A 121,896-nucleotide genomic window follows, 5' to 3' on the forward strand; every position below is an offset into this window, starting at 1 on the left:
AAAGATGTGGCGCACAATGTCAAATTGAGCTCCAAGGTTGCTGTTTTCTCTCGTTACATGTGGTAGCGGAATACCCTAGTGTCCAAAGCCCGTGGAGATTGCAATGGAAGCACTTACACGTCTTGTCGGTTCAAGCAACAGTGTTGAAAACTCAGTCATTGACCGAAACGAGAAATAAAATGACCTTTCTAACTGTGTAGTACCGCATTTTTTTTTCATGGTGAAAAGAGCATTTTCTTTGCCCAATTCCCTTTTTCTTTGCATTCTGAGCACTATAGCGTGCAGTAAGAGCAAGTATTAAACATCCTTCAAAGCTTTATCAAGAATGCCACAGGATCCTTGCTACGACTTACTGTCCTGAAGAAGGCAGTTGCTACTCACGTGTGCACCAAATTTTTCTCACTCAAGGCAGCACCTTTCTGCGTTGAACCCTATTGTCCTCAGTCAAGAGCTTCCACTGCATGTACGTACATTTTTTTATATGGTAGCACAGAACCTCCAGGTTTATGGAGCAAAGTAAGCAAATTAACTATTATGGTAATGTCTATGGCCGGTGACATTTCGGTTTCAACCATAGGGCAGGATACAGCCAAGAAAACGCTTCGAATTCATTTTGAATACGCTTTGTAAACAACTTCGTGTGCTTGTTTTACTCACTTAAATTCTTCAACCAGCTTGGTATCTGCTGCATACTTATATTGCATTTATAACACGCGATATGTCTGTTAACTCCCGCCCTTTGAGCAATGTGGACCTAATTTCTCTGAACGAGGTTTTCTTACTTGTAACTATTTGCGAAAGAATGGGTTGTGGGTGAAATGTTTTGAGCGTACGTACGCCATTATACGCAAGGACCAACACACTGACCTAAGGTGTTCTGGTGTCGAGGGGAGTTCATGAGGACTGTAGGTGAGGTAAGCTATTTTTAAGTATTGGGTACTTTTAGACTGGTCTCAGGCCCTTCCATGGAAGCTTTATGAAAAGTATGTAGGTCATGGCTTTGCACTCAACCGGCCTGTTCTCATCAGACCTGCCTTGTTATATTGACTATTGCCTTGCCAAGTCGCGAGATAGACTTCCACATTCACGTCAAGAGACTCGTATCCCAAAAGATTTATTCTTTGTCAAGCACCCGAGCAGTGGCAGTTCGCCGTGTGCCCCCGCACATGATCTGAGTTCACCCACCGGACGGCCATTGTATCGTTCCGCTCCGCAAGCACATTTGGTCCCGAGGTAAGTCTCCGAAGTAGGGTGCCGGTGTTGGTGGTAAGCTCCAAGGTCGGAGGAGGACCGCTACTCACAATTGTTGGCAGAAGCTTCTCGTTTGCCTACAGCAGCGGTATCTGAATACGCCGGCCGGCTGGGTCCCCCTTCCTCACAAGCAACGATCACTTACAACGCCCCTCATGGTATTTCCCTACCCGAACCTCACACACGTAAGTACAGTATATATAGAAAGCTGGACGTGCACTGCGTGGTACGCGCAAAGCTAAAGACCGCGAATTGCACGGCCGTCATTTCGGTGGCTCAATCTGTTGCCCCTTTCGGGGTTCCTTCCCATGCTGTGACGAGAATCATCAGCTGAACGCACAAGCCCATAAACAGCTCTACTACTAAAAGATATCGAATAATGACACACCATAGCATTGTTTAAAGCATTGAAAGGCAAAAAAACAGCTCTACACGAGATTTTCGGTGGCATATTTAAGAGATCCTTTGGGCGGATACTCTTTCCCAAGATACCAGAAAGAGGCTACGGCAGGAAAACACGATCACGCCCAAAGTGTTCACAGCGTGTCTGTAATGAATATGCTGGCTAATGAACTACGAATATCAAGGGCTATAGATAAATGCAAAATGCTTGCAGGTTTGGAAGCGCCCTTTTCTTCGTCATTGAGTCACCACAGCACCTTATGAAATGCCGGAGAAATAATACTAAGAAAGGTTAGCACTGCACGTGCAAATACGAATGAATTGGGGATCATGGTGCCAAATAAGCACGTCTAATACATGCTTTTTGTTTGAGGTAACTTACCCTATAAACCTTACAGGAGAATTCCGACTGCTTTATGTGTGATTGCTTATTGTAGCGCCTATATTGTCATTGGTTATTTATACCACGAGCACGAAATCCCGCAGAAAATAGGCATTCACTGCACCGTCATTGGATAGCGCCACCAAATAAGGAAACTTAGCTAAATCTGTGATAAAAAAGAATTACATAAAATTATGCGTGCTGCAGGTAACTACATATGGAGTAGATACTTTCCGTATCTTGGAACAAGTACAGTTGAAACATATTTCGTCCCAAAAGGCCATTTAATATAGAATGATACCTGTAAGGCACAGAGACAGGAAACAATATTGTGCATGGGGAAAGAACACCAGTAGGAGATATAATGGCCGACATAAAATAGGACTTTTGCTGGCCTTCTATTTAGCCAAATGAGAACCTGTGGACAATCAGTGTTACAGAGTGACTACCGAGAGACTAAGTTAAAACAAGTGTACGGCATCCAGCTCGACTGAGGGACGCAACAATACAATTCATAGGCAAACAAATGACTCCCGCAGCGCAGGATAAGAAATATTCTATAGGATATAGGAAAGGGCATCTTTATGCGCTGGATTTAGACTAATGAATTATAATAATGATGAATGAGAGCCTATTCTTCGCCGCATACGCGGCTGTTTTTATTCCTGTAACAGGACAGTGTAAAAACCCCAAGTGTTACATTTCGAAGGAGAAGTTAAAGCTATAGAAATTGTTTTTCCCACTTGATACTCTCATAGGCCCTTAAAGAAGTGGTTGACTTTGTCTTTGACCGTAGTTCCAACGTTGTGTCCTAAGGTATCTTTGTATTTTGTACTTGTTGGCGCTCTTTTTAGTCACGGAATTATTGTTGTATATTTGACTTGTGCGCGCTCTCTTATTACGTTGAAATCTCCCACGAAACAAATACAAATGAGGGCAGAAGAATGTGACTACCCTATAGCAGCTACTTTAAAAGAACACACATATATACAGCCTTTTGGCACGGCTATGTCCCCTTCTACACACCACCAAGGTAGTCGCCAAGAGTACAGTGACGCACAAAAGTTAAGTTTATTTGTATGTTGAGCAGTGCAAACTCTGGTCACCTTCACTTTCAATCGCGCGCACAGCTGTCGTGACTGGTGTTACCAAATTCACATATTGATAATTATACATTAGGAAACAATGTTAGGACAATTTATGGTACCAAATTCGCATTAGGATCATTTCTGTATCCGCTTTTTTTTGAGAGACAGAGCTAGTTGCGTCTTGGCTTGACGCAACATCGCTGTTTCTTCTACCTCACACAAAAGTGACATGTAAGGCTGCACTGGGGGGCTGTACCAGGGCTACGTACAAGATATAACTCTGGTTTTGAGATATATTTCAGGCGTGCATACATGCCCGTGCATACGTGTACCGCGTTTTCTGCGGTTAGAGCTTGAAATGTCTACACAGTACTCCTGCCAGCCTGACCTTCATTGTGGTAACTGCAAATACAGATGTTTTTGGTCGAGATATACCGTAAGGTTCAATCACTTACGAGCAACTTTTGCTAAGACGAAGCTAACAAAGTCGGTCGCAATTGTTTCTTGCGTTCCTATCCAAAGTTTCGTTATCTATGCTGCATTAAGCAGTAGATTCGACAAATGTAGGCAAACCTTTCGGGATATAATGAACAGGCAGCGTTGGATTGTCATTATAACTTTCATGAAGAACCTAATTATCCTCATAATATTTATTTCTCTGTATTAGTCAACCCTCTTTACTAAGTGATTGTCCACAGATCAAGATAGCTAGAGAATCATTATTTCTGCAACAACGTCGAGTTTTTCCGAAATATTTGGGTATTATTTGTGCCAGGAATGGTTATTTATTTTTTTATTCAATATCCAGAAGCGTTGTGGGTTTCAAAGCAGAAATGTGCATGCCATGGTGTAGACTCATGTTGAAAACTACAAGCACACAGCAGGAACAAGAGATTAGCAAGACACATTACGTAGGTTTATCAATGTGACGGGACGAGAAAAAGAAGCAACCCATTGAGAATTTCTTCATTTGTGAGTGACCAGTTCAGAGCAAAATGACTGCGCATGTAAACAGGCTATGTACTCACTCAGAAAAGTACCGCATTTTTTTCCGATAATTTTAACTAACAAACAATTAAAGAGACAGCAAAATTACGAACGAGCCATCATAATTCTTGCTGTGGCTACAGCAGACAAAATGCATTGAAACTTGATATATGCCAGCAAGGAAACACAGCAAATGTCACAGCGAACCCATTTATGTTTACATAGGCCAAAGGTTCAAACATACTCAGATGTACATACCCAGAGCGCGGAAGTTGTCCCGGTTCGGATAAATAAGTATTGAGTTCAAAGTTTAGACCCAAGCGCGGAAAAAATCCACGATTCATATAATGACCATCTCATAACCAGCTAAATTTCAAAGCCCGGTGCTTCTTGGAAAGAAATTGAAAGGTTGTTCATTTGTTTTACTTCAGAGAACCAGGAATACAATATCATGCTTCTTTCGCGTTTCACGCTCTGTGTTACGTTTTACTTAGTCAAGATGGTTGAGTCTAGTGTGACATTGACAACGTCAAACCGAATTTCAGGCGCTGAACTTTGCGGCGTGATTCATACGTAAGGAGCTCGGATCTTGCTCCGTAATTCAGTTTAGGAAGAATTCCGCCCGTTTGCGTGATATAAAAACCTTAGAAATGTTGTTTTCATCACTATCAATACACACGCCGTCTTTTTTGCGAGCGGACCTCAGATGATGTCAGCATATTCAAACAATAAACGTAGCCAGTGTGGATAGGCAGCGTTTTTTTTCTTGCAAGTGCGTTGTTTTAGCTGCTGTTTTACGAACTGTAAGCACTCGGATACCATCGGGAATATGTTGGTATTGTGAACACTCGCATTCCATTTCATTTTAATTCATTTATTTGCACCTTAAATGCCCGAACGCATTACAAAAGTGTGTGAGGGGGGGCTACATTAACCTGTAGAATACAGCACAAAGTGAACATAAATAATACTAAGGAGAGCAAAAATGACAAAGTAAATCAAAGCAAAGAAAAAAATCATAAAATGGCGTACAAGCTACACAGGACCAAGCTGAAAACAAAGCAAGCATAGCCAAAGGCGAGCATGCAAAATATAAGAGTGGTCATCGCAGAAGGGCATACAGTAATTTGCCCCGTAGGCTGAGCTACAGAATGATGGGTTAAGGTGTACAAAATTTTGGAGGACCGAGTGTTAAAGTGGTTGGTGACAGACAAAACAAGCGTGTGTTTCCTATATGTAAAGATCAAGCTTTTCACGAAATCAAGCTTTTCACGAAAGAAACCGCGGAGGGTTCTTGTTATTCGCCGCGCTTTTGTGTCCAACCGACGAGCGCGCTCGGAGGCGGCGCATACAAACGCGTCGTTCACTCTATGATAGCTTAAAGCGATGTAACCTTCGGGAGGATTTTCTTGAGTTGGTTTGAGAAGCCGGCGGGGGGGAACGTTGTGAATTTAACGACCACGGTTACCGCCAAGAAAATCCCCCAAGTGGACGGGCGCTGAAGATCGGTCAAGGGGTCAACCCTCAGGTCAAACATAGGAAGAGGTCACCAGGCGTTTCCTCTGTCACAGTTGCACTGCTCAATATCACAGTTCGAAGTTTTAGTTCGTCACGCATCTGAACCTGGTGACCCGAGTGAACAAGGAGTCGTCGGCAAGGCGACAAGGAGGACTGCCTGCGAGCGCATCCTTCAACGGAGCGACCGCTTGGTGCGAGGCTCCTGGAGCATGGCTCCAAACCAAGCGTCGAGAGCGGCGCAGCGACGTCACCCCAAACAGCGTGCGGACAGCGGCGGCAAAGTGAGTCCCCTTTGCCCTTCTGCTTGGAGCGACCACTGCTGTCCGAGATGTTACATGTGTGTCGCGGTGCGCTAATTTGGGGTAGTTTTGGCTGCGTTGTGTCGAGCTAGGGTTAGGGTGAGACCTTCGCAATGACGCGGGTCCTGTCGCCTGAGGAGACAGAGTGCCGAATGGCTGCAACTGTCGCGGTGATCGAGGAGCTTGAGAGGAAGATTGAGCAGTTGACACGGGAACTTGATCGGTGGCTGGCAAGGGAGAAGGAGTAGGCCAATCATGCAACAATTCCTTCAGTAGCGGCTTGGGAGCCAAGATCGTGTCCCGTTGATGTTGCCGCCTATGTAGAAACGCCTTCCCCAAATGAATGTGTATCGCTGGCAGGCTGCAAACCCTACTAAGAGCATGCGATCACAAGCCGGATTTTACAGAGGCAAGGGTATAGGGTGAGTCCGAAGCGCATGTTATAGAGCCCGAACAAGAGATAGGCGTGCCGGGGGTGGTATTGTGATTCCTGTCGTCGAGCGTACCTCTTAACCACGCGGCCCGGGTTGCGAGTGTACGGGATCGGTCGGCGGTGCAGTGGCCCAGAACACGATCAAGTTGTTGACGGGGCATAAGAGCTCAAGGATCAAGAAAGCGGCAGCGCTGTGCGGCATGCGGGTCAAGATTATGTACATGTGTGTGTATCAAGGGAGCCGCTGGCACAATTGGCGGTGTGGGAAGGTGCTTGAGTTCCCTTTGCTGATCCGCCGAGTGCCAAAGGGCCGGAGTTGAGAGTGAGTCAAAGGGGTGCACCTAGTTGGGTTCAAAGCGCAGCCCCACGGCGTGCAGACGCGCTTAGGAAAGCCTGCTATAAGTTCGGTGATGGCAAAGGGAAGTTTCCCTTCCGGCGTAGAGCCCCTAGAGTAGCTCCCATCCACTGTGCACAGGCCCACCGACGAGTTCCATTGAGGACGTCATACTGGGCGGTCCGGGTTCTGCTGAGATGTTAGTTTGGGCTTTTCCGCACGCAGTGTGCTGTAGCATTCAAATGCCTATCTCTCCCTTGTCACTCACCCGGCTTAAACCACCACCGTTGGGATGGACACCCCATTTGGTTTCCGTGGCAGTCATTCGGACAGCGGTGCTCGCGTCAAGGTGTAGTATAGAGGGGCCGTGTGCGTTGTTGGTGTGTGAGGCAGTGAATGCCTGGTTCGGGAAACGAAGTGGACTTTGAGTAAGCAGCAAGCACACCGCAAGGGAACCGAAGCAGGTATGAACAATCTTTGCTGCGCATTCTGAAAGAAGATTCATCCGAGAGTGCAAGAAGAGGCGATGTGAACTTACTTCAGTGTTTTGTTATTGCTGTTAAAGTAGCCGCATTTCTTATCTCTGGGTGTGCTTGTGTATCGTTTTCTCTGGTTAGAACAAAATAATGATCTAGCATGCATTTGTAGCTGAATTGTAGTTTTCATTACTACTTCAGTGGTATTTTCCAGTGTGTACACTCTTCGGGGGGTTAGTTGCCTCTAAGTGTCGATAGGGAAGTGTTCTCACGTGTGTTTGGTATAACGCGAGATCGCTTTAGTGTGTCCAGGTGTTGAAAGCTTTCGCCTTTGTGGAGGCTAGATGAGAGATTGTTGATGTTTTCTTTCTTAATAATACGTGTCCTTCAGGACAGTTTGAAGTTTATATTCTGTGTGGTTCAGTTTTCGTCTAGTGTTTCAGTTTGCGGAAGGTGCACCGCCTTTCGTGAGGATGATTAAGGGTGTTGCTGTATTTGTTTTTATTTGTTACAAGTGTCTTTCGGAACTTTTAAGCAGTCTCATTTTGTTCCTGCGTACCGTGCAAGCTACAGTATGTCTGGGAGTGTTAGCCCTGTAAAGTATGTAGCGATTGCTGTGAGTGATTTTCTTTGCTGTTTCGTGTACTAGGGTTTTATAACCCACAGTCAGAGTTTATGTTGTATGTACAGGTAGTGTACAAACAACATTCTTGGTTAGGAGGTGTTAAGTTCCGGCCCCTCACTTAATAATTAAAACCACCCGGCAATTACATATCTTTTGCTGGGGTAGCTTGTTTACCTGTATGGTGTTCGTTTTCACGCCGGACAAGCCAACAGAACTGACTTGAGTGTGAGGGGCGTAAGGAGAAACCCCGTACGCTTACTTGTTATTTGCTGCGCTTTTGCGTCAAACCTACGACCGACCCCGGAGGGGACGCATACAAACGCGTCGGACACTCCATAATAGCTGAAAGCGATGTAGCTGCTGAGCACAAGGTCGCGGGTTCGATTCCCGGCCGCGGCGGCCGCTTTTCTGATGGAGGCGAAAAGCAAAAACGCCCGTGTGTGCGAGATTTCGGCGCACGTTAAAGATCCCCTGGTGGTCAAAATTAATCCGGAGCCCTCCACTACGGCGCGCCTCATCGCCTGCGTTGCGTCGGCGTGTTAAACCCTACAATCAATCAATCAATCAATCAATGAAAGCGATGTACGCTTTAGGAGGATTTCCTTGCGTTCGTTTAAGAAGCCGGCGAAGGGGGGACTGTTGACATTTAAGGACCGCGATTACCGCCACTAGAATCCCCCGAAGCGGAAGGTAACTGAAGGTCGGTTAAGGGGTGACACCTCGGGTGAAACATAGGAAGAGGTTACCAGGAGTTCTGTCCGTGACTGTAGCACTGCTTAATGTAACTGGGCGAAGTGTCAGTTCATCACGCGTCGGAACCTGGTGACCCGAGTGAAGGGGAGTCGTCGGAGGGACAAAAACGATGACCGCCTGAGAGCGTATCCTCGAACGGGGCGGCAGCTTGGTGAGAGGCTCCGGAAGCACGGTTCCAAACCAAGAGTCGAGAGCGGTGCAGCAACGTCACCCAGAACAGCGCGCGGAGAGCGTCTGCAAAGTGAGTCCCTTTTGCCCTTCTGCTTGGTGCGACCACTGCTATCCGAAATGTTACATGGGTGTCATGGTATGGTATTTCAGGGTAGTTTTTGCTGCGTTGTGTCGCAGCAAAACCTCCGCAATGGCGCGGGTCCCGTCGCCTGAGGAGACAGAGAGGCGAATGGCTGCGACTGTCATGGTAATCGAGGAGCTTGAGAGGAAGATTTAACAGGAGAGACGGGATCTAGATAGGTGGCTGGCGAGAGAGAAGGAGCAGGCCAATCATGCGACAAATCCTCCGGTAGCGGCCTTCGAGCCGAGGTCGTGTCCCATTGACGTTCCCCCAGCAGTACCTCATTCTTGGACAGCCTGGATGACAGTTGTTGCAGTCTTGTGGTGACAACCTGCTTGTTGTATGAGAGCTCGCAGCTGTCCTTCAAGGGTACAGCAACCTTGTAGAGCCCATCTAGGAAACGAAGTGTCTTTTCGAAGCGCTAAATGATTGTGTTTTGCTGGGAAGATTCCTCAATCGAGTCCGATATACCCATGTTCTCAAGCTCCCAAAATTAGCGGAGGATTTGTCTGACTTGACTGCATGTGTCCTTAGCACGCGAACTATCATGCGCGAGGTTTTGCTCGTTGGTGTCAAAGCGGTTGTGGTACCCTGGAAGGTCCATCCGAACTTGGAATTCATCCGATGAGGCTTTCATTTTCTTGACATCTCAAGAAGTTTTCTGTTAGCCCTGTCCACATCTGGTCTGAATCTATTAGCACGCTTATGCAACCTGTAGTTACGATGGTCGGCTGCATCAGTTCATCGGCAATGTTTTTCCCAGACTTTTAAAGGTGGCGAAGAAATGTGATTTCATGCAGGTCACTTCAATGTCATGGCATGTGTGGGATATCACAATTGTCCGCAACACAACTTCACTGTCCGTGAACTGGCTACGTAGCCGAATATCTACGACGCGGGGTTTTGTAGGTGGTTGAGTCCTCAGGTTGGCGAGCCTATCTAGCGCAATCGTGGTGAAACCAATGCGCCACGGTCGAAGATGCGCACATAGTTCCTCCGTCACAAAGGTGCGCTAGCTGCCGCCATCGAAAACTCCTCTGTTATATTCAGTCATCGTCACTCACTGCTCAGGCTCTATGGGTTTGAAGAAGAACAGAGCTCCGCTGCTCATCGACCACTCGTTTGCCACCTTGAAAGGATGCGTACAACGTCGTAGTTACGTCTGGTCCCCCGTTATCCCGTCGCGCTTGTGACCAGCTTCTGTCGGGATCACACATACTCCAAGCATGACGACCGGCGCACTTGCCACAAGACACTTTCCGACGACAATCTCGGGCTCTGTGCCCGTTCCATGTGCAGCGCAAACTTCTCATGCCCTTGGCCAGATGTTGTTTCTTTTGCTGCAAAGAGGTATCTGTCCTGCAGATTTTCTTCAGGTGTTGCTTTGACTTACAGAAGGCGCAGCTCTCGGCAGTCTTGTTGGAGTTGTGCAATACGGACGATGTCGCTTTGTGGTCACAGAAATCGAAGCCCGTGTTTTCGATATGACCTGGTATATGCTCCTAGCCCTCGGTGGTCTTAAAATTGCTCTTCTCGATGGTTTCCAGCTCCATGCCAAGAAACGTCAACAGGCGCTCGAGGTCAGTCCCTTCTTCAGAGGTGTCTGTATGTTGAGCAGATACTTGAGCGGCACACGTGCTGAGGTACTGGACGACAATGTCATGGGGTAGAGCCCGCAAAAGAATGTCGCAGAGCATTGGTGAGAACGATGACTTCTTTAGACCCAGAGTCTCGATGTCTCGTACATTGACGAGCACATAGAGCTTGCGAAGCCACACTGTGTCGCTGGATGTCTTGACGGTGTTCAGCATGCGCAGTCTGGCGAAGTACTGTTGCTCAAGGCACGTCTTCTCACCAAATCATTTTTTTAGTATTCCGATAGCATTCTTTTAGCAAGCTTCCGTCGTTGGTAAACCGCTGACAGCTGAGGCAGCCTCTCCCTTCAAAAAAATAGAAGATAATTGAATTTCTCGGAGACAGTGAGACCGACGTTTTGGTGGATCATCTGATTAAAGTGCTCCCAGAATTCGTTCCAGTTGCACAAATCCCTGTAGAATGGAGCGATTGTCACTTTCGGAAGGCTTGTTTCGTTCCTCTGTGGAGCGATGACTTGAAGATTCGGGTTCTCTACGGTCGCTGAAATGACCATCGCAGATTGTGGAAAACAACAGCTCCTGCTTTTCAGCTAGGTAAGTATGCGTTTTGCGTGGTCTTCAAACTCACCACGCTGTTAAACTCAGCCTGAAACGCTTCGTCCTCGATATACATTTTGAGCTCATTGTTGATCTTGTTAAGTTCATTGTTGTTCATTTTAAGCCTTTCGTATAACGACGTCAGTTGGTCTACCGAAGCGCAACTGTCCATCAGAATGGAAATTTCCTTGTTGGTGAGCTTTATATTCTGCGCGCACCTCGACTTGAGTTTCTGAATAATGCTCGGTCTCCTCGAAGCCCTCAGCAGGTCCCGGCCATAATCCCGGAACGTCGGCACCAAATACTGTTGAGCCAGAAGTGCCGAAAAGCAAAACTCAAGGCGTAAGAAAACTCTTTATTGGCGATGTGGCCAGCTTCCGAACCGTTTCCTGCCAGATTCGGTGCACGAGCTCACGTTTCTTTCACTACTGCCTAGTCATGTTTGTGGTCGGAGAAAGCGGCGGGTCGAGAGATATAACAGGAATGTTTGTTTTCGGGTTTTGCATTTAACACGAAATTTTTTATTCTCGTATACCCCAATTTTTCACTCACGTCATATTCGTCGCCGAAATGACGCCAATATAACTTTGCCGAAGCGACGCGCAGGCCGTATTTCGCTCGCCACGCACACCCACAAGACAGCCGCCGACCCGCAAATCCTGCTCAGCTGCAAATTTCACTGCACGTTTCACTTTCGTATTTTACTGATTTCAAGGATAGAGGAATCAACCACAGTTTTTTGTTTGAAGAATTGCAAGGCTCTAGCTACACTTAAAGAGTCCAAAGATTACGGGGTGTTGGACTGTGGTTACTCTAAGCACACTTAGTCTGCAAAGAATATGAAAAGTTTTGGTTTTATAATGTGGTATACAGCAATTAAAACTTCATACGCTTCCGTTGTGAATATACTACTCTTTATGGTAAATAACGTCGTGCTGGAAAAATGGGGCCCATACAAACACATGACACAGCACAAGAAGACTTAGGTGCATCATCAGTGTAAAATGCAGTGTACGATTATTTGTCTTTACGTTGAAAACAATTTGCATTATTATCTCTACGGGTGTGTTTTCCTTGTCACTGTACTCACAGACCTCACAAAAGGTCGATGACCTGTCTCAAGGCGGGACGAAGTAAAAAATGGATGATTCCACACTCACCTCAAATGAAATCCTTCTTCCTCCCCATGAGCTCTCACTGTCAAGGTGAATAGCGCTTGACGATGGGCGGCCTGCATACAATTCAGCGGATGAAATTTCGTTAAGGATAAAATACAAGGGTTATTTTTATGGAGGTCACCTAAATGGCATAAAGCAGTGATATTAAAGCGTACTATGTTCGAGGCTGCACTTGTCGCACTCTGCGTATAGACTTTCTATTATGCTCGTCCGGAAAGCTCCGTATGCAAGACGTAGCCCTAAGTGCAGAACTGGGTCGAAAATTTCAATGTGGCTTTACAGGTGAACGCATAGACAGCACTCTTGTTGTCCAACTGCCAGCCAACAAGACTGGTAGAAACACGGGGAGTATTTGTTCGTCTGCTCCGTACGAGCAATGCAAGAGAACCATAAGGATAGTCAGCGTTTTTTCGCATTTATGTTGCTGATGCTTTATTTGTAGAGAATGTCAGCTTTTCAAGTACCAGTCTTAAAAAATTGTGCTCCTTCTTGAGAGAAATTGAAACACTTTTAAGCTTATACCAGGTCCAGAATGGATCCCACGCCTCCTCGAAATACAATGCAAGTAAACTTTCCTGTATTAAGATTAAAACCATTCTTTCAGGCCCAGTCAGCAAGATTGTTAACACCAAGATTATTAACACCAAATGCAAGATTGTTAACACAAAATGCCATTTGAACATCGTCTACATACATAGAGTAAGAGACTGTTGGCGGTAGTGCCTTCCCAAGTGAGTTCATTTTTACTATAAACAGTGTGCAACTTAGAAGTACCCCTTGAGGCACCCCGTTTTCCTGGACATAAACCTGCGAAAGTGCAGAGCCCACTCTCACACGGAAGGTTCTTTCTGACATGTAGCTTGCAAGTGTATTCAACATGTTGCCTGACAAACCAAAGACTTAAGGGAACTAATAATACCGTAGCGCCAATATGGTAATACTTCTCTATGTCAAAAATACCGCTAATACACCTCTGATGTAATATTCTAACGCAACGAGGTGATTGTTTGTAGATCCGCCTGCCCTGAAGCGTGCCTGGCAACTCTGGAGAAGATCGGTATACTCTAAAAAGTACACGACTTTCATACTAATAATGTTCTAGTGGAGCGTGCACAGGCAGCTTCTCAGGGTGATTAAGCGATAACTTGTTGGGATGACCGGTTCTTCTCCTCTTTGCGAAAAGCCACTGCAGCGGCCTCCGTCCAAGACTTTGGTATGTGCTCCGAAAGCAGTATTTTATTTTATAGGCATAAGAGTGTCTCCATGGTGTCGGTGCGTAGGTACCATAATAGTGTATGTGACTGCTCCCGCAGCTGAAGACTTACACGTCCTCATAGTAGCCCTCACCTCATAAAGCGGTAACCTGTTTTTACGCAGGGTCTTCGTTTCGTATATGTATGTATATATATAATATATATATATATATATATATATTGCATGAAAGATATCGTGTAATGTGCACAGCTACATATGTGTGCGAAGTGTTGTGCACGTGTATTTAACCTGCTCTTCAAGTGTCTGCCCTGTTGTGCAAACCCGGGTACGTTGTGTGTCTGTTGTGCGTTGAGTTGTCGTATTCAAGCCGAGCGTGTATCTTTGTATGAAATGATTGATTGATGTTAGAACAGCGCGCTAACTATCTCTCTTTTCATCACGGTGCACGCGTTGGCCTAGTGCTTTTGAACGTTTGAGATATGAGGTACTATGAAGTGGGATACCGACGGTAAATACTCCACGCAGTGGTCTGGGCCTCTCTAGCGCAGCTGAATTCCTCGTTCCACCAGTGCCTCCGTGGGGTGCATGGAACACCTGAGGCCTGTGGAATGGACTTTCGGCGGCTTCGAGGTGGCGCGCCGTAAGGAGTTGGGTGGCCTCTTCAGCGTGTAGGTTAATAGAGTTGTGGTGAAGCTTAGATGTCTGTGTAAATGTCTTTCCGTTTTATCTTTCCGTATTAAACCTTTTATGGGAAGGCAAACGGCATTTGCCATTGAGTACGTATGTTAATGTACTAGGAAAGTGGTCACTAAAAAATTACACCATCTTCCCGAGAGCAACACTGAGGTGATGCGAAGCATCGCGGAGTTCCCTTTATTTTCACTTGCATGGGTAACCCACATCGCGTGAACGGTATTGTAAACTCCGCGATGTTTCGCATCACCTCAGGGCTCCCTCTGACAAACGGCTCTGTTAACGGGTTGGCTGATGCTGGCTGAAATTGTGTGAGCACATCTGCTTGCAGGACTGTCGGTACTCATCAGACGCCGGAGCGACACTCATCCGACGAAGCAACTGAGGCAGCGGCACGTTCACGCGGTTATATATAGCGCGGGCGTGGAGAGGAAGACGGAGGGAGAGGCACGCATGCCCACGCTATCGCGCAGGTGGCGTGGAGAGGACGACGAAGGGTACAGCGTGCTATCGCACAGCTGGCGTGGAGAGGAGGACGGAGTGAGAAGCGCGTTTTCGCACAGCGGGCGTGGAGAGGGGGATGGCGACGAGGGGTGCGGGCGCCAACGGACAACGTAGAATGAACAACGGACAATGGACATACCCCCGAGCAAAAGATGCTTTGCATCTAATATATGGATTGTGCCCACTTCCTCCTTAAGAAATGGATAACAAATTCGTGGGTTCGGATCCCACCCGGCGGGCATTTTTTCACCACTTTCTTTTCGAGTCAAAAAAGTCTTCATCTCTTTCTATGACCCACCACAACATGCCCTTTGCTTTCCGAGGTTTTCTTGACTGCAAGCCCTTGTTTTCTATATATATATATATATATATATATATATATATATATATATATATATATATATATATATTGCATGAAAGGTATCGTGTTATCGTGTAATGTGCAAAGCAACGTACGTGTTCGAAGTGTCGCGCCAGTGTATTAACCTGCTCTTCAAATGTCTCCCCTGTTCTGCAAATTAGGGTAGGTTCTGTGTTTCTTGTGCTTAGAGTTTTCGTATTCAAGCCCATACCGAGCGTGTGTATTTGTGTGAAATGATTGATTGTTGTTAGAACAGAGCGCCAACTACCTCGCTTTTCCTCACCGTGCACGCGCTTGCCTAGTGCTTTTGAACGTTTGAAAGATATGAGGTACTGTGACGTGGGATACCGGCGGAGGATACCCCACGCAATGGTCTGGGCCTCTCTCACGCACCTAAATTTATCGTTCCACCAGTGCCTCCGCGGGGTGTACGGAACAGCGGAGGCATGTGGAATGAACTGTTGGCGGAGTCGAGGTTGTGCGCCGTAATTTGCTGGGTGGCCTCTTCAGCGTGTAGGTGTTTAAAGGAGCCATGAAGAGAAAACACAAGTTTGGTTCATTCGAAAGATTGCCTCGTTAGAACCATACTGACACCACTTTTAGCACAAACTTCGCTCAAATAAGCTACATAATTAGGAAAAAAGTGAATGACCATGCGACCCACCAGCTCATTTCCCGCAACAGAACCTATGGTGTCACACGAGAATGCTCTGCGATTGGCGGAGGCCGGCAAAAGCAAACACAAGTTAAAAAGGGCTTACCAGTTTTCATAGTGAGCTATATGCCCGTTAAACATACTGCACATTCCTTTTATGACACTAAGAACGGTGGAGTAAACGGTTGAAGTTCCGAATAAACACGCAAGCGTGTACGCCAATGCGTACGAAACTACCTCCAGCCGAACTCGAAATCTCGCCGTCGCCACCGTCGCGCACAAGAATTTTCGGGTTCGAGGCTCTTCGGGGCCAACGAACCGTCGCAGCACGCACAGCCGCGACCTTCCTTGGTATCGTAATCCCTTCACAGGAGGTTGGCCGTCATATCGCCAACCAGCAAAGGTAAAAATAGAAACGAGGGTAGTAAGGAACAGCAAGCAGCGACGAGATAGTGACAGTCGTCGCAGTTTCGGAATGGTGTTGGCTTTCTGCTATTGTTAGGAGCTCGCTTCCAGTTTACAACCACTGAAAACTTCAGTTTGTTCGAGTACTTTACAATGAAATTTCGTTGCTACGTTTTGTAATGCCCATGTAGTACGGGCAAATCGTCGAGGGAGTGCGACATCCCCGCCGGTGAGGAGATCTCCTTTTATGTTCTGCCCAACGACGAACCTCGGCGAAACAAGTGGCTACGTTTTGTGAACTTTGCAAACGGAGGAGAAAGAGAGCTAAAGGAAGTAGGAGTGGGTTCGCTTCATTTCCGAGGAAGTGATTACGGCAGGGATCCTTACGTTAGCTCACTCCTGGGACTTGCTGGCCCTCGTCGCCGACTTCGTCAAATCGCCGTCAAAGCGCTCTGTCCTTGGGTTGGGGGGAAAAATGCCGTACACACCGCGCATTGACGCTCGTATCTTTCTGGTCGAAGCAGAGAGCTCGCGCGAACGGCTTTCCATACACGACACCGGCCAACTGGCATAAGTGATACTGCTACTGAAATTGAACTATTATTAAACGTCATAAAAATACGGCACATACGTACCAGTCAGTATTCGTCCGTCGCGACGGGGCTGACGAGGCAGCGGTGCCGACGGCTGGGCGCTCGTCTGTTGTGGCTATCGCGGAATGGTCGCTTTCCCGTCCACCGCGTATCCCACAACTCTTGCCGCACGTGCACTTAGAAGCATTGAGCGTTCAAGTGGTGTGAGGTGGTTAAATGCAAGCCCGAGCTTCTCGGCGAGAGTTTTGTTCTCCGGATCAGGCGATTCCATGACTAGGGCTGCGGGTGCACTAGGTATTACTAGTATTGTTAAAATGGCCACCATCTCGGTTTCGGCACGAGTTCCGGTTCCTGTTTGATTCCCGCGTGTGGGTGCTATATGGAGTCGACATACTAAGCATCTGTTTCATGGACCGGCTCGTATGACGCCATTCTTCGCGTCACGAAATGTGCAATTTAGCGGGAGATTTAAAATTTTGGCTTAAATGCCTTATTTTCCAGCGAATAAAGCATAATTTGCTTCCGGGAAAGCGCTTAGGGTACTATGAAACACCTAATCTTTCGAATAAAACAAACTCTTGTTTTCTCTTCATGGCTCCTTTAATAAACGTGTGGTGGAGTTGAGATGTCGGTATAAATGTATTCCCGTTTCATCTTTCATTAAGCCTTTTATGGGAAGGTAAACGGCATTTGCCATTGAGTAGGTATGTTAATGTACTAGGAAAGTGGTCACTAATATATGGATTGTGCCCACTTCCTCCTCAAGACATGGATAACGAATTGCAGACCTTATAGCCAAGCCAAGATGTGAATAAAATTTGTGTCCTATGTTATGGAATGTAGGCTGTTTTTTAAAAGCGATTCTCCCGTGGATGCTACAAACTTTGCAGTAACTATCTCGGGCATTCATGCGGAAGAGGCCCAAAATGAATTGTGCGCAATAAAGTCGTTTATAAGAATAAAGGTTTGAAGTAGCTATCTACGAAGCAGACTTTGCAGTAATGAAGTTACAGTAATTGAATTACAGTAATTAAATTACTTTTTGCTGTATTGAGTAATGTAATGAATTACTTTTGAGTCTTGTTTATTTAGTCATGTAATTAATTAATTCAGGCCAGTAATTCCATAGAAGTTACTCATTACTTTCCCAATTACTTTTGACTCTGATATAGCCTGGCCGCTTCTCTATGGCAAAAAAAGTTGACCAAGTACAGTTCTAATGCCCAGATAGTCTCTCGGCATTGGATGAAAAAGTTTTTCATTATGTTCAACACAACTCTGCCCTCATCCACGCCATCGGAGGGAACTCATGTCCCGTTTATTTACAGCGCTATGCATTCGTCTGTTAGATATCTATATTGCATCTGAGAAGGAGCTGCGATTCAAAGTGGGCATTGGAAAGGTGTCCCCGTTTGTACGACAGAGTGTCTTTTGCCACGCTCAAAGACACTCGCCATACAAACGGGGACACCTTGCCGACGCCCACTTTGAATCAATATAGATATCAATACAGATATAGATACAATATAGATATCTAACATACCAATGTATAGCACTGTAAATAAACTGTACATAAGTTGGTGTATAAACAAATATTTTGGAGATTCCAGTGTGTATGTATATGAGTGTAAATAAAGTGTATATGAGTGATGAATTTTTGTCAAAGTAATTTCAAAGTAATATCATTACTCTTGAAAAGTAATAGTAATGTAATCTCATTACTACTGGTCGCCTATAATTTGTAATGTAATTTAATTCTCATTACTACTGGTCCCCTATAATTTGTAATGTAATTTAATTACGTTTTAAAAAATTCCAGGAATCTATGAGTAATCTAATTTAATTACTTTCTAGAAGTACATTTGCCATCTCTGCTACAAGCTCCAGAAATCAGTTTGTGATCTGGAAGTAAGGAGGAATGTGAAGAAGACCTAGAGGTATTAACCTATTAAATAATATAGTGCGAATTGCTACTGCCTCAAAAACGGTGTTTACTATGCTGGTACTACGTGCTAAAGATTTCCGGTCGACGATTGCCAAACCACCCGAGGAGTGTGTGCAACCATCCCTGTCTATTCTAAATATCATGTAACTACTTGAAAAGTTTGTCCGTTTGCTATTAGGATACACTTCTTGAAGAAACATCACAATCGCCTGACTTGAGCAGAAAATCTCAAAATCATGGTGCAAATTTTTAAGGCCCCTGCTGTTTTATTTAAAGGTATTTTCTCTTCCTATTATTTATCGTTTGGAGAAACTAGAATAAGTATTTTTTATGCATCGTATTTTAGTGCCTGGAGCAATGAAGGGGGGGGGGGCTTTTTCACGTTCCCAATTGACCTGTACGCCACAGCCCGTACCTTTCGCTGCGATGCAGGCAGGATGATTCCAACCTCCATCTCATCGCCAGAAGTCAGGAGGGTGCCCAGCGGCCCGAACCCTCTTGACGTGACACCTTTTGGAGTTCCTTTCGGTTTTCCCACCACCGACGCGGGTATAGGGTGTGCCAAGGGCGTGGCCAGCAAAGAGGCAAGAATGGTAGCTTCTGCGCCTCCCCCCACCACCCCCCAAGTGTTCATCTCCTCAGTTCCCTGAGGTGTACTGAAGGCTCGCGGAGTGGCGACGGAAGGAGCGGGAGCACTCCAAACGGTGTTGGTGGCCACCGTAACCACTGCGGGCTCTGCATGCTGTGCGGAGCCAGGTTGGGCTGCAAAGAGGAACCGCTTGGGTGAAAGAGTGAGGCGGCAATCCGTATCACGGTACTGCGTCGTTAGCCATTCCAGGCGCTGCTCCGCCCGCCGACGAGGTGCGTCGGCGTACCTTGGAGAAGGGAAAGAAGCTGACCTTTCTTGAGCTTCAGAGTAGAAGATCCTCTGGGTCTTTTTGGAGTTGTTTATTCTTTTTTTATCGTTAACCTTGATGCAGTATCGTGAGGAGGCCGTGTAGGGCACTTTAAAAGTGTGACATTCGAAAACCTATGCTGCATAGTTCTCGGTTCTGTGGCCGCAGCTCGAAGACTTCGCACAAGTGAGTTTTCCCCAACACGTATTAATGTCGTGACTATAACGTTGGCATGTAAAACAGCGGTGTGGATTTGGGATCTACGGTCTTACTGGACACTAAAGGAAACCTGCAGTCAAGAACTCGGGAAGGATGGGGCGATAGAATGTAAGAATGATGTGCTTTGTTGTGATTTCTTGGTTCGTCTGCGTTTTGTAATCCGTCTGACAGCTGTGACCCTTCGTATCACAGGCCCTACTGCAAATCTGGGTAACTCTAATTTTCTGGTCTAACTGAGATGTGACACCTTGATAAGTGTTCAAACTTCTATTAGGACTGAATTTGATTGGAAAGTGCCGAATCAAGGTCTGGTAAAGAGCGGTATTTGAGTGTGCCTGGTTATTGACTTAGACAAGGATTTCAACAAAGGGTAGTTTTGTTTCATTGTAGTTCTCGCCCACTTTACTGTAGATAAACGTAGCCATGAGGTGCACTGATATGAATGTTACCTGTCTGATCTGATCAGGAGGTTCAATAAGGAAAAAACGAGGGAAGTGCAGGTTTCGGAAATGCTAGCTCAGGTAGTGGTGGATTGTTGACTTTGGTGCTGCCCTTTTAGAGGGCCGACTTTAGATTGTAAAAATTTAGATCCCATGTCGCATGCAAAAGAATCAGGAAGCGGATTTTTTCTTCGCTCGGTCTACCCTAATTTCAAGAGGGGTCTCGGAGCTCCATGCCTGGTAAACAGACCAGGAGCCCATTCCCTGGAGCTTGACTTCGGCTCCTACAGACACATTTGGGGTTTCTGCCCTTGACCTTAAAACTCCTAGCCACGGTAGGAAACAGCGTGAGTATGGGGGCTAGGACTCAGCGGTGCCCCGAATGCCATCATCCCGGTTACTCAAGGCGCCCCATGCGGTTGCTTTCCTGAAAGAATCAAAGGAGTGCTTTCAGTGTAATATCCATGGGTTTTGGTTACTGTGGCATTCGCCCATCACCTAAAACGAGAAAAAACAGGAACATTGGAGATCAATGTGAACGCGTGGCTGCAACTTATTCGTCAAGCTGATAGCTAAGTGCTAGAAAGAAAGTCACCACTATGATAAGGCAACGGCATTGCCGTATGTTTAGGCGACTGAAAACCTCAGCTCGATATGACAGAAATGCATAATGCTAAGAGGTTCTTGCCAGAGGAGATTAATGGAAAGAGAAGAATTTGTTTTGCAGCTGAAACGCTACTAGTGTTGTCAAGGCGTGACTCCGCCCATATGACCACGCTGTCTGCCCTTTTTTGGGACGCTCACCATTTAAAACTGAAGATGGTTTTCGTTCAGTTTATTTTCTTGCCCACATGCGTCCCAGGTAAGTACCCCAACCGGGGAATAAGCAAAATAAGAAAAGGGGGAGATGGTGATAAGGAAAAGGTTTAAAACAATAGGCATACTGCAGCGCGGACGCAAACTTGGTGGTAGGGAGTGGTTGTAGTCCACGCCAGAAAATCACGAATGAAGCAACAAGAAACTAAACTAAACTAGCGGACATACAGGTAGCGAAATTTATCTTTAACCATTTTAATGCCGGACTATAAAGCGACATTAAAAAAAACTGAAATTGGTGTTGATAATTTGAATTCGGCCCATACATTACCTGTGACAAAAAGTACACCCACATTATTAATGACTAAGCACGTGTTGGGGAATGTTTCTTTTTGGAACATTGGCGTTTTGAATACACCAAACGCAAACGTTTTCTGGTACAAATTTAATTTGCTTCAAGGTGGAATTGCTTACTCTTAGTCACCGAAGGCAAGCCATCTTCCTGCAATGAATCCGAAGAGTGTGAAGAGTGAAAACAATTATCTAAGAAAATCATCCTCGCTGTAGGTCAACCAGCATTTCACACGCCGTGGTAGGATGTGAAGCACTCGCTGTGCTGCCACTTTTGGCACTCTTTTCACTGGTTTGTTTTTTTACACTGCGCATTCTCCCCTGCGGTGCTGGTACGAGGTAACCAGTACCTTTGTCTTCTTTTGGAGTGCGTATGTTGCAGTCATGTCAGCCATTAAACCAAGGTATTCCGGAGAAATTATTTTGCTGAACAACTCAAATGGGTTCATGTTTCAGAGCTCAGGAAATGTCTCCAGCAACAGCTGAGGGTTCTGGTTGGCCAGTGGTTTATCCAACGTGAAATGGGCGCCCCAATCTGCTCTCAGCGATGGGTATAAGGGTTTTGTTTTCCCGGTCATGCCTGAATACTTGCGGCCTTTTTCCACAGACAGTTGCCTTCGCACTGGCTTTTTTCGTCTTGGCTTAGGACTCAAACTTTCAGTAGCCGACACGTCTCCGTCACTGCACTGCATAAAGTCTGCACACCCGCAAATATCATCGGGAACAACTTCAGAAAAGTCGTTTTTCTGCAGGTGCTCCTGGTCAGTAATGTTGCCATCTTCATCAGGCGGCAGTTGGAATATAGATGCACCTTCGCGAAGCTCGTCGGAAAGGCTGAACAAAGGGTTAATTGCAGCCTCCAAAGTCGTGGAGCGCTGTGCCATAACCTATAAAACGACAATTTTGTTGTACAGAACTCTGGTAGCACTAAAAAACACTAGCTATAAAGTCGCTCCCCCCTTACCTTCTCTATGGCTGAGGCCGCTGCAGTTTAATGGCGCTCCTTCAACGTGCCAGAGAATTTCAAAATAATGCCGAGAAAAGGCGGGAAAGGTAGCATTCAAGCTTCTGCAAGTATTAAGTAGAGGGAGCCACCAACACGTAAATATGCCCACTCACACTCAACTCAGGGAGGCAGCCAGGCCTGGAGCTAAACGGGAAACCTGCAGACATAACTGAGAACGTTGACAGAAGCGATTTAAGTTGAAACAGTAGAGCGAAAAATTATGTGAAAGACAAAAATAGATCCCGTAAGCGGAAAGGAAAAACCAAATGCAATAAATATTTTATCAGCTACATAACTATGGAGACAGGCAGAAAGCCTAATAAGGGGGTAGAAATTCAAAACAAACTTGAACGGGGAGAAATAAACGTGTACGCTTTAGCAGAGACTCACCTTCGAGACCTAGAAGCCCCACCTATAGGTCATAGACAACTATGTCTGGGAAGGTTGCAACAGGACCACAGGAATGAAGAGAGGTGGAGGTGTCGGCATGCTCATTAAACGAGGGACCGACTGACAGAATGTGTATGAAAGCTGTGAAAAGCCTCTATGGGTTAGAGGCATCATAGAGGGGGAAAATACATGGTTAGGAGGAGTGTATCTGTGGACCGCAAGTAGTGCTAGGGACGAAAATGCGAAAATGGTAAACTGTTTGATCAGAGATATAAAGCAGTTCAAAGATTCGGGTGAAATAATCTTAGTTGGAGATATGAATGGCACATAGAGGGTTTGGATGGATACACTGACCGCAACGGTTCTCTAGTGATAGATCTATGGCAGGAAAACCGCCTCGTAATTGTAAACACAGAAACAAGTGGGACAGACAAATCACGGGGGAAAGCGGTAACAGACAGTCCAGCATAGACTATAGTTTAGTATCAGAGATAGTGTACGAAAGGTTCCGCGAAATGAGGTTAGATAGAAATGGAACCGACAACTTAGCGACCACAAGCGGCTTACCTTGCATTTTGGAGGCTCAACCCAGATAAATTTAAAAATAGGTACACGCGGAGGAACTAATTTAAATTGAGCCTTTAAAGAACATCGCTTATTGAATGGAAGATGAAATCAATAAATACCCAGACAAAATTGGGATTATGACAAATTGATTGCGTTCATAAAGTGTAAGATGAATGAACCAAAGCTATCAAACCGATGGAAAGGGAAGAGAAAGCCGCAAAGCTGGTAGAATAAGGAAATAAAAGAGGCTATTGACCAGCCAAGAAAGGCGCCGATAGGATATGGAGAACCAAAAAGACCTGGTGTGGAACCGGATGTAGTAAAGGAAAAATGGCATAACTACCGGTACAAAAAACTAGAAGTTCAGAAAATGGTGCAAGTAAAGATCAAGCACAAAAGTGAACAATAGATGGCAGAAATACGGAGGGAGGACAAAAGCCCGTCCATGTAGTTTTGGAACCATACAAAATTACTAAGCTAAAAACCGATATCCATCAAAAATTCTTGATTGATGAGGAGGGGAAACAGGAGAGCACGAGTTCCCGCATACTCATTGAGTCATTGGTGAGACGTTTAGGGCATTAGGGGTAGGGAAGCTTGCACCGATACACATCAGCGCCACAGAAGACTGCGGTAAGGGAAATAAGTTTGAGCAACCTTGATCGGAACAAAGCAGAGCAAAAGTTTTCCCCCAGACACGAGTGGGCCCAGACGGAAAACCAATGCAACTGATAAACCTGCATGGACCTTAAAGTAAGGAATCGTTTATGAGGGCAACAAATAAGGTGATACAAACCAAAGAAATACCAAAAGACTGGCTAGAAAGTAGGATGAAGGTAATATATAAAGGCGGAGGCAACAAAGCCAGTATTGATTCATAGGGATCAATCACAGTAACGTCAGTGGTGTATAGATTCGTAATGTGGCGATAAAATCACAAATTCAAGCATGGATGGAAGAAAATGAAGTACTTGGTGACTGCAGAATTAATTTTGACAAGACAGGCAATTGGATGATAAATTGTTTCTTCTAAAACAGTGCATTGAAATTGCGAAAGCGCAGCATAGACCATTATAGATTACGTTCTTGGACTATAAAGGGGCATATGACAACGTAAGCAGAGAATTGCGATGGAGCATGCTGAGACTCCAGGGATTAGAGAACGAGTTAATACAGTTCCTTATAGCAATCTATAAGACAATAGGGTGCACCTTACATGGGAAGGATAAAAATGCGCCCAGCAGGTTTGCACCCATCGCGACTGAAACAGGGATAAGCTTTGAGCCCAATACTGTTTATGCTTTACATGGCAGGGATAGAAAACAAACAGGAAGAAAGTCAAGTAGGGTTCATTCTAACTCAAATGAATCCAGCTGAAGTAGCACACCAGCTTATCCCTGGAATGTTATACAGAGACGACATCGTTCTTTTAGCTGATAACCAGACAGATACGCAACGGCTAATAAATATTAGTGGCCAGGAAGCCGCCCACCTCGGGTTAAATTTTAGCGCAGAAAAATCGGGAATAATGGTTTTCAATGATGTACCACTGACCCAGTGTCTATCCAGCAAGGCGAATAGCCGTGAGTGAAAGAATATAAATATTTGGGAGTGTGGATAAACGAAGGGGATAACTACTTAAGACCTCAAGACTAGCAACTTAACGGTAAGGGAAAGCAAAGCGAAACTATAAGGAAGCATAGAACTTTGTGCTGGTATAACAAAAATGAAATAGTGAGACGAATGTGGAAAGGAGTAATGGTTCCGGGTCTCACATTGGCGAATTCTGTACGCTGCCTTAAATCAGACGTTCTATCAGGCCTTGAAGTGAACCACAGAATGGTAGGCCATTTCGCCTTAGGCGCGCAGGAAAAAACTACTAACGAAGCAGTACAGGGGGATATGGGCAGGCCGTGGTTTGAAGTTGGAGAAGTACAGAGTAAAATATGTTTTGAGATGAGGTTGAGAGCAATGGATCAACGAAGGTGGGCAGCTAAGGTTTTTAGGTACCTATACTTGAAAAGAGTGGACACGAAGTGCTTAAGGAAGACTAGAAGGCTAACAATGAAATACGGAAATAACAGTGGAGAACCCAAAACAGCCAAGGTAATCAAAAAAGAGGCAAGGCAGAGTGAAACGAATAAATGGAGAGAAAAAATGGAAGCTAACACGTTGTTAGCGATGTACAGGGCTGAGAAATCGAACATTAGAACGGAAAATTTCTACGATACTTCCAAGGGCAGTTCTTTGCTTTTCGAAGCTATAGCAGGTTGCTTGCGAAATAGGAGTTCGTGGGAAAGAATCACAAAATTATCGGTTACGTGTGGTCTACGGCAAAGAAACAGAAACTATGCAGCACATAGTGTTAGAATGTGAGGGTATCCATCCAAATTTCTATGCGGGAAATATACGGCTTCCAGAAGCCCTAGTATTTAAGGGTAGCACAGAGAAAGTTATCTTCAAGGATGCCGAGGCGACGAAAAGATTAGAATGCTGGTGGACGAAAAGTAGAGAGGGGAATATTGCCGAGGACAGTAACCACCTGTGACCGAATAAAATTGAGTATTTTTTGCCTAAAACGTTTTTTGTGACTGCCCTAAGCAGCGGTTATATTAAACCAAAGGGTATAAAACACGTATATAAGCTCTTTTTGGTAAGATTACGTGTCATCACCCCGCCACAAAATAGCAACCATCAACCATCACCATCTTCATCATGAGAAGAAGAAGTGGCGCGAATTGGAGTGGTGGGTCTCTTGTGTTTCTGGCTCTGTGAAACGCCAATGTTCCAAAAAAAGAACATTCCCACAACACTCTCGAAACAGAAAGCTGGAGTTTCTTTATAATTTTTATATAACTCGCACAGTAATCTCTAACTGTCAGACAATATTTTGGTTCGGCTTTGCAGATTGCAACATTACATTTTCCAGCAAAATGTCGCAACAATCATGTGGTGGTAAAGTAGCACAAAATATGTCTTTTTGTAAACATTTATTCAAAGCCTTTAAATAGGCTGTTAACAAAAATAAAATTGTGATGTTTTCTACAAACATGAGTCAGTATGCGAAAAGAAAAATATAGAAATTCGGTATATTGGGAAGGAAATACAAAATCAGATTTGTTGCATTCCAATTTTAAAACATTGGCAAGTAAATCGTTAACATCTACTCTTTCATTGAACAAAGCTGTACTAATGGCCAGTACTGCAAGGTGAACAAGACTGAAGGAATGTGGAAGTTTCATCAATCCATTCGAAGATGCAAGGTGGAAGCCAGATGCAACAGGCATTTAGCACGATATTTACTCCGCATTCACAGTCCATAAGAGTTACATGTCCTTGGATTTCGTGACTTTGTGTGCAGCCCCATCAAAATATAATAGCTTCGTGGAAAACAGCCCGAAATAACGGGACGCAGAGTACAAGATCACACACTGTGCTGCTCATCCACTCTGCGGCCCGTTAATTCCCGCTGTCTTCCCCGTTTTTAACATGAACCAATGATGTCACTTGTTTCCAGTTCAAAGATAACAGCTTCTGTTCCTAAACGCGAGCATAAGGGTTATTCACCTTTCAGATTTTATGAGTAAATTTGTATGGTTAAAAAAGTAAGCTTGACTTGTAAAAACGGAACGCTTTTCGATGGTTTTTGTAAGACGCAGCTTTAAGGGGACCTGACAACTGAATGTGGAGAACTTTCGGGAAGGCTTCTTCTATATATAATCTACAATCTAAGATACTATACCAAGAAATACCCAAAAAAGATCATGAAATGTTTTCCACTTACTTTAGCAGAAAAAACTTGCCTTACGCGAGAAAAAAAATAAAAAAACGCTCAATTTTCTTGGTAAAATATTGCAAAATATCTTCTTTTCTTTTCAAGGTGCACATGACACAGAAGTTTTGTTTTATTTAAACATTTTTTTAAACTTTGCACACACGCTCCTGTATATTTATATATATATATATATATATATATATATATTGCATGAAAGGTATACTGTTATCGTGTAATGTGCAAAGGTACATATGTGTTCGAACTGTTGTGCAAGTGTATTAACCTGCTCTTCAAATGTCTCCCCTGTTGTGCAAAGCAGGGGGTAGGTTCTGTGATTGTTGTGCTTTGAGTTTTCGTATGCGAGTCCACACCGAGCGTGTGTACTTGTTCGAAATAATTGATTGATGTTAGAACACAGCGCTAACTCTCTCGCTTTTCCTCACCGTGCACGCGCTTGCCTAGTGCTTTTGAACGTTTGAAAGATATGAGGTACTGTGACATGGGATACCGACGAAGGATAAGCCTCTCCTCCGTAAAAGTTTCAAGTATAGAATAAAGGTTAGAAGTATCTGATCTCCCAAGCTCCAGAAATCAGTTTGTGAGCTGGAAGTCAGGAGGAATGTGAAGAAGGCCTAGAGGTATTAACCAATTAAATGTAATAGTGCGAATTGCTACTGCCTCAAAAACGATGTTTACTATGCTGGTACCACGTGCTAAAGATTTCCGGGGGACGATTGCCAAACCACCCGAGGAGTGTGTGCAGCCATCCCTGTCTATTCCAAATATCATGTAACTACTTAAAAAGTTTGTCCGTTTGCTATTAGGATAAACTTCTTGAAGAAACATCACACTCACCTGACTGGAGCAGAAAATCTCAAAATCGTGGTGTAACTTTTTAATGCCCCTGCTGTTTCATTGAAGGGTATATTCTCTCCCCATTATTTATAGTTTGGAGAAACTAGAATACGTATTTTTATGCACCGTTTTTTGGTGCCTGGAGCATTGGGGGGGGGGGAGGGGGGGCTTTTTTACGTTCCCAATTGACCTTGACGCCACAGCCCGTACCTTTCGCTGCGATGCAGGCAGGATGATTCCAACCTCCATCTCATCGCCAGAAGTCAGGAGGGTGCCCAGCGGCCCGAACCCTCTTGACGTGACACCTTTTGGAGTTCCTTTCGGTTTTCCCACCCCCGACGCGGGTATAGTGTGTGCCAAGGGCGTGGCCAGCAAAGAGGCAAGAATGGGAGCTTCTGCGCCTCCCCCGACCACCCCCCATGTATTCATCTCCTCAGTTCCCTGAGGTGTACTGAAGGCTCACCGAGTGGCGACGGAAGTAGCGGCAGCGCTCCCAACGGTGTTGGTGGCCACCGTAACCACTGCGGGCTCTGCATGCTGTGCGGAGCCAGGTTGGGCTGCAAAGAGGAACCGCTTGGGTGAAAGAGTGAGGCGGCAATCCGTATCACGGTACTGCGTCGTTAGCCATTCCAGGCGCTGCTCCGCCCGCCGAAGAGGTGCGTCGGCGTACCTTGGAGAAGGCAAAGAAGCTGACCTTTCTTGAGCTTCAGAGTAGAAGATCCTCTGGGTCTTTTTGGAGTTGTTTATTCTTTTTTTATCGTTAACCTTGATGCAGTATCGTGAGGAGGCCGTGTAGGGCACTTTAAAAGTTTGACATTCGAAAACCTGCGCTGTATAGTTGTCGGTTCTGTGGCCGCAGCTCGAACATTTCGCACATGTGAGTTTTCCCCAGCACGTATTGATGCCGTGCCTATAACGTTGGCATGTAAAACAGCGGCGTGGATTTGGGATCTACGGTCTTACTTGACACTGAAGTAAGCCTGCAGCCAAGAATTCGGGAAGGATGGGGCGATAGAATGCAAGAGTGATGGGCTTTGTTGCGATTTCTTGGTTCATCTGCGATTTGTAATTCGTCTGACAGCTTTGACCCTTCGTATCACAGGCCCTACTGCAAATCTGGGTAGGTTGAAATTTTCTGGTCTAACTGAGATATGACACGTTAATAGTTGTTCAAACTTCTATGGGGATTTAATTTGATTGGAAAGTGCCGAATCAAGGTCTGTTAAAGAACGGTATTTGAGTGTGCCGGGTTATTGACTTAGACAAGGATTTCAACAAAGGGTCGTTTCGTTTCATTGTAGTTCTCGCCCACTTTACTGTAGATAAACGTAGGCATTAGGTGCACTGATATGAATGTTACATGTTTGATCTGATCAGGAGGTTCAATCAGGAAAAAACGAGGGAAGTTGCAGGCTTCAGAAATGCTAGCGCAGGTAGTGGTGGATTGTTGACTTTGGTGCTGCCCCTTTTAGAGGGCCGACTTTGGATTGTAAAAATTTCGATCCCATGCCGCATGGAAAAGAATCAGGAAGGGGACACTTTCGTCGATCGGTTTACCCTATTTCCGAGATTGGTCCCGGAACTCCATGCCTGGTAAAAATACAAGTAGCCTCTTCCCCGGCTCCTACAGTCACACTTGTGGTTTCTTTCCTTCACTTTAAAACTCCTAGCAACGGTAGGAAACAGTGTGAGTAAAGGGGCTACGAGTCCGCGGTGTCCCGAATGCTATCATCACGGTTACTCAAGGCGCTCCATGGAGTTGCTTCCCTTAAAGAATCAAAAGAGTGCTTTCAGTGTAATTTTTTTGGGGTTTGGTTACTGTGGCATTCGCCCATCACCTGCAAAGAGAAAAAACAGGAACATTGGAGCTCAATGTTAACGCATGCGCTGAAACGTGTTGGTCCAGCTCATTGCTAAGTGCTAGTAAGAAAGTCACCACTATAATAAAGCAACGGTCTTGCCGTATGTTTAGGCGACTGAAAACCTCAGCTCAAAATGACAGAAATGCATAATGCGAAGAGGTTTGTGGCAGAGGAGATTGGTGCAACGAGAAGAATTTGTTTTGCAGCTGAAACGCTACTATTGCAGTCAAGGCGTGACTCCGTCCATAGGACCAAGCTGTCTGCCCTTTTCGGGACGCTCACCATTTAACAATGAAACTGGTTTCCATTCAGCTCATTTTATTACTCACCTGCGTAATCTGGTAAGAACCCCAACCGGGAAGTATCTTTTTGCATGGTTTGAAAGGAGAGAGATGGTGATAAACAAAATATTTCGAACACTAGACATACTAAGCGCGGACACGAACTCGGTGATAGGGAGTGGTTGTAGTCCGCGCCAGAACACCACGAATGATGCAACAAGAAACTAAACTAGCGGACAGACAAGCAGCAAAATTTATCTTTAACCCTTTAAACGCCGGAGTATAAAGCGACTTTGAAAAATCTGAAATTGATGTTGATAATTTGAAATTTCCCCATAAACTACATGTGACAAAAACTACAGCTGCATTTTTCATGACTAAGCACGTGTTGGGGAATGTTTCCTTTTTGGAACATTGGCGTTTCCAATGCACCAAACGTAAAAGTTTTCTGGTACAAATATTATTGGCTTCAAGGTAGAATTGCTTGCTCTTAGTCACCGTAGGCAAGGCATCTTCCTCCAATGACTACAAAGACTGTAATGAATGAAAACAATTATCTAAGAAAATCATCCTCGCTGTAGGTCAGTCAGCATTTCCGACGCCGCGGTAGAATGTGAAGCACTCGCTGTGCATCCACTTTTGGCACTCTTGGCACTGGTTAGTTTTGTTTGTTCTTTTTTATACTGCGCACCCCTCCCCTACGTTGCTGATACGAGGTAACCGGTAGCTTTGCCATCTTTTGGAGTGCGTACATTGCAGTCATGTCAGCCAGTAAACCAAGGTAACAGGATGGAAAGTTGGGCGAGTTGGTATGTCGGCATGAAGTAAAGACAGCGCGGTAGGACGATATATACGAGGAAACGAACCAGACAGGACGAGCGCTGACTATAAACTGAAGATTTTATTTGACCGGAAAGACATATATACATCAAAAAATATTGAAACGACGCATGCGCTAACATCTGTGCCATACCAACACTGATCGCGATAAAAAAAGGGTAGAAACTAGTTTTCTCCTTCATAATGTCAACCACAAGCAAGATAAATCACTTCTTTAACATGTAGAGTAACAGATGCCTTACTAATGCACTTGTCACCAACCCTATTTATATGGCACGCCTCTATTATTTCGCGCTTTACGGATTACAATAACGGAACCGTTAGATCGTATTTTCAAATTGGGGCTCACATGAGCGCTTAGGACACAAACGACAGTGATCAGACAAATGAGATGTAGGCGTACCTTCCAAAGATTTGTAGTGCTCTCTCAAACGCACATTTACACAACGCCCGTTTGGCCAACGTAAACATGACCACAAGACAAAGTTATTTTATAAACAACACCAACACTACACGGGATGTACTTGTTCTTGTGGTTGACAGTGCAAATGTATGAACTATCTGAATTTGTGTCTCGCTTCTTTTTTTTATATTGGCACAGACTTTACCTAGTTTATTTAGTGCTGATATGGCAACCTGCGCCCATTATCTTGAAACTACCTTTTTTATCTGTGAGTGGTATGGTGGATGTACGGAACTACGACGAACTTTTTTTTGTGGATCTACTTCTGTTTGTGCGCTATGCTTGTCGCTGCCTTTTATGCTTATTGCATGCTGACGCCACCGCACTAGTTGTAAAACGAGTTCTTTTATCTTTTTTACCTGTTCTTGGAAATTTGCGTCTATTGAGTGTACGCACGATTTCGACAATGCTGACCGAAGGCTGCAAAAAGCTGTAGAGTTTTTTGCAATGTTACTGTGGCCCGAATAGTAGTTCAGCAAGGGTTTTACAGACCTGGATGCAAATTTCCGCAAACGTGGTTCGCGCCGAATTTTAATGATATGGGGTGCAGGTAGCCATATCAGCACCAAATAAACAAGGTAAAGTCTGTACCATTGTACAGAGAAAGAACTGAGACACGAATTCAGATAGTTCATAGGTTTGCACTGTGAACCACAAGAACAAGTACATCCCATGTAGTGTTGGTGTTGTTTATAATACACCTTTGTCTTGTGGTCATGTTTACGTTGGCCAAACGGGCCTTTGTGTAAATTTTCGTTTGAGAGAGCACTACAATTCTGTGAAAGGCACACCTACATCTCATTTGTCTGATCACTGTCGTTTGTGTCCTAAGCGCTCATGTCAGCCCCAATTTGAAAATATGGTCCTTCTGTTCCGTCATTCTAACCAGCTAAAGCGCGAAATAATACAGGGCGTTTCATATAAACAGGCTTGGTGACGAGTGCATTAGGCAGCCATCTGTTACTTTACATGCTAAAGAAGTGGCTTATTTTGCTTGTGGTTGACATTATAAAGTAGCAAACTAGTTTCTCCCCCTTTTTTATCGCTATCAGTGTTGGTATGACACAGATGTTATCGCATGCGTTGTTTCAATATTTTTATGTATATATGTCTTTCCGGTAAAATAAAATCTTCAGTTGATAGTCAGCGCCCGTCCTGTCTGGTTCCTTTCAGGGTGTATTTCGTCCTACGGCGCTATTTTTATATCTAACCAAGGCATTCCGGAGAAATTATTTAGCTAAACAACTCAAAAGGGTTCATGTTCGCAAGCTCAGGAAATGCCTCCAGCAACAGCTGAGGGTTTTGGCTCGCCAGTGCTTTATCCAACGTGAAATGGTCGCCCCAGTCTGCTCCAAGGGACGCCTGTAAGGGTTTGGTTCTCCCGGTCATGCCTGAATACTTGCGGCCTTTTTCTACAGACAGTTGCCTTCGCACTGGCTTTTTTCACCGTGGCTTAGGACTCAAACATTCAGTAGGCGACAGATCTTCATCACTGCACTGCATAACGTCTGCACACCCGCAAATATTTTAGGGAAATACTTTAGAAAAGTCGTTTTCCTGCAGGTGCTCCTGGTCAGTAATGTTGCCATCTTCATCAGGCGGCAGTTGGAATATAGATGCACCTTCGCGCAGCTCGCCGGAAAGGCTGAACAAAAGTTTAACTGCAGCCTTCAAAGTCACGGAGTGTTGTGCTATAACCTATAAAACAATAATTTTGTTGTACAGAACTCTGGTGAAACAAAAAACACTAGCTCTAAAGTCGCTCCCCTTACATTCACGACGACTGAGGCGGCTGCAGTTTAATGGCGCTCCTTCAACGCTCCAGAGAATCTCGAAATAATGCCGAGAAAAGGCGGGAAAGGTAGCATGCAAGCTTCTGCAAATATTAACTAGGGGGCGACACAAATACGTGAAAATGCATACTCACACTCAACGCTGGGAGGCAGCGAGGCTTAGAGCTAACCGGAGAACCTGCAGACATAACTGAGAAAGTTGCCAGAAGCGATTTAAATTGAAACAATAGAGCGAAAAATTATCTGAAAGACAAAAATAGACCCCGTAAGCGGAAGGGAAAAACCAATTTCAATAATTATTTCATCAGCTACAAACCTATGCAGGGAGGCAGAAAGCTTAATAAGTGGGTAGCAATTCAAAACCAACTTGAACGGGAAGAAATAAACGTGTACGCTTTAGCAGAGACTCGTCTCCGAGACCTAGAAGCCCCACCTCTCATAGAGACCTATGTCTGGGAAAGTTGCAACAAAACCACAGGAATAAAGAGATGGAGAGGTGTTGGCATGCTCATTAAACGAGGGACCAACTGGCAGAGAGTGCATGAAAGCTGTGAAGAGCATCTATAGGTTAGAAGCAGCATAGAGGGGGAAAATACATGTTAGGAGGGGTGTATCTGTGGACCGCAAGTTGTACTAGGGAGTAAAATGAGAAAATGGTAAACTGCTTGAGTAGATTCAAGGATTCGGGTGAAACGAGTTCAAGGATTCGGGTGAAATAACCTTAGTTGGAGATATGAATGCCACATAGAAGGTTTGGATGGATACACAGACCACAACGGTTCTCTAGTGATAGATCTATGTCAGGAAAACAGGCTTGTAATAGTAGACACAGAAAGCAAGTGTGACGGACAAATAACGTGGGAAAGCGATAACAGACAATCTAGCTTAGACTATAGTTTAGTATTCGAGACAGTATTCGAGACAGTATTCGGTTGCGCGACATGTGGATAGATAAAAATAAAAAAGACAGCTTAGGAAGCGACCACAATCCGCTTACCTTGTACTTTGGAGGTGCAACCCGGACAAATTTAGAAATAGGTAAAAGCGGATGAACCAATTTGAATATTGAGCAGTTAAAGACCATTGCTTATAAATGGAAGATGAAATCAATAAATACCGAGAGGAAATTGGGATTACGACGAATGGATTGCGTTCATAAAGTGTAAGAGGAATGAACCAAAGCGATGAAACCGATTGAAAGGTAAGAGAAAGCCGAAAAGCTGGCAGAATAAAGAAATAAAATAGGCTATTGACCAGCGAAGAAAGCCGCCGATAGAACATAGAGAACCAAAAAGAACTGATATCGAACCGGAGGTAGTAGAGGAAAAGTGGAAGTGCAGAAAATGCTGCAAGGAAAGATCAAGCAGAAAAGCAGACAATGGATGGCAGAAATACGGAAGGAGGACAAACGCGCATCCATGAAGTCTTGGAACCATGTAAAATTACTAAGCTCAAAAAATCATATCCATCAAAAATTCTTAATTCATGAGGAGGGGAAAGAGTTATAAGGAGAGCACGCATTGGCGCATACTCATCGAGTGATTAGTGAGAAGTTTAGGGCATTAGGGGTAGGGAAGCTTGCACCGATAAAATCAGCGCCACAGAAGACTGCGGAAAAGAAACTAAGTTTGAGCAACCTTGATTGGAAAAACGCAGAGCAAAAGGTTTCCCCTAAGACATCAGTGGGCCCAGACGGAATACCAATGCGACTAATAAACCTGCTTGGACCTAAAAGTAAGGAATCGTTTATGAGGGTAACAGATAAGGTCATACAAACCAAACAAACACCAGAGGACTGCCTAGAAAGTTGGATGAAATTAATATATAAAGGCAGAGGCAACAAAGCCAGTACTGATAAATACAGACCAATCACAGTAACGTCAGTGGTGTATAGATTCGTAATGCAGGCGAGAAAATCAGAAATTCAAGCATGGATGGAAGAACATGAAATACTTGGAGAACTGCAGAATTGATTTACACAAGGCAGGCAATTGCATAATAATTGGTCTTTTATAACGCAGTGCATTCAAATTTCGGAAGCGCAGGACAGACCATTATGGATTATGTTCTTGGGCTATAAAGGGGCATATGAAAACGTAAACAGAGAAGTGCTGTGGATGATGCTGAAACTCCAGGGATTAAATTACGACTTAATACAGTTCCTTATAGCAATCTATAAAGACAATAGGGTGCACCGTACATGGGAAAGACAGAAATGCGCCCAGCAGGTTACACCCATCGGGGACTGAAACAGGTATGCCCTTTGAGCCCAATACTCTTTATGCTTTACATGGCAGGGCTAGAAAACAAACTGGAAGAAAGTCAAGTAGCGTTCATTCTAACCCATATGCCGCAAAGCGAAGTAGTACAACAGCGCATTCCGGGAATGTTATACGTAAACGACATTGTTCTTTTAGCTCATAACCAGACCGATGTGCAACGGCTAATAAATATCAGCGGCCAGGAAGCCACCGACCTCGGGTTAAATTTTAGCGCATAAAAATCGGGAATAATGGCTTTCAATGATGTACCACTGACTCAGTGTGTCTATCCAGAGTGTCGAATTACCGAGAGTGAAAGAATATAAATATTTGGGAGTGTGTATAAACGAAGGGGATAACTACTTAAGACCTCACGACTAGCAACTTAACGGTAAGGGAAAGCAAAACGCAACTATAAGGAAGCATAGACCTCTGTGGGAATATAACAAATATGAAGTGGTGAGACGAATCCGGAAAGCAGTAATGGTTCGGGTCTCACATTTGCAAATGCTATACTCTGCCTAAAATCAGACGTTAACTTCAAGGCTGCCTATGCGACGAAAATATTAGAATGCTGGTGGACGAAAAGTAGAGAGGGGAATATTGCCTAGGACAGTTACCACCTGTAACAGAATAAAATTAAGTATTTTGTGGCCAAAACGCTTTTTCTGACTGCCCTAAGCAGCGGTTATATAAAACCAAGAGTATAAAACACGTATATAAGTCCTTTTTGGTAAGATTACGTGTCATCACCCCGCCACAAAATAGCAACCATCAATCATCATCAGCATCATCATGAGCAGAAAAAGTGACGCGAAGTGGGGTGGTGGGTCTCCGTGTTTCTGGCTCTTGAAACGCCAATGTTCCAAAAATGGAACATTCGCTCAAAACTCTCGAAACAGAAAGCTACAGTGTCTTTATAATTGTTTATATAACTCGCACAGTAATGTCTAACTATCTGCCGATATTTTCGTTCGGATTTGCAGATTCCAAAACCTTGCAACAATCAGTGGTGGTAAAGAAACACAAAATATGCCTTTTTGTAAACATTCATTCAAAGCCTTTAAACGGGCTGTAACAACAACAAAATTATGATGTTTTCCTATAACATGAGTCCGTATGCGACAAGAAAAATATAGAAATTCGGTATATTGGGAAGGAAATACAAATCAAGGTTTTTTGCAATCCATTTTTAAAACATTGGCAAGTAAAATGTTAACATCAACTTTTTCTTTGAACAAAGCTGTAATATTGCGCAGTTCTGCAATGTGGACAAGACCGAAGGAATGTGGAAGTTTCATCAATCCATCCCAAGATGTAAGGTGGAAGCCAGCTGTTACAGGCATTTAGCACGATATTATTGGCTCCCCATTCACAGCCCATAAGAGTTACATGTCCTTGAGATTTCGTGAATTTGTGTGCAGCCCCATGAAAATATATTAGCTTCGTGGAAAACAGCGAGAATTAACGTGACGCAGAGAACAATACACACACACTGTGCTGCTCCTCCACTCTGCGTCCCGTTAATGCCCCCTGTCTTCCCCGTTTTTTTTTAACATGAACCAATGATGTCACTTGTTTCCCGTTCAAAGATAGCAGCTTGTGTTCCTAAACGGCAGCATATGGGTTAATCGCCTTTCAATTTTTGTCAGTACATTTTTATGGTTAACATTGTGAGCTTCACTTGTAAAAGCCGAAGGCTAGTTGTTCTCGATGGTTTTTGTAGGACGCAGCTTTTCGGGGTACCTGACAACTGAATGTGGAGAATTTCCCGAACGGCTTCTTCGATATAACCATCACTCTGACATAGTAAACTAAGGAGTAGCCAAGAAAAGACAGTGAACTATTTTGCATTTACTTTAGGAAAAAAAACTTCTATTACGTAAGCAAAAACTTTAAAAAACGTGCACTGTTTTTTGTAAAATATTGCAAAATATCTTCGTTCGTTCCCACAGTGTAAATCACACAAGAATGTTCGTTTCGTTTCATTTAAACATTTTTTACACTTTGCACGCATGCTCTTTTTTGTGAGTTAAAGTATTATTTAAATAAATTCTGAAGATTATTTTCATCACGGTTTATTTTGGTCTTTGTATTTCCTCCTAAAAGCATCGTTCTTTTTCTTTCAGTCTCCGTCTACTGTAAAAGAAGTTTACCCAGCCAGAATACTGCATTTAAGAGTGTATCTACGCTGTATGTTTGTATGGTTGGTACATTCTGACGCCGTCATAGGTTTTTCTGATTATCTCAACTGCTGTCGAGGCGCAGAAATGCAAGGGAGCAAGTACGTCAGAGCAACGTTTTCTAAGAATAACCCTCAGGGGCTCTGTTATAGGTTTCGCCTCGCTATCTGCTACGTTGGCGCCTATGTATGCAGACAGCGGGTAAAAGAGGAAATAATTCTTGAGCGAAAATGTCCTTAATATAAGTAAAGGTCTCCTAATAACTATTTCACAGCGACTCAACTATTACAATATTACAGCCAGGGAAACTAAACTTCATTTGAGACACCCCAGTGCTGTTCGTATGTGAAAGATTGCTTTGAAAGAAGAAAAGAAATAATGATCCAATATATTCTTTTTGAAACCATACTTTATCCAACCACTGAACACATATATTCCACCTCCAGCAGCCCTAATTACGCCCACTTCTTAACTGCGGAAAAACACAATTAACATTTTTCGCAAAGAAACGCAACGATCACTGAATACATTCTCTAAATTCTCAAGATAATCCAAAACAAATACAAAAAATAAACTGCGTATAACACGCTTCGTAGCACATATCGTTTAAAGACGATAGTCGTCTGCCGCCCCTGCAGAGAAAATTCATCACTTTTCTCTCCCCCTTCACACGTTCGCCGTCACATCTGCTCCTCCCAGGTTAAACGCATCAGAATTTTGCTCGAGGCATGTCAGTTTCGCTTCAGTGGTACTCCTGGGAAATGATCTACTAGACCACTTCCTCGTTGTAGGACTTCTTGGAAGACAGCCCAAGAGGGCGCCGCGAGAATTTATTAGACTTGGGGGTCTATTTCATAGTACAGAAATGAAGCAACCAAAAATTTCAGAAAAAAAAGGAAGAAAGCAAACGTCACTCATGTGATGATTACTGGAATGAAATATCCTAAAAATGTTCGGAAGTACGAATATTATCACCATATTTATCACTTTAGATATGTTTTGCCTGCATAAACGCCATATTGTAGAAATGGTAGGGCATCTGAATTCAAGGACACACAAACTCACAAACATAAAAATACACCAAAATTTCTGAGAAAAATACCCAGAAAGACTATCACCTTTCAAAGCGGGGCTCGTCTACTCTCTAAAGAAGGACGACCAGTGCAGCTGGTAGCGTTACAAAAGACTGCAAGAAACGAAACACCTTCAGTGGTATGTTGGAATAAGAGGAAATTGTACTTTTGTACCTTTAAGCAAATTTGTGTATGACCAACTCCAGGAGTACCAAGAAAATCGGCCAAATAACGATCAAACACACATGTGCACGCTCCCAAATGCGAGAAAACATACAATCATCGACAGCAAAGCCATTGTTAATAAAGCACTCAAAGAAACAACAAATACCAATTATTGAAGCGGACAGGCCTGGTATAGCGGCAAATTTTTCTGCTTTCATGACACGCTCAGTAGGTACCCAGGTAATGCGTCAGTATATTGTTCGCATCTAACCCCAAGAACAAGGCGTTCCAAGAATAAAAATTTTGTACAGATAAAAATAAACCAAAATTATATTTACGAAAATGGCTCTGGTCGGTTATAAGGTTGTAACAAGTAGCATAACGTTTGGGAAGACAGTTACCTGCACACGGATGGCGAGAGGCTAAACCGCAGTGTCCGTCAGCAGGTTTGCCGAGAACAACCAAGGTACGGCGGTATGCTGCTCAGTCGCTGTCGCTAGCATGTAGCCTCCACTGGAGCGCGTTCTCAGCGACGCGGCGAAGCATTCCTCGGAACAGCCAGGTTCCTCTCGACAGCGCCCCGAACCCGGATCTGCGCTGCTCCGCGTCGGAATCGGAGGCGCCGCGATGAGCTCGGGGCAAGCCGGGGACACGGGAGCTCGCAGAGCCTCGAAGAACCAGAGCCACCTGCAGCCACCGTGCCCACCAACGCCTCCACGCCAGGGGCACAGCTCCGCCAGGAGCTCAGTAGGCCTCCAACCCATGAACAGGCCTCCGCCGAAAACCAGGAGGCGAACCGTAGCCTCCCCGAATTTCCAGAGGGCAGCAGGAACACCGAACCGTGGCCACAGGCTCCTGGGTCACACCAGGAAGGCCCACTGCTCGGCAGGCCCAGGCTCGACGTGCAGCGCCCAGGCGCTGACGTACGCCTCACACCACCAGGCCGGTGGCTCGGTGAGGCTCCCGGGTCGCAACTGGAGGGCCCGCTGCTCGGCATGCCCAGGCTGGTCCGTAGCCCCATGCGCGAAACCACGCTTCACACCGCCACGCACGTGGCGCGATCAAACTTGGAACGATGACTCTGCTCCGCTGCGGGTGGCTCCGTGGTAGAAACACGTTAGACTCGGAACCACCACACCCCCAGGTAGTAGCGATAGGTGCGAACCCTATCGCCCGACGTTCTTTCATTTAGAAAGGGAATCCCCCCGCTTTCTGCTTCCAGTATCACCCGTTCATCATGGCCTATGCGAATGTGATAGGCTTTGCGATCGCTAACGTGCACAGGACACACCAGCTCGGCGCTTTCAGGCGACTGCATCTCACACGTGAGCAGAGTTGTCTGCGCCGTAATTCGGTATGGCCTTTGCAATTTGTGTGCGAGCGCTGCGGGGAAGCCGCTCGCAGCATTGCTGAGTGGGTGCGTCCTCCTTAGCACTAGGTCACCGATGTTGTACACAAGGTGACGACAGCCTTTGTTATACTGCTCGGCTTGCTCCATGCGCTCCACGTCGAGGTTTTCCCGAGCCGTGCATTGCACTGCCAAGAGGCATTCCCGGAGCCTAGCCCCATACTGCGACAGAGAATGGGCGTTACCCGCCGCCGCGTACAGCACTGCACTTTCAAGTGGGAAAGCGATCTCTCTACAGACGTTTAGGTAAACTGGTGTCAAACTCGTTATCCTATTTACGGTCGTCCTAGTCACGAAAGCCAGCTCAGGCAAACGCGCGTCCCAGCCTCATGCTCCTTGGTTGTTGCAACCAGCGTGCACTTCAGGTTCCGGTACAACCTTTCAGTGGTGTTGCTCTGAGCATGATAAGGACCGGTTGTCCTCTGATCAGGTCGGGGGGTAAGCCGAAACGAGTGAATGTCTCCAACGGCTTCTCTACGATCCCGTCCGACGCCAGCTTTCTAAGGGAAACGACTCCACCCACTTAGAAAAGGGGTCTGATACAATCAGAATGAACTGGTTTCCTCGCGCGGACCTTGGGAGGGGTCCCATTACGTCTCACGCTACAATCTACCACGTGTAGCTCCTTTCCACCGGCTCCATGAAAACCACAGGTTTCTCAGTGCGCAGCTTCGCTACCTGACAAAGAGGGCAAGCGTCAGAGCAGCTCAGTACGCCTCTCCTTATGCCTGGTCAGGCCGCGACACGCATAATTTGTCATAGCAGCGGCAGGACATGCCGCTGCCATGTCCTGCTAGCGCGGAGTCGTAATAGTACCGCATGAACCATTTCCGCAACTTCCTTGGGACCACGACTCGGAAGGGGGATGAAACCGCCTCTTCGTCGTAGCGAAGAGGCGGATGTAGCGAAGCAATAAGCCATATCGTCGCCCAGCAGATACGCGCCAAACCCCTCACCGTTACCGGTGCTAGCTAAGTCACTCACTAGCCTTCTGAGCATCCGCAGGCACACACCGTCTCCTTTCTGGGCATCAATAGGCTCTTCCCAGTGTTGTACAGAACGGCGTTCCTGGAACTAGTTCCTTTTGGCAGGAATGGAGGAACGCCACTATTCCATTAAGAGTGGGTGGAACTGTAACGGTAACTCGTTACGTTTACGAAGGAACGGCAGAGGGAACGGCATTCCTTCTGTAAACGTTACATCGCTACGATTTGGCTATTTTTTATGCGAAGGTTTTAGGGCGCTGAAGCTAGTACAAAAAGCCACAGGCCTCCACTGGGTGTCACTTCGTATAAGCTGCCAAATTTGCACGCCCTTCTCGGAGCATGTTTCCTCCAGGGTCAAAGGCAGAAGAATAACCACGCATCGGGCTGGAGCCTGTCGGACAGGTGGCACCGGGTTCGCACGGCCTGGTCGCGACGTCGGCTGCAGCTGCGCATGAGACAGGTGCTTCGGTGCCCCTTTGATTCGTCTTCCACCACAATCTTTTCTTTTGTGCATAAGAGTGGAACGCGAAAACCGAGCAGGAGAAGACGTGACTGTACCGTGTTCATCGCACACGTGTTACCTACAGTACAGGCAGCCGTGCCCGCCGAAGGGGCCGTACGAGACTGCTTTGCTGTCTGTCAATGGACATCTGGGTCACTGGCGTTGGGCTCACTGCGTGTATATTCTAGGCGTCCAGTTCTCTGCCTGAGATTCTTTGAATGTTTCCGCTGCCACTCAAAGTGAGGCGAGAGCTATCTGATCTCATGCGGAACAGCAACCATCCCTGAGAGCTGAGAGCTGCAAGCTGAATCTGACCTCGGATGTTCGATCGCCCTACGGCACGGACATGGCGCTCGAACGCGCCGCCGTAAACGTCCTCACGCACCGAGCGGACTATCCGTTTGGTGATATTCCCACTGCCAGGTTTGTTTGACGATTGGTTTTCGAATTTTGCTAGGAGTTATTCCGCCCCCTTTCCTTCCCGGCATAGCAGTGCGATGACTGCGGTGTATTGTTACCGACCGCTTCCGACATGTGCTTCATCCGGGCGCCGATGGCTAGCCGAGTGGCTCATACTCACATAGGGTTACCAACCGTCCAAGATTATTCGTAACCGTCCCGAGATTTCATACAACGTCTCGAGTCCCGCGCAGTCTCTACCGGGACAGCTATATGTCCCGGACTTGTTCCAGACCACGCAGTTAGGACATTTTTGCAATCCAAAGCACGATCAACAAGGTGCGTCACGCTCCGGAACACAAAGTTAGCGCGACCTTGTCCAGGCAGAGTTCAGCTAAAGCTAAACTTCCGGGTGAAGTGCGACAACATTTACGAGTACATTCTCCAGAAACAGCAATTGTAGCGAGCAACATGTAACCAGATGAAGTACCATTTCATGAGGCTGCAACAATTAAAAAGAATGGATTTGTCTGGAAGATGCCACCTAAAGAAAACTGATTTAGTTGCCTCCCTAAGTTAGGTTACGTTACACCAACCCCCCGTCCCGACTTCCTCCATTGCAGAGTTGGTAACTCTAAGCTGGTGGTTGCTGCCTTGCACAGAGTTCCTCCGTTCCGACAACGAGAAGCCGGAGGCCAAATTTAAAAACTGTAGCATAAAGTTACAGCAGACAAGGCTGCGGCAAAGAGGCAACCATGAACTCTCAATCCGGCAAAGTAACAACCTGAAGCTGTGTTGTTGACGCACTCGCTCCGATGCTCGCGCGTGGGAGAATTTAAGGAGCAAACCGCCACGGTCAAAGTGATGGGCACGGGGCCACAGAGTATTTCAACGGCCGTCAAAAAAAAATATACACAAAACAAGCACTGTCCGTGGACAGCGCGGGTTGTATGCCAGCACGCGCCTATGAGCGCATGTGGAGGCAGTCTGCTGAGCCTGATGGACTGAACCAACTCATCCTCAAGTACAACATGGTAGTACCCTCGAGAGCTTTGGTGGTACGGCTCTTCATCATTGCCAACGAGGTGTTGACGAAAAAAACGGGCTCGTCTGTCCGACACCAACATCGAGACGCAGCGCTTGCTTAGTTCAAAGAAACGACTATACTAAGTTGCGAATATGTGTTGTGGACATTCTTTTTTCACTCATACTGTAATATTGAATCGGCATTCATTAAACGCCGGTATATTGTTCCTTTCGATTCGGTTTCTTGTGACAGACATTTATGTCGTGCATGTGAATAACTTTCTATTTGCACATCTGAAGCGCAGTATCCTGATTGCGGACTTGAATACTCAGGTGGAAAGCGCCAGCTGTGTTGAACTTGTAGTAGACGGGCAACACACTTCCATTAACTCCCAGTGCCCCATAACAAATTATCTAGGAGCGTTTCGTTGGATTACTTTTATCTCCAGATATTCTGCTGCCGGCGGGGTTTATCTTCGAATTATATACGTAGTGTGACGTGAGTGACAAATTGCTGACTTCATTTCGCCTCAGGATCATCCGACACTAAATATTAATTTCAAAAATCAAATGTAACGTTTATGTAACGACACGCTACAATGTTCGAAGTGTAACTGGAACGCGTTCCTTTCTCAATATAGGACCTTGTAACGGAAACTCGTTTCAAAATTGGGAAGGAACGAGGAACGACTTTTCGTTCCTATTTTAGAAGAACGTGTACAACATTGGCTCTTTCTTACTCACTACCTCTCCCCACGACAGACTCATTTCTGCCTGCGTTCTCGGGGGAAGAGAAATGGTCACTGCGAAATGCCGCTTTCCTTTCCATTTGCGGCCGCCCTCGACTCTTCTGTCAGGCCCCCTCACGGGGCGGTGCGCGCCGTACATGAAACGTTGAGTTCGTGTATATCGTGTAGCGCAAGAATTGCGTGTCTGATTGCCACATGCCGTGGGTCCGGTTCGACAGGAACGCCCGCTTTAAGTGCTGTGCACAAGACCCCGTATTCAGTCAGTTCTGCTCAACTGAGCATCCGCGGTTGCGAAAGCGGCGGACGCTCAGCTCATAAGCAGCCGACCAGCCGACCAGCGCCAGTTTTTGTCCGCGCAGCTCCTCGCCATTCCTCCTCGCCGCTGCCGCTGGCGCGGCGGCCCGGGAGGAGCTCCTGCATGCGAGACGGGTGGCTTTCCCGCACGACCTGGAACTCAAGATGGTGGATGGACGCACAACTCTGCTCCCCAAGGGGAGCTATACACAGGAACTCTAATTAAACCACTCAACACGGCGCGCGCTTCACCGCCACCCCCTTCCGATAAGGGGAGCAAACTTAATTTCCGCCAGCATTCGGCGATGAGGCGAAGGGAGTCGAGGCGTTCCAGTCGGCGCCCCCCAACCCCTTGCCCACAAATGTCGGTACATTCAGCACCAAGTCCCACGCTTGCCAATCGTGGCGTGGCTTGCATGATGATGATGGTTGGTGTTTCATGGCGCAAGGCCAACGAGGGCAAAGAGCGCCAGAAAAGAAGTTATGTAATGAAGCGAAGTGATTACCACAAAAAGGTAGGTATAAAAACATGTAGACCGAACATAGTAAAATCAATTAAAGGTAATGGTGATGGCTGGTGTATAGGGCCAGATTTGATTATGCATGATAGGAGATGAGGTTTAAAAACTTAACATCTGACAAATACTTAAACACGCGTTTCACAGAAACCTTGGCATCGTCACCCAGAAACAACGATGGGTGTAGGGGAATATGTTGTCTCTAGAGTTCTCTGAAGTGTTTGTGTCGTGTTGTGTCAAGTGTCTTGCATTGTATGAGTATGTGGACTACGAATATGCCCTCCCCACACCTGCTACACAGTGGTCTTGGAGATCCCGTGAGCAGGTGCGAGTCCGTTACATGCGTATGGCCTATCTGTAACCTAGCTAAGGTAACTTCAATGTGCCTGTTGTGTGAGTCAGTAGTGTATTGTCCCAAGTGTGGTTTTATTACGTGTAGTTTGTTGTCTGTCTGTTCGCTCCAGTCTGCTTGCCAAGTTTTACGGAGTTGTTGTCTAATGTGTGGCTTGAGGTCTGTGTAAGGTAGTGTTGCCATGTCTACTGTATTTCGGAGTGCAGCATTGGCGGCCATTTCCTCCGCCACTTCATTAGCGCCAATGCCAGAGTTGCCTGGCACCCAACACACAGTCACCCCAAGGTTTGAGGAATAAGCTACCATAATTGTTTTGGAGACAAGATTAATTACATGGTTTTTTGATGACTTTCCGGATGATAATGCACGGACGACGCTCAGCGAGTCTGTATAAATGACGGATGTAGGAATATGATGTTCAACTATGTGACTTACAACCAGAAATATGCCATATGCTTCTGTCGTAAAAATACTTGTATTAACATTCATTGTTCCACATGCTTCGAAATTGGGCCCATGCGCAGCACAAGACACTGCAGTGAACGTTTTAGATGCATCGCTGAAAAACTCGGCAGCCCTGTATTTATTCTGCAGATGCATGAAATGCTGCAAAATCCCACTTCTTGGTGTCCTGTTCTTATTGTATTGTACGAAAGACAAGTCACATGCCACAGGACGAAGATGCCATGGTGCTACAAGATCAGTGTGAGATGATTTGAATGTGTCTAAGAGGGAGACGTCATGAATAGTCACCTCGTCCCTCACTCTCTGCGAGAAAGGAACAGGAATGGATGGGCGGTTTAAAAAGAGTTTAGTTGTGGACGTATCATTAAAAGCCGGTTTAAAGGGATGGTTATTCATTGATGAGATTTTGGAGGCATATAGGAGGTCAACATAAGTTCGCTGGTACGCTAAGCACCATTTGTCGCACTCTGCATAAAGACTCTGGATAGGACTGGTACGGAACGCCCCACAATACAGGCGAAGCCCCAAGTGAAGCACTGGGTCGAGCATTTTAAGTGCTGTTTTTGTGGCTGACCCATACACAACGCTTCCGTAGTCCAACCGTGACCCTACCAACGCGGCATAAAGTCGAAGCAGGAGTTGTTTGTCTGCACCGTACGATTGGTGACACAGGACTTTTAGAATATTCATTGTTTTTAGGCATTTTTGTTTGAGTCGTTTTATGTGGGGTATGAATGAGAGTTTCTCGTCAAACACCACACCCAAAAACTTGTGTTCTCTTTTTACTGGGATCGAGTCACCAAAGAGTTTTACGTCGGGATCGGGCAGGATGCCCCGCCTTTTTGAGAATACAACGCAGGTACTTTTAGAAGGATTAAGTTTGAATCCATTTTGATCTGCCCAGTGACAAAGTTTATTTCCCCCAAGCTGGACCTGACGTTCACAAATAGATACGTTACATGATTTGAAAGATATTTGAACGTCATCAACATACATCAAGCAGGATATGGTTGGCGGCAGTGCCTTTCGGAGAGAGTTCATCTTAACTATAAACAAGGTGCAGCTCAATACGCCACCTTGAGGCACGCCATTCTCCTGCACGTGAACGTTTGAAAGTGCCGAACCAACCCTGACACGAAATGTTCGTTCAGAAAGGTAACTTGAAAGAGTATTCAGCATCTGTCACACCATAGGAATTTAGGTCTGCAAGAATGCCATAACGCCATGCCGTATCATAAGCTTTCTCGATATCAAAAAATACGGTCATGCAGTACTGTCTGTGTATAAAGGCATCCTTAATGTAAGATTCCAGTGCAACTAATTGATCGTTTGTGGATCGCCCTGCCCGGAAGCCTGCCTGGCAGCTCTCGAGAAGACCATTGTACTCAAGAAAGTACACGAGCCTACGGTTTATCATCTTCTCGAGGAGCTTGCACAGGCAGCTTGTCAAAGCAATGGGCCGGTAACTGGAAGGAGAGGGAGAGGAAGAGTCCTTCCCTTCTTTTAGGAAAGCCACTACTATGGCCTCCCTCCAACAGCCAGGAATGTGCCCCGAAAGCCAAATCTTGTTATATAGGTGGAGGAGTGTCAGAAGAGTGTCTGAGTGTAGGTGCTGTATCATTGTATATGTGATGTTGTCTGGACCTGGAGCTGAGGGTTTACAAGTGCTCAGAGCAGTCCTCAGCTCATGAAGTGAAAACTCCGAGTTATAAGAGGAGGTTGACTTATCATTATCAAGTAAAGACTTCTTTTCAGCCAATTGTTTGTGTTTCATGAAAGTGCTAGTGTAGTGTGCTGAACTGGACACGTGTTGGAAGTGTTGTGCGAGTGTGTTAGCCTGGTCTTCCAGTTTGTCCCCTGTTGTACTAACCAGGGGCAGGCTGTGTGTCTGTTGTCATTTTAGTTTGCGTATTCGTGTCCAGACTTTGCGAGAGTCAGTGTACGAGTTAATGGATGTAACGAAGGTGCGCCAACTCTCTCGTTTTGCCTCACGGCGCACACGTTTTCCGAACGCCTTGGCCCGTTTGAACAAAAAGAGGTTGCCCGACGTGGTGTACCGACGGAGGATACCCCACACCTTGTTCTGGGCCTCCCGCGCCCGCCTACAGTCCTCATTCCACCACGGCCTCCGCTGGTTGCGCGGGGCACCAGAGGCGTGGGGAATGGACTTTTCGGCGGCGTCGAAAATGTGCGCCGTGAGGAATTGAGCGGCTTCATCCACGTATAGGTGTCTTATGGTTGTGTAGTGTAGTTTCGATGTTTCTGTAAATGTGTTCCAGTTAGCTCGTGCTTCATTGAACCTACTATGGGAAGATGAACTGCTTGGGCCTTTACCTATATATGTTAGTGAGGTGGGGAAGTGGTCACTGCCATATGGGTCAGTTCCCACACCCCACTCGAGAAGAGGAAAGAACTGCGGAGCCAATAGCCAAGTCAAGGTATGAGTATGTGTTGTGTCCTATGTTATGGTATGTAGGATGTTTATTGTTGAAAAGGCATGCTCCTGAAGATGTAAGGAATTTCTCTATCAGGCGACCTCGGGCATCCGTACGAGTAGAGCCCCAAAGACAATTGTGTGCATTAAGGTCGCCTGTTAGGATATACGGTTCGGGCAGCTGGTCGACCAACGCCTCGAAGTCAGAGCTCGAAAGTGCAAGATCAGGAGGAATGTATATGGAGCATACCGTTATCAACCTATTAAATATTATTGTTCGAATTGCTACAGCCTCAAGGACAGTGTTCAAAGTGACAGGGTGGCATGCTAAAGATTTCCGGGCGATTATGGCCACACCCCCAGAAGAGTGCGTGCAGCCATCCCTGTCCTTTCTGAATACCAGGTAACTATTCAAGAAATTTGTGTGTTTAGAATTCAAATGTGTTTCCTGAACACACATTACACTTGGCTGATTAGCATGTAGTATATCATTTATATCGTCAAGATTTTTAAAGAGGCCTCTGCAGTTCCATTGTACTATGTTCTCTCTTCCCATTATGAAGTGAGCGCCGTCTTGCAAACGTTCTGATTAAGTAGTCAGGGATACCACGTTTAGGCAGTCCCTAATGAGTCACCGTCCATAAATACGGGCCATAGTTGCTAAGCCTTACAGGCTGTCTATTCCGGTTGATATTATAGCCAGGAGAAAATATTCGCTTGGTAAATTTGTGGGCTAGTTGCATGGGAGAGAGGAAAGCTTACGAGAAGCCCTGACGTCACATCTACTAAAGATGGAAACGGCATTTTTATAGGTCGCCCTTTTATGCTTGTATTTTGCTTGCACGTGCCAGGTACTTCTCCTTCCTTCGCTCGCTCAACTGTCGTCTGCTTTGCCTCCGCCTTCCGACCATTGGCTACATGCTGGGCAGCGCAGTGACGTGGGGTCCTGGTTGGGCTGGCCTTCGGTGCCTTTGCTAGGGCGTGGTGGCCAGAGTCTTCTGAAGAGGGTGAAAAAAAACTCGTTACTTCCTCCCACTTCTCCCAGTGCAACGGGGGCATAGGGGCCTCTCCTAAGCCTCTTTTCTCCATGGCTAGTTCCAAAAACCTGACTGTTGGCGCTAATTGCGCTTGTGTGTATATGATTCGTGGCATATATACACAATTATACACGCTTATAAATATTGCCACGGGGCAAACTAGTTTGACGACGGAGGATGTATTAATGAGGGAGTGCTGCACAACCAAAAGAAAAAATTACACCATCTTCCCGTAGAAGAACCCTGAATAGTATGCGAAGCAGGCATGGGGTCGGTTCAAGTGCCCATTAGTTCTCAGTTCGTCGTTTCCGTGAGGTTAAGGTACGTAGCTACGGTTATATTTACCGTTTGGTTTCCATGGTAACTACCACACTTTTCACTTACCGGAACTACGAAATGGGAAATTGCGTTGACCCCATGTCAGTTTCGCATACTACTCAGGGTTCCCCTACGGGAAGACGGTGTAATTTTATTGGAGGGGGGTGGACAGGCATTAAAGTGAGAGAAAGAGACGTCGTACGTGGTATAAGTTTGTCTTTATTTAAGCATTATCATCATCATGTTCAACGTAGTGGCGTCGAGCAGGGGTTTGCGTTCCGCTTTGATTATGACCGCCTTATGGTCTGTGAAATGTAAAGTCAAGGGCTATTCTAGTGGATGAACCCTAAAATTGCTGAATATGAGGTCGATGCATGTTCCCCGGATGGTTGTGGGCTGCTTGTAATCACGGCCCGCCGAGACTCGCCGAATCACGTCGCTGCCGACGGTGATGAAACGTTGAAGGCGCGTGAAACGTGCTCGTGTCGTGCCGGCCCAGGAAGACACCGGCAACACTGTCGCTCCAGGAGCCCTTAAAGGGGTAGCGAAATCGTCTCGTGCCGGCCCAGGAAGACACCGGTAACACTGTCGCTCCAGGAGCCATAAAAGGGTAAGACACCACCGGGCATTCAGCAAGCCGAGCATGCGCAGTGGGGGTGTGGACAGCGCAACAACGACAACGACAAGGGAGAGACATAGCCCCGAGCATAAGATGCTTCGCATCTAAAACACGACGTTCAACGACGGCTGTTGGTGGAAGATGATGAGGTCTTTTGTGGTAGATTCTGAATGTTAGCGGCAGCCCAGCCTCTCCTCGTGTAAATAGCGTAAATACTGTAAATACATTTTGCTCTACCGCATCCTCGCCTCGTGACTTCTTGGGGTGGAGCTAAGGGGCCTTCTGCGAAGACTGTGCTGCGTAAGGGACGCCACTTTCGGCACGCTTCCCTTCGCAACAAGCACTCGGCGAGAACCCTTACTATGACTGCGCCTAGGCAGGCCGCGACGGCCCAGACCATCATCCTTTCCCACCCACGCGAACCCTTCAAATTCTGCGGAGTGGATGATTCGACGTAAAGGGTTGTATCCTCATGTACGAGCGAGCGAGTCAGTAGCCACAACCGCTGGGACCTCACAATAATGCTCGCCAAACAGGACTTGTACCTTAAAGGTACGGGCAAGGATTGGTTTGAGACAAATGAGGCCCGCCTCACCAGTTGGGACATTTGTAAAGGAGAGCTTAAAGCCTTGTTCGGACGGTCCAAGAGTCGGCAGCTGGCAACCAAAAATGACCTTGCCGCCCGAGTGCAAACCCATACTGAGTCGTACGTTACTTACATTCAGAACGTGCGGGCCCTTTGCCACAAAGTCAACCGTCAGATGTCGGAGGAAGAAAAAGTGGACCACGTGTTAAAAGGCAGAGCCGATGATGCTTTTCACCTCCTGGTATTCAAGAACTGCGATAAAATTGACACCCTTTTTTGCAAATGTCGTCGGTTTGAGAAGGCGAAAAGCCGGGGCATCGCTCAAAAATTCACCCGGCTCCCAAACACGGCTGCGACCTCTTCTTGCGAAGATAACCTCCAGCCCCCTGCAGGATAGCGCACTTCTACTGGGATGGCACAAACTCCGGAAAATGCCACGAGAATTGTACGTCGCGAGAATGAGGCCATGGCCCCAACTTCCTTCCCGCATGGTGCCCAGACCTCCAGCGTGGTCACTGTACCTCTCATACAAGCAGTTGTGCGCGGAGCACCTAAACCTAGGGGTGCAGCCAATTTGCGCCGTGAGTCAAACATGTGTTCGCTAAGGTCCTCCCGCCAGCCCTTCTCGACGCGACAATATACCGCCACGTTTCCACACCCGTCTCACTGATGAAGGGCGGACTCCTGGTGACCGGTCCATCTGTTTCAACTGCGGACATGTACGCCACGTCGCTCTATACTGACAGAGCCGTTCATTTCCGCCCCGCCAGAACAACTTGTACTGGTACTCTAAATACCATCCTCTACGCTTATACTTCCGCCGTCAGCCCCAGCCAAAAAATTACCACCGATTGATTCACTTCATTCATTCTAGGGTTCAACGCGCCGACGCAACGCAGGCGATGAGGCGCGCCGTAGTGGAGGGGTCTGGAGTAATTGTGACCACCTGGAGATCTTCAACGTGCGCCGAAATATCGTACACACGGGCGTTTTTGCTTTTCCCCTCCATCAGAAAAGCGGCCGCTGTGGCCGGGAACCGAACCCGCGACCTCGTGCTCAGCAGCGCAATGCCTACCGCCGATTCCGCCGCCAATCGCTGGTCTGGTCGTTCCCCATTGCCGCAGCGTCGCCACTGCTGTTCTCCTCGTCGCTTTCCATCGTCCACCCCGCCGACCACCTACTCCAGACTCTCCCAGGAAAGCTAGAAGACGCAGCCCCCGTAGGTGACTCTGCATTTTCCGGCCCACCTGAAAATCCTCTAATAACACTGTGAGCCGAAAAAACTTGTTTGACGTTAAAGTTGATGGTGCCGATGTGAGTGCACTCATTCACACAGGGGCGCAAGTATCGGTCATGAATGCAAAGCCTCGGTGTCGCCTGCGAAAAGTTTCAACGCCAGCCAATTTGTGTCTACGGGTCGCTGACGGAGGAACCCCTGCGGTCGCTGGTATGTGCCCCGCGCGCGTCACCATCACTGGCCATGACACAACAGTCCTGTTTCCCGTTTTAGACCACTGCACCCATGACCTTATTCTAGGCCATGATTTTTTGTGGGATCATTCAGCTCTCATCGATTAATCTCTCGGCCTCGTCCACCTCGACCTTCCAGTGACCCCAATCACCATAGAAGAACCCTTGCCGCATCTCTTCTGTCTCGAGGATGTTCATTTACAGCCTCAAACATTTACTTATGTCCCTCTGTTTATCTCTTCCCCTGCACCGGACGGGGATTACGTCGTCTCGCCAACCACAGCGGTGGTACTGGAGCGCAGTGTGAAACTACCACACGCAGTTGTCACACTCAAGCAAAGAAGAGCATCTCTTCCGTTTCTAAATTTCAGTTTTTCTGTCCAATTGCTGCCCAAAGGTATCACTCTTGGCCTTCTGTTCCCCTTAGGAGAGTACGACCTTTCTGTTTTACCTGCGGATCCCCAGAAGCACCCGGCAAAAGACTTTCCTAGCACGCTTCCCCAACCGAACCATACTCAACCATGTTGGTTTCCGATAGCTTGCCTGCCCAGTCCGATGAGATCGGCCGCCTGTCGCATCCTACTGGGACATTTTTGACCTCAAAGATCACCCCTTAGGTAAAGCTTCGTCGGTCACGCATCGAATTAATCCAGGAAGTGCAGGCCCCATTCACAAACGTCCGTGAAGAGTCTCCCGCGCTGAGAGCCGAGTAATCCAACAAGAAGTGGATAGGATGCTGGCAAAGGATATAATTGAGCCTTCCTGCAGCCCATGGGTTTCACCAGTGTGCTACTAAATAAAAAAGATTGCACATGGCGGCTTTGTATAGGCTATCGACACCTTAATGCCGTTACGAAGAAGGATGTTTATCCCCTTCCGCGGATAGACGAGGCCCTTGACTGCCTCTACGGAGCCAAGTATTTTTCATCCATCGACTTTCGGTCCCAATATTAGCAAATTGCCGTGGATGAAATGGACCTTCAGAAGACCACCTTCAAACTCCTGATTGTCTTTACTAATTCAAGGTGATGCTATTTGGCTGGCCTATGCCACGCTCCAGCAACATTTGAACAAATGATGGACTCACTGCTCGCGGGCTTTAAGTGGTTCACATGTCTGTTACTTCGACGATGATGTTATTTGGATGATGATGTTACTTGGATGATAGCCGTCATTTACCACCCGTCTCGAGCACTTTTCTGAGATTCTGGCACTTTTCCAACGGGCGGGTCTCCAGATGAATTCCATAAAATATCATTTCGGCAGTAGACAAACCACAATCCTGGGGCACCTCGTCGATGCAAGGGGAGTTCAACACGACCCCGACAAAGTTCGCGCCCTCCAGAATTCCTAGCACCGCACTCAGCAAAAGACGTTAGAAGCTTTCTAGGACTCTGTTCGTACTTCCGCCTTTTCATCAAGGACTTTGCTCACATTGGCCGACCCCTTACCGGCCTGCTGAAGAAAAACGTTTCGTTTTCCTGGGGCTCCGATCGAGTGGACGCTTTTCCCGCCTTAATTTCTATGCTCACCAATGCACCACTTCTGGCTCATTTTGATCCTCATGCTCCCACGGAAGTCCGCCCGGATGCTAGTGGTTACGGTATCGGGCTGCCTTGGTGTAACGACAAGGTGGACTGGAGCGTGTTATCGCCTATGCAAGCCACCTTCTTTCCACCCTAGAGCGCAACTACTCAATCACTGAAAGAGAATGTTTCGCTCTTGTGTGGTCGGTGAGCAAGTTTCGTCCTTATCTGCACGGCCGCTCGTTTACGCTCGTGGCAGGCCATCATGCGCTGTGCTGGCTCTCTTCGCTAAAGAACCCCGTAGGGAGTAGGGAAGCTAGGTCGGTGGTCATTGCGTCTCCAGGAGTATGTATTTGATGTCAAATACAAATCTGGACGTTTGCATCAAGACGCTGATTGCCTGTCCCGCCACCCTGTGGATCCACCCGACGACAATGACGATGACGATGCAGCTTTTCTATGCACTATATCTGACCTTCTTCACATTAGGGAAGAGCAGCTTCATGACCCGGCACTACAATTTATTATAGAGAACCTTAACTCGGCCTCACCTGACACTACAACGGCGATGCTTCTGCTCCTTGAAAACATCCTATACCGTCGCAATGTCCATCCCCGCGTTCCTGACCTGCTGCTCGTTGTTCCCCAGCACCTAAGCTCCACTGTTCTCCAGCAGCTTCATGACATTCCGACTACTGGGAATCTAGTCATCTCTAGCACTTATGAGCGAGTCTGTCGTCGATTCTTCTGTCCTGGTCTATACCATTCCGTACGCCGCTACGTCAGGGCTTGCGACGAGCGCCAACGCAGAAAAACGCCAACTTCGCTTCCGTCGGGCCAGCTCCAGCCCCTTCACATCTCGGCTGAACCTTTCTTCCGTGTAGGTTTGGACGTGCTTGGTCCTTTCCCTTTGTCCTCATCGGGAAACAAGTGGATTTCTGTCGCGACCGGTTACGCCACGAGTTACGCAATCACGCGTGGCCGACCAGCTGTACTACGGATGCGGCCGATTTTTTGCTTCGAGATATGATCATCCAGCATGGGGTGCCTTGGCAGTTGCTTAGTGACCACAGACGTTACTTCCTCTCCCAATTCATTCACGATATTTTTCGCTCATGTTTTGCTAAACACAAGCTATCTACAGCCTATCGCCTCCAAACTAAGGGCCTTACAGAACGCCTCAATCGCACCCTGACAGATATTCTTTCTTGCTACATTTCTGCAGATCATCTCGACTGGGACGTCATGCTGCACTATGTAACTTTCGCTTATAATTGACTCCCGCATGATACCGCAGGGTATCCACCATTCTGCCTTCTATTTGGCCGTGATCCCACTCTATTGGACACACTCCTCCCCACGTCGGGCGACCTACCGCTACGGCAAGCGGAGTACGCCCGCGAAGTCATTGCTTGCGCTTATCATGCGCGGCAGATAGCCCGCCACCGGCTTCCTTCCTCGCATGCTGGTCAGACGACTATTTACGACAGCAAACACCATGTGCCAAACTTCACTCCGGGAGCCCTTGGTCTTCTCTGGCAACCTAACCGCAAAGTGGGGCTTTCTGAAAACCTTCTGGCCCGCGACAGTGGCCCGTATCGCGAGTGACCGATGTCACGTGACAATATTTATTAGTGGAGCGAAGTTACACTTTCCTTCAATTGTATTATTCCTTATATATTAAGTGTAGTTACTTTAGTGAAGGTCTCCATTCGGCGACTATGCAAAGGTATTCCATCAATGTGCAAGCACATGAAAGAGCTCTCTGTAACCACGGTTTACCTATCAAGATTGTCTTAAATCTGCAAATAAGTTTGTTCGCACTTGGAGACAAGGCGCTTGGTCTCCTTCGAACGATTTCATACCATCCCCGTCACACCTGTTTTATATTTTTAGGTTGTGAAAACGCTCAGTGCGCGATCCGTGAGGTAAAAATATCGCACGCTCCATTTTAGTGCACTAAACCTTACCCTACATTAAGTGTAAAATGGCCTGATACTGGAGCAAAGAAATGGGAAACAATGCAATTCTTCTGTAGTCGCATTCGACTCATTCGTCTGGCTATTCAATGCCAGTTAAATTAGAGGCCATCGATATAAACAACTCAGAACTGAATAAATTACCGGCTATTTCTCTATAGAAGCCAGGCCCTGATTCTCCTCCCCACGAAGAGTCGATGTTTCAGAGCACGTCAATACAATTGTTATTCTAGTTAGTCGACGATAAAATGTCAGATTCTGTTGTTATCGAGCCATGCTCCAGCTCCGTGTACCCATGTGCGCCTTAGGGAAGCGCAAGTGAAACCGCCGTGCTTCTTCTTTACACGGTGTCATGTTGGTGCCCTAGCCTGCGACCATCGCTTAGTCACATTCCTCAGAAAACAGTATTTACATTTCGCTTTTTTGTGCAGTACTTTTTTATATTGTTCACTGAAAATGTTTTGCGCATCTGACGCGCGCCTAAGCAAGGAGGGCGTTTGGTTTTCTATTTTTGAATAAATTTTCTGTAATTAAGGCGACCTGAGTAATCATTAGGATAAACGAAGAAACACATTTCCTGGTAGCGTGAAACGAGATATGTATATGCTAAAGTAACAAACGTCGCAGAAGAAAAAGCAGCCTTTAAACTAAGCTACCAAGCACCAGAATCTTATATGAAAGACACAAACCCCCATGGCCCACTGCCGCGAAGCGTTCTTTTTGGTATTCTAACAAACCAGCCCGCATGGCTAACTCAACTTCTCTTACCCCCTCTTTTTATATGGGGCTGGAAGTTCCTCATAAAAACGTTCGAGCAGTTCCATGGCTAAAATGGGAAATAGAGCAAAAAACTACGTCGAATTTTGAATTTGTCGTGTAGCAAAAACGTTGACAAAATTAATACATGAGCAAGTAACGAAAAACTGGGGTAAAAACGAATTGATTCGGCGCTGTTATTAACTCTTGGCGTAGAAAGTTTTATTAAAAATTTGAAGATTTTCAAAGCCTCGTTAACGTTAAACAACTCAATAAAATTACCGTCACAAAAATTTGCTCCTAGGCATTGATAATAAAGCAATATCACGCACGGCATGCTTTGATAAACCATATCCAGTAAACATACCGCCTCAGTGGTCTAAAACAAGCCCTAATATCATTATGTAATCAGAACCAGAGCATTAAGCTTACCAGCTGCCTAAGCAATGCGTTCCCGACTCTGTTTTTTCTTAGCTCTAGGAGACAGAAAGTATATCGTTTTGCCGTTCGTATGTAACAACATCATCATGACCCCTGCAACGCTTATAATGATCATCACCTGCACTCCACAATCGTCCTTGTACACTGCGATGGTCTTGGATGAAGCCGAGCCACGCGCACAAAATAAACCAGGCTTCCGTTCGTGCAAGTCGACCGGTGCCATCTTTTTCTTGCCTATCTTGCGTTCTACAACGGGTGACTCGTGGATGGTAGGTGATGACCGCTCCACGTCACGAGCAGAACGGGGACTATGGCTGACGACGACCAGAATATCTCTTCCTCTCGGCTACAATCACCACCTATGCCGCTGCACCCCGGCTACCCCATGCAGGGTCGGAATCCGACCACCTGGCAGGTTGAGCGCTGCTCTGAGCTCACCAAAATTACCTCCCAGTCAATGATGTACCGCCGCGTCAGTGCATCGCTCCCAGATAATGTGGCGGATGAAGTCGAGGACATTGCCGCAGCTTGCACCGTCCCTTTACCGGCAAGACCATACGGCCAAATTAGAGCTGCCCTGCTAGGGGCCTCTCCTGAGTATTCTTTCCTCCATGGTTCTGCAACTCTTACACGTAGCTTATTTAGTGGTTCTAGCTGGAACGAGCAGGGGCAACTCGGCCACTTCTGGAAGTAACGTCACTTTTCGCCCTTTCGCCGACGATTCCCTTCGACAAAACGTTCTCAGCGTAGTTTTGCCGGGCCTGGCATCTGCTATCAGCACCGAAACTTTGGAAATCAGGCTGGACACTGTCGGCTTCCATGCTCCCGATCGTGGACCTGCGTGGCCGAACACTGTCGGCGGGAAGTGGTGCCGGCCTCAGTTCCGTGTGAAAGAACTTCCACCCGTTGCTGATTGAACTGCGCACCCGCTCATACCCGTGAGGCACAACCTGTGTATGCCATCCAGCTACCTTCTCTTTCTACTGTTCCCAAAGCACTCCGCTCTAGGGGGAAGCCTGTGGCAGTGTCATCACAACTCCAACGCCATTCATCATCACCGCCTGCACTCCCCCATCGTTATTGTCCATTGTGATGGTGTTGGAAGAAGCCAAGTCACGCCCACAGACAAAATCACGCTCCCGGTGCGGCAAGACGTCTGGTGCCGTCTACTTGCCTGAAATGTGTTCTGCAGTTCATACGTTTCAAAGTGGCTTTGTCGCCATGTGTGCTTCCCTTTATTATTCAACTTGGCCCATATGGGCGGCAGCACACCTGTTCGTAATGGTTAGACTGAACATTGAGATAAATGGCGATTGCGATGGGCGTAATTATCTTTTATTGCGAAAACATCATGAATGTACGCGCCACCATAAAAATCCTTTTGTGTGCGAAAAGAGTTTTCGCAAATATTTTTTATATTTAATTGCTTCTTGTATTTATAATTTTGAAAGCTTGCAGTTGGACACACGGTGGCAATAGAAGACTGTAAAGGAAAACATATAAAGCACGTAGTTTAACGCAGGGCTTAACATGTGGCAGCGACTCATGCCCCACCACATACTTCGGCAGAACTCCGTTTGTCGTCGTACCGGTTCATAAAGGCGAGCAGCTCTTTGTAGAGATATAGCCCATTGGTTGTTGAGATCAAGAAGTGAACGTGCGTGTAAAATGGGTCATCGATGAAGTGGCTTTTCTTGACGCGCCGATTGAGTGTCCTCAGAAGCTCTCGGACGTCGTCCGGTGGAATGAGCTCATCACCTTCGCTCCAGAAGATGCCCAGGTCTGTTTTTACGTTAGAAATTTTGTACTCAGGAACGGATCGCTGCGAAAAAAACACACCAACGTCATTAGTGTTTTTCTCAAAATCACATGTTATAGAAAATGTATCGCCACATTGCGCTTGGTAGAAGTGTTTGGGGCCGCATGTGTGAGCACATGCATTCTGACTTCACTAGACTTGGAAAACTAACACGTTTTTTCTTGAAAGTAGATTTGGCAGTCTTTTCAAAAAAACAAAACTTAGCGTTGCTTCAAACGTGTTATATGGGCATTACTGACGCTCAATAACATCGAATTTAACAGTAGCATTTGGTTGGGGGTAACAAACAGGCCAAGGGGTTTGAGCACGTTGAACGGCCACCGGAGGGAGAGAGATAAAACAGTTTACTGGGCATAATAGTGGGAAAAGAACCGGCCACCAGACGACCTTGTGTAAAACAACAGTACCGATAGTACTCCACACAGACAGGGAGATATCCCCCGATGCGTAGTTGTGTTGACAATGATGCACAACCTTCTTAAGAGACCTCTCTGAAAACCAAATATCCACTTCGTCGTCAGCTGCATAGTTGGACACCTTGAAATGTGTCTGGGAGCAGGATTCGTATGCCCGAATGCCGGTCGCCCGTTCGCTGGGCTGGCCCGTTCACTGGGCTGGGCTGGTCGAGCGCGAGGCGCGAGCTGGGCCCGTGCCCCCGTTCCGGTGCAGCGGCCTCAATTCATTATCCACAACACACTCCCGCCGCCCCCAAGGTGCGCATGCGCAGAAGTATGAAAACAACTGGGAGTTTGAGGCCGATACACAAATGCACCCAGGTGCGATGCTGACAAAAGGCATTCGGAGGCGCACTACGAAGTTCAAAAGGGGAGCAAAGGCATAAGTCACGGGGAAGGAAAGAGTACGTGTGGAGATACTATCATGAACATCTCGTCGTGCACCCTGAGCCCATCGGCCCAAATGAGAATGCACCGCTACTGGAAGTAGGACACAACCGTAGACCGAGGTAGTCCCGCCAGCCGTGGATCATATCCTCCAGCCTATTTATCCAGAGCAGCAGGCACACGTCTTTCTCATCGTGTTCAGCTTGCGGCGGCAAGCTTCCTTTGATCCCGCCTGCTAACTTCCCTTCATCCTCATTGGATAACCTTGTTGTGGCTGATGGCAAGGCAGCAACGAGGTACTTCTGGTCATGGCTGGCAGCACGATGATACCCGGTGTCTCAGTCGCCGTCCTTGTCGCCTCCCGGTTTGCAGCCACCGCCAGGATCGTAAAGGAATTCGTACGGCATGCGAAATGTCAAGGTTACCCCGCAGTCGCCCACCGCAAGCGCCCTCACCAAACGTACACCACACGAGCGATGGCCGGGAACTCTGTGTCCTGCCCGGTCCCCTCCTAGCCCTCCGTAACCACCAGGATCATAGGAAAATTGGCCATGCTGGCGGCCCAGTCTGCGGTTAACAGGCGCAGTCGTGTGCCCCTTGCAGGCACGTGCGTCGTCAGTACAGAGCGGCATGGCTGGTAGCTGGAGAGCAATGATCACTCCTTGTCGTGAGCTGCAGGGATCCTGATCATGAGGTGCGCAACCGTGCGTCCGGAACGGTGATCGTGGCAGTGGACGGTGTGGCTTCAAGGAGCTTTCCGGAGGGGGGGGGCGCCAAGCGCGGCAGTTGAAGCTGCCCGGTTGCCGTTCACGAGCTTGCCGCAACCAGAGTCACCTGAGGGTTCGTGAAATCCAACTCGGAAGGCCGGTGCGCCGATCAGCGTCGTGGACACCAGGAAGCGCTGACTCCAGCTGAGATGCCAACGGAGAAGTCGGCGCCGGGGGCAACACGGCCATCGTCCTACAAGTGGGAACGGCACCCGCTCGCGACCCTTAACGACCACAAGCGGCAGCGATATCCGAAGCGTCGCAGAACAACGCTGGACGGGTCCACATCACCGTACATGGTGGTGATGGGGTCACTGGAGTGGTCAGTTCCGTGTCCATCCTGGACGACGACGCAGTCACCGCAGGGCAGGCGGCTGGGTACACCCAGTTGTGCCTCAATGAAATCGGTCGTGCTCTCCGCTGGTCTCTCTGGCGGGTCGGACTCATCGGCAGCAGTGAGTACGTTTGGACGTTCAGAAACGCACGGCTCACACGCTGCGGGAACATTCGCGACCTTGTCAGCCTCCGCGGCTATCCTGCTCTCACCGGAGGGCACCCCGGGGCTGCCGGGCCGGATGACGGCGGAGTAATGGTTTGGTGCTCCGGTGCACCGAACAGCCACTAGCGAAGAAACAGCAGATGGTCTGGCGAAGTACACCTGTGGGCGGATAGTGACGACCTTTTCGTCGTACTCGTAGCTGTCGAGCAAATCGACTTCCAGCTCGTCCACTTCAATTATCTCAAGGATGCGCGTATCGAGGGACTCAAATTCCTCGTACCTGCTGTTTACGACGCGCAGGTGCAATCGGATCTGGCCGGTCGACGTGAGCGGATCCTGCAGCAGCAATTGAATGGCAGCTACGCCCCTTTTGACGGCTTCCCTCACAATGTCACGGTGGCGGCGTAGTTCCACCATGGCAGACGGCGCGAACGCAGGCGACCGGGTGTCCTAGGCACGAGCACGAGTGACAGACAGGGTTAGATGACGAGGCTCGCAGAATTGGGTAGCTTCCAGGGGACCCCAGGCCTAGCGTACTCGAAGATTGCACCGCATCAGGTCAGGTCTGCTCGTGGGTTGTCTCCCGGGTTTAACGTCACCAGAATGTCGCGGATAGCGACGAACAAGGAAGCCCGACAGCCGGTCGCCCTTTCGCTGCGCCGATCAGGAACCAACTGCCACGAGCACGAGGCGCGAGCTAGGCTCGTACCCCTGTGCCCCTGCAGTCCTGTCTATTTTATTCATTATCATCGTCAACATGCCCCAAATGGCGAAGCTGTTCTTGGGGAGTCCAAGGAACGTGCTACGGAGAACTAAGTAGCTGAAGTTGCCTCGAGGAAGCGGTTCCAGCAGGGCCGCCACTACAAATGAAACTCGCTTTCATTACCTACATCTTTGTACAATAACTCACGTCTATACCATTCGAAGAGTCTACGGGAAATTATTGTAAAGCACAAGGTTCCCTGAACGGAGAAGTAGGTGTATTATTTATCGTGGGAAAAACCTCAAAATCGGCGTTCCGCGAAAGCCCTGATCCTGCGTGGCCGTTACCGAATGTGGCCCCAAAGACGACTGAAAGTGGAAGAAGAATAAAACTCAACGAAAGAAAGTTTGCGTTCTTTGGTATTCAAACCAGGGTCCTTCGGAATGTGAGGCAAACACGTATCCATTGGGTCACAGCCAATCTTGGGCGCAGGTGGCAAGAATTGAAAGTTGTTACTGCGTTGTCGACCTCGAACACACGGGGAGGCATTGGAAGTAACAACTTCCAATTCTTGCCACCTGCGCCCAAGATTGGCTGTGACTCAATGGATACGTGTTTGCCTCACATTCCGAAGGACCCTGGTTTGAATACCAAAGAACCCAAACTTTCTTTCGTTGAGTTTTATTCTTCTTCCACTTTCAGTCGTCTTTGGGGCCACATTCGGTAACGGCCACGCAGGATCAGGGCTTTCGCGGAACGCCGATTTTGAGGTTTTTCCCACGATAAATAATACACCTACTTCTCCATTCAGGGAACCTTGTGCTTTACAATAATTTCCCGTAGACTCTTCGAATGGTATAGACGTGAGTTATTGTACAAAGTTGTAGGTAATGTAAGCAAGTTTCATTTGTAGTGGCGGCCCTACTGCAAACGCTTCCTCGAGGCCTAGAGTAATCATCTGTGCAAGCTGAGAAGTGGTAAAGCTCGTTTACCTTAAAGCGTATACGCTGGGCAAACACGGGTGATTATTCCTGCGTCTTAATTTAGTGAAGAGAAGCCAAAAAATGATCCGCACTAGGATCACGAGAGAATACAATAAAAATCGTCAGCGCACTGTTCGCTTCAGTGTATTCGCGGCTCCATTATTGCATGAAGCTACAGTATTCTCTCAGTGCATTGATCAATCTAAAATGTTATGCTTTCGGTTTTCAACACAGGAGCAGTTTTAAGTGTCGTTTCGTCGTTTTTAAAGGTCTACTAGCATCAATGTTTTTTAACAACTCAAAAGATGAAAGGAACAAGCTTGGGTAAAGTTTTCTAATCTAGAAAGCTGCAGCAGAGAATATAGATAATAGCGGAATTCTAAACGAGCCAGCGTAGAAACTGTGGTACGAGGAAAAGAGTGGGGAAGGGGCGAAGGGTTACCCGCCAAACTAGACCTGCCAGCATCTCTACCCCATTTCTATTCAGATCTAGAAGTTAGGGTATAGTAAACACCTAGATGATTTCGTTACTATATAGATACGTATCAATAAAGACAAGAAAAAAAAACTACAAGTTGCCACGAAAAGAGCGTGTTGCATAAGTAGCCTGGAAGAAATGACGTGTTCATTTCTCTGCACATTTCCTAACAAAATACGTGTAAATCTGTGTGTTAAAACAGAAAAGTGAGATTAGCCTCTGCCTAAATTCATGTCCCGTTTTTTTCATGATGTTGAAATTCCTGGTACAATCTCAGTTAGGCATTGTTCAAAAACAAGATGTAAAATAAGGCTTTGTTTGAAAGTTAGAGCTAAGAAAAGAGAAGAAGCTTCATTTATACCCGGTAGCTCATAAATTGCAGGGATTGCACCCTGCGTAGACATAGAAATTACAGCCTAACTACGCGTAATCAGAGCGATTAGTAACTGTACGATGCGAATGCCAGCAGAACAGACTATAAAAATCTCCATGCCAACCGACATACGTAATTCTAAACCAAATAGTACGAATAAGTCGAGAGAAATGGAGAAAAATCACAGCTGGAGCAGGTGGCAAAGTGTGTCATCGAAGGTGATTATCCACAATTGCGGTTAGAACATGGCGGTATTTGAGAGACAGCCAAGGAAGGTCACGTTTAGTAACATCGAAGGAACTGCTTAGTATTTGCAGACACCATCTATGCGCACGGAAATGAAACATATTCGCTGAAACAAAACCGTTGAATACTGCATTCATGGAATCTTTAAAGAGTCTAAAATAACTTGTGAACAGTCGTCTCGGCAAAATCTGAGCCCAGCAGTGTAACAAGAAAGTGAGTAGACGAAGAACTAAAATTACGATGCACACAAGGTACCGGTGCCGAATATTATTTGGTAGGAATACGCATTAAGAGAGCCAATAACATAAAGATGCACAGGAGACAACACGACATATCATTGTAATATAGCACGTCACTGTAAGCTCGCTATATGTGAGTAATCCGAGGGAGCGCCATCACACTAATTGAAATGAAGAAGTCTGGTGAGGCCAGCTTGAAAATATTTCCCTATCAGCCGATGTTTCCTGTATGCATGTTCTTTACAAAACTTTTTCTAACAGTAGAGACCTAGCGTTTCCATTGGCTGGAGAGTATGTTATATAAGGCAACTGACGCCCAGTGCCCGATTCGCGACATTCAAAATGTAACGGAGAGACTTGGGGAATGCAGCCAGCCTCTGTGGGCATTGTGTGGGCATTGTGTGGGCCTGTGGGCATTGACAAAATAGTAGAGGGAAAAGTGGAAATAGGATAGTTATCCCTCAGAAATAAGTTCTGGAGGGCGTTCATCATCAAATTAAGTAAATAGAGCACGTGGTGCAGCCTTGCCCATCCGATAGTTCGTTTCCAGCTTGTAGCAAAAGTGCGTGGTTCGCGTCTTAGCCCCGAAACTGGCGCACGTAAATAAAGCAGTGATTTTTATTGGCACCACGTTCCCCTCGTGGTCGAGCTAGAAACAAACTTTGCTACCCTTTTTTTCCCGAACCTCGCACTGGAACATCTCATCTTCCTGCGTGTGGCCTGGGCCTGGTGAGGTTGATTTAGGGGCTATGAATTTTCCTACACACTTGCTAAGCAACACGTTCTTCTTAGCGCGAACGTATTATAAGCATACCTTGACAGATATCCCGACCCTGGAAAATCGTTAACTCTTTTACGCCTCCAGCATTTCCAGTTTACGAGTGGCTTGCGCCAAGGTTGATCCAAAGAAGAGGGAGGGGCAACGCGGGTATGCGACGGCCGGAAGCTGCGCCCAACATCACTATTTGGCGCCCAGTTGCTGGAAGCCGTAATCTTTGGACTAAGTATTTATTGTACTCAGTGCACCTTAGGTTGCAGGCAAATAGCATAGAATCGCAAGGCAAAAGGCTAGACCCAAGCTCTAATGACCGGTCTAAGGTGACTGATGTTTATTTAGTTAAGTGACATTTCCGCCGAGTAGGACATTACCGGAGGGAAGTACTACTAGAAAATGTTTGATAACCAGGAACGTATGCTGCTGCAGTGCCCGTAGCAATATACAGTACTCCTCGATATTCATAACGAGGCATATAATGAGCTAACTTAGAAGCAATTATTGGTAAGACTGCAAGCTATAAGTGGGCCGACCACTTGTACCCTTTCCCATTCCTGTATGGGTACTTTGAAGCCTGTCAATGTGACACTTATCGACGGACTAGCCTCCACCGCCTACGGGTGTGGAACCTTTTACAAAAAGGCAACATCACTGGCTCCTAGCCACATTTTATTATTGGCCCAGCCGAACTGTAGGTGGCGATGTTTTGTCAATTTTTATCCACTTCAGGCCGATATTTGTATCGAAATAAACCATTCCCACTGACACGTACAAGTCATGGTAAAGACTTGATGTTTTCACTTGCAAACAAAATGAGCCCTAGGCAGAAATTACAACTCCCGTCTAATAAATTGGTTCAGGGGCGTTGTCTTCAACTAGAGGCTATTGATTTTCTGACAAAACTGAGCAGGTCTAAGACTGAGCCAACAAATAATAAGATCTGCACTTCCGTGGTTCAGCTTCACCAGATAGTAGCACTCGAGCGGCTAAAAGCAACTTCGGCAAATAACGCCAACGTGCTTACCGTTTGGCTGGAAAATGTGATCACCCACCCTTTTCTTCCCCTTCTCCGCCCTGAGTGACGGGAGAAGCTGATTACCAGCGACCACCAGCAACTTCGGGCACCAAAGGCATCGGTCGCGCGGTCATCACTTTCATTCCCGGACTTGGGATCCACTCCTACTTTATTATTTTATTATAAAGTTTCGTACTACTACTACAACTGCTGCTGCTACTAATACTAATACTACTACTACTACTACTACTACTACTACTACTCTGTGCAGGGGCACGGCGCAATGGTGATATTTAAGGTTGCTTCTATGATGACACAGTGCAGACCATACCTTCAGGTAAATTCTTGACTCGCCGAAATTTTTTTTTCAGCTGCCTGTACAGGCCACTAGGATGACTGCGGGAAAGGCAACCAGATTAGTGCCTCTGAATGCAACCCCAAAATGTGGTGATAGATTGCGCCATGGAGACAGCGTTCTAAATAATGTGGTTGTATTGCAATTTTATGAGTAACAGCTAACAAAAAATTTAAACATAGAACTTATTTGGGATAGTAATTTGCAAGGGGGCTTTTATATAGAATGTTAAAAAATGCGTGGCATGCGGTATTTTAAAGCAACTGTACCGCTTCAAAGAATAAGGAGCGCTCAAAGAAGAGGTACAGAATGAAACAGAAGAACGAATACAACGTCATAATCCTAGCAGTTCCTTCAAAGTTATTACGCTCGCAGCAGTACGTTGCAGTGTGGCGTTTTGTGTGCCCACTATACTTTCAAGTGACATGAATGTGACTCTCTGGATGCATAAATGTGTGCTACCGGCGGCTTGTTTTCCTAAGGGTCCAACAACATAGGAAAAAAAAGAGCAGAAACCTGCCTCTAGGTTGACCAATTGGTCTTGAACCGATGTCGACTATGGCCTAAAGTGTCCACATGAGAGTCACTTCAGTTGCTTCTTGCAGAATTACTATTTTTATGCTGCTGACACAGGAAAGCTGTTGGCCGACCGGTACTGCGGGCCAAGTTTTTGGTGTGCCCGGTTAACCTGTGTTTTATTTTGTTATGCACGCGCTATTACACGGCTGCAGCCAGTGCAAAAGAACCACGTATAAGATTTTGTTGTATTTTGTTTGTTATAATGTACGTGGTGCATGGAAAGCCTTCCAGTAGGTTACAATTGAGCATGCCCTTACGCGTAGCTGTTTCTGGCCACTGTCGGCGTACGGCAGTGAGGGCGCCGTTTGGGGACCCCAACCATGAGAGCCTCTTGTATATGCCAGCGGGGTGAGCACATTTACGAATCTATCGGATATTGCCGCATAGTGAAATGGTCCGGGAAACAGGATATCGGAAGCAAATCTAGAGTGTCTTGCGGGGCAAAACAGTCAATCAATTTGTGCTTGGAAAACTCTACGCCAACAGCTCAGTTGAGGCACAAAGCAATGCTAACGCGAAAACATTTCGCTTATGTTTGTCGTTTAGCGTGACAAGTCTTGTAAAGTTTGACCTTCATCTGGAGGTTGCTTCATCTAGTTTCGAAAACCTTGTTTGCAGCTAAAAAGTGTGTGTTTGACTAATCTTCACTTGTTTTAACGAGAAGTTTAACTAGTTTGGCCCCTCTTTTTCAATTAATGTAAAACTTCTACTGAATAACAATATCGCAATTTCAAAAATATCATTTGTTTTGGTAATACAATTTTAGAACTAATAAAATATTAGCTTGCTTTAGCCGAGCTCAGTGCAGTTTTAAGCAACAACGAAAATTTTACTGTATGCAGTTTAGGGTTTTGGGTAGTCTAGGGTTTTACCAATTTTCTATAAAGTGTCAATAATTTAAGTTATGGAGTAACTTAAAATTACTGATTTATAATACTGCCGTCATGCGAATTATAGTTAAGTCAGTTGTAATGGCAACTCTTTGCGATTGCAATGGAATTTGTCCCGAGAGGCGTTACAATAACTAAAGTTCACGCTATTATTTCAATACTACGTATCGAGGAGTCTAAATATTTTTATTCCAAAAAAACAAAAGAAAACTTTATTACGCTCTGGTGCTGTGAATACTAAATAGAGCTTTAAAAATTGAGGTTGAAATAAATTGAAAGTCGTCAACGTAGTAAAAGCCATGTCCACTGCCACACTCATTGTAAGGAACGAAGTCTACACAGGAGTCCACCACAGCTACGCGATTATCCACGCCACAGAAAAGACGATTACACTAATATTTGCTTCGCGCATGCGCCGCGGTTCTTTTTACCCCTATGGACAAAAGGCTATACAATTCCTCCATGATCCACCTTTGTTAGCAGTTCGCAAGGCGTTGTCGTCTCCAGGGCAATGACATTCAATTATTCTTCTAGCAACCGTGATCAGAGCTGTGTTAAATTTAAATGTCTTAAAATGGGATGTTAAGGCACAGGTAAGATTATTTTGCAAGTGTTGAAATTGTTGCGGTTACAGAAGTAGTAGTTGTGCGACATTTTGAAACTATATGATCATTAGAAGTGAGATTAGTAATGATATAATTACCCCTCAAATGCGTACATTCAAAGCCACCTCATAAAAGTTTTTTTCTCCCTCTCCTTCATATCGCAAAGAATGAGGAGCATAATCGAGAACCCAGCCCTTGTTCCTGTGCAGATTGCGGGCGCCAGTTCTGGCTCAAACCCCCTTTTTAAATCATATTTGACTAGGTTTGAATTACCAGCTTGTTTAGGAAACCTACTGTGGCAGGAATAGTGCCAGTGTAAGCCATATTTGAACATTACAAAGTCATAATTTCTACTCTCCGACACAAAATCAAGGAAGTGGAACTGGATTGCGATGCGCTAAGCCACGTTGACATAAGTAATAGACATGTAAAAAGTGCTCATATAATGAGTACCAAATTGCACAGAGTAGTTTCCCCCGTAATACAGGGATGTTATTACTGAGCCGTCGGCTAATTTATCTACGGCGATGTTTCATATCATTCTCTGCAGGTATCATATGAAGGAAAAACTGCTTTCTTTCTTTGTTGCTGGCTGTTTTGAGAAACTTATACCGTGCAAGCTTCTTTAGTGAGTAAATGACTGCGTAGAATAGTTGATGTTACTCTTATTTCATCAGCCCCGAAAGATACAAAGAGCAATTCTCATGGCTCCCACAAACAGTGACATGAATTTCTTTTGCAACTCGTCAACCATCAGTAACTATGGATGACTAGTAGCACGTGATACTGGATTCAAAGGTACAAACCTTTCCATAATAGTCTTTGTTGTAAAAAGCTCCGTAATCAAATTTTTGGAATTTCTTTGACTTTACGAGCTGGAAAGAGGCAACAAAAGAGAAAGAGATCATTATTTTACAAGTATCGAAAGAAATTCTGAAAGCAAAGTTGGCCACCTTCTAGCGAACACGCCAACGCTATCATTCCGTCATGCCCAAAGCCGAATTATAAATTCTGCTTTCGGCATCCTACTCCCAATTGTACCTGGTTAGTTAAAGTCGAAACTACCCCTCAAGAAGTGCTTGCTTGTCCTCTACGCGGTATATTTTACTGCGAATACACACAGCTCTTCAGGTCTGGAAATGTGATATAGGGAGGAAACAAACAATACACACACAGCACCGGCGCATTTTATCACAGAAAATAAAGGCCATTCTGGAATACTAAGTCGTTAATATTGATTGCAGTGACAGACTGTGGTGACATGTTTACCTAAAGCACACAAAAACACACGCGCATTCCTCCCCGAGGCCGTCATCATAATTGTGAAAGGCCAGTGAGTGGGCATTGTCTCTCTTAATTTTGGTTGCCTTCATTTATGACTCCGCTGCTAATTCTTCTGGATTCAACATCTCTGTAACTCTTCTGTGGAGTAATTGTTAAACTCGTGGCTGCAGGCGTGCAAAGGAGTGCAATGCTTCCCGACTGACCGTTCATTCACCACTGTTTCACGTGCTGGACGGGACCACTGGACTGCATCTGGGGGCTGTTATCATCGGCCCAATCATCGGTAACTACTCAACGTTAGTGGAGGCCGATGATTTTTTTTTAGTGAGGGAGGAAGCAGGTCTGAAGTATAATAATGATATTTTTGCAGGTTTTGACCGGCTACAGAAGAATAAACACAAGCTTAAGGCAACTGTCCTAATGGCATAAACTGATTCTCTGCACTTCTGTGGAGCTGATCTGTTCTTTAAAGGAAATTAATACTTCCTAAGATGCTTGCGCGAGGTGTGTTCATTGCTGTGGGCACGTGGCGCACCTTTTGGTAGAATGTGCATGTTACGGTCGCCGTTGGAAGTAGCGCCTTTTAGCCGCTGCATGTTGTCTCGTTGCAGCGCTTTGCTATAACCCTTGACGTGAGCCCATAGCCTGTCGAGGCCTCGGCAAATGACATGATAGCGCCTATGGGCAACGCTTTGGGTACAGGACTAACCATAAGGGGTCCTTGCTCTCAAAGCTTCGCTTATCATTGCGGGTATTGCTTAGCGTAATTTGTCTGTTGTCTCTACCCGTCTACGGCCTGATGCGTCGTCACCCCTCCCGACATGAAATGAAGCTCTGAGCCTATGCTACAGAATGCGTAGGGAGCGCGACCACACTTTGACCATGCTCGCAGTAATGTTTTGTGCGGGGAATTTTCCCTTTTTTGTGGAATTTTAAGCTGTAACTTTGGCAAAAGAAAAAAAAGGGAATCTTCAATAGTTTCACGGCATTTTAGGTGTCTTGGAGTAAAAGAAATCTAGTCAGTAAACCCGGCAACGCATGCTTTATTACTATGTTTTTGTTTTAAAAATCCCCTCATGCTTCGTCGGATTTATGCTCAAATATCCAGAGTCGTGGTCGCGCAAGCCACAAGCATCCCAGATCGTTTCCAATATAGTTTATAAAACAGGAGGAAGCATAGAGGAAAGAATACTACATAAGAAAGATCTAGAAAATGGTGAAGCGGCGGCGGCTTAAGGGCTGAAGCCTTTTCGCAGTATTCCTGAGCAATGTGCAAAAAAGAATTCCGGGTGCGAATTAGCCTACGTGTTGTCGAGAAGTGTCCCGCAGATCCGGCGCTGAGACAAAATTACTTCAATTACCCAAAAATGTCTCGTTCTTTTTTATACGGGCAGTTGTAACTTAGAGCTCTAGCATGCACAGTAAGCATGCTGCTTGGTACAAAACTCGAAATTCATAGTCAAATGCTGCTGAGTGGTAAATTTAGTGGTATTTAGTTCACGCTGAAACTGATTTTTATAACGGCATCTGCGTGAGGACGGCTGCGAAAAGGAGACACAGGTGGCGCTGGCTAACACCCCAAAACCGAACAGGAATCCCGTAATGATCTATTAGCTACAAAACGTGAATGCACAAAAAATTGCAGGGAATTCTAGAGAAACTTGCTGGAAAAAATGCTACAAAATAGAGAATTTTTTACCTAGAAATGGGAATTTTTCACCCCAGTACGGAACATCACTGCATGCTGTTGCCGTTTTCCTAACGTTCTACGGGGCATTCGCCGACATGTCGCTCTTACTCCACGGCCCTGCCACCACGCTTCCCCTCAACGCTGCTACTGGTATATCCCCTCGCCCACATCACCGCTGCGGGCGTATACCAGCGTGCGTTGGGATTGCCTGTGACATTCCCTGTTCCTTACAGCCACTGTCCGTGCCTTACGCGTTCTTTATAATGCGGAGAATAAGGGCTCCTTCCTCAACACTACGTGTGTTCAGGCTGCACAGACATTCATGCAGTTCTTGTCTTTAGGCAAAAGTGCCTCTTCCCCTCCGATGCTCGTCACAAATCTCCCGCACTTCATCTTACCTCAGAATTTTCCCAGCCCAGTGACTAGGAATAATGCCCATTTTTAATGCATGTGTGTGTATTTTCCTAAGGCTACAATACTCCGCTGCAACAACTACTGGCTAAATAAACGCGCGTGTGTACGAGTAAAATCTTCGAATTAGTACTTCAAATTTTTTAATGTGTCAGCGATTTCTCACAATAAATGCAGCTTACCTGATCGAAGTGAATGATGTTTTTGAGGGATGTCCCAGCCGGCACATGGCACAAGTACACCGGTATCCTTGACTGTAGGGAAACAATGTTGCCTGTTAGATATCCCACAGTCTACATCGTTAAGTGGCGCATGAACCAGGACAGAATATGAGAAGACACAGCATCGTCGTGTCTCTCCTCATCTCTCCTCCTCGCTCAAGCGCTACATAACGATGTACAAACATCAACTGTCTAACGGTTGATTCGACTGAACTACGTATCCCACACCTTGTTTTTCTAAACATATAAACACTTACTTATGACGAACAGCTTCCAAGAGATATTTGCTATTCGTGCATTTTTATAGCCAGAAAAGATCGCTGTCAGCTGCAATAGGGGTCGTAATGGGAAAATTAGCACCTAGCCTGAGGGAGAATTCTTTTGAGGTAATGAAAACTTTGTTTCGAATTCTCAATCCTCGCCATAAGCGTCGACAATAAAGTAATTTTTCTACATGAAATTACGGCGACAGGTTCGATTCAAGTATGGACGGAGCATTCACCGCACTCTAAATACGCCTAGAAAGAAGAATGTAGTAGGAATATGCCATTGGCGACATTCCTTCATAATAAAAAGGAGATCGTCGAAGTAGCCGGCAGTGAGTTCACTGTCTTTATGACCCAACCGTGAATCACGCACATAGAACTGTGTAGAAATAGTATTTTACCGAAGGTTTAAAAGCAACAACCTTTCGTGACTACTCATGTACTATGGCGCTCACACATAGTGGGAACACGGCAGCGCGTGGCGTGACATGCTACTAGAGCATCCTAACGGCGCTTCGCGAAAACAGCGCTCATGCGCTTCTCGAAGGAAAGGGGCTACAGACCTCGTCGCGCGCAGCGCTTCATCAGGCAGCAGCGCGTCGTCTTCTACTTGCGAGCTGCCGCGGCTCATCCACAGTCAACGTTGCCAGTGGCCGCCGTGAACGGCAAAAATAAACACTGAGCGCTGGAAAAAAAGTTCAGAGATTTCTTTTAGGCGCAAACACAACGTCTGATGCAGGGAAGCAAGAACGAATCGCGATATTTTCCTGCGACCCGCCCCGGCATTCAGCAGCCGTGAATACCGCTAGTACGAGCCGTCACTGCGAGCTGTGGAATGTTTTCAATGCTCGACCAGCCTGACGATACGCGACCACCGCGCGCATTGTCTGCAGCGGGCGTCGGAATCTACAGAACGTTCACCTATGTGGCGTAAATAAGGGCGAATCTCAGCTGATTACGAACTTCGTATGAAACCAAAAAAAGCGAGTCGGTCTTGCGATGCTTCCATTCCTTAATTTTCTGTATATTCGTGCGTTTTGTGCAATCTTGTCAATAACAATAGCTCCTAGTTTGCTTCTTAATTTGTGTATTTTGTGTCATGTGCGAGCTATAGCTCCGGCATAACTAGCTTTAGGGCAAGTTGAGGAGGACCTTTGTTAAACTGGAGAAGCTAGCTAACCTGCGAAAAAAAGTTGTGAAGTGAAACCCCCAAGCACGGGAAGACTACGGGGAAGCGAGCTTCTCGATTTCAAAGAATTTTTATTTCACAGAGCGCAGCTTATATCCGGGAAAAATCCCGACGATGTGGCAGTGTCCCGTTCTTGGTCTTCTGGCGAAACACACACGCAACTTCCTCGTCTGGGCGTCAGTGAATAAGTTATGGAGTGAAGCCGACCTCAACACTTTCCGCTGTAATCCGCGAAATTTGGTGACAGCGGCGTCATCGCGGCTAAAAATAAAACTTAAGTTTTTCGCATAGCTTCAAGTCTATGTATTCTTACATTGTTTATATGCCCCCGGGGTCAGCAGCAGCGCTCTATAAAAACACCGCAGACCTATTGCCGCAGGCGATATCCCGCAAGTGATCTGATACCAACATCCGGCCCACGTGCACCGCGCGTCTCCTTCAGCGGACGAATACAGCGAATGTCGGGGCGCAATTTCAAATCTCGTGTGATGATACACCAGCCTACCCTAGTCCGGTAGACCCGGTCGTCGTTTCATACGTGAGTTACAGAAACTATTAGGACAAGTCATGGTGCACTTGAGGCAGCGACGACTGCTTTAGTGATGCTTTTTTAGATGCAGAGCATCTTATAGCGGGGGCCTATCATGCGTCGCACGTGCGTCCGTCCGCACCGCTCCTCTTCACGCCAGCTGTGCGATAACGCGCGCTCGTACCCTCCTCTCCCCTCCTCCTCTCCACGCCGTCTGTGCGCTGTCGCGCTCCTCCCTCCACGGCTCCACCCCCACCAGCTGTGATAAGCGCGCATGCGCGACCTTTCTCATCCTCCTCTCCACTCCAGCTGCTAGCGCGCGCTCGCACCTCCTCTCCCCTCCTCCTCTTCGCTTCGTCTTCGGGTTGGCGCACTTCTCCCTCCGGGTGCGCGCTCTCTTAGTCGCTCTCTTAGGCGCACTCTTAGTCTCATACATTCAAAGTACTCAAGCAATGTGTGATGATGATGGTAACCATTCGCAATTTAATACGGAATAACAACGTAACAACACCCAACACCGTAATACCGTAATTAACAACGCAGTTAACGCCGGTATAGCAACAACAAAGATGCTCTGCATCCTCACGATCCCCCTCGGGGAGGTGCGGGTAATTTTTTTTTGCTTCCAAATTGACATTTGACAAATTGCGCTGTAATTTCTTCAACAACGTTGGTTGAAGTTATTGCAACTCCTACGCGGCTGCAACTTGTCTCGCAGATTGCCGCGAAGGCTCGTGCTAGCGACCTTCGTGGCTGCAGGATGACGATGCCCGCCTTGGGAAAAGACCGCGATTCGTTCTTGCTTCCCGGCATCAATCGTTTTGTTTGCGCGTAAAATAAATCTCTTCAACTTTTTTTCCACCGCCCCAGTATTTATTTTTGCCGTTGACAGAGGCCACTGGCAACGCTGACTACTTCTTGAGCGCAGGCAGCTCGCAAGTAGCAGACGACGCTCTGCCAACTGACGACATCTGTACTCCATGCACCCGCAACGCGAATGCGCGCTGTTTCCACGTGGCGCCGTTAGGATGTCATAGTAGTAGCTCGCGCCACGCGCTTGGGTGTTCCCACTAAGTGTGACCACTACAGTACGTATAAAGTTGTACCTTGTTTTTCCTAACTCTAATAAAAGCACGATAAACTTGAACAAAAAGTTTAAACTAACCAGCAAATCCCTCAAGCATTGTTAAAAAGCGCGAATAAAACGGAGCAATGATAGCCAGACACGGGAAACCTAGATAGCAGTGTTGCAGATAAAAACAGGCATCAAGGAGGCACCCAAGTTTTAACTGTATATTATCGTCGCGTCTGTAGGCTAACCATGGCTGAGACCATGCATGCAGAAATGTCAACACCAACGAAGCACAGAAAGCTTGCACGATTACATGTACTCATAGCATGCTGGCGACTATTTAAATAGCGTATGCAGGGTGCTTTCGCAAACCGCATGACAAAATTGGGCAAAAAAAGGGTTGCATTACACTCGTGCGCTACGTTATGTGTGCTTGGAAATCAGAAATTAGAGATAATGTTTAAACAACCGATATTTTGATACTATTACCGTGTCCTCGTTTCTCTAATACTAGAGCGTCAAAATTAACCAGCTTCGATAAGTAGGCAGATAATGTAGGCAGATAATATCGAACAACAAATTATGCTAATGAAGTACACAAGAGTTGCCCAAAGGTGGGCCAAAAGGTAAAGCCATAACAATGCCAATAAATAGTGACATCTCGTCGTTATTGGATTGTGTACTCTAAATTTTGGGCGGTTAGGCTTCGACCTTTTCTCTTCGAGTGTTTCTTCCCTCGAAGCACGAGCTAACTGGGAAAAGTAAGCCCCAGATAAACGTGAAATAATGGGCAGCAATGCCTTGGAATCTTACTATTTGTATGCCACAAAAAAAGAAAAACTATTGTTTTAACCTTTCTTCCAACTTTGTTGTGGTCCTCCAGAAATTTCAAGTACGCACCTCAAGAGAGTTCAGATTGAAGAGCGTAGCTTCGAAACCATGTGGCAGCATCCAATGTAGGCATATAATACCGAACAACAAATTATGCTAATGAAGTACACAAGAGTTGCCCAAAGGTGGGCCAAAAGGTAAAGCCATAACAATGCCAATAAATTCCTATTCTGTTGTCCTACCATCTTACCGTGGCTCCACTCTCCCATTGTGCGGCTAAAATGCATCCATACCAGCTGGCCCAGCGTTCCTCAATACTACAGTATATTGTGGCCACTATTCACTTGCCACTTCTTACGCGCAATTTTATGGAGTTTTTTTTCTTCGGACTTCTATAAAAAAAAGTTATATTCCTATAGAGAGACAGTGATAGGATCATAGAAGACGCTAGAGGCACCCATATGGATGCGGAAAAGAAGCACTAAAAACCTCCATAAAAACGGCTATAGCTGAGCCGTTGATATAACCATAACGGAAGCTGGAGACACCCATAGACATTTCGAGAACAAGAGCTAAAGGTTGTCCTAGAGCCGTCTATAGAAGAAGCTAAAGACACCCTTAGGATTGTCAGTAGGAATAGCTCAAACAGCTATAGAAGCTAGACACCTATAGGAATGTCAGTACGAATAGCTAAAATCAGCCATAGAAACGACTATAACTAATTGGGCCAAATAGCAATAGCCAAGCAGAAAAGAGGTTTTCTATAGCCGCCCACATGATATTTTTGTATGCGAACGCAGGGGGACACAAACTCAAGCTACGCAACACGCGTTCCCCGGCGGCGAAATTTAAAAGATTTTCTTCTGTTCTCCAACCACACCCAGCAACTCTTGGCAGGCTTGCGTTTCTCGCATGCAGCTCGGCTTCCGCAAACAGAGGAAGCTTCCAAATCGAGAAGTGGCGCAAGTACTACGCCTGTGCGGGGCTCGGCTACAAAGCACTTGGAGCAGACAGATGCTTTGGGAGCCAGGCCACCTGAAGATCCTCCGGCTCGGCACTGCGGCAGCTCTTTAATCGACGCTTTCACTAGCATCTCGAATGAACATCCCTAGTGATACTTTTCGCGACTATATCCCCACTCCTACACACGTGCAACCAGTTTTGCTTGGACATTTATTCTGGTGAGCTTTTACAAGGTCTAGTTGAAGTCACTAAATCGGTTCTTGCTCATTACGCGGGTATACGGTGGTGTTGACAGGGCTTAGGCCCCCTGGCCCCAGGGCTGCCGTGTGCGCTGTGTTTCTGCCTGAAGAAAGTGATTCATGCACTGGAGCTTTATTCTTTTCTTGGGAAGGATTTGTTAAATTAAGAACTAATCTTAGCTCATTTCTTTCTTTCAATGCCTAACTGTAAAAGCAGTGGCAATCTTCGTTTGTGCCACGTTCACGCAGAAGCTTGATGGCTGGGCTAGCGACGGGAGTAAGGCAAAAACAGAAGGCGGAATCGTCACCAGCGTCTCTGCTCAACCCGGCGAAGCTGATTGGCTGCAGCGTTTGATGCACCCCACAATACGCAGCGCTGTAGTGCTGTAGTGGCTGGGGTGTCCCAGCCGTAGCGGCTACCACGTCATAGCCGCTTTTTATTGCCGACGAGGAGGAACGGTAAATGTGGCAAAAACTAAATATCTTCATTTGCATGTTTTTACAGCCTTCAAGTCTTTAGATGTGTAATATTTGGTAGATGTAGTCATAAACACCTTCTCTGGGGATTTAGGTGTGAATCACTACATTTGGAGAATTCCTGTTATAGCGTGGCTCGGCCATTTTGCCCAAACAGTAAGGGGCTCACCTCGTTGATGTACCTGCTGCCAAAATTGCCAAAGTTGTCGGCAATCATTGAGCAGATGCCTCGTGTTGCATGGCCGCAGAACTGGCGAACAAGTCCGGCGACTCGCATTCCCTGAGGGAAGAGCTCGTAGGCCCCTGCTGCATGGGCCAGGCGCTGTTGACGTGAATACACCAGTCAATAGAGCACATTACACCTTCAGAATTGATTTCCTGTGCTTCAATTATTAGTCATAAAGTGTACTTAATGCAGCCCTTCGTTCACCACTTGCCTCATTCTGACAATACAGGAACTTTTTGAAATGCATGGTGTCTTTTACTTAGTGCGCCATTCTTTTTTATATTAAAACAAATAAAAACACTCTTCATAGAGGCATGGCATAATTTAAGACTGTGCTTTTGCGTTCTATCGAGTAGATGAAGTTAGGTTCCCATTTTCTGCAAGACCCTCAGCTTTCTATTCACTCAAGGGAATTTTGAGCGGAAGTTGACCCAAATGCATGCAATATATTTCTGACATTTCAACCCAAACCATCAAAATTGAGCACTCTGCAATGTCAGCCCCACGTAAAAACGAAAAATGAGAAACTAGAGCTCCTCTTTGTCCGTTTTCATTTCTCCACACGTAAGACATTTTACCATTTTTCCAATTTTATTAAACGTGCAAAACATTTTCTCTTTTTACTTGCAACTTGTCCTCAGTACCCATAAGTACGCGCTAGTGCATAATTCATTACAACCATCAATCCCACTCCCAGTTGAAGGTAATACAAAGTGTTCTGTAAGGGTACCTCCTGGTAGTTAGCACACAACCTAAATTTAACTGATGTTAGAAATTCACCCAACACTAATGCAAAACATATTTTTGTGGTAGTGGCTAGCGCGGCGCCACCTGATCCTAGCGTCTACTAATGGAAACAACCCACGCTGCATTTGAGCCATAAAGATGAATTAATAAATGCATCACAGAGTGTGGTTAACTACAGTTGACATTTTACCACGGGATGACACTGTCCTGTTCCGAGGACAGGACGGTGTCCGAGAAAAATTGTCGCTTTTGTTAGACGGGACATTTGTTGTGGAGATTGGCTGGCATTCAAGATGGAAAATACTTTACATCTGGGCTTGTACGATATTTGTAGGTTTGGTGGTGGACACAAAACATCATTCAGGATCGACTGTTTTGGGTGCACAAAAAGTGCTTGCGCCATGTTTGTAATTCAACGTGGGAAAAGGGCAAACATTTATGTTCCTAATTGTGATGATTTGAAGAGAACGAGCCGGGAGATTTACTTATGACCAAAACGTTTACCGCAGGATTTTTCCATGAAATGCGCCTGGCGATAACAAATCGTTGGAACTGAAAACTATTATCAACTATCGAGGTGTTTTTCTAGCCTTTGCTTACCCCACGTATTTCTCCCGGCGTGCTAGTTTGGCTCATTCACGATGCTACACTTACGTCTCAAAGTTATAGCAGGACTGGTAGCTAGCAGCAAAAGGCTGGTATGCACAGACCCCCGAATATTGCAACTGATAGAGGAATGTTTTAATTATCAACATCTTATTCAGTAAGCTACAAAATTTATGAGTAGGTTTATATTTTCATTCCTGGTGAAAAATAGTGACATCTCGTCGTTATTGGATTTTGGACTGTAGATTCCCGGCTCTTCAGCTTCGACCTTTTCTCTACGAGTGTTTCTTTCCTAGAAGCACGGGTTAACTGGAAAAAGTAAGCCCCAGATAAACGTGAAATAATGGGCAGCAATGCCTTGGAAGTGTTGGTCGACATTGATTGCAAGATATACGTATTTAAATGCCTTACCATTGGTGTTTCGGCGTACGGGGCGAAGATTGCAAGTGGGGGTAATTTTAGATGCCCAAGCTTGTAGAAAGGAGCCAGTCCAGCGAAGGCTTTGATCTGTTTCAAAAGGGTTCTCAAATGAGCTAAACAAACTTAGTTTGTACGCTCGTTACCAAGTAACTCACAGCCTTAGAAGCAAAAAACCCGGACAACCGTCAGCATTGCGTTTCGTGCCCGCCTCGAACACCGGAAACTTGTGAAGCTGCCGATTGGATCCTATGTGCTTCGAACGCTTTCTCTGTCCACTGGTCTTTCCCTCTCGTCCTTTTATATATATATATATATATATATATATATATATATATATATATATATATATATATATATATATATATATATATATATATATATATCAATATTGTCAGCACGCCAGGCTTTGTTTTCCGCTTCTCCACGTCTCCATATATGAAATGCAGTGGTGATTACTCATTTCCACACAGCCACTTCATTTCATTTCATTTCATTTATTTACTTTCAGGCCAACCCGCCGCAGTGGCTCAGTGGCTAAGGCGCTGCGCTGCTGAGCACGAGGTCGCGGGTTCGATTCCCGGCCGCGGCGGCCACTTTTCTGATGGAGGCGAAAAGCAAAAACGCCCGTGTGTACGAGATTTCGGCGCACGATAAAGATCCCCAGGTGGTCAAAATTAATCCGGAGCCCTCCACTGCGGCGCGCCTCATCGCCTGCTTTGCGTCGGCGCGTTAAACCCTACAATCAATCAATACTTTCAGGCCAGAGGGCATTACTGAAAGGAGTGGGGTTGAACAAGAACTAAAAATGTGCAAACAATACGTTTAAAGGACTTATTGATGGGTGATGACCTTGAATCTTTCTTGGGCTACTTAAACCCAGAAATTTTTACCTTGGGAGGAGCGCGACGCAAGAGGAACAACATGAGAGGTGAGCGGGAAAGCGAAGGGAGGCATTTACTTGGCAAAAGTCGATAAAGACTATCGTCTTTTGTCGACATTTGCCACGAAAGGATCAGATACGCAGCCAATTTTTTACGTCCGTGATGGACACGATGGCGGCGGGAAGATGCTTCCAGTCTATGGTTGTTCGTGGAATAAAAGAGTCATTGTAAAGATTAGTTCGGCTAGATGGCACACCAACTTTTAAACCATGAACGAAACGGGATGAAATATAGGAGGGGTTTGTGAAAAGCTGTTCTTTTCAAATGGGGTTGTGATGAAAGATTCAGTGAAAGAGTGAAAGCCGTGAACACTCACGGCGCAATGACAGGTCAGGCAAGTTTAGCGACTTCTTGATTGATTGTAGGGTTTAACGCGCCGACGCAACGCAGGCGATGAGGCGCGCCGTAGTGGAGGGCTCCGGATTAATTTCGACCACCTGGGGATCTTTATCGTGCGCCGAAATCTCGTACACACGGGCGTTTTTGCTTTTCGCCTCCATCAGAAAAGCGGCCGCCGCGGCCGGGAATCGAACCCGCGACCTTGTGCTCAGCAGCGCAACGCCTTAGCCACTGAGCCACCGCGGCGGGTTTAGCGACTTCTTCATTGCAGTTAGGCTAGAATAGCAGCTACGCTAGAAATTCACTCAAGGAGGCATCGTCTTCTCTCCGCTATGTGCCAATGTTCTCCGTATCGTTCGCTGTGATATTTTTGGTAGCTGTTCTAGTTGACTATAAGAGATCGCGCGTGAAGTCACATTTTGAATTGGGTAATATTCCATTCTGAAATATTTTCAACGAGCCCCTCATTTCCTATTCTGATTCGCTACATGCATAGCGAGGGCCTCTGTTCTGGCAGTCTTGGTGCCGTAGGGAGCTTAAGAGGGTTCAATGCTCGTCGACCACTCTCGACATGTCGTAGACACTTGAGTCACGGCCCGGGGGTTAAAAAGAAGGTCCCCTTCACCCCGGGAAGTCGGAGTGGCGCTGGCTACCACCCCCAAGCACAGGAAAAAATTACATTGACATAAATACAACAGAAAGTGAGGAAGGAAAATAGCCCCGCCGGTAGCGTAGTGGCCATTGCACCAGACCGGTATTCTGGAGGTCGTAGTTTAGGATCCCACCCGGCGGGCATTTTTTCACCACTTTCTTTTTGACTCAAACAATTCATCTGTTTCTATGACCTACCGCATTCCCCCTTTGCTTTCCGAGGTTTTCTTGACTGCCAACCCTTATTCTGTCTATATATATATATACAGTATATATGTGTGTGTGTGTGTGTGTGTGTGTGTGTATGTGTGTGTGGGTGTGTGTGTGGGTGTGTGTGTGTGTGTGTGTACGCATGTGTGTATGTCTATATGTAGATGTATATCGATGTATATAAACATGTATGTTTATGTTTGGTGTGAGTGCGTGTGGTACTTACTGTATCTTGTGATTCCCTGTAGTCGTCAACTAGTGCATATATTTTATCGTTTTTTCCATGGTCATTCTATACCATTATAGTGCACCCTTCAAAAAGGCTAAGTGCTGTTTGTGGCACTTCAAGTAAAGAAATAAATATATAGGTATATTTTTCCGTCAAACTGGGGCAGGCCCAGAGAATATGTCCTGCTTATCTTTGGCGTACTCACCGAACACCTGCGTCGTAGGAAAGCGTAGTTTTCTAATATTACTTATTTTACAATATTCTGCATACCATTAAAATACTACAACAATCTTTGACTTAATTAGGTTGATTCACATCTCCACGGAAGCTTAGATAACTCACCACAAAGGGGTTTGCAGAAGATAGAGTTAGGGAGGAAGTGTCGTCACACGCACTCACCCGGTCGTTGTACCAAGGCCTTTCTGCAAGCATGGTGAAGAAGATCAGGGTACCCTGTGACAGGCCAATATACAGAAGATCCTTCCGCTTGGTGTGCTTGAGGATGTAGTCGATGTGGGCGGGAACGTCGAACACGGCGTGCTCGTGGAACCTGTAGTTGGGAAAAGTGCCAACGGTGGATAGGCAGATAATTTTTTGGTTTGCACGATGTGGGCGAAAACTTGCAAGAACTATGGCTCCTCAAACATTTCTTGGGCTACCAATTTATATGGGCGTAATCCCATGCATCTGGGACGCACCGTATTGTAATGCACAAAAAATATCTGAAGGTTTGAATTGTTCACCGTGCTTCGCGTGCTCCACGGCGTACGGCAACCATACGGTGAGAAGCATTAAAGCGATGGCAAAGCGCCTCATAAAAAGCTTACAATGAATCAGCATGGCATCGCTCCTCACTTGAGCGCACAGAATTCTTCACTATAGACGCAGGTGACCTAGTGCGCTTTACTATCGTTTTGTGGTCGTCCTCAAACGAGCCATTCGTTCATGTACTGGCCGCAGCGAACGATAAGTGGACGCCAAGAAATGAAGGCACGTAGTAGCGTCACACCCCTCCGAATCTCGTGGTTAGGGCGTTTGCAGGTGAGGACCACTGCCGTGTTTTCTTTTTATTGCGATAGCATGCTTTCCGGAATATTTTAGTGTCCTAATGAGTCCTAAGGAGTCCTAAAAGCTCAGAAGAGAGTGGTGTTGGGGACCCCACAGCCATCATTGGGGATCTGGTGGTCTCCCATGATGCAGTCCTGGTCCTCGAAGGTTTCGTCATCTCGCTTCAGTCAGGGAGGGGCACCTTCGTAACAAGTGATTGGTGTCAGCGTCTTCGACAGGAGCCATAAAGAAGGGGCAGTTGTTGGTAAAAGGGGAGTGGTATCGCCGTGGCCACACCCGGGTTACCGCAGGAGAGAGGGCGGCCCAACTCGAAGTCTACGCAGCAGGACCTTCTCCCGGCCAGCGAGCCCACTGGGAGGGTCTATTTCACTCAGTGGGATGAGAGCTCGTGTGGCGCGACGCCGATCTTTCTTTCGGTGGACAAACTATTCATGTGGGTCACTTACCAGCAAGGGCAGTGGTCGTGGCACCGACTTAAGGTGACAGGAACTATCCGCCGCAAAATGAGTGGTGAAAGTATTACGCCAGATCCAGGACAGTCGGAGAGGGCAGGGGTAGGTGTCAAGTATTTTATGAATGTCTCTTGAGACAGACGAGCTAGAGACTACGCGGCGCAAACCCCATATGACCGCTGTTGAACTTCCGCAATAAAAATAAAATCGTGGAAAGTTGTACAGTATCACGTCCAGGGGGTTGAAGAAAGGCCGGAATTAGCGCCTGTAGCCCGTCCCGGGTGGCTCTAAGCTGGGGCAGCATAGGAGGTAAGGTGCGGGAGAGAGAGAGAGAAAGAATGCTTTTTAATGTGAACTGGTGAGGTCAGCCCTGCTAGGGACAAGGCTTGCTACACCAGATGGGGGATGGACTACGTTGATGAGTGATGAATTTCAGACATTAGGGTTACAGCAGGAAGAAGACAAACATGAAACGTTAAAAAAAGGACAACAAAAACAAGAGAATGCTGCCAGCGGAGTCCGGACATAAAAATACAATTGAAAAGAAAATCGTTAATAGAAACGCAGAAACAAAATGAAAAGTAAACGACGGGAAAAAATGAGTAACAACACCAACCCAAGAAAAATAAATATATGAACGCCATGGTGCGAAAGAATACATATCGTGACACACTTGCTGTGTCTGTGATCTAGAGATTTGTCCAGTTCAGTCTCTCGTAGGGACAGTAGCAGAACTTTTGTACCTAAGATACTGTCAGCACTATTGACCCAAAGCCCAAGAAAATGAAAAAGTTCGAGACTGCCTCCATGACGTACACAAGAGAGGGAGCTCGCTTCAGTTTTTCGCGCAGCATCGAATAGAGGGCAGACGCACAGCAAGTGATTTACAGTCTCCCGCACAGCGCAAGCCCGGCACAGGGGGGAATCTTCCCAACCTCTATTTCACCTAAAACTCCGAGTAAACGCCACATTCAGGCGCAGTCCGTACAAAACTCCTTCACACCGCTTGTTGAGGCCGCGTGGAAAGCGGAAGTGACAGTGCGGGTCAATAGTGTGCAGTGGTCGAAACCTGCGGTGAGGATCCTGCCACTCTGACATTTGTACAGCCCATCGTTTTTTATAAACGCAGGTTTGATTCTCTTCTGCATAATAGGCACATTCAATCACGGCAGTTAAAATGCTGTCTTGGGCTACAGCGTCTACAAATGCCTGTACAACCTGGGGCTGGTTCACAGCCGTCAGTACTGGTATTCCCGCGGAATGCGCGTCTGCCTTTCCGGTCGACCGAACGTGGAGCCTAGTGAGCGGCCGATTGTAGGTCACTTTATTGCACAGCCAATGCGGCCCAGTTACAGGGTGGGCTGGTATAGCGGGATTCACACGACGGAAAAATCGCGTCCTTCTAGCCCGTGGAGCCCGCACACTTGCCCAGTCCTAGGCTCCGCCCTTGGCTGGGAACGCTCGCGGATTCTCCGGGAAAGAAAATGCTTCCGCATGTTTTCGCTCCACGGCGGCAGACCTGCGCGGGGAATGGAACCTGTTCTTGCAACTGTGGTCGCGCGGTTTTATGTTGTACCAGCTACGAGGACGGCTTTTTCGACGCGGTTTGGTCGACACGTGTAAAGTCATAAGTGCGGGCGCAGCACAAGCGCGCCTTGTAGTTTGGGGCGCTGTGGGCAATTTAGAGCTAAAGTGTATCGATGTGTTCCTCTCGAGAGCCGCCTCGCTTCCTCCGCGCTGTCATCTGCTAGTCGTTCCGCATGTGTGGATGTGCCGCCAACCCGGACCATCCGTTGACGCGGTGTTTACGTCACTTATCCGTCCGCCTCCGCGGACCTTCTCGTCCATCGTGTGAATCCCGATTAAGGCGGGTATGGAACAGTCCTTGTACATAGCCAATGCCACTGCTTCAGCAAAAAATTCTATCAAGTTCAGAAATCCATGTTAAGTGCAACAGCCGGATCTTCGACGAAGGGGGAGGGGCCACCAGCTCCGCTATTTTTCCAGCTTTACACCAATAGTGCAAGCCATGCTAATTTTTTTAAAACAAAGCTGTCTACCTCAACCAGCCAACGCTTCCTTCGTGGCGTGCGCGACCAGAAACTCCCCACGCGGCTGAGGAGGCGGAAGGTGGTTTCATTCATGGAGCACAGTGTAGATGGCACGGCGAATGGTTACCCAGCGTTCCCCGTTCCCGGCCTACTCACACCGGCCGGGCGCGACGGCTTTGTCGTCTGCTTTAGCGACGGTTGTTTTGGGTCTGTTTTGGGGCAGCTTTGCGTCCATTGTGAGCTTCCTTCACACGGCTTGATTAGCTTGTTCGGCAGTACCTCCTGGGTAACTCGGACCCGACGGAATTCACTGGTCGTACGGCAAGGGTACGTTAAGGATTGGTTTGCGAGGTGGGAAAACAAAATATAGAGTCCCCATACAGCCATCTGGCCGCTACAGAAACGCTACCTTTTGCGCACTGCTTGCCATGAATGGGACTCTGTTTTCTATATTGGTGAATATCAATTTGGTTGTGTTTGAAGGGGTATTACGAAAAAGGCGAAAGGAGCAACTGGTTCTGATAAAAAGTGATTACAAAAGTTCCCTCAGTTTTCTCGCAATTCTCAGACTTACCAAACTAACTAGTTGAAATCGTTATAAATGGGAATCACTAAGCTCACACGCCGAATTGTTTCGGTGTCTGCGCTTGTGTCCCGCGGTGGTGTAGCCTCGAGCTAACACATCAGGATGGCAAGGTTCCGCTGTCTGACTCTTCGAAAGACACTCCTCTCCGTTTTCTTTCTGCCGACGCACGGCCGGGCTACAGCGGCGGCGCCCTCTACAGTCAAACCCGGCTATAACGAACCCGGATAGCGCGAATTATGCTATATATCGAACAAAAAAAATTGAGTTACGGAAATACACGGGAAACATATTCCTTATTACGAAGTTCACATCCGATATATCGAACTCCGCGCGCCTAGAATGGCCGCCGAAATGCATGGTCTCGGAGCGGCGATTGAGATGTGGATTGGCCGCGATCACAGAGCAAGAGCCACGACTGGGACATTGCGCCTTGCACGGAGCGACGTGACGGCCGACACTTTCCGTAACTATTTCCGACGCGTGGGACTTACGACGGAACCCGCCCAGTCAGCGAGTCCGGACCAAGACAGCAGCATCGTACGAAGAGCTCGCCAACGTTGCCGATGATGTCGCGAGTGAAAGCCGTCCGATGCTTATAGTGAAGCGCTTTCGGCAGTCGATGTGCTCCGCCAATGCTTCCTCGATTTTGAAGAACGCAGACTCGTACTGCTGCAAACAATGTTTCGTGTAGGGGAGGAAAAAGCGCGTTGCCGCACTAGAAATTACCAAGAGGAAAAAACGGAAGAAACCCAAACAAGGCTCTCGCTCACATCCCACCGGGAGAACAGTACCGCTCAAAAATGATGGGGACGCCCCCTTCCTCTCCGCCTAAAGCCGCCACCCCACCTACCACCCTCGTATGGCAATGCAATTGTCGCTCATACCGTAGCAAGAAATCATCCCTCCTTCACTTCACTCAACAACACCGACCCGATATCATCGCTCTACAAGGAGCAGACACCACCAACGTCACCCTCAGAGATTACATGACATACACTACAGACACCCTTGCCCGCACCGCCATCCTCGTTCGCACCGTTCAAACGGCCCAACAACACACCCTCCCCACCAGCATCGATTACACCTTCGTGGAGGTCATCCCCCGAAAAAAGACGCACTCAAGTTTATTCGTACTAAACATCTACAGCCCACCCGCTGCTCTTCTGTCAGAAATAGACAAGCTCTTCCAAGAAGTGAAACTCCGCACTAAGGGACATAAATTATTAATACTAGAAGATTTTAATGCCCATCACATGATGTGGGGCTACCATCGCAACGATTGGAAAGGCATTCAACTTTATGACGCAATTCAGCAGCATCGTCTTCATCTATGCAACAACCCAGACACACACACCCGCATTGGAAACAGCGTCTCCCGAGATACTTCACCCGATCTAACCCTAACTTATAACGTCAAGAATGACGAATGGACCTGCCTAGACGAAACACTAGGAAGTGACCATCACATTATAGAACTCCGAATCACTCATCACAAAAACTCCAGGCAAAGAATTGGGACAGCCAGACTTACTGATTGGAAGGCCTTCAGAGAAGACTCGCCTACTGAGTCAATCCAAAATATTGAGGATTGGGCCGCTGAGATTATCACGACATTCGCAAAGCACACAAAAGAGCTTCCTCTCACCGAAGACAATCCGGCCATAGACAATCACCTCAAACACTTATGGGACGCCAGAAACGGCCTTCTCAAGAGGTGGAAAAGGCGCAAGACCAACCGGTAGCTACGCACTCGTATAGCCTTGCTCACACAAGAAGCAGAACAATATGCTCGACAACTAAGCCAGCAAAATTGGAACCAATTCTGCAATACGCTCCAGGGAACCCTCGGCACCCGGAAAACTTGGCACCTTCTCCGTTCCCTTATGGGCTCCACAGAATCAAAAGCCACGGCTGCGCACAACCTTAAAAAATTAATCCATAACCACCCCGGAACAGATAAAGACCTGCTGAAAGAGCTGCAGAAATCATTCGAAGCTCAGCCCACGACACAGGCACTGCCGCCACTGCAGTACACTGGTCAACCGAATCCAGAACTGAATACGCCTTTCACCATTCAAGAAATTGAAGCCGCGATACACGGCCTAACAAGGAACACCACTCCTGGACAGGATAAGATCCCTAACAAACTTCTGCGCAATCTGGACCCCATCGCCCTCGAAAATCTGCTCACATATATGAATGAACACTGGACAAAAGGAACTCTCCCGCCACAGTGGAAGCATGCCGATATCACGCCAATCCCCAAGCCCGGAAAACCCCTCACACTCAAAAACCTCCGTCCCATTTCTCTCACATCGTGCGTGGGCAAACGTCTCGAGCATATGGTTCACAATCGTCTCGCCCATTACGTAGAGGACAATAACTACTTTCCAACCACCATGCATGGATTTCGGCCCCATCTCTCCACCCAAGACATCCTGCTACAGCTTAAAGAAGACATACTAGTGAGACTCTCAAACAACCACAAATATTCCATTGTCGCACTTGATATAAAAGGGGCATTCGACAATGTCACACACCAAGCTATCCTACAAGGACTAGCTACTACCAACTGCGGGCTCAGACTTTACAACTATGTCGCGGCATTTCTCACCAACCGAACCGCCACTGTACGCATCGGCCATCTGCGATCTGACCCTTTTCCAGCAATTCCCAAAGGAACCCCTCAAGGCTCGGTTATTTCACCCCTACTCTTTAACCTTGCCATGAAGGACCTCAAACCCTTGCTTAAAGATATTCCGCATCTCCGACACGCTTTCTACGCGGACGACCTTACGCTATGGACACCCACTGGATCAATCGGAGATCAGGAAGAGGCACTTCAAATGGCAATTGACACCGCCCAACGATATCTACAATCCAGAGGACTTGAGTGCGCCCCCGAAAAGTCCGGTTTGTTTGTGATCAGCAAGAGAACTACCCGCAAGACCGCACACAGAATACCCGAACCAGAATTATATATAAATAATCACCCTGTCCCTAACGTCCCGCACCTTCGGATACTGGGCCTCATAATACCTAGAGACGGATCTGGCTTGCAAGCCATACCATACTTACAGCGCACACTTAACCAGCTCATGCGCATCATCCGCCGCGTCTCCAATCGTCGCTTCGGACTTCGCGAACACGACACCCTACGCATGGTCCAAGCCATTCTTATCAGCAGGATAGCCTACGGCAGGCCATACCTAGCCCTCAGACCACAAGAAATACGGAAACTCGGCGCCACCATACGCCAGGCCTATAAGACCGCTATGGGGCTCCCAATCAGCACGGCAAACAAGAAACTTTTGCAGCTAGGGGTCCACAACACCTGGGAAGAAATACAAGAGGCCCACCATGCATCTCAAATACGCCAACTACAGATTACGCCCACGAGAAGAGAGACAATGCTCCGTCTACACTGCAGCGTCCCACCACGACAAGATCAGAAGATTCGAATCCCAGCAGACATTCGGCAACACATCCGCGTAGCTCCTCTACCCCGAAACGTGCACCCGGTTTTCAACAAACAACGGCGCACGGCACGAGCTCGATTAATTCATAAGGACAATCACCATCTATCATGCACTCGATACACAGATGCATCGCCCTACCCTCATCAGAAAGCGCATGCAGCCTGTGTCGTTAACACGCAAGGCACAGAACTGGCAGCAGCGACCGTTCTCACCACTTCCATCGAGACTGCTGAGGAGTGTGCCATCGCCCTTGCTGCAACAACAGACGAGGAATTTCTTACTGTTATAACTGACTGGGGGGGAAAATCCGACTGCAACCTGCTAGTGGTCACCCCTGCCAGCTGGCTGGGCAAAGGCGTTTTCGGCTGCCTAGCTTTGGTCAGTTGCCAACGGCAGCGGTGGGTTGGTGCCAGGTCTCACCCGGGGATGCAAAACCCCAAGGGAGTGGCAGCGACTCCCTGGAACTGTATGGGCCAGTTCCTTGCCCCAGAGCCGATGCTGGACGCGGAGGCAGGCCCGTACAGCCTGGGTGGCTACCGAGGTTGGCTCTGGGAACTTGGCTTAAAAGCGGTGAAAAAGGATCTCTTATTAAGGGTCCGCCGCAGTCACCCCACGCGGGCACGACTGCTCGCTGCCGACACAAAGGTTCCTGGACAACAGGATCCAGGGCCTTCGATAGGTGCTCATGATGGCCAGTATCTCTGGCCTTTAGTAGCGACCAGTCTAGGAGGCGCGCACTTGCTGGGACCGAGGAAAGAAGGATTGGCTCACTTCTTAGGGAAGCTTCTCGTTCTCAGTATCGGGAGTAGGGCTGGTCGTACTCTATAAGGATTACTCCTTCCACCTGATGACTGCTGCCCGTATGGGGGGTTCCCTGGTGGGTGAGTGGTTGGCATAGGAGCACATAAGAGGTCCACCGAAACCCTATAAGTCACATAGGCCTTCCTATGGAGATAGGTGATTCAGGTGCACATAGGATCGACGGATACGTACAGGGTACAGTTTACCCCGTCCGTCGGACAGTTAGCTTTACCAGTATCCGAAACCATTGAGACGAGGGGGATTAGTACCTATGTAGGCTGGGCAGGTGTCTCTTGAGTACTCGGGGGGACCTGGTGGGTGTTAGCCGGGGGGCTGGTTGTGAAAAGGGTCCAGAGATTAGGTGTCGTCACTCCGTCGCGGGTTCCCCCTGTTCTTCGCTGTCGGAGCTCAGATAGTTGGAACCTATACGCCTCGAGCGCGGCCTGTAGGGGCGCCACTGAAATCCCCCTAGCGGCCCGTTTCGAAAGCAGGCGCGGGAGTCTCCGTCCTGCTCCCCACTGCCGCCGCTGCTTTTGCGGCATGTTCACGACTGAGATTTAGCGTTTGCGGGCGTTGGAAATTCATGGTTATGTGGAGCAGTCACTGTGTTCGCAAATGGGGTGTGTTAACGAGAGTGTACATGTTTCTGACGCGATCTTAATGTGGTATATTCGGTCTGGTGTGTGTCACAGGCCAGCGTCGCGGAACCGGCGTATGCATGAACCTGATTGTAGTTACACTGCCCTGAATTTACTAGCAGTGTCTCCGTAACCACCGGTTCCTCAGATGTGCATGCTACGGGTATACACTACGATGTGAATCAGTTTTGTGCGCTTACATATTCAGCGGAACACTCATACCTGACAGCACGCCAGTTACTTTTGCCAATAATGTACCTCAGATATTTATCACCACCATTTACAAGTCAGTGTGTGTTAATTTCGGGAATATTCAACGTAAGTACGATGGATAATGCAGAATTGTACTCGGGGATCAGCACACGACAAAGAGTCGTCTTGTCGTGAGGTGAGCGCCGGCAAACATTTATCCGCTACATATATCCTCTGCAAGCAGCGCGCAGATGGGCTTAGCATATAATCGGCATCCGCGACGAAATTCTTCTTCGAAATATCGTCACATGGCACAGGGAGCCTGAAGAATAAAGCACAAACTGAAATCAGAGGGCCTTATTTAATACCATACTCTATTAACGGCACCTTTCATCGCTTGTGAACTGCCTACCCTATATACTTCCAAAAATGCGTCCGCCGAACGATCAGCTGTTCGTTGAAGTCCAAAAACAAAACAACAGTGAAAGCGAGATTTGTGTGTGTGATTACTAAAACGTTCATTGCTTGATTCCGCTCTGCATTTGTACACAGCGTCCCCCTCCCCTACCCCCCACCTATTTCTCGCGAAATAGCTGTGAATTTCGCATATAGTACGTTGGTCTGGTGAACCCTACCTGGCTTAAGTTTCGACGAATGTCTTTAGCATGTCAGAAGCTGCACTGCGTTTTTTTTTTTTTTTCATTTCCGTTAGAGCTATTATGTTTCTTCCGCACTTGCACAGCATGTATTTTTCCGTGGTTTCATATTAGATTGCCTTCGTTCTTGCTATAAGGCGTGTGTGGGCACATATTTAACGAATATACTTAACATTTTCGCATGGTTTATATTCTTATACAAGGCATAAGTTATTGTCCGGATTGGCTAATCACATCCCGGAAGCACATTTTTCTGCGACGTATATATTCGAAACGAAGCCGCATTCGTTGTCCACGCTGCAAAATGAAGCCAACCTCTCACTGTGCCAGTATCAGGTCTAAACGAGGCGACAGTAGAATTCATTTGTGCCTGACGTATTTGGAGGTGACAGGGATGATATGCTGCTACCGTCTCCGACGCCCGGAAGAGCGGTGACGATGCGCTCAGAACCGCGTCCCCGGGTAGCTCTTGCAGGCGATCGCGTGCTCTACGAAGACACAGCTGCTTTTTCAGTGACCTAAACGTACTATTTGCTAACAGACGTCACCATAACATTTTTTTAGGGCGCGGAAAGGCGAACAGAAGCGAAACAGAACCAAAACACTGCACGAGCCCCTATCAGCCACGCAGCGCACATCCCGTGAATGCCGCGGAGAAGCGGCGGCAGGCGGCGCAGCGATCGCGAAGCTCGAGGCGTATAGTGGGGTCCGCTGAATTCCAATTGGAACCGCCTGACGCCCATCCTGAGTTTTCAGGCCTATTTTAGGAGTCAGACATCTAAGTATTAGAACGAAAACCTCGCTGTCCCCATTCCCACCCACTTTCTCATAACCCATTCATTATTACCACCATCCGCATCCCTCATTCCAACCTTTCCTGCTACGGTCCCAGGGGAGATCAGGGGAGTCTCCCCGGGCCCGCTCTCCTGGCTGTGGTGCCGCTGTGTAGCATTTTTCCCTTTTATTTTCCACATCGGTGGGTATTTCCTTCTCTTCAAAACTCTAGTTGACCTCGGTCCAGTTTGTTTATTTTTAATTGGCGTCACCCGTGATACGTATGTGGTACGGGTTGGGCTTTTATTTTATATTATAGCCCTTTAGCTTTATGTTATAACTGACTCACAGACTGCCTGCAGAAACTTTTTAATTGGCCGCATATCTCAACCCGCACTGTACCTTCTTCGTGAAGTAAGAAGACTACCAGAAATTAATATCATCTGGTCACCCGGCCACCAGTCCCTCCAAGGGAACGAGGCGGCACACGCCGCTGCCCGTGCTCATACACACCGGGCCGTTACCTCAGAGGGAGAAACCAACGATCAAACTGCTTCAAAGCCGGCCCCACTCCACACGTACACCGAAATCTTAGCTCACTACAAAAACGACCGCCGTCGCTTCCCGCCACCTCATTCACAATTAACGCGCGACGAAGAAACCACTTTAAGGCGCCTACAAACCAATTCGTATCCCCATAACACCCTACTAAACGCTATGTACCCCACCCAATTCCCTGCCACCTGTAACTTCTGCCCTGTTGCTGGTACCCTATACCACGTGGTATGGGAGTGCCAACGGACCCCCACTCTAACACCAAATCCAAACCCTACCTATGAGCAGTGGGTGAAGCAGCTAACCAGCTCCGAGCTCTCGGACCAGCGCCGACTGGTGGAACGGGCCCGGACGTCCAGCCAGCTCCAAGGCATCTTGGAATAAGGATGCCTCTCATTGGGTGGAGGCCCTACGAACATCCTCCTGCTCACCAGTATAATAAATTTTTGTCTCTCTCTCTTCGTGTAGGGAATGCTATGCTAGTTGTAGCCGCCAAAGCGAAAGTGAAAACAAAAATCACCGCTTTTTTTTGCCAAGTAGGCAGTTAAGGCGGAAAGAAGCTTTATTAATTGCAATAAATGGATTATTTGGGGTATGGTTAATGGCTACTTTACGGTGTTCGTTTCTGCATGCGGGAATGGTGGAGTTGAGGAGGGGCGGCTACCGCACAATGCGAGCTCGTAATACGCTTTTTATAGGCGGGTTCGGCTATTTCGAACTATTCGATATATCGAACAAATCGCGGTGCATATTCCAGTTCGCTATAAACGGGTTTGACTGTACTCTAGCCCTGCCGTGGCCGACGCTGCTGTGTTTGCGACGCTGCCCCCGCGAATCGCAGCTAACGGCTGGCAGAATCTCTGGTTTCACTCTTTGTAGAGCCACGTGTGTGAATTCAAGTGACGTCTCATGGGCAACTGTTGTGGGTGTCGTTTAAAGCTTTGCTTTCCAACCGCCTTCACAGCGTCGATTGCAGCCAATTTTTCTCGCGAATCCGCCTTTTTCATTGCGCTGTGGCGGCCTATGGTGACTCCGCCGAGAAGCGATATGGCAGGGGTGCAACTGGGCCACCAAAGCAGCGGAAGGGGAATAAGGTCTGTACTGCTGAGGGGTTTATTTGTTTTACGTGAATTGTATAGCCCTCCTAAAGCTGAATGAATGACTATTGTCGAGGACGTATGTTTTCAATGTGGGAAACGTCTGAACAAGGGTGCGACACTCGTTTCGTTTCGAAGCGGTTCCGCAAGTGTCAGTACCGGAGGGTGGCTATCTGAGGCCGTAGAAGCGATGTTCTCGCGCCATGTGTTTCTTTCTTTTAGTTCCTAAAAGGGAACGGAGGGGGACATTGGCATCTGTCGGACAGCAGCATAAACACGCGCCTCAATGTGGCCTTTATAAAAATCAGTGATTGATGCTGGTATGAGGATCTCAGCGAAGCAAAAAATTATGGTGGCTGCAGATTTGTTCAATTCCGGCGGTCTTTTTTTCTGTTTCATGTCATAACGAGCATAAATGAATGTGCAGATTACTTTTGAGAGCGTTGTGACCGAAGCAAATGAAGTCCAAAGCAACCGCAGTACTAACGTATGTCAGTAAATTGTTTTTGAGGAGCATATTTATTCGTAATAACCGGAGTTTTTCATCCTATTTGCAAGATTGCACTTTCTAGTTAGAAGAACTAACAGTTTGAAAAGTTGGTAGTGGTTCATTCTTTTTAAAAAGCGACAACATCACGGGCGCAAAGAAAGTGGTGCACAGGAACCATATTTCTGCGGGAATATCACGCTGCTCGTCATCAAATGCATGTCCCAGCAGTACAGAGCTGTATGCCGATTACAACGGGGAAAAAAGGCATCTCTCTCCGCAAGCATGCCAGGACAAAAAATTAAAAAAAAGCAAACACGTCCCCAAAAGGATTAAAACCAGCACATTCGAGCGGTGCACTCTTTCTGACTCTCTAGATCACGCGACCCCAGCGCACCGAGGGTCCTCACTCCAATGCCGCGGACACAAAGCTGGGCCTTAGCTTATTTTGTTTTGAACTTCTCTGAAAAAGTTTTTGTATTGTATTGCTGGCATAGAAACTGACCATTATTTGAATAGCGGTTGTCCACTAAGCGTCTCTTGACCTTCCAGAATACCTGACACCCGGAGGCTGCGTTACTATTACGGCAGGAAATACGATCGCGAAGCTTAGCTCGCAAGCAGATCGCGAGTCCACCCGTCGAAAAAAAATGCTCTTCGTACTTTTGCTTTGCGCTTTACGATGAAAACATTGGTTGATTTTGATTCGTCGTTTAATAGATTAAGTTGAGTAACTCTACTTGCGGACTTAACGTGTCCTACATTTTCTACAAGCGTGCCAGCCATGTACGCATATGCAGCTCCCGTTGGGCGAAGTCAGCGAAGCGTCGCCCGCCACGAAATACGTATCGCATACCTAGTGTGAAGGCACTTTCGCTTCGTTGACCTTACGAAGGTTATTACGCTCTACGAACTAATAAACTGGAGGCACATGAATCGCGGCTCGAATATTGTCGGGAACGACTGGCCGGCTTGGTACACAAGCCTGCCATACTAAGGCAACTCTCGCTAGGCCGATGTGTTCGTATCTTCGTCGGAGTAATATGGCGAGGCCATATCGGGATTTGGCGTGTCAGCAAGTTGTAATCACCCGGGGTGTGAATGCCTGGTGTGGCTGCGACGGGGCGGATAGCTCCTGATTTGTTCACTCCCGTTTCGCTCGACAGAAACGAAAAATTTCACCCTTCACATTATGGTTTGCCCGACAGTCGCATTTGTAAGAAAGATAGCATTCTATTTTCTCCATGTGGGCCGAACCCGGTCGCATGCTTTCACTACACGGGGTCAGTTACAGCAGCAGACAGCGGGGAAGGGGGGGGGGGGAGGGGCAGACCGTTTCTAGCTTCTTCCGCCAGGGGTCATGCGCATACGCAGTAGCGTTGTGAAAAAGGCAGATTGCTTTTCTTCCGCCACCGAAACACTAAATATTCTAGCAGCATTTCGGGAATTTTAACGGGTGAGCAACAATTTGTTGTATCTGATAAAACGCACCCTTACATGGAAATAGAGCAGTTTTTAAATTAGCAGTAGAAGCTGGACTTCCCAATCTCTTTGACCTGCAATATGTTTTTTTTTAGATCAATATGTCCAAACTGATCTAGCCTAGCAGTGCCTAAACAAAGCAAGGTCATGCAGTGCCGACCCCCATACTATATAGTTGGAGAAGTTTGACCCGGCTCGGTGCATACTTCAAGTCACGACCGGTTACGTCGTCGGCTGCGCTCAGAATCTTTCGCTGCTGGATACCGAACATAATTACCCTAAGTAAGCTGAAACAATTGCCGTTACATACAACCTCGTGCGTTTTCGCTGTGTTTGCACACCGCGGCAGAGCATTTTACGGGAAGAAAAAAATTGCTACCGCGGTTGATATACTCGGGGACACCTTAAGAACGACAACGATGATGATTATTATTATTGATTATTGATATTGGTATCCCCTTTGTAGCGGAGTGATGACGCATCATCTCACCAAAAAAAACAAGAAGAAATTATTATACCTATGTTTTACACTCTTCGTTCAATGCTAGCGTTGCTCTAAGCACAGGTACGCAAATACTTATTAAGTACAACGCAGGACAACGCAAGTTGTCCTGCGCCTCATCACCACAGCCGGCTGTTACTCCGTGCGGCGTAAAGAGGGCCTTACTGCGAGTATTTGAACGTGACACGAGTAGTTTTTGTAATGTTCCGCACTTATTCTGCTTGTAAATTCTTGCAGCGACGACAAACGAAAACTAGGTGGTGCAAAGAAGACGAGGTTACGCATTCAGCGCAATCTCGTTTTGAAATGCGCGTGCGCGTTGACATACGGATCCGTCGCTTCTGCGGAGTGATACACTGCGTGAGCTATTGCCGTTCTTAAGTTACACACACCGGTTGGTATTATTTATTCGCTGAAATTTGTGTTTCAAATGTGTTCATCCCTACGCAGATAAGCTTCTTTGACGTTTAAATGTCATTTACACGCCCGCTTATAAAATACCTCATAATTTGTTACATTTCGCTTTTTCTGGTAAAAATTACGGCTGTCGTTGACTGGCATACGCAGGCCGAGTAATCTGCTGATATCAGTCAATTTATATTAACCCGATTACATCAATGTTATGCGCCAATAATATTTATAGCTAAACCACTTATATCCTGTAACAGACAACCTCTTTTTTTCCCGGATGTTTCCGTCCTTAGTTGTGACTTTTTTCTCTAATTGGCAGCTCAATAACCAATTTTACAACACAATATTATAGAGATTGTGCGAATTTGCGGACGTTGAAAATAACGCTCTCTGTTTCAACTCCAGATATAATAGAAATTCTAAAATAGAAACCCCTTATTTAAACAGTACTGCGATACCGTTTCTTCTTACCTTTGTACGGCTGTTTCTAAAAACACAAATGGGATTGCTTGAAGTAGAATTTTTATATCTTAAAGCTGCATGCAGCGTTTCCGCGAAACCTTTTGCGTGAGCTGCAGCCTTAACAAGTGCTTCTCAAACGTCCCAGAAAAGCACGTGCGTCTGCGAATCAATTTCAAAGAAAAACAATCTGAGACTGCTTGCGTTTGACAGAGTAAAAACGTGTTTGGTTATGTAATAAGGTTCCGCTGTCAAAACTAATCTTCTATTACAATGGCAGATCCGGAACATTTTCAGAGCTAGCTTTTCGCTCCATTTCCAGCAAACACGTTTCAATGGCAGATTTGGGGCCACCCAGTCCTGTTCCGATGGCAGATCGAGAGCGCCGTCGCAGTCAATGTCGCTCCGTGTGGCAAGAAAAGTTGCACCCCCGAAATCGGTGGAGTCGCCCAGACGTCACGCGGTGACTTCTCTCGCGATGTCATCGTCATCTGCTTGCGCTCACTTCCGCTTTTCGAATCGTCATTAACGCCATGGCGCCCACTCCGGCAAGTAGGCGCTACGGTCACACCAAATAGGCCCAGCCACCCCAGCAACGGCCACAATCACAAGTAGAAAACAGATGCTGCGCGCAGTGTCGTGTTCAGGCTTGCTCTTTAAGGAAAGCGGGGGTGACTGAAACAGCTAAATCTCTTAATCAAATGGCGAAAAGCCCAGCTCAAACGACGACTGAATGTACGCGGCAGTAAACTCGGCTTGGGCTTTTTTTTCGCCTGCTTGCCAAAAGCCCAATGAAACTTTCATCACGGGCGGCATTTGACGCCCTTGACAGTGAAATCCATTGATCGACAAAAAGGCGGTGCGGGACTTTAGAAGAAAACACTTGCAAGGAAGCAGAACCTTTTAGAAGGGTCCGACGGAAAGGCTGCGGGAAATCGGGGCTTCCGTCATGCTTAGACATTTACTCGAGGGGGAGCAGTTGCGCTCCAAAGGCAGTTTTGGCGCACATGCTCTTCGGGGTAGCACCGTGCTTTGTCGTAGAGCTTGGCAGCCGCTGCGGATCTGCCATTTGAATTAAACAGATTAAGGTAGATTTCCGCTGTAGCATATTTTATGAGGTGCTCTGGTGATGTAATGTACATAAACTGTTGATGCATGTAAAATGATGAACTACACTACCAAAGATATCGCCCGAGAAACTGTGACCTCGGTGCACTTGCTTCATTTCGCTCTAATTTATTATAGTGAGTCACATTTTATTAGTAAACGCGATGTATAACATTGTCTCTCAGAGTAAGCTTATTAGTGGTTCGTCAAACTCACCTTTGCAGCCCCTTTACTGCTATACCAGAGCACTGAACTGTTGAAAACAATTTTTTTGTGCGTGGAAAAGGTAATGACCGGGTAACAACGCCCCTAACGGCGTACCTAGTGTCAATGTTCGCGCCTCTGATGAGTAGATTATCTGCGGGTGTAAGTTTACCGAAACTTCAAATTCAATCTTATTTTGATTGTATTCCAAAACGCAAAATAATTTTTATTTGAAATGTCACCCCGAAGGCATCTGCTGTCATTGTAAGCGTTCATAGCGTCTTACGGATGGACACATCAACATGCTTCAGTATTGCTAAATTTAAGAGAAAAAGCCAGGGGAAGTGAGTTAGCTGATCTTCGGGTCTGCACCCCGAGGTGTGAAACTGTGCTCACGAGAAATTCCAAAACTTCCTTGATTTGACATCCAAGGTCTTGTGCTTCTTTCCATGCGTGCTTCCTCGGAGGTTTCCGAGCCACACGTCGTAACCGTTGTCCGCAAGCACGAAACCTTAAACAAGAAAGACAAATCTACCTAATCTCCTGGAAAGCTTGCAGATGACAAACACGAGGAACTCCGTCGTTCTGCATGCAAATACGCCAGGCGTAACAGCAGCTTTGCGCTATATATGTTGTATGCTCGAAAGCTTCGTTAAAATAGAAGGGCTACAAGCTGCAAAAACACATCCCATCCAGGAAAATTAATTTAACGACCTTTTGATTTTTAAGCAGGCTGTGCCCACACTTTAAATTCTTTTCCCCTTTTTAGGGAACGACCTCATAATCACCCACAAGGGCACTCTTAAATTTCTTAGCGATGTCAAGTTTTTACACCTCATTACTTACCATGCATGTTGAAACCCTGGCCCTTTACACCAGTCGTCTTCATTGTCTTTTATGTTATTTCACGTATATATTTTAGTTAAACATTGTACACTTAACATCACTTCGTCCTCATAAAACAACTTTTCCTTGCGCTCTTTGCCTTTACTCGGCCCTGCGCCATAAAAACACAATCATTATATAAATTTCGTTCACATACACAAAAGCATTCCTAAGAAAAACATAGAGATAACAGCACGACAAACAGAAATTCACCCTCTTTCAACGACTTTTTTCAGACATGTAATTTTTTAACTTTTTTATACTCAATAAGGCTGTACCTAAAGAATGCAATGTTTTTAGCAAGGTTTTGGTAAAATGTAAGGCTGTTTTTTTAAAAAAAAAACAACATTACAAAAATATGCAACAAAAGACGGAAACAGTAAAAATCGCTTATAATTTCAACATTAACCATTGTTATCCAATAATACACCTAATTTAAAAATATTGCGCACATTGACTTTTTGGTTGTAATTTTATATGCTGTTTTATATAATACATATACTTTTATTAAAGTTACTTAAATCACCTTGATTTAATCAAAGTTATTAAAAACTCGTTAAGGGCTCATTTTTGTTCAAAAACGAAACAAAATGACTCCATCATTTCATGAACAAGAAATAACCGCGGAGACAATTCCTACGCTCTTCGGGCAGGATATGTTGAAAAAACTTCTCTTCATAGTTAAGACTACCTACTATGAACAGTTTCCAGCAACTTAATAATTAATGATGGTAGAGAGTACTTGCGGCCTCTATTCTCACACTGACTATATACTGCAGGAATGGCGAAAACAAGGATCCTAATAGAAATGTAGCAAAGGGTTTTTTACCTAGCTTGATATGATAAGCATATTGGTGCTTCTTGTACATTACAAATCCGAGCTTCTTTGACTGCTTAGGGCGCTGCCCACCCGAACGCTTTTGCTGGCGACTCGCTAGGACAGACCTGACGTGGTCCCGCGTATTGCTCCGATACTCAGGCCACGGCATGGAGCCAAATCTAAACTGACACCTACCAGAACCCCGGTGCCTATGCTAGCACCCTCCAGAACTAGTCTCAGCTAAACGCAAACACCACGGCCACCGGGAAGACATCCACGAATTATGTAGAAATACAAGAAAAAACCGCGAAACAAGACCCCCCGCCCTGCATGAAGACCAAGCATGCACAGCACTAAGAGACCCTGCAGCACAGCTTTTATTCCGCAAAGCAGCTCCGCCTTGTCGACATGGCCGAAGGTGCTGCCAGGAACTGAAATGTTCTGTCTGACCAACGCGGAAGAGGGAACCCAAAGCTCTCTACTTCTGGACAAATAAAGTTCTCTCTCTCTCTCTCTATATATATATATATATATATATATATATATAAGGATTGGCAGTCAAGAAAACCTCGGAAAGCAAAGGGGAGGTTGTGGTGGGTCATAGAAAGAGATGAAGAATTTTTTGAGTCGAAAAGAAAGTGGTGAAAAAATTCCCGCCGGGTGGGATCCGAACCCACGACCTCCAGAATACTGGTCTGGTGCGATAACCACTACGCTACCGGCAGGGCTGTTTCCCAACACTTTCTCGGGTATTTATGTTAAGGTATTTTTGTTTCCTGCACTTGGGGGTGGTAGCCAGCGCCACTCGGCTGGCTACCACCGAGTGGCCAGATACGGGACGAGGGACTCGGTAAAGGCACATATCAAGGTTTCAGTCGTCATTGCCAGTGCTATTCGGCTGTTTCCGAAATATTTAAGAGTGCTGAATGCCGTGTGTTTGTCATGTTTCTTTGATACAGTGATAAATAAGCGAAGATATAAGTCGAGAAAAAATCCGCAGTTTTTTCCGGGAGCGGGAGTCGAACCCACATCTCCGCCTAGCGCGTGCGGTGCACTGACCAATTATGCTATCCCGCAGCGGCTTCTCTCTCGACTTTAGAGCGGGGGTTCATATTTACAAGTGCTCTGAGGATGGACCACTAGCGCTGCCCCTCGACCACCGCGGGAGATGTAGAACGTCTTTTTTTTCCCAGCGGCCGCCACGTAAGACGTGGTCGGAGGTCGGGGTTAGCAATTGGCATATCCGAACTGCTGGAGCCAGAGCCCTCGTAATGCATGTAGCGGAACAGACTTATATTTTCGCTTATTTATCACTGCATCAAAAAATCATGACAAACACACGTCATTCGGCACTATTAAATATTTCGGAAACAGCCGAACAGCACTGGCAATGACGACTGCAACCTAGATATATATATGTATGTGTATATGTATATATATATATATATATATATATATATATGAACAAATGCCGGCAGTCTACAACGCCAAAAGAGGCATAGGGGAATGATTAGACTATTTTTTGACCGTTAGTGAAGCTATATTTTTTTACTATTATTTACGTAGAAAGAAAGAAAGAAAGAAAAAAAACACGCGCCCAGAGTGGGGACCGAACCCACGCCTTTCGTTCGAAAGGCGTGGGTTTGGTCTTCACTCTGGGTGCGTGTTTTTCTTTCTTTCTTGCTTTCTACGTGACAACTCCAGTTTACGTCAACGAGCATTTGTGTCCAGCGCTTAAAAGATTGCTTGGGATGACTATCGCAAGAAAGAAGGAAATGAACTGGCGATTTGCTTGGGCAAAGGGAGGCAAGGTGTTCGCCAGGAAAGCGGAAGCATTCCCCATCGTCCGGATAGTGTGCGAGAGGGACTTAGAAAAGATTAAATAAACAGATGCTCGTACACGGTTACATCCGACAGTTAGTTTTTTATCAATGACCGCCCCAAAAGATATCAGTTGTCCGAAGGAAAACGGATATCTAACCTTTTTTCATTGCAATGCACAATCCATGAAAAACAAACACGATGTATTGACAGTGCTTTTTGATCAATTTTGTTTCAAGTTCGACGTTGTCATGATAACGAAAACCTGGTATACGAGTGACACAGAAGTGCTGCGCCTTTCTGGCTTCAACACGTTCTTTCTAAATCGGTCCCACCGACGAGGTGGGGGTGTGTCACAGCTCGTGTCTACACAGCTTTCTTGTAGTATAATGAACGAATTTTCCACAGTTACGGCAGATTATGAAGCTTTAACGATGCGGTGTGAAAATGCTATTTTTGTTGTTATTTACCGCCCCCCCCGATGGAAAAATCGAAATATTTTTCGCATTTTTAGAAGACCTTCTCAATTTTGTTTCGTCGTATGGTTTACAAATAACTATTGGTGGGGACTTTAATATTAACCTATTACAGGCGAGCGCACATTGGCGTGATCTAGAGCTACTTCTGGGTTCTTTCGGCTGCATGAACGTGATCAAAGAACCGACTCGTATTGGCCGTCTTTCCCAAAGTCTTATTGATGTATTTATAACCAGTGATTCAGGTAGCAGTATCATGTCCGCTGTGATTGGTGTACATATAGGTGATCATTTACCTATATATATGTTCTCAAAGCACACAGAAATGCTAAGATGTAAGCAATGCCCCGAATCTTTCGCTTTTCATGATATTAATCAGAATACTTTGACTACTTTTCGTCAGAAAATTCACTCTATTTGGTGGAACCCTTTACTTCAGTGCACCACTGCAGATGATGCCTACGATACTTTTCTGGGATCATTGAAAGATGCATATAAAAAGTCTTTTCCTCTTAAGATGGTCAAGAAAAATAAGAATATAAGGAAACCATGGATTACAGACGAATGTCTCAAGATGATCCGTAAAAAAGATTTATTGTACCGTTTGTAAAAACAAAGAACAGGGACGATTTTGTAGCCTTTAAAAAATACCGAAACTTTGTGACAAAGTTCTTGCCCTATACTAAAAAAACGTACTTCGAACATGTGTTTTCTGAGGGTTCCTCACCGGCGGGATGTCATCTGGCGGGAATTGAATAAACTTTCGCACCCCCTTACCCCCCGTAACGACGACTTTGAACTGACAGTAGATAATAAACCTCTCAAAGGTCAGGAACTGGCTACCAAGTTTAATCACTATTTAACCAATCTTGTGCAATGCTCCCACAATGAAAACGCTATGAGCTTCCTAAAGGATTATAACCCCCACACAGCCTTTTTTTCTCCGGTAACGCCTCAGGAAATATGGTCGATTTTCTTGTCACTAAAAAATAGCGAAGCCATAAACATCGATGGGCTTCAGATTCGGCCTATTAAGTTTGTACTGGATCTTCTTGTATCGCCGCATAGCCATATATTTAACTTATGCCTTACTACTGGTGTCTTTCCAAAGAAGATGCAGCAAGCTAAGGTCACACTACTGTTTAAATCCGGGGACAAAAACAATTTTTCCAATTATAGACCGGTTTCTGTACTTCCAGTTATTTCAAAAGGGTTAGAAAAAGTAATCGCGAAACGCCTTGTGTCCTTCTGTGACAAACACTCTATTATATCATCAAAACAGTTCGATTTTCGTAAACATATGTCAACGGAATTAGCTTTACTAACGCAAAAAGAATTAATATTCCAGGGATTTGAAGAAAAGAAGGTAACATTAGGTATATTTATAGACTTTTCCAAAGCATTTGATAGAATTAGTCATTTAACATTGCTTGAAAAATTACAACAATATGGATTCCGGGGGCTTCCCTTTACTCTTTTGCAATCGTATTTAAGTAACCGGCAACAGGTCGTGGCAATAAAGGACCACTACTCTGCTTCACAAGAAGTAAGGGCTGGAGTTCCGCAAGGCAGTCTTCTAGGGCCAATTCTGTTCAATATTTATATCAATGATATCGTAGAAATCACTGACATTGCACAATTTATTATTTACGCAGATGATACCAGCATTTTCTTTCTATCGTCTGATACTACTCAGCTTTCGCATTTAGCAAATATAACCCTCCAAAAGCTTCACAAATGGACTAAAGCGAACTCGTTAGAAATAAATACTAAGAAAACTAAAGCAGTGTTATTTTCACCAGCTCAAAGATCTGTTGACAGAAACCTTGATTTGTATATCGGATCTGAAAAGATTTGTATCGTTAGTGAAATAAAAACATTAGGCATTTTCTTTAATGAGCATTTAAAATGAGATGCTCATGTCGATCTCGTCTGCACTAATTTATCTCGAGCGTGTGGGGTGCTTTGTAGGTTACGGCATGTGGTTCCATCAAATATTAAACTTATTCTTTATCATGCTATATTCGCAGCTCACATCAATTACTGCAGCCTCGTATGGTTAACCACTTCCGCAAAAAATATTAATAAGCTGCATTTATTTCAGAAAAGGGCCATTCGACATATCGCAACTGTACCGTATGACTCACACACTAACGAACTGTTTCTTCAGTATAATCTGCTTCCTGTCCAATGTATCTACAACTTTAATCTTCTAACACACTATAAAAATAGCTTGCAACACAACGGTGCAGCTTATCTAAGTCTATGTAGTTTAAGAAAACCGGTGGACGCACCGTACGAAATAAGGGGAAGGAGCTCATGGTTCGTGCCCTTTTCGAGAACGAATTATGGCGATGATAGGTTGCAATTCCGAATTGCCCGCCTTTTAAATAACCTAGCCGAATGTGGCATAGCTGTAAATGCAATTTCTAAGCGAGATTTAAAGAAACGTTTACTGCTGAACATCGAACAGTTTAACTGAAAATATATCAAGCGTTGTCTCTCATTGTGACCTGGGTTTGGCCAGAATTACTTTTAGTACTTTTCAATGGTTTTAGTGGCAGTGTCTTCATTCCCTGCACAGTGGACCATCTAAAAAATACCGTACACTGCTTTTGTCAATATTGTGTGTATTTACGTGGATACTTGTAGTGGATACATGCAGTGCAGATATTAATGAATGTATACATACCTGTATATAACATAGACTTTTCTTCAAGTTTAGTCTTTTTTCTTTGTTTGTGTGTACACAGGTACCGTACATATCCAATATTTCTCTTTTTATGTACCTGTGTACCCCATTTTTTTGTAACCTTTATATGTATGTATGTATCTATGAGTGTCTATATGCGTGTATGTATATCATTTATTAAGTTTCCTTTACAAAATGTGCGCTATAGTGTGTTTTAATGCTTTTCTCTATGTTTGTATGTACTAGCGACATGCTAAGGCGAGATTTATTGCTTTAGGACTATTTCATGTGTTTTAAACTCCTGTTGCTACTCTGCCACGCCAACCGTAAGGGGCAAACACCTCGTCAAGCTGCAGCTTTGCAGCTTTTTGTGTTTGTCCTCGCATTTCTATGTACGAAATGCTCAATAAAGTTGAAGTTGAAGTTGAAAAAAAATATATCTTCACTGACGGTCAAAAAATAGTCTAACCATTCCCCAATGCCTCCTGTGGCGTTGTAGACTGCCGGCATTTGTTCCCCTCATTTCTAAATCATATATATATATATATATATATATATTGTAACAGAGATAGTGGCCGTTAGCAGGCGCGCCAGTGTGGCCAAAGGGGTGTGTGCTCAACTGAGACCGAGGCTGACTGTCATGTGGCGTCAATCCCCCAACTGGGTCTATGTGCAAGGGTCCGTCATCGGAGCAGCCCCATCGAGAACGATCTTGCTGAGAGACCTGCGCGTGGACTCCCTAGCTAGCTTGGCCTCTGGTGCAACCAGCCCCCGTTACCACGCTCTAGCCGTTTGCTAATAAACCCCATTATAATATATATATATATATATATATATATATCCCCGATGATATGAATATGCGGTCTAGCGCTTTTTAGAAGGGGAAGGAGGGTCTGGAAAACGGTCGCAGGTAGAGAGGATGCCCTCCAAAGCAAGGAATGCTAGCTCGTCCTTGGGTTCGGCCATCGGAAAATGAACACGCCGAGCTGCTATTTCAAGCGGCAGGAAGGAAAGAGGTCTACTACACAACTTTTTTCTGTCCGAGTGGGAAGCCTTTAAATGCGGTAATAATGGGAAACAAGGCCACACATACAAGAAAACGCATTGCTAGGAGTCGGACGGGGATCTCACTCGGTGGCGCTGCAGGCGGGAACGTTGAAAGCGCGTGACAACCCCCCCCCCCCCCGAGCACTGCCTCTTGTATTCACCGAAATAAGTGATCTTCAACTTTTAGGCGGGAACGTTGATGCCTCAACCTTGAAGGTCTGAATTACGGGGGTACAGTGGAACCCCGATATTGCGAGTTTCAAGTGACTGCGAGAACGCGTCGTATGACCGGGGTGTCGTACTACCGGGCTGCGGGTAAATGCCGGCCTAGTGGGCGGTCTCACGCGACAGGTGGGCTAAGAACTTATTTAAACTACTATATTTAGCACGTTCTCGCATGGTTTGGAAACCTTTAGCTGAAATCCCAATTTAGAACAAAGCAACACTTATGTTGTGCCATCCTCCGATTCATAGTGTCCACCTAGCCCGCCAGCCAAGCGCTACGCGATATAAGGCCGGCGGGGTTGAGCAAATTGAGAGGGGAAAAGGCTAGTGTGAAATTGCCAAGGCCAAGCGAAACAGGCGATAGTACAAGGCGGAGATGAACAATAACAGACATTGCCGTACATGGTGGAGACGCCCCTTGAACGGTCCCGTGCCGTCACTATTGGGTCATAGTGCTCAACACATAGTTTTCGTTTCCCACAAAACCCAGCAACGCGAAATAGATAAAATAATTGAACCTTCGCGAGTAAACCGTGTTGTGGCGAAAATTATAGCGCGGCCAATTGCTGCAGGGACTTAATGCGGCGGCCAGCGATTGACCCAAAATGGCAGTGCCAACGGGTACGTATCTCCCCCCATCGCCTCCTGTGTTTTGCTCCACCCTTGCGGCGGCCGCACGTGAATTGAGACACTTTAGCAAACAAAACAGCTGAGTGACAGCGCGGCTTTGAAAGATTGATAAGCAGAGAACAGAGACATTGGGAGAAAGAGCTCCGTGAAAGGAAGAAACTTGGGTCGAGCGGGCGGGGAAAGGGGCTGTTCTGTCAGCACCGCGGGGTTGCGTCGTATGTGTTTTCGCGTTCGTCGGCGGCTCAGCGGGAGCTTCAAATTTTTGGTCCACCTACCACCTAAACTTTCACTTCTCGCATTGGCGCATTGGCGTACTGCTGCTGGGTGGGGCCGTCGCATGTTACCTCCCGCTCACGAGTACACGCCTGCTTGCTTGCGTATGCTCACTGGCCTGGCCCGCCTGCGGACCTTTGCAAATAAAGCAACGTCAAAAAGGGGTTAAGAATAAGGAAGGACACGACGAGGCGGCGAAGCGGTGTAAAATGTGGGAAAAGCGCCGGTTTATCCACGGCAGGGTCCGTCGTATGTAGCGGACCACATGCACCCGAGCGTCATATCATCGGGGTTTTTGATGCATTGTTTCTATGGGGAGTTTGCGGGGACCACGGTGATCTGTCGTAAGAAGCGGGTCGTCGCAAATCGGGGGGTCGTATCAGCGGGGTTTCACTGTATAAAGCTCAGCGCTGAAACTTGGCACGGCGTTAAAAGCAGGGTTAGATAGGCAGCAGTCGCCGCGGAATAGTGTACGTGCAGTCGGCATCCAAAAGTCTGGATTCCACGTCAGGAACCGTTCCGTTTTGCCGCCGACTAACATGCGTGAGCTTCAGTTAAAAATGAACAGGTTGCAGTTAAGATTTAAAGGTAAACAAGTGTACAGCTATGGAGGGTCAAACTCATGTGGTGGCGATGCGCTGCCCTTTGAATGCTGCTGACGTAAAACCTGCACTTTTGCTCACAACCGTAAATTTGCGTACTCGAAGGGGTATGAAATACAAGAAATAATTTGGCAATTCCAAGTTAGAATTTTAGGTAAAAAATGACCCAATAAATAGACCAAGATGATGCCATGCATAAGACAAAGCGAGCTAAAGCGAAGATTTGCCTAAATTTGTAGAAACTTCTACTGTTACTTTTTATGGCAAGTGAGTTTGTTTTATTTCACGTTTAAGTTTACTTTGCTCCTTTCTTTTTGCTACCATATTTTACTTCATGTAACTTCAATTCTCCCAGTTGCTGCAACTATACAGTAATTTTTGGCTACGTTTGTATTTGACCCTACATACACACGGTATTTTTGAAACGTCTGCTTTCTTGTTTCACCTCAGTTACGTTACGTTAGGTTTCCTACATATGCGTTCCTGGCCCTAATTCAAACCGTTATTTAGAGTGTTTTGGCCAAGAATTCATGTCTGGCGTTATTATTACCCGAACGTGATTTGAATTGGGAGCACAGCGATCTTTTCTTTTGCATTCCGGCCACGCACTGCTCACCTAAAGACTGCTTGGGGAAGTCTAGCACCATGGAGGCGGAGTCCCCAAGCAGCCCCGTCATGACGAACACGGGTCCACGGCCACAGCAATCTTTGCGTTCATGGCTGTCTGCGCCGCAGTGACCTTCCCGGCCATGGGGTATGCGGTGCAATTGGAGAAGGTAGCCATCCTCTGTCGCTACCTCGTGCGCCTCGAAAGGGTACCCCTTGCTTCGCACCAAGGCTTCCTACGTTGAAAGAAGCCAGAACATTCCGAAATTGAGCACCATGCTCGAAAATGGGGTTATAGTCTTGGAGACAACAACGTTAAACAAAGGTGAAATGAAAAAAGTTATTTGGTCGCAAACGTTGCCGCATATGCTAATATTGAGACAGATTCCATTTAAAGCGGCGTTATCTGGGGTAACCATAACCGCGGCAAATTGGCGTAGATTGTTGTCGAAGTAGTTTTCTTTTATTAACTTATATCTCCAGAGCCCTAAAAGCCCCATATTAATAGTATACATAGGGTAAGGGGGTTACACTGGTGTCACAACAGGGTTTATGCAAATAACAGAACAAAAATTAACGCTGCAAAATTTAAATTACATTGCGGCAGAGTAAACAAAAAGGAAGAAGACGAAATAGCAATTAGAACAGTTACACTTGAGTAACTAAACTGAATGACACAAACTATTAACGCCGCGGTCGTGCACTATTCTCCTGTGCAAGAAGTGAGTGCTTATAAAAAGATAGAGAAGCGTTGGCACGACGCGGCAGTGAAGTGATATATATTACTCACGGCTAATATTTCGGAGAGCATCAGCAAATTTCAAACCAATTATTTCGGTGACAATGTGCGATGGTAGATTATACCAGGCAATGGTGATAGGAGGTGTAAATGATTGCGCAAATACAAGGAAACGGCATTTGATGCGTTTGATTTTACGTGAATTGTCCCGGCGTGGAAAATGGCTGAGAGTCCACAGATGAAGTCGTTATAAAGGGACACATTATATTACAGCTTATTAAATAGTGTTAAACCAGATATACTGTGACGATGATATAAGGCCTCAAGCTCAGCAAGATTTTTAATGCTGTTGCACAGGTATATTGTGAATAGTCTGAAAAGAAAAAGCGTACAGCATGATTTTGCAGGGATTTTAAGTCAGTAACTATATGCCTTATTAGGATCCCAAACAGCTGATGCGTAATCTAGTTTAAGGTGGACTTCCTAAATAAGCTTTTAGAGTACCACCACTGGCGCACACAAGTAAGCAACGCCGCCAATTTTGGGGTTTATAAGTGTTTCAAGGTTGCCGTATCTACGCTCTCGCCGCTAACTTTGACCGAGTCGTTTGTAGACAACACTGGCGAAGACGCAGTAAAACGGCACCTTCGAACACATTTCTGCAGCTGAAATGCTGCGAAGTGCGTTATCTTTGACTCTCTTTCGGAACGACGTCGGTCGCGCACAGCCACAGAGCCGGGAGGACAAGCTAAGACTACCACATGTGATCAACTAAAACGCAAGAACAAAAAAATGGCGGCGTTCATGAACCGTTGCAGTGTAAACAAATGTCACGTAATGCAATCTCACCAATAATCATGGCTGCGGCACGGAACAATAAGAGAAAAGGGTGCCTATACTCTGAAACCATATCTAGTGACACTAGCTTAGGGCGTGTCATTGTAGTGCAATCCAACTTCCGTAAGTGCATGACAGCATGTCTGAAGTTTTGTTTCTGGTAATCAAAAGAATCGAGATTCGAGTGTATGGCTAATGTAATTATTTAATGGAACTTGTTGCTGGGCGTGCCGGTTATTGTATAAGAATATGACAAATAGCGCAAATAAACGACCCACAAAATAGAGCATATGGACAGGCGCTGTCCGTGTCCTTTTTTGCATGTGACGTGTATTTGCGCTATATATTATGTGTATCATTTATTACGTAAGGCAGAATCTTCGGGTGCATGATTAGTAAAAGACATAATTTATGTTTCAGCCAGGTTGAAATGTATTACCCATGTTGAGCACCATGAATTTAAAGCGTCAATGTGAAACTACAATCACCAAAAATAACAAAGACGGTGACGCGACTTCATGCAAGAATATTTGTAGAGGATCCCGCAGCGTATCCTCATCAGATAAAAACACGGCTACTCTCCACTAACAGCAAAAAATAAAGCTTCATATAACTACATCTAAAAAATTCCTCGGACACTTCACGTTCCACACAATCTCAAAACACTACGCAACTCCGCATTCTTCGCTACATACATTTAAATACCATCCTTACGCCTGCTCGTTCGTTAACCGAATCCCCCCCCAATGCTCCTATTGTCACAAACCCTACGCTTATTTAAAACAATTTGGTTTCTCCTGCCCCATTGCAATTCATTCCACACATTTTCCACACTCTCCTTCAACATGGCGCACTTGGCTAGCCTCGAACCAGCTGATGGACGAGCTGGCGTCGACGGACCTGGCCCGGGACATCCCCGACGCTTGAAAGGACGGACAACCGATTATTGAGCAGTGAATGTTCTTCAGCTAATATAAAAGCAGGCATTTTATGCAGTGTGGAAACTGCACTGCTTTCTAAATGAACAGGCGGAGATAATTTTAATTTTGCCCTAAAATTTTTGAAGTCTGAAAGGTGACGAAAAATATGTTAGACAACCGCATGTTTCCCGACAATTCCGTCGATTTTAACGCGTGGTTCAAAAACTGCATGAAGGAATAGGACAGGTTGCAGATTATTGATGTTTTAACCGTAGACAAGTTTTTAAATACTTCTTTTAATCTCACGTGCAGTTACGAGTATGTTGCAACCACGGCTCACTGCCATGGTAGCCAGCAATCCTTTCCGCGGGACACGTGTGGCTGGTAGATCAAAAAATTGCAACGTCAAAAGTTCTAGCGCGCTATCAACAAAATCGCTTCGGGTCAAGGTGGTTTAAGTGATGCTCTTTCATTTGGAATAAAGAAAATATACTCAACAAAAATCGCTGGTCTGTACCTTTTTTTTTCTTGCTGCGTTGTGATAAAGTTTTTCGCTCTCCTCCTCCAGCTATAAAATCACAACAGGCGCGCAGTCTTTGTTTGTGCTTTATCCCTCCTCGTGCCACCCTTTCGCCGACACCTCAATTACCACGACGGCCATGTTCCCCCTTGTCGTCGGGGTGAACCAGTGGTAAAGTGACCTGTTATTGTTCCTAACGTGAGCGTGTAACACACAGGCGTGAATAAAAATGAGAGGCGCCAGCTCTGTTAAACTGGCGTTTCCTCACCAAATAATGCCGTAGACATGTAGCTAAAATGAGCACAGGGATGCAACACTGATTCTAATTAGGAAATCCCATCCGTCAGGAAATCCCATCGGTCAGAATCCGGTGTTTCTCAACCTTTTGTTAACGATTGGTACCGAAAAACGCGCTCGACCTGACAACATACCCAATGTATTTACCAAAGATACGCTGAATGGATGGCCAAATATTTGGGCATACTTTTTAACAAATCGTTGCCAAATATAGCTCGCTACCCGCCGAATGGAAAATGGCAAAAGTAGTCCCCGTACACAAAAGCGGCAGCGAAGCCGATGCCTCCAACTTCAGGCCAATTTCCCTGACAAGCACCACATGCAAACTGCTCGAGCACATTATCCTAAAACACATACTTTTTTTTGCCCATGAGCGCGTTTTGTCACTCAGTATGGTTTTTTCTCAAGGTGTGTCAGCCCTCACCCAACTTCTGGAATTGAAATGGACCTCATAATGCTCGACTTCTCGAAAGCATTACACCGCCTACTTTAAATAAAACTATAAAGAAACTAGAAGCAACTACAAAAAAGGCCCAATCAGTGGCTGGATTAGAGACTACTTGTCTGACCGATCACAATACGTTCTATTTCATCAGGAAAGGATCCTCAATACGTAGTAAAAGTCCCATCGGGTGTACCCGAAGGCAGTGTTTTGGCCCTTACTTTATTTTCAATAGTCATCAATGATATACTTAAAAATATTCGAATTAATATAAGACCATTTACGGATGATTGTATTATTTACCAAGAAATCCATTCCCCCCAAGATCATCTATTACTTGACAGCGCTATACAGCCAGTGTCCTATTGGTGCTGCGACTGGCAGATGACCCTAAACACAACGAAATCAGCTCTTCTAAAAATAATCAGAAAACATCAAATATCAAATTTTTGCTACAACGTAAACATTGTTCCCCTGAGAGTCGGGAATGAACGGAAATATCTGGACATAACTCTAACACATGTTCTTAGAAGGGATTCGCATGTCGCCAACCTCACAGCAGCTGCCTTACGCCGACTCTTTTTTCTGAGAAGACGACAAAGACAGGCACCACCACAAACAAAAATACTCGCTTATAATAAATTTGTAAGGCCAACCTTGGAATACGCAATCGCCGCCTGGCTTCCTTATACTAGCACACGTACACAAACACTTGAAAGGGGGCGGAGGAAGGCTATTGGGTTCATTTATAGCAAATACAGGTCAACTGATTCGCCTACAGAACTCTTTAAAAAGGCAGGAATTTTAACCCTCAAACATCGAACGAAACTTGCGCGGCAGAAAGTTATATATCAGTTAGTAAGCAAGCAGATAAACATAGATAATGCCAACTATATATCACAAACAAAAACCAGACCAACACAATACACGCATTCACTAACACTTCGAGAATACCAATGACGCACGATTGCTTTAAGTTCTCTTTTCCCCTCGCCATACATGAATGAAGCAACTTGCCTCCCTCCCTAACAAGCAGTTCAATTTATGAAACTTTTTCGTTTCTGTTGGAAAATCACCGGCGCACTTCGCTTTAATATCCTCTAATAAGAGGTTACAGCAGCTACCTCTTACGCATCGTTATTTTTTTTAGTATTTCCGGCCCTGTTTACAGCTGTACGATTGTTCCGATGTATTAAAACTTGACAGTACACACCTAGTTGCACACACCTGTACTGCCTTCTTCAAATGTTTTATAATGATGTACGTGTAAAAGGCTGTATGCTGTATCATGCTGAAGATTGTTATATTTTGCCCTTCCTGTAATATTACCTCATGGGATTCGCAGTATGAATAAATATATAAATAAATATACCCACAAGAATCATCGAGTCTATCAAAGTAACCTCATTTGTTGGTGCTGACGGCATTAACTCTACGTTACTAAAAACACTAGAGCATCATGAGTGCAATTTTATCGCACATTTCAGCAATCAATGTCATCAGGACTGGTGCCACCAGACTTCTTCAGTTTCTTCAGTTCCAGAAAAGTGTTCATCACCATCCCCTATTTTCCCACCTATATGTGTACCTCAATATGTTCTAGCTAATGGAACACATAATTTACACTCCTGTAGTACTTTTTTACCCAACAATCATTCCTTCACAAAAGGCAACACGGCTTTTTAAAAGGAATGCCATGTAGCACACAGTGAGCAATATTTTTACGATATCTGCTCCGATATTGATGTTAAATACCTGTCCATTTCTTGTTTCTTGATTCTCGAAAAATGTTTTTGACAGAAAAAGTTCATCATAAACGACTCTTCCAAAAACTTCTGCACATAAACCTTAACCCTGTTGTTCCAAACTGATTGAAATGCTTTTTAACATACCGAAAGGCATTCATGGAAACTAACCATGTCGCCACTCCTTTTTTGAGCGCCACCAAACACTAGTCTTGGCGCTGTTCATTTCTTAATTTATAGTAAGGAGGACCTGCCAAAAAGACTTTCTCTGGCGGAAGGCTGTCTGCTCACGATTACGTTATTTACCGTGCTGTAAATAGGAACCGTCATGTGCACAACCTTCAGTCAGATATTACTCTCATTGCGGAATGGTACGAGAAATGGCTAATCACCCTAAATGTAAACAAAACACATTTAATCTCTTTGCATCGCTGGAAGAAATACACATAATGTGAGTAATTACTGAATAGGTCAGTTATATCCGTGTCCAGATAAAATTACTTGACTACCCTTTCCCACAACCTTTTGTGGTCTGCTCACATAACACACATAACAAACGAAGCCCCCTACCCTGAACCAAATGTTAAATAAATCGGCTACTACTACTACTAACAAATGAAGCTAACCGTTTCCTCGGCTGCATGCCCCGTAGCCTCTCAATCGCCCCAGTCCCCGAAAAAACCCTCGCCTGTAAATACTAGCCCAGTCCCTGTAAAAATACTACTACGAATGTGCAGTTTGGAACCCCCATCAATCTAACCTTTCAAAGTGCCTTGAATCTATCCATAATCGTGCCGCCAGGTTGATTTTTAAAGTGTACTTATACTACATTAGTGCGATCGAACTATCTAAAGATATACTACCAAATCTTGAAACATGGTGCAAAGTTTCCCAAATATGTCTCTACCATAAAGTCTATAACACATCACGCAACGCATGCTCGCCATCACTCATGCCGTATCAGTCACACAAATCACCCGCCACACGCCCATACTTCTGCTCATAGTCATTCTTTCTTTATTCAAACAACCATAAACAGGAATAATCTCCTAATCGACGCAACGAACCACTCCAACGCAACCGATTTCAAATCAACCATCGAACGTATCATCCTTCCCGAAGATTGTCCACCTCCTGTAATACTCCTCCTTAGGGGATTTTGAGGAAGCAATTACCAAACAAATAAATATTTACGCAAGATGATGGCGACAACTAGACGTCCAATTCAACCTGCAAATAAGAAGCGTCTTGTCGGAAATGTTTCCACTACAGTGTCTTCTCACCGAGAATTTTACGTACAGCCGTGCTTTTATTTTCATTTTTTTTCAATGGTGACTGTTCACATTAAGGTAGGAAGATCCCGACTGAATACGGTAGCTCACGCAAAGCCACCATGGTCTGTCAAATAATTTTCTGCATTACGTCACAATGTTCGTATTTTCGATAAAACATACCTGGCATTTTTCCGCAACTTACCAATCTTGAGGTCCCAGCGAGCCTATTCTTTCGTGTTAACGTAACTAAAGGAAAAAAACAAGGGCCATGAAATATTTTGAGATCGTAAGTTGCCGTACTAATCCATTTACAGATTTAATTGACTTTTGTTTCACAAGTCACTCATGACTGCTCATAAAACATAAAATAGAAGTACGTAACTCCCACTTACATAATATAGAAGGACCTAATCTCTATACAACAACAGCGCCGTCCTGCGAGAGAAAAAAAAAGTGCAAAGTAATTTGTTTATTCGGTCGTTATTTCAACGCCAAGCATTGCCGAGCTCCACTAATCCGTGACGGCCGCTTCGATGACGCGCGTCTGCCTACTCAACCTTGAAGCGTTGCGAGTTACATGGGTGTCTCATTAAGACTCATTAAACCAAACTGCGCTTTCTTTCGTCTGCGCGGGACAACTCATAGTGAAACTTAGAAGCACTGCATCACTTCCTAAGGAAATCGGGGGTCCCACAGGCGAAGATTACGATTTCAGCCCGATGCAAAGAAAAATGTCAGCTTATGCTTTCCGAATTTTATTTTTATTTTGAACAACGAACTATTTTCATGGAGTTTTTTTCTTTTTTAGAATTTGAGGCTTCCTGCTTATCAGCAATAAATTGAGATGTTAGTGCAAATATTTCTGGATTTACACCAATACCGTTTGATATCTATCAATTATATTTTTACTTCAAGCAAAAAAAAACAGATCACATCGCAGGTTTTTCTCCATTTCAGCCCACCCAGAACCCGCAAACGAAGAACAAAGCTTTGAGGGCGAGTATTCGTAGACTTACAGGCATATCGTGTATAACTAGGATATCGGTTTTCTTACCCCCCCCCCCCCCCGACACCTTTTCTTCACTGCAATTTCTGTTTCAAGCAAAGCTTGGATTGACTGACTTGTGTCGTGGAAGGTCGTGATGCTCTGCCCAAAAAAATTAGCAGTGGCTTAGCTCGCCTATGCCAGGATATACGCAGCGTGAGCTAAGATTCAGCTGGTTATTCTTAGCTTTCCTGGCTGTCTAGGATTGGCTTGATTATCATGCTTACTGCTGCTTCAATGACACACACACGGTATACGCATTATGTGACACATGTATATTTATCAAGCGGCTCCGGTGCAGCTTCACCAATCGCCCCAGAGCAAAGCTGGTTCCACAGGCGCACCCCGGTTTTGCTGCGACGCACGAGCCATCGGTTCCACACCCGGCCACCCCTCGCATGATCTTCAAGTGGACCGGGCCGCCACGTGCCGAGCTTGGATCGGCTCTCCAGGAGCCACGCGAAACTGCTCAACCTCGGCCAGCGTAGCTCACACTACAAAACCAACCGTCTCAAGAATAAAACGTTTCGCGAGGTCGAATCAAACCTGGGTCTCTCGCGTCATGGAGCAGACGTTGATCCTAATGCTCCATTCGGACACGGTATTCATACGCAAAGAATTGGAGGTGATCGTTGCACCCCGTCGTTGCCACGGACGCTGTCGTTCATAGGTCGCACTGCACAGCGGGAGATGAGCAGCTAATTTGACATGGGTGCTCTGCACACTCATGTCCCTGTCTACCTAAGCGCCGTTGGCCCGGACGCTGCAGTTGATAGGCTGCGCTGCATTCCGAGAGATCAGCGGCAAATTGAGTGTAGCCGAGAATTATAACGTGACAGCACACACATTCGCAGAAGTGGATCTGTATGTGATAAGGTGATACTTAACGCGATGGGGAAGGGGGGGATTCTTCATCTGCTGTGTTTTTGGTATGTTTTTCTTTTAGGATCAGCTAGGTCAAGCTCCGACAGTGGGTTGGTGGTCTTTGGTTTGGGTTTACTGAAGTGTTTAGGTGGGGTTGATTGACTATCGGTTTGGGTTTACTGGGGATGGGGTTTGGTTTGGTTAGGGGTTGTTTTGGGATTTTGGAGCTTTCGAGTTTTTGGTTCGGTTTATGCAGAGTGGTGACATGCTTGGCGCACACCACTGTATGTTTAGGAAACGGATTGGGTATTTTAAGTGCGAATGCACTTCTTAAGCGAGCCTGAATCGTCCGCCGCCGTAGTCCGCATAGCAACAGCTGCGGGTGCGCGCGCTCCTCGTCTTCCCTAGCAACGGGGGGACATGGGCGCGCGCTGCCTGGCCGCGTCCCCATGGCTCATTCTTGTTGTTGTTCCTGCTGACATGGAACATACCCACGTGGAGGATTGGCCAGGAATCGGGCGTGAGAAGGGCTAATGCACCCGCTTAAAGGAGTACTGACACAAAATTTCAAAGCTGAGATCCGCTCTAGCAATCAAGTACAACGACAACACAAATAGGTGTCTGTGAATAAATGCATCTTTCTTTCTTTGTAGTTGTGTGTGTGTGTGATCTCTCTTTCGCGAACATTACCGAACCGCGCAAATTCAACTCGTGCATTCGCACTTTCACATTCCTCCCCTCGGGGAAATGGGGGGAATTTTTTTTGGCTCCGGCTTTCAGCTCCCGAAAAAACGCAAGAGTTATTATGTGTACAGCAAGAAGAGTCGTGCTGTAGCGCTATGGAAGATTTCGTGCAGCTTTATCAATTCACGTCACCAGGATTGAAAGGAGTACGCTGTCTTGAAATGCCTTTGCAGGTATTATATCGGCCGCAAAGGTTGTTTATTACCAAAGATTACCGCAGGAATTCAATGGAAACACCGCCGCCCGATACAATTTCATCCTGCAAACTCAAGTCGTGCAGAACTGTGAATAATCTCCTATTCAGGGTGTTCTTTTTCTCTATTACTCTTTATCTGTTATCTTTAATTGTTTCCTTTTTCCCGCTTTTTTGTTGCCCCAATCGCTGGCACATTTTCTGTCAGTTTGAGTGGTATCCCACCGTGAAATCCTGTTTTTCTTGTCACGGGATCACATATATTTGTCAAGTGTTATTATCCCGCACTGCGCAGAACATGTCACCGTGTTTACTGTAAATTGAGTCTGATGCTTCATAAGCTAGCTTTACTGATATTTGTTTGTATTCTGACAAAAGCTTGTCCCAAGCAAAAACGTCAATAAAATCGCCAACCGAAACCCAGACGACAAAAATCGGCGCAGTAGTGTCGCAAGGCCGAAAAAACAGCAGATCGAGCTGAGCTGGTAGCCCCTCTCCCTTCATTCGAGGGCTGCCTGGTGCACCTCAGATTTATTTCCGAATTTGCCGCTGAACGTTCTCCATGGCTGGAAGGCTGTGATTGTTCTGTCCGCAGTTTTCCATCTCTCTCTCCCAAGGTGGACTGCATTCGCACGCGCTAGGAACCGCTGCTACCGGCTTCGCGAGCTCTGCGTCTGTAGTGCGAACTCGAACTTTTCGCTCCCCACTTCAGGCGTGAACGCACGTGAACTAGCGAGGAGAAGACTACGAGAGAAGTGACGCCACGAACGCAAGCGCATAGACGCCGGTTTCATAACCCAAAGGACCCAAGTTGATACCAACCCCGGGAAGCGTCTTTTCCCTAAGGTCGTCTTTTTTTGCGTTATGCGGCGGTGGCCTGCTAATTGCTTTCTGTTGGGCTTAATTTGCGAGGTTACGTGGTCGCTTCTGCGATCATTTATTATTTATTTCCAACCTGCCAAACATACATGTTTATTTGCCTTCTTGTCTCGTATTAGTGCGGCCTGGGGAGGCGAGATGGAAAAGATTTTGCACGCTACGGCACCTAAATTTGTAGTTGGGTTTATTTATTTTTTCGATTCAAAATTAACCAATTTGGTTATAATAGTTGTGGACATTGCTATGAGGTCTTTTTGCTTTGTAGGTGTTGCGTACTGCGTGCCAACACTACTTTTTTTTCTTTCTAATTGGCTGAACACGTTATTGTTTCCCGCCGCTGCGAACCCCGTACCCCTAGGGATTTTGGAGTACCCTAGTGGTTAGGTTGACGGTTTTACGGCGTAAATGTCCCGTGTCCGATTCCCGGGGCCTCAAGTTTTTCTCGAGGCATACACTCCCAACACCTGTTCGTGGCTTCCGTGCCTAATCGCCAATCTCCCTCAGACTTCGAGGGTTTCTTTGTGCGACGGACGGATAACGCTCGGATTAAATAGCTCCGCTTTTAAAAAGAAATAATGGTTTCTAGTTCACAAAAAGACAGTTCGGCCATTCACTATTGATAAAGAGGGTTTCGTGTCATTCAGGCCTTCTCTTTCATGCGGCTTCAACTTCGCAATCTCTCGCGCACTTTTCCTCCTCAGGTTAATCAAGATGCTATGAGCGCTCTCTTGATGGTCGCACCAGATGGAAAGGATTTCACACTAGTAGCGCGATGACATATTGATGATGGTCGCGCAAGCAATATGTAACGCTCGGCAGAATGAAGACCCCATCCCGGCAGCCAGCAGGTTGTTGGGAGCACCGACTTTGCCCTTCCTCGCTCGGACTCGGCAGGCAAATCGGGCCGTGAGGTTGGTGCATTACGTGCCATGAGGGCCGGCACTGCCGAAACTGCAAATATGTCTACTTGTAGCGCCATAAAAATGTTGAAATATTTGCTTGTTCGTACATATTCATAAGAATAAAAACAAGAGCTCGATGTACCGCGCACAGGAAAAAACAGCACTACGTATAGCAACCATATATGATTATTTTTTTCAGGTAAGCAGCTTTACACAAATGAGGCAATCCCTATGCAATAAAAAAGAAAAAAATGAAACGACGGGGGGCCGCAGAGAATTAGTTTATTAAACACAAAACAGGTGTATAACGGAAGACACGCGCCAATGCAAATTTGCAAATGTCAATTAAAATATAAGAAATTGTCATCTTTTGAATTTAGAGGTGTGCCCAGCGCTGGGCCCTAGATATTCCAGTTCATGGATTGCCACTAGCCACTAGAGTCTTTCGTACTATAGCCTCCTGCACAGGAAAAGGGGGTCTTAATTCACAGGCGGATAGAACGCCCCTTTGTGTGTGCGCGAACTTAACGTGGAAATCTTTGTAGATTGTTGTGGTAATCGGACGCAGGTAGATTTTTCTTCTTGTTTTGACGAAATGGTAAGCTCGGTACTGAAGATGCCGCGGCTCTTGGTCGGCGCTGTTGTCCTGCTGCATGCTTCTCCTTACTGGCTTGTTTTGGGACTCTAAATGTACCGTGAAGACCAAGCCCAAGCTTGCCTCATTTTGAACGAACTGCCCTTCGGTAACTCACTAACTCTATTAGGCCTCAGGGACCTTGTTTTCATGACAAGAGACAAGAAACACGAAAACATTTATATTTTTTGCAACAGAAAGTTCGCAGCTACCTAATACGAAATAATAATACCGCTATCCAATTGCTTAACTCCTTGTTAGCATTCAAATAGCACAATAAAATAGTAAAAATGTCAGAAAAAAATCCCACAATCACGTCTCTTGGCGGTGGCTTTATGGGCGATGCAAAGGCTACGCAAAAACGAGTCTGAAACGTATCCCTTAATATCTGGCTTAAATGTTTAAAGCTGGTTTAAAAATTTCAACAATTGTACATGAAAAAATTGGTATTTGGCTAAAAATTCAATGTACACAGCCAATGTCACACCATACTGGGTGAGGATCAGGCATCAACGATGACGATGATAGCGTTTTGGTTACAATCAGAAATTTTCAGTACATATGAAATGTTCAATAGTTTAACGACGCTTCGAGGAGAGCATATACAAAATATTGTAAATTTCCACTTACGATAGTTGTGCAAACATCAGGATCATTGGCATTGTTGCGAATGAGTGTCGAGGTGAAATTGGATATCATCCCGAGTGTACCGACAATAAACCCGGGCAGAAAATCCGGCACCGCCACCATTGCCGTTCTCTATGTGTGGCATTCGCATCCACCAGCGACTGAAGCCGAAGTAACTTGAGCGCAGTGCGTACGCAGTTATTTTCTTCAAGGCTACACTGAGACAAAAGGATGGCGTGGGCAGTGAAGCAGTCCGGAGAAGTCCTTGTGTGAGAGAAGCTTCGATGAATTTCAGGTGCATGGATGCATGCAGCCATCTCTGGTACGCTGTCTTCCCCAATGAGCTTGAAAGTAAATGTAATTTCAATTAACGGGGTCACGAAGACAGCATGCAAGCTTTGTCTGTTGAAAAGGCTTCTTTGCCGAAAAACAATTACAAAATGCTTTTTCTTTGCTTCAAACAAATAATCGAGACAATGAAGAAAAAAAATCAAGCTCTGTCCACTCTTCAGACACTCCAGCGATTTATATATGGCGTCAATGAATATTTTTTGTACAATTGGCGGTCACCCAACAAAGCCACCACCAAGTAATATGACTGGGCATTGTAGTGGGGCCTCTTGTACCATTTGAAGGTATCACTTGAACAATAACGCGCAGTGGATTGATTGATTGATTGATTGATTGATTGATTGATTGATTGATTGATTGATTGATTGATTGATTGATTGATTGATTGATTGATTGATTGATTGATTGTGAGGT

The 121,896-nt window shown here is 46.1% G+C and overlaps 1 protein-coding gene and 1 non-coding gene across 5 annotated transcripts; both read right to left on the bottom strand.

Annotated features, from left to right (window-relative positions):
* Positions 1–58,003: 58,003 nt before the first annotated feature.
* Positions 58,004–121,302, bottom strand: LOC144148810 (lipase 3-like). 4 transcript variants are annotated; one of them, XM_077680324.1, is made up of 9 exons: positions 121,135–121,302; positions 108,480–108,705; positions 98,789–98,903; positions 81,791–81,941; positions 79,013–79,108; positions 77,192–77,344; positions 71,418–71,489; positions 68,657–68,725; positions 58,004–58,504 (listed from the first exon to the last, which is right to left on the bottom strand). In XM_077680324.1, the coding sequence occupies exons 1-9, from the start codon at positions 121,252–121,254 to the stop codon at positions 58,226–58,228; spliced, it is 1,281 nt and encodes a 426-aa protein (XP_077536450.1). In that variant the 5' UTR covers positions 121,255–121,302; the 3' UTR covers positions 58,004–58,225. The 4 variants fall into 4 exon arrangements, with proteins under 4 accessions (XP_077536450.1, XP_077536452.1, XP_077536451.1 ...); XM_077680326.1 differs by lacking the exon at positions 79,013–79,108; XM_077680325.1 differs by lacking the exon at positions 68,657–68,725.
* Trnat-agu (transfer RNA threonine (anticodon AGU)) lies at positions 100,750–100,822 on the bottom strand. The gene has a single exon. It is a non-coding gene; the product is annotated as a tRNA-Thr (tRNA).
* Positions 121,303–121,896: the final 594 nt, after the last annotated feature.

Source organism: Haemaphysalis longicornis, unplaced genomic scaffold, assembly GCF_048455015.1.
Source record: "Haemaphysalis longicornis isolate Haplotype H1 unplaced genomic scaffold, Haemaphysalis longicornis Haplotype H1 scaffold_8, whole genome shotgun sequence".
In the NCBI taxonomy this organism is placed as follows: domain Eukaryota; kingdom Metazoa; phylum Arthropoda; class Arachnida; order Ixodida; family Ixodidae; genus Haemaphysalis; species Haemaphysalis longicornis.

Coding starts and splice junctions, on each gene's coding strand:
- LOC144148810 (XM_077680324.1), bottom strand. CDS start 121,254: ATGGTGGCGGTGCCGGATTTTCTGCCCGGGTTTATTGTCGGTACACTC. Junction 79,109..81,790: donor GGCCTTGGTACAACGACCGG/GTGAGTGCGTGT, acceptor CTTTTGAAACAG/ATCAAAGCCTTCGCTGGACT. Junction 77,345..79,012: donor CGTACGCCGAAACACCAATG/GTAAGGCATTTA, acceptor TCACGTCAACAG/CGCCTGGCCCATGCAGCAGG.